This window comes from Neodiprion lecontei, chromosome 1 (assembly GCF_021901455.1).
Source record: "Neodiprion lecontei isolate iyNeoLeco1 chromosome 1, iyNeoLeco1.1, whole genome shotgun sequence".
In the NCBI taxonomy this organism is placed as follows: Eukaryota; Metazoa; Arthropoda; class Insecta; order Hymenoptera; family Diprionidae; genus Neodiprion; species Neodiprion lecontei.
In genome coordinates this window covers 3677496-3815085 of record NC_060260.1, presented here as the reverse complement: position 1 = coordinate 3815085, position 137590 = coordinate 3677496, and the positions used below count along the sequence as shown (strand labels likewise).

Genomic DNA, 137590 nt, shown 5'->3' with positions numbered 1-137590 from the left:
AAATTATATTCTATGTTGAATTCTCGTACGGATCGCGTTGCTTTACTCACTACTCTGTAGATAACTGTATAGTAGACACCCATACGGCGTGCGAATATAATATGTATACCAAATTGTTATATTATTATGTCAAGGTCATAAAATAAATCGTAATGATCGTATATTAATAGTAATAATAATAGTAATAATAATAATAATGATGATAAGTTTAATGATGATGATGATTAATGATGATGATGATGATGATGATGATGATGATGGTGGTGGCGATGATGATGATGATGATGGTGGTGGCGATGATGATGATGATGATGATGGTGGTGGTGGCGATGATGGTTGATGACGACGATGACGACGATGATGATGATGAAGGTGATGGTGACGATGATGATGATTCTGATGGTGATGGTGGTCATGATGAGGGCGATGATAATATTGATAACAATGGTAATAATATTATTAATGATAATGATGATGATAATGATGGTAACGATACCATTACTAATAATAATAATAATAATAATAATAATAATAATAGTAACAATTATAATAATTATGCGTTATTGAAACCAACAGTAGTAGATGTAACAACAACAACAACAACAATAATAATGAATTAATAACAATAATACGTGAATAATAAAAATATAAACGTTCAGCAAATACCAAATGTTAGGTCGTTAAGGGATGGATAGCCGTCGATAGGCGTCGGGCTGTTTTGCAAAAAGCGACTCGTGGTGTACAGTATATCTATAACGAGCACAGATCATTCTAGTAGTTGGCCGTATCCTACGATATACATACTATTGCTACTAATGAATAATTATATAAACAATATTCTATATCTTTACGCGATGTTTGGTCTCGATCGTGGTCTGTGAAATATTCTTTTTCCTCTTCTTCGCAAAGGTTGATGCATGTTGAAAAGAAAAGGGTCAATCTTTCGTTGCGGGTGATCAGAGTCTCGTTGTAAAGTATTCGGATTTATATGGCCGACAAGGAAATTCTTCGAAGCTCCGCGCTGCGACTTATCAAAAATACGATTTCCTTAGAAGCTTGGAGTTGAACGTTGTCGATTGATCGTTTGAAAATTCAAAGAATCCAAGATAAAGTTACGTTAGCTCTATTTTTGGTTACCGAATGTAACTAATTCGCGATCAGAAATAATTGAATTAAGATCGACGAAGGTGAGATATACGTCGAAATCGTTGATAGCAGCCAGGAGAAAAAGATGCAGAAGAATAAGTGTAAGATTTAACGGTTTAAAGGCCAAACGATGCGCGCAAATCCCTAGCCATATGTTGTATGAGGTAAACAGTGCACGAAAAACGACTGCAGCTGTTTTACACGAATACCGATGTCGTACAAAATGTTCGTCGAAGTAACGTGCATCATGCAAAAATTTTATCTTCAAGCGAGTGACTGTATGCCGGGCTGTGTGGAAAACGTCGAGGTATAATATAAAGTTTCATGTACGTGCGTTCGTTGTATAAAATTAAGACCAACGGAGTAAAGGAAAGAAGAGACGAGAAAATGAGTTAATAATAATAATAAGATTAATAATAATAATAATAACAATAACAATAATAATAATAATAATAATAATAATCTATACCGATCCTTTGAATCACTCACTCGCTCCATGTGTACGCGTTCCTTATATAAAACTCGACGGACAATCGTCGAAGGGTTCCGTTTGTAATCTAGTCACAATAAAAACCAATTCTATTCTACTCGTAGCCTTAATCGGTGTATTTTCAATATTTTCCTCGCCTGTAGATTATCCTTGGCTTCTGTCTTCAATCCGCATTTAATACAACGTCGTAAATTATTGCTCGTTTGTTTGTTTGTTTTTCTTATACAAATATCTCCGGAAGCATCTTTACCTGTATCTACAAAAATTTGACTTCCTCTGGTTATTTTCGTTGCCGGAAAAAGAAACAGAAATATATAAAAAGGGGTGAAAAAGCCGCTCGAAGAAAAGCTTCTCGGATCTCTGTGACTGGGTTTGTGTTTGGACTATTTAATCATTCTCGATACCAGTTATTATTGTTGACGCTGTCTCAATATGCCGCCTGCTTAAACGCTTTGTCAGCTTCATGGGTTGAAGACTTTTATTAAAAGGATATTTAACACCAGATATAATTGAGATATATATATAACTGAAAAAAACTATAATTAATCGATTTTTCAAATAGAAATAAAAACACAACCTTAATCGGGTTGCCATTATTTTTTGAGACTTGAAAAATCAATTAATTATAGTTTTTTTCAATCAAAGGACGAATATACAGCTTGTTGAAATGCGATTGTCATGGTGTCGCGATACACGGCGGTTAAACAAACGACCGTGCAATAATTAATTCACAGTTGTGACGAATGGTCCATAACTGTAACAGTTTCGGCAATGAATCGTGGATTGTAGTAATGGCCATCCGCGGTGTGTTTGAATAGCGAGACATCGTCGAAGCCAACGGAAACAACTGAATATCCTTAGCTTCCGCATAAATTCGGGAACGAAAACGTTACGACCGTCCAATTCATTCGGCTCTTTTATCGTTGATTTCCGAAATTGAACAACGCGACAGCGGCGGCGACTGCACGGAGCGGTAAAACACGGGCGTAGACAGAGCGAGAATTTAACGACGCTAATTCATTTGAAAGCAAAACAATGTAGCCCTGCCTGATATTTTCTAAAACTCCTTAGGCGATTAGCATTGAAGACCCTCCTATCCCTTCGTCCTTCATCCCCCAAAGTAATCAACTATTCATCCGTTTTACTCGCGGGTACAGGTTCCACAGTCTGTGCAGGGTGCTAACGACTCCTATACGTATAATAATTTCATTGCAAATGCAAATTGGCATCCATCCGTCCCTCTTGCCAGCATCTGCATTGCTTCTGCATCTTCGCGATCACGTGTTTCATACATATACATATATATATATATATGTATGTATAGATTTGTCCCTAAATACGTGTACATTTATTAGCTGGCATTCGACGCACAGACACCATCGGAATAGCGGTGGGCACGTTCCCTATTGCGCTGCTTATACGGACCGAGAAGAGAGATCGCGAACGGTGAAGAGAAGTTTCGGTGGTGAGGGTAGGAGACGGGAGTGGAGGGGCGGGGAGGGGAGGGGGGGAAGGGTAAGCGAGGGAGGCTGCAGGGGTGGACCAAGGGGTGATAAATTATGCACCCTCTCTCTGTCAGTGGAAGCGGGGTTCACCGCGTTTGGGGTACCAGTGAGGCGGCTGGGCTGGAAAGGACCGACTTGGTAACCCCAACACGCAAACTAAACTAAACGCGTATTACACTGCAGTATCGTCGTCGCTCGCTAATGTTATATCCATTACGATATATTATGATCCGTATGTTCCCCATTACGTAATCCCAACCCCCTGTCTGTTCCCCGAACACCGCGGTCCGTCCCCCCTTGAATTTACGCATATATATATACATATATATATATACGCGCGAATCCGTCTGTCGATCTCTGTACATGTAATTCCTGGGCCAATATCGCTCGGACGTTCGTAATTACGCGTCGATGACTTCGAGACACTGCGAGGTGTCGTTAGTTAAATTACAGTTGTGTAGATCGTTCGGAGATGTTCGAGATAACGGGAGTCGATTTTGTTAACAGTTGAATTGTTTTTCTCAAAGAATCCATTTCTTTCAATCTAGAACTAATCGGCAACGGTTTGTCGTAATTAACGGACTTGTCGAACTCGTTTTAGTATACTGGACGTCATTTTCGTAAATGATGCCGGTTGAGCAGATGCGATGAAATCAGAATTATTCAGCAAATTACTCAATAATGCCGTGTGTTAGGTTTCAAATTAGTCAATCATCTGATTTCAACTGTCGATCGACGGATAAACTGAAATTAGTTCGAGTCAACCCGTAATTTCGTTCGTTTAGTCGTATTGTAGAATTTTTTTGTGTCGATATAAATGATTGAGGTTTTCAAAACGTGATTGTATTTTTATAATTTTAATCGTTTGGGAAATTGAATCAACTCTTACTCGAAACAATTAACCCAGTTCAAAATCGCATGCAATACAGGACAAAAACCGCAAAACCACCTTTAATATTACCGCGACAATTGATTCCATATAAATTTTCCTTCAATAAGCAGATTCTTTAAGTACACAACCCGAATCAACGGCTTATCCATAATTGTCAAAAAATTTTATCAACTCTTCGAAACAATCTGCGGATTGGCAGGGATCGTTTTTCTTTATTGTCGTGAACGCAATCACATTGAAACGGTGGAAAATGACTCGAGATTGTTTGCGGACAAGAAAAGAGGGTAAACATCCCCCGAGTGTATGAAGATGTTGTGTGCAGACGATTGGACCAGAAGGCTGACGGTGCGACGACGATGGGGTAGGGGGTAAGATGACGGTGGCGGAGGGGCAGGGGGAGGGAGGGCGAGGGGGGGAGGCGTAGCATATTCACCAGCATTACCCGCGTATCGGGTTTTATTCTCTGGGTAAATCCGTGGATCTCAACGGCAGCACTGCTACGGGGTTCGGTATAATAATACGCCGAGAAACGGGGCGACACACGTACAGGGTGTTCAAAGATTTGCAAATCTCGGCGCAAAATCGTACCAGAGGCGCGAGTTTCACTGATCGGTACTACGTTTCTTTCGTTTTGACGCTTTCGAAATTCAAACATCTTTCTAATCCAAGTCACGTGCAGGAATAAAGTTGCCTGCGGTATGTTGAGGGAAATTTTTTTTGTCCAGCCACCCTGTAGAGGCGGAAGTGAGACGAGGTCTTTGGCGCATGTATACATACATACATATATATACATATATATCCAGGCGGAGGAAAGGTAGGTATAGTTGGAGAACGGACCAGGAAGACCCGGGACCTGGGGATGATGTCGGCGTATATTCTTAGCGGAGGTCCCACTGTTAGGGGGGGTTGACTGGGATCGCACTTTGCCCTTCCGATGCTCATTTAAATGTCCCGGGTTTCTCGGTAACTGGGACTATAGTGTCGGGGTACCCAAATTTCGAATTACCCAAGTCAGTCTTGGCTGGTTGGCTCGCGAGGGACGGAATTTAAACCGGTCGTTTATTGTCTGCAGAAGAATATCCTACCAATTTGCCCGTCCCCGAGACTTTGACGACTGTTGCAGAATTCATTGCTCCCGACTCATATACCCAACGAGAAAACTTTACCTCGGTATAAACGGGTGCTCAAAAGTAACGTCGGTTCGTCTAACCGACTTTTTACCTGCTCGTTAGTTCGCGTTTGTCGCTGTAAATGGGTAAAAGGTTTTCTTCGAATATCGATATACGTGTTTTTATGTTCTTATTTTGAGAACGTATCGTGGAAAAATAGATTAATCGTTTATTGCACATACGTGAATTGCGTATTGTCGGTCGGATTGTAAATCATTTCGTATCTCAATTAGCCATCGACGTTGATGACATTATGGAAGAATCTTATGTACGGCGGTATTTTATTTCAGGTATCATTTATCAATGTAAACGAACACGTTTGGGTGGAATATTTTTGGTGACGATTGGCGCTTATATTCTATGCAGGTTAAAAATAAAAGACGACTTCCCTACAGGTTATATCAACTAAAATTCAAGTCTTCGTTGAAACAGTCTTACACACTTGACGAGATTATATAAAACTAAATATATTGCAGCTGGGAAATGTTTGATTAGAAGGCAAACAGCAATTATACGAGTGCCTAGACAGATCTTATCATCCCGGCATAATAATTACAGCTCGTCCACGTACAGAGTGTGCGAAATTCTGTTTACCGAAAGGCTTTGCGTCTTTATGCCCCGTACAAGATTGACTGCTACAACGGGTACAAATGTGAGTTGGTTCAACGTTTCATGTGGGTAGATTTGCGCATATTGTACACATATAGTGTAGAAATGTTTAGTAGGCTGCATCGTAAACTCTAGGATGATTTGTTGTCTAGGCAAATGGTATAATCTCTTCTCGTTCACGTATTTTTCTTGAATAATTTTACGTCCCTTGTGTCTCCTCTCGCGTTGCAGCGAATGAGATAGCCGTGTTTTACAGTTGAGGTACAGCTCGTTGCTAGCGGGACGCGCGTCTCTCGCTCTCAGATAAAATGGCAATTAACTTTTAACTTGGGTAACGCGGCTCTTGCTGGAGGTAATAAAGATAGGCGTCGGTTTTATCTGCGCCAACATCTTCGGGGCCTTATCTCTCTTGCCCCAGTGGCGTAACCGCGGCGTTTGATATTCTCTATCGCAATAACGGGAAAGAACGGAATAGCAAATATAACAATTGAACGATTTAACTGCGGATACCCCGGAGCAGAAACTTACAACCGGCGGAGAACGTTCTCTCGCCAAAATGTACGAACACCTCTGTTTGCTCGTCGTTACGTGTTACACGCAAATACGCTCGAGTTATCACGCAGAGATCACGATGATAACACGCTTGCGTCTCGGCGTGATCGACGTTTCGTTAGTTTCACGAATCTCGTTGCTGTTTTCTCTCTCCGATAACTCGAACTTCGTTATCCGGGCCTCGCTGAATTTTCTACAACTATCGCTTGGAAAATTCCAAGTGATTTACTGCCTCGTTTTCCGGTCCCATCGACGCGACGCCACGTACAGGATCGCGTCATTCTATATACGAAACAGATAGAAGTGCGGCACGCATCCATCATGCAGCGTTGGCATCCACCTCTAATCTAAAGCTTTATCTAACGTACTATTGATTATTCGTCAGACAAAATGTCACACTACTTTGAAACGATGTTACACTCTCCTGAAATCTGACGGCCTTTCGTCTTTCGCCCTAATCGTACGCCTTTATGAATTAATCGAGTCAATTGTTTGTTCTCGAAGCTATTTCTCAAGCTCCCGAGATCATAAGCGGCGAAAAGAATTTGTTTTGGAGAATGTTTAAAAAGAGTAATTTTTTTTATAAACACCACGGGTTGAATTATGTGGTGATTTTGAAATATGCCAAAGTCAATCAACAATCGACTTTGTCCGACGATCAAAGAAATCGATATAACGGAACGAGTTCGAACTTTCGAATCGAAATAAAAATGCAACCTCACAGGCAATCAAATGTCGCGCTGCTAAAATTATTGCGACGGATTTTTGCAGTTCGTTCGGTTTCCGACGCATTTCCGCCAAATCCCTTCTGGAGCAAAGCGTCCGCAGGTCTGCAGGGGGTGGTGGGGGTGGGTGGCGATTGTCGGCCAATTACCGTTCCGTGGCTGCAGGCTTTCGCGTACCGTACAGAGTGGATCAAGACGCCGCTAAAGTTATTTATTACCGGTACGAGCTGCCGCAGCCGTAGCCAGCAGCCCCGGTTCCACCCCCGCAGCCATCCCCGGTGTCTTTAGCTTTTCCGATCGCAAACTCATCGCTAGACCATCGCAGCCCCATCCGTCAGTGACCGCAGACCGTAGCGGAGAAACTCTGGCCCGATATAAATTCTCGGGGGCTTAAATACCGCAGAAGCTGGCAGAAAAGGAACACCGCGAATCGTTTCAACGCTGATGATCTTTGCAAGATAACCTTTGCGAATTTGTCGGATATATATTTTTGACGGATTTTTTTTTGTTTACTCTGCATCTTCTTTAAAAACAAACTCCTAAAAATAGGTATGATTTTAGACCGTCCAAGCTGCACTCCCCCCACTTAAATCGCCGAACTATATGACGTATGACATGCAGAGTGGAAATGTGTATCGGATCGTCGTGAACGAAGGATACCTACAGTGTTAATGCTACCCCGAACGGGTACATACACGTGTATCGCGAATGGATACTGCAGGAATATACTATAACATCCCATATATGCTACAAAGATGAGAGCGAAACGGTGATAAAACGAAATTTATTGATAGGTATTCAGCACCCTAGACGTAAGCGGAAACGTCATAAATGTGGAAAAATCGCGCAGCAGGATTTGCGAGGTATACCTGCAGCGTCGCGAAAATCTATCGATTAGAAGAAATTGGTTATAATTTAGCGAATGACTTCCGGCTGAACCAGAATGCGCGAAACTCCGCTGTTTGCTATTGTTCCTACTCGACTTTCGAAACGCGTAATCCGGATCCAGGATTAAAATCGCCGAATGATCTCGAGCCCCCCCTTCTGCAAAACAGCTTGACGCGGTTAGGTATATTTCAATGCTAACGAAGGAAGCTGGCGCTTCATTTGCACGTGAATTAAAGTGTCAACGTTCACGTCGCTGCAGTGACGCACTAGGCGATTCAACGTCAACTCGACGTGGTAAATTGACGTTTGACATTGGTCATACCTACACCTACGCAACAGTCTGCACAGCCAGCGCACAGCGTCACGTAATCAGAATTATAACAGGTATTCGGATCGTATGTGACACGCGTGTGTGATTATGTAAGGGTTAATCAGCGGTTTAATCCGATTGTAAAACAGATCGGACGTTGAGTCCAGTCATCGGTATTCTGCGGTTTTCACTTTTTTCACGCGTTTTTCATCCTCCGGAATCTCAAAGAAAGGAGAGAGACGCCTGATAGTTGACCATTAAATCCTTCGGGATATTCGGTATAACGTTGACATGCATCAAGCCCCCATGCATAGATGCATACGAAGCTCAGACCGATGATGCATAATGCATCGCGCGGTCACGAGTTCCTATTTTCTTCGGTCTGCAGGTCGGGTCTTTGCGATTTCTTTTTCTCTTCCTCTTCGTCTCGTCTCTCTCTCTCTTTCTGTTCCTTCTTGTTTTTTTTTTACCTACGCTCTACAGTTATATACGGAATCTACTAACGTGTTTCGAATGGAGCCCTTTGTGGTTACCAAGTCGGCCCCGGATTGAATATAAACGCGAGAATAAGAAGCCATTTTATCGCGCTTTCGCCTGTGCTTTTACTCTAGTGAAATTGAGGGCTTAAACCGGGATTCAGATTACCTCACCTTATATACCGAACTATATCTATTAAGATATCTGGCGAATAATCTATGTCTTCGTAATTTCGTCGATAACACCTGTAACGCTTCTCTTTCTACCAAACTCAAAAATAATGGTTACGAATTTCGGATATTTTCAACTCAAACTTTGCTGTACGTAACTGTAAAAGAATTTCGGGGATCTTTCGGAGTTGTTATATTTAACGAACGATCACCGCGTGGCAAAAGGACCCGTAAAACGGCGAGGAGGGTGAGTCGGAACAGTTGCGGTGGAAGACGAAAGGCTCGGGATGCAGGCGGGGGCGAGTGTAGAGGAGCACAGAGGCGAAATGAGAATCTTAAAATATTCCTCGGTGTCGTCTAAATCAAGGGGGCTTATGTAGCGTCGTGCGAGGAGGGATTATCCTCTTCACTTCAAAGCATCCTGCAGGTGCATTCCCTCTTCGTATTTTCGGTATTTTTCACCGACAGTAAAGTTGAAGCACGCGCGGCAGTTGCCTCGCGATCTGGAGGTTTAGATTCGAAGCAGGGTCAATATCACGAAGTCTGGAGAACCGCTCCAGCCTATTGAACGCGATGAGCCGAGAAAAATTCAATTTCCAAAAACGCGGAGCTCTCGTAAAGGATCGCGCAGTGAGAAATTTTGCGAAGAAAAAAAAACGTTGTATCTTCTATTCTTGCCTGTCGAATCGATATCGGAGAGGATTTTCGTTGCACCGCAGGAAAGAGAGACGATTCTTGGATAAGATATTGGATTATTCGCGGCAGAGGAGGCGACGTTAGCGTTGAAACGTCAAGATCGATGTATGGATTCAAAGTTGGATCGGTAATTAGGTAACCGCAAAACGACGGGGCTAATTAACCGGAGATAAAAAAAAAAAAAGTCCGGGGGCAGAGATCGCGGGAATCAGAGCCGAAGATCCGACGCGCGGCGTCGAAACGCTAAAAACGGGATTTAAACCGGGAGAAGTTTTTACGGCTCAAGGTCAATACGTTCCTGAATTAGTTTGCATGAATTTTCAACCCCGTCCAACCCTCCCCTCGAGGCTGCAAGGCGGCACTTGAAGGAAAGAAGGAAGGCGGGAAGGGAGTGACGTACAATTATCTCTGCTGGAGGAAGAAGATAGTGAGATCCACTCTGGGGATAGTGAAGAGTAGCCCTCCTCCCTTACCCCCGCCTCACCCTCCAGGACCACCACCTTCCACTCCTCGTCCTAGGTTCGCCAGCTCCGACACCCTCCGCGAGCTCGTTGAATCTAATTACATGGCAAGACCCACCCTCGCCGACGGCGGGTTCGTTGCCAAGGCGACGGTGGCCATCTTGGAGGGCTGCAGCCACTAATGGCCTAATGAATTTAATGGAGGCTCCACGCGAAGTACGGCGAGCGGCGCCGAGTGGAATAAGAGCTAGGTGAGCGCGTTCTGCGTCTAATTCTCCGGAAACCGAGATGTGAAGCTGACGGAGGAGGGGCGGTTCAACCGGGGGCGCTAACCGTGCGACGACCCAACGAGACCCGGGTCTCACCTCGCTTCTCCTCCTCCAGGATTTCCACAATTAAGTAAAGACTGAGTGCTCGTCGTTAGGCAAGGCCGGGGTTCAAAAGTAACGACGTATGAATGCCCCGATATTTTATACCCTGTAAATACTGCGAAACTAGACGAGGAATGTCGCGGAAGATTCTGCGAAAAATTTTTATCAGCTCCTCTTAAAGTCTAACAACGAGTCTAACGAAAATTACTAATCAACAAATTTGCTCTAATAGTCGAGAAATTGACAATTTGTGCCGTCAGTTTATAATCGTAGAAAAGAAAAGGGTCGATAGTTGGGTCTAAACGTGTCGATAACTGGTACACGTACCTTATTATATAAGGTCAAGTCGCATCGAAGGCATTAAGACGTCGAATACGCTTGTTCGAGATATCTGCGATCCGGGCGGGAACGATGAAATATACCCGCGAAAAGTCGAGAGAGGATCGATGTAATTAGATTACATTAAGCCTTGGCGATAACCGTTCACCCTACGGTTGATCCTCTACGCGGTAAACGACACGGAAATTTCGATGGTGGCTTCGGGTGTTTTGATCCTACATAAGCGCTCGGAATTGTTGTACCCGCACGAATTGCAGGTAAACGACTTTTTAAAAGCTTTCCACTCCTTCTCTTTTGATTGACCTCTCAACCGGGGAATTACTCGATCACGAGGGATTTACATCCGGGATGATATGTTTTTTTCTTCCAAGCATACGCGTAACGTATTTTTTCGAAAAATAATTCACGGTCCGGTTTACGTAACCTCGGGAAATTTAAGGACGAGTTGTTTTAATTTTTGCTGGCTGGATAAAGGAACAGTTCCGGATCGCCAACTCGAGTCCACAACAAGTCGTAAAACAGCGTGGCCTAAACTCTGCGCAAATAATTATTATGCGTAAGCCAGCGGATCGTTTAGCAAGTCAAAATTCCTTCCCCTCGCGTTTAAAACAACTTTCTTTAAACATCGCTATCCATGTAAAAGATACACACACACACACACACACACGACTATCTTTGCTGTGTAAAGTGGATAAATTCGAATCTCGCTCTGTTTTTTTTCTTTTTTTTATTCATTTATGTACCTATCATTACACTTGCTGTACAAATTTTTCTCACGTCTTTACCGAAGTCCTTGTGCCGAATAATCAAAACAAAAGTAATCTCCCCGAGGCGTTGCTTGATGATCGCGGGTATATTACAGTATGTATGCAGTTGTACATGCCTCGCGGAGGAAGAGAACAGGAGACCTGCAGACAAGAGAGTGATAATTGTTTGCTCGGAGCGATAACGTCCTTGCTCATGATACGAGATTACTGTTAAGATAGCCCGGCCGTATGATGTTTGGCTTCTGCTGACAAGTGTGTCGCACTCGCTTCGCCCTCCAGATGCAATGCGGTTGTGCTTCATAATTATCCGCACTAATGAGCTTGCCAAATTTCAGCGTTTAAATATCGCTGCGAAGCTAAAAGTTTCTTCTCTTGATTTTCGGATCAGTATTGTCATTTTATAGTTGAAATGAAATGATCCCTGGAAACGAAATCAAACGCTGAACATTTTTAATCACGACTCTTTGTAATCGGTCGAGGTAGAAAAGTATGGCATGCGGGATGACGGATGTAATATGCCGGTTCTTCTCCGGATCGGATAAAGAACTCGTGACATGCACTCGTTTGTGGAACGTTTCAATTAGAACGGCTTATGGCGTTTACTCAGCACTTCGCGTCGCTTTCCGTGCACGGTTCTGAGTGTATTTTATTTACATTCCACGTATGCAAGTCTCGTCGTCGCCTTTACTACAGACTAGACATGCAACACAGCTTGTTATGTACCTGCGTTATACGTATGTATACCGGCGCCCAGCTAACTAACGACAAGGCACAATTTTTACAAAAAGACAATATATTGCTCGCGCGGAGGAGGACGGGAAATTCGGTTCCAACATCCTTCTTCGCATGTATTTGTAATCCAGTTTCGCTCAGTTACTTGTATCTCATTATTCTAATACTAGATACTTTATGTTTGGAGGTGGCGTGCTACCCGTAAAAAATCCTTGGTACCTACCAGCCATCGCAATCTCTTCGATGTGCCTCTTGTCTCGATAATTGAGTTGAAAAAATGATACCGAGTGCCTGGAAGTGGATCTTCACATCCACTTGACTCCGGCGAAGGATTAGCCGACTAAATACCGAGACTTGAGTGCACGGACTCCATCTTGTTTCGATTCAAGTTCCTATCTCGTACGAGTACGGTGAGAAGGTGCTTGGACTCGGGATATGTGTATAACAGACGAACCTAAAGACTAACTCGACGCCCTAGAGGGATTCCCGCGGCGCTGAGTAAAAAGGTTTAGAAAAATTTTGTGCTATTTAATTCCTAGAGAAACATTCCTCGGTTATATCCGTCTAAGCCTGACCCTCGTTTACATAAATCTGACCCTTTAATCTCGCGCTGCAAGACGTTCGTTCTCCGATCGAAGTCACTAATAGTCTCGGCCGTTTTCCTACTCCGTTACACTCCACACTCGAAGTTTCACCGCGTTTCTATTCCTGTATATACCTACGCGACTCGGATCGCTGGGGAAACGGCGAACAGGGGATGTGACGGATTCCGTTCTCCGCTCTGGGTTCGGTCCCCGAAGCGCAGGGCGAAGAAGCAGGCGCTCAAAAAAGTAAAGGAAAACTCCTACGGTAATCCAGAGCGCAGGCCAAGGATTACACTCTGGCTCCTCCAGATGTTTATTGAGTCTCCGGGACGCATGCGTTCGTCTCTCCGTTTTTCCTGCCTCGCAGACTCTTCGCTGCACGTCATCCCTCCACCGCATCCGCGGATCTTCCGCATGGTGGAAGAAAGAAATCACCGAAAAGCTCGCGGACTTTGCCGGTCGGCACTTGGGCTTGACAATCCCGACACACTTTTTTCACGTCTCGTTTCCGCGGACTTGGTTTTCACTCACCTTCCGTCGACGTAGCGTTGGATCAAAAAACCCGCGACCTTACCGCACTTTGAAACGTGGCGCGAGGCACTCCTGGGGTAGTTTGTCGTTGCTTTATCGATCGACGTGAGAAGAGGTGACTGCTTGAAGCTTTTCGCGCTTCAATTGCTCCGCGGCGCCACTGGAAATATCCAGGCTGAGCTCTCCGACGGTGGTTCATACTCGTGACTGGTCTCGTCGAAAGTCGCTTTTCTTGTACGCGATTACGCCTGAGCTACGCGACACGATTATCCGTTACGTTTTATCCCTTAGGAATTTAGTACGTTAAACTTCAATCAAATCGATGCGATTTTAATTTGACGACAATTTATGGTCGCGGTTGTGTTTCGACCGGCGCAGAAGTTCATTTCTTAGCTGCTCTTGGCCAAAGCTGCAAATTCTACGTTCGCGGGAAACGGATACGGCACTAAATCAATCGATATTAAAATGCAAATTCTAAAATAAAAAAAAAATAAAAAAATAAAAATGTACACAGGTACAAACGTTGCTTCGCGTGGAAATAGAAGGGAATAATTCAACGCGAGAGAACAACGAGGTGTAAAGAAAGCAGCTACCTACCCTAAAGATGTGAAGTAGAGCGATATTGCCGAGGCCTCTAAGCGGCGGGATTAAGAGCCACGTAAATTCTTCCGCCCCACTTGCTTTCTTCCAGTAAAGAATCGCTTGCTCGGTTAAACGCATTGCCTTTACGGGGGAAAGTGATAGTCGACTGTCAGACTCTCTCTATCCTTTCTCTTTGCCTAGCGTCAAACAGGAAACCCTCCCTTATTTTATATCTTTCTTTACATATTCCGTGAAAAGTTTCAATTCTATCCTTTATACCGTGGTAATTTTACAGCCGTAACGTTTCACCGTATCGTTAGTTTCTGCAACGAGTTCTCTGATTTCAATTCAGTGAAATTCAAATTGTTTACAAGAACTTGTTTGCTGAGGTTTGCAAATAAAAAAGAATTACTTCATCGTAACTTCGAAAACGATGATCAGATAATATTGTGTACTTTAACGTTTTACGAACGCTTGGAAATGGAATAAAATAGACGAATGAAAAATAATATACAACATAGTTTGAAATAATGTCAAAAATAGATTATCCATTTACCTATGTGGTTATTAACGAATTCATACCAGAAATTTTATAATATAACACAAAAATAAACAATCAGTCTATTTCTGACACTACCTCAAACTATTTTGTATATTATTATTCATTTTTCTATTTTATTTTCTATTCCCAAGCGTTTACAGAACGTTACAGTATCTTTTACGAGTGGGCGCAAATTGATGCGATTTGGATTTTGATAACTCTAGTTTTTCTTTGCTTTTTCCAGAAAATCTATTATCAAAATTCATCCACCTGTAATCGAATTGTTTAATATACCGACTTTCGTATACAGCACCTGCAGAATCAAGAGGGCGCCAGCTCTTCGGTGATTATATGTAAGATAAGGCTAATGAATGAGCGTGTATGAGGCTGAAGATGTGATTGGGTGTAGAAAGTTGGTGGGACAAATGCAGAGTGCCACAAAACCTCGCTTACCATTCGAGCATCACTTTCCACGCGATCTGTCTTGTAAATCTTTTACTTATTGATCATTCTTTTTTCAGATCACCGTACGCATTGCTGATCGTGGTACAGAAATGAAGCCTGACGTCTTCTATTTTGAAAATCATACCAATACCATTGATCGGTTTTTTAAAGCGACCGAAGATCGAAGGCAAGTAACGAGGACGACGCTCGTCAGTCGGTGACTAGTGAGAATACCAACCTTACCATCGCCAAGTAAGAACTGAGAAAAATTCGGTGGCAACTTTTTCGATTTACGTGATAGGAGTATAACTGTCGAATTTACTTTACTAGACTCTAATGGGTTTTAATCGTCCTTGAGGGGGTAATTTAAAGAAATGTGAAAGAAAAGACGTTGGCATCGATGGTTTCAAAGTCCGATGTGTCCCAACGACGTCCTATGTCGCCACAGTTTTTGCTCAACCTGAAAATCTGCCTAACTGCTTGCCATAAAGCCATAAAATATCAAAGATTTTACGCTGCCTTTGAGCAACCATCGAATGTTGATGGCAAACGTGCTTTCACGCATATTTTAATGATTCGAAAGGTTTTTGCAGGTAGATCAGGCTCTGATCAATACGAGAAGGCGGGTTCTTAACAGACAAGGGAACAGCTGGTCACACATGGAAAAATTAGCAACGCAGATTCGTGCTACCATAAATATATTGTTCAATAATTTATAACAGGGTTAACAACAATTAATTCATTAGCATAGGGTGTGTACCGTATAGTGCAATATGCTGTGTGTGTATGATTGATGCTTCTCAAAGGTTTGGCATGATGAAACGCACCCTTCGAGTATACTAAATTATACACTTAGAAACTGACTTATTCACTTGCACACTTTTATACTCAGCAAACGAAGTGTTTAAGCAAGTGTGTTCGATTAGGTACATGAAAATTTTATATCCTAGGAAAAATTCATCCAACCTCGATACATTTCTACGGATTTCTTGCCTCGCGTGTATTTTGAATACTGCTGAAACGGCAGGAAAACATTTGATTGCCGTGGCACCAAGGCACTAAGGATTCGCCACATCAGGGACACTTACAATAAGTGTAAATAATTCCCTGGTGCAACCGTTATCAATTATTTAACTAAAATTACAAAACAACAACTTGACAAGAAAATTATTTCACGTATACCTACAAGCTACTATAATATAGTATAAAAATCTTACGAATTATTATCACTGAATCACGTATAGATAATATGTTTGTGTAATGTAAGTATTCAAACGCATGAGAACAGCTCATCGGAACAAAAAAATGGAGCAATAGCGCGACTCGCAATCAATGTGGTATATATTTTTGTTTTAATTTTTTCTTCAATACCAACAACGAGTCGCACACAGTTCCATAAAAGTATACCATAGCTGTATTGAAATGTCCTAAACCCTTCACGTCAATTTACTATTTCAGATTTATTAAGCGTGTTTTTCTTTTTTAACTCGGTGAAAAATGAAAATGAACACAATATTCGCATTGACCCTAAATTTCTTTGAATTGACTCGATATCTCGATTCCCGTTTCGTTCATTTCCCTCCGTATTTGTTCCGTTTCAACAATGAACTGACTCGGCCGATTGCGTAAAGGTTCTCTTTTTACGTAAAAACAAACGGCTATCTCACTCCGACGGCGCGAATGCAGTGCGATCCTGCAACCTTGAGCTGAGCGATGTTCGTCACAAGACGCGAACCGGCATTGCGGAACTGTCAATCTCCACAAACGTCCACCACGTCAAGTCCCACCGCGTAGAGCGATGTAGGAGGATATCGGATCCTCCAAGATGCAACTTTCCAAAGCTTCTCTAGCATAGAAAGGGATTCCCTTCTTGTACCAACCCGACCGCCATGTCTTGAGCTCCATGGCGCAGGCACACTCCATCGAAAAATACGGTCCTGGATCAGCAAGAGGAAGGATATTACGATCAAGGTTCGAATAGCGGAAAAATGCAGGATGCAGAGCATGAAGAATGCGGAACAAACCCGAGTTCGAAGTAGCCGAATCCCCGTGTCAGAGTCGCATGTTATTTGGACATCCGTGGTTCAGTCTGTACTCGACGTAGAGCATTCCGGTGTTGTGCCAGTAGTAGAGAGCCGCGACGACGAGGGCGTGCCACCACTGATGGGACGAGCCGATGTAGTCGACGGATCCTGGAAGGCGAGCCGAGGTTGGTATACCGGCGATTTTCGAACTTGATAACTCACCATTCACACCCACTTACCGGGGAAAAAACGCTCCGGTACACGGCTCATGTATATGAGGAAGGCACCCCCGCTTATAACGTACATGCCGAGGACCCTGGGCAGCAGCATTGCCACCATTGGGTTCTCCATCCCCCCCATGGCGATGCTCCAGTGAAGGGTTGGCAGGACACCGTATGCCGCCCACGCGACGAATACCAGCAATTTGACGTTCCCGTTCACGTTGAACTTCGGTACTTGCAGTAGCATCGCCACGACGAATATCAGCAGTACGGTAATCAGGTAGAACTCCTGAAGTTCCTGGACATATCGAGACGTAGGGGGATAGACTCGGACGTGTTCTTGGTCTCGCTCTTTACGGTGACGGCTCACTCACCTTGTGGCACCAGAAGGCGTAGTAAACTCCCGACATGTAGATCGCCAGCAGACTGAGGGCGATGCCGAAGAGGTCGAAGGACAGGAAACACCAGTAATCCTTCTCGCTCCGGCAGGAAAATGTGTGGTACATGGAAGACAGGATCATGCATGCCTGGAAACAGGTGCGATTTTTAGCGACTGATTATTCCACGCGACGATCAGTTTTTTGATATGGTCCGGACTAGCCAAAGTACCGATTGGTGTTAAATAGACGCGATTTGTTGTCATTACCTGAAAGCATATGAGCAGGAGAGCGACGATCACCTTGTCACCGAACGGCGCGTGTATGTTGAGCAAACAGAGATCGTAGAGCGTTAATCCGAGGAACAGCATCCAGCCGAATATGTGGCTCCATATGTTTATCGTCTCGTTTGTCCACCAAAATATACTGCGAGGAAATTTGGAAGAGAGAAAAACAGGTTCGTTTATAATCGACGCGAATCAAGTCGAAGGCAAAGTGTTTGACCGGCTTGTTTTACATAATCGTTTGAGGCAAGTTCAAGGAGTTTCAAAGACCGCGATCAGCTTTCTCGGTAGACTGACTGACCTTTCAAGGCACAATTTGGTGGTCAAGTATCCTCGGTAACCGTGCAAGATGTACGGATTGAACTGGAGGTATTCAGGTGCCTCTGCGAACGGCAGTATCCTTCGCATTCTTTCCTCATCCTCGAAGGCTGACGTTTCCTTGATCGCGGAACTTGCCGGGTTATCGTTCTCTTTGGTCAACTATTGAACAACAGATTAACGATCAGTGTTTTCTTTTTTTTTCATGCAAATTTACAAGCGATCAAAACAACGCTTGTCTAACTACCGGATCTGCTGAATTTCAAACTGACATTCAACCGCCGAAATTCTCATGTCCGATAACCGTTGAACGAAAAAGTCGAGATTGACTGAGCTATCGTGTTTCCTGAATGGGTAATATCCGAACGCGTTGAGAGACCCGTTCATGCATCATTCACGTTGAGCATATAAATTTTCAATCAGCCGTATACAATTGTTCACCTTCTCTTCCTGTCGTTCAAGTCGGCGTAGTTTATTATGCAAGTGATTACGGAAAGTCGTGAGCTCCGATAGCGCGCATGTTAAGTACCCAATATGAATATAATTTTCACCATTACGTGAAAATTTCATTCGAGCTCAAACGATGACGCAAGTCCCTTTCGGATATAATAACCTCCGAATTGATTATCCAATAAATTTTCTCGCGTTATTCATTCTTATTTATTGTAAGAATAATTTACTACAGAATTTTATTCCGCCCGTGTTGACCGGGCGGGAGAGAAGCGTGTGTACCGACTTTCTTTAGCCCAACAGTCGAAGATAAGTTGCAAAATATTTGAGGAACGCTAAACACCGAAGGTCGGTGTGTACTAGCAATAAATATGCAATATCGAATTAAGTGTTGCAGGAATTTAATGGCCTTAGCCGTATTTCTGCAGTGGATAACATACTACGCGAACTTTTTTATGCAAAGCAAAAAACTGAGTTCTGCCCATCCGACTCGTATGGAGTTACAAAGTTAGGTTTACAGCGGAATTTAAGGATAGTCAACTTTCGAATCGCCGTACGTACGTAAAGTCTAGGCGGTTGTACCACTTTGTAATTGGTTTTGGTCAATCTCACTCTCTTTCCGCGCTCTTTTTCCTTTTCTTCATTATTAAGGACAAGGCGATTTTCGCACGAGACTCGAGCAGAAAGATAAATCAAATCTCGAATTGTTCGAGAATGCTTCCACGTTGAATGATAATACATCATCAAGGTCGAGAAGTCGACGCACCGGACACGCTTAATACATCGGATTTCTCCGCGCCGCCGTCGTTATAAGTAGGCCATAAAGAGCCACGGCGACGAACCCCTTCGAAGCAAATTTTTACTTCAACATGATTTTGCGCCTAGGTACTTTCGACACGATTCTACGTCCGCTGGAGCCCCGGGGCATCGGGTAAGAAACGAAACAAAACTGCCATCGCGTGTCTCATCTCTTTTCGCTGAAGATGATACGTACCTACCAATCAATCCATCCTGGTGCCTTAAAATTCGCGTTTTTGCAAAATCAACGTGCGGTTTAAATTATAACAGCGCAAACGTCCACCTGATGGGACAATCTCGCGACCTTTGACTTACAGCGGATACGATGCGAATAGAGTATTGCGACAGCCATTTGTGTGGTAAATCTATTTTTCACATGGTGCAACATTTTTACGCAGAGTAAAAGCGGCGATGGATTCACGAAGTTTATAACGATTGTTTATGGTGAAGCAGTGAAGGATTCAAACTACAGGAGAGAGTCACGAGAAACATGCTGCTTCGGCAAAAAGGAGAGGAGGATACGAAAGGAGAAAGAGCGGCTAGTAGGTCACAACGGGACCAGCTTCTCGGTTTCTACAATGTAACGAATGATCAGCTGCAGGCTGTGTAATGTGACAGATGATTCGGAACCGGTGAATACTTGAGGTAATAATTCAAATTTCTGCTTCGATTTGACTTTGACTTAGTAATCGCGATGACGTATAACTCGATGACAACAATCGAGAGCAGTTGTATAATTACGTCCGTATTTCATTCCACGCTTTCTTGAAAACCGACGGGATGTGCTACGTTTCTCTGAAGAGAATTTCTCATCGCACAATCGTAAGATTGAAAAAAATCGTCTGCCAACTCATATTATATACGGTGACTCTCCGTAGGCTTGCAGCCGTCAAATTTTTATAACCGAAGATAGTTATTGTCGTAAAAAAATTCTTTCGCCCTCACTACGATTTCGCAAACAACGAATGCTTCGGTACGATCGAAACCAGTTTAATAAACGCTTCAAGAGAATTGATGCAGTTGGCACCCGAGGCTCTAGCTTTAAGCGATAAGGAAAGCATTCGCCTCGAGTTTCAAGCGTTACGTGGAGGAAAATAAAGAAGAAATGGGATCGAGAAACGAAAAAATAAAACAATAAAAATACCAAAAGAGGAAGAGGAAAAGATGTGTGGTTGCTTGTAACGAGGCGAAAGCACGCGTCTTTAATCGAATAACGTGGCACGCCAATTTCTTTTTAGCTGGTTTATTCGATTTGAATTGACCTTCGAGCAAATGCAATATCAGCGTCGTGATGCTTGCGTGTTTGTGTGTTAGTGTCGCGTTGTGAAAGGAACTTATTACGGTGAAACGTTGAACGAATGTTTTCAAAATAATCAGCACAAGAATGTCAATACGCATAATGTTGTGCCAATCAGTTTGCGAATTAGTCGACGCATTTTACGTCTACCTTACGTATTACGACATGTATCTATCGAGTAAGAATCACAAAAAATAATCGATTATCTTTTCCCGATTATTCGAGTATAATCGATTATTTTTCGAACTCGATTAATCGATCAATTCTTATCGATTCAATCGAGTCATACTCGATTATTTTTTTGGACCGGATTGATCGATGCATTGATTATTTTTAGCTCAATGGCCATCGCTAAAAATGTTTGCACAGAGTATTGCACTGGCGTATTCCGTTCCCTTCTATACATATACACATGGACTTAAATTCATACGAAACAACGTCAAACGTTCGTCCACCTTGTTCTCTATTATAGTCGCACAAGTTCGATAACCCAAACGATCGCCCCGGGTGTCGGAATAACTAACGTCAATCTTGTCCCTGATTTTTATTCCGATTGTAACGTACGATCGGATCAAGGTTACGCGCGATAGATAATTCGAACCTCCTGAAAATCGACGGCGATCAAGTAAATGGTAATATAATCGTAAACAGAAAATCATTGACGTCTAAACTTCTAACCGTTAATTAATTCAAGCTAATAGCCGAGTACAAATCGCCATCCGATATTCGCGTGATAATTAGGACATCCACGGTCAAAACAAGGTCACAACATTTACGTCATTGAGTCGATGAAACAAACTTACTTCGTGAATAAACAAACAAAATGTACCGACCTCAGCTACCAGGGGCTTTCCGTCTTCCTGGGCTGCCTTGACACCCTGTCTTTCCCTCGTGGTACCCGCCACGTGGCCGTTTCCAGTCGCCGTTCCTTGCTTGTCGCATTCTTCTACCCCTGCCAGTAATTTCATCATTGGAACGACCCTGTGAAAATTGGGAGTGAAACGAAGTTCGAACGATTAGCGAATCAAGGGTACGAGGTATTTCCAGATTTTCGAAAGGGACGTCGAATTTTAATTTTCGTAGGGTTTTTCGATCGCAGCAATTTTCACGGTAAAAATTGTTTGATAGTAAAGGTAATTACTATATTGAGCAATGTTATTGTTGTTTTATTACAACGATCCGCGATAATTAATACAGAGCAGAAACGTGACTGCGCAAGATCTAATCACAAGATAAAATCCCCTCTGTCGGACGGTGTTTTGATAATTAAGATATTTTCAAGGCGTCGATACTTGTTGAAGTGTCAGGGCAATAATTCGCAGTACGCACTTGATTACACTCGACGTTTGTTCCGTCGTTGTGATCGTGAGAATGAAATCAACAACTTGAGAGATTACGATTCCCTTTAAAACTTGCAAATTTTTCGACCTTTGCCCTGTTTGACGAATGGCAAGCTGATAGATAATGCCTCAATGATAAATACGCATAGCTGCGAACTGGACAATTTCCCAATACAGGTTGACATAACGCTTTTCCCGTTTTTTTTTTTTTTTTATGCGGTACGCAAAGAGAAAATATTTTACAAAACCACTTCCCCGAGTTGTAAAGAGCGGTTCTTAAAACTCGCTAGTCAATTCTCCGAACACGGGACCATCCGAACTGGCCTACATATTAGTCGACGAGCCAAGATCGACAACGGAAAGAATATCCGCAAGACTTTTGGAGAGAAGGGGATCCGATCCGGCATGGTCAAGAAGGAAGACGAGGACCACTCAATGGCCTGACTACCTCCAGGTTTACTCTCACCGCTCTTTGGCTTCCAGGCAATCTCTCGCTTCTAATCGGCGAGAAAGTCGGCTGGAAGCTTCACCGTGAATCAATCGCGTGCATTGCTAGACAACGAATGGCTAGGTACATTTGGTACAGATGTAAATATATCGCAGTTCGATACAGCAATTTATCACAATTTGTCGCAAACCTTGATCAATATGTACGTGCATATTTTATTCCTTTTATTCGTCGTTAAAGAGCTGGCGAAATTCCACGAGGATTGAATTGAATTTACATGTCACTCGAATACTTTGACTGCAACAATTTCATGTAAACTAGATCAGTCAGATTATTACTTGAATATTCTTCACGCCGTTCACTTTTGAAATCCGGTAATTGGTTTTTTATGCTTTTAGGATAAAGAAACCGCGAAAGAGCGTTCAAGCGATCATTGACCGCGTATATTCCGGGCATCTTTCGTGTCTCTACAGCGTAATGGGTTCGCTAGCTGTTTGTATACTTTTTCTTATTCTTTTCAGCGTGAAAGTTGAGCTGTAACATGCACGGTATAGTCGAACCAAGACACTCGGCATAGCGCGGACCGCAAAAGTTCATTTGGATTTAAGAAATTCTCATACTTATACTTCGTGTACCGCATTCGTAATGTGCGGCGGCTTGACTAGACGATTTTATTATTCAAGCTGCCGTTATTCAGGCTCAATGATGAACCTACCGTCGACGACACTGCGGGGGCATAATGCAGATGCTGTCAAGTGGACAATATCGACGTAACTGCACTCGCTGCACGCATCGAAGGAAAATTATCACGTTGGCGAGTGTGTTACAAAATACAGGGTAATCGCTTTTATACGATCCGCGTTTCCTGAATGCAATTAGTTTGGAATTTGTATCACAAAACTCGGGAATCTAGATTATATGCTGTCGTCTGAAATTTAATTTTTACAAAAGAAATAAATAATTTTTCATTCGTTGTTCGAACTGCAGCGCAACGACGTTTCTCCTACTTACTAATTTAGAAAATACGATAATTGTCAGGTAGGCACATACGTGTATTATATCGAACGTACGTTGTTGAAAGTACAATAAAAAAAGGAAGCGGGATATCGCGACGCGCTCCAATTATTGTACGTAGCGGAGAATTCGAAGAGAAAATTAAAATAACAAATTGGGTACACGGGATGTGACAGATGCACGGTTTTTTTATCCTCTTTCGGTAGAGCACAGTTTGCTCTTTTTCGAATTACATGCCTGTATAAAAATTTCCTTATCCTACCTGATTGTTATCAGCAACGAAAATGGACATTGCGGATAATACCAAGAACATATCGACGCGAGGAGTATATACGTATATTATATCCACTTACTCTAGTCTCAATTAACCGAAGATGGACAAGGTCGAAACTTTCCACTCTCCCAGAACATCGCGACACACTCGTTAATCAGATTTAGCATCGTTCAGAGACGAGTATACGATAGTACGAATATAATGTAGGAAATATTACGGTCGATTAGCGTAATGAGAAAAAAGTGCGATTAAAATAAGAAACATGAGCAGAATGAAACGAGAAATTGTCCGCACCGTTCACGATTTGATTTTGAATTTGAGGAATAATAATCGCACGTACCTTGATCAGCGGCGCGAAGATTAAACGACGTTTACTATATTCGCGAATTGTTTCGGCTAATAGAGAAACGGCTGCAGTTGTTGCATGTCAGAACTAAACGACGTCGATCCAGCGACAGCCGCCACCGACTCTCTTGGAGGAACGGAAAGGACTGAGTTGACCGGAACACTCCCTCGGAATCCGTTTTGTGTGGACTTCGGTGTACGGCGTTCATTGAATCGGCGAACGCGTGGTAGGGAGTGCAAAGAGCCGCACTGCGCCAGACCGCCTCCCCGACTCCTAGACGAGGCCATCCGGATTCCGCAATTTCGATTTTCCCGCGGTCCCTCCTTTTTCGCAAGCGCAATCACCGCCTCGATCCTTGTAGCAGGTTCGCAAATTTCCCGTGGCGGGAGGCAGTTTCGCAATCCGTCGTTAAATGGGTTTAAAATTATCATCGAATTTTCACTATGTCTCAATTTTTTATCCAAGTTTTTTGAACCAACATTTTTGAACTTTTTTTTTTTAGTATGGTTGGAAGAATAAAATTTCTGTCTTTTACAGTTTGTTGTTTCTGAATAACTGAGGAGTTTTTGCGTTTCTTTTTTTTTTATTATGTGCATATAATTTTAATATGTTCTGTCCTGCGTGAGGCGAAATGTTCCATAAGCGTTTCGGTTTTTTTTTTTTTTGCGCATTTTATTCAATTAAACAAAACTATTTCCTTTCCAGTATAATAACCATGAGATATGAATCGTGTATATGTATAGTGTTACATTATGTATGTTACATTGGTTGGAGAATGATATCGGATACGATGAGAAATTACAAGTAAACGAGGTATACGTAGGTATTGTATATATTTTTATATCGTCTAATTCGTAAAACCTTCTTATCGATTTCAATTTTATAACTAGAGTAGAGCCACCAGTTCAGAATTCGTTTACTAAACTTTTCATCCAGTGGTGTCTCTACCCTGGTAATGTAGTAGGTAAGAAATATTTATCATCTATTGAACAGTAACCAAAGTTAAATACAATAGTAACCAAAATATAGTAATAGGATAATGGAGATCTGATATTGTGAGCATGTAAATAATCGGTACGCACTATAGTAATCGTTATGCAAACTTTATTCCATAAAGTGCCAACGTTTAAAATTTACACAGGATAAGTTATTAAAAATGTTCGTTATTGCGTTATTAACATAATAATTACACATGAATATTTTTCCTTCCTTTCTATTTTATTTTATTTCAAAGTTTTTTTTTTTTCTCCTTGTTTTTCTTTTTAACCTTTCTATTACTTCTTCTCATCATTGTTATTTTTCACTTTTTTTTCACTTTTTTCTCTTCGTTTTTTTTTTTTTTTGTTTTTTTTTTTTGTTTCTCATCTTCATTACAGAACGAACAATTATCAATGGAGGAGAAAGTTTTTTTTTTAAATACCTATACGTTGCCGCGTTTGATTCAAAAGGGGGTAGGGGAGGAAAAAAATACAGAAAAAAGAATTAAATTACAGTTAACTATACGTAATATGTATGTTAATATCATCGTTCGATCAGAGAAAAGATCGAAATCCCAATGAACTTACTATCCGCTTTTACATACAAAGTAGGCATTATCTTGCATCGTTTAATTTGAATAGTAATAATATTAATTCTTCGTTCAAATGAATTTTCCATTACTTTTCCATATTTTTCTTTCCTTTTAAATTTATTAACCTCACAGTTATGAAAAAAGAAAAACCATGTAGGGCAACAACAAGAAACCTGCCTTTTATCTCTTCGCACCAACTCGAGTCAACTTTCGATTTATAAATCCTAGCTTTAAACGTAAAATACATTCAATTATACACGCGAGTCGCGACGCAGTTATATATGTATATATGCAAATATCACCTGTTTTCATCGGAAGTCTATTATTTGAAACAGAACAAAAAAAAAAAACAAGCCATTCGCAAATTTACATTCAATTATTTTTACCAAGCCGGGGGTAGGTGAAAATTGAACCCAACGCCCATATTTAAAACATATATAAGTATAGTAGGTTCTTTGACATGAACGCGAGGATCGAAATAACACTGTTTAAAGACGCTAAGGTATTCTATTGTGTACGATTATTACATGGTTTTAAATAGTCTTATTTAGTGTACAACGTATGTCTTTCTAAAATGATAAACGCTATTTTGATGAGCATATCCATTTATCATTATTTCATATTCTTTTTTTAAATTTATTTATTTTATTTTTTTTGTGTTTTTTTGAATATTTTTAAATTTTTTCCAGTAATTATTATCACTTACAAGTCCGTATGATCGCGAGAACGTTGGATACATGTATTTTTCATTGTTGAGAAACGAACAAAGAGATTACTTTTTTCATGTTAAATCATCATCATCATCATCCTCATCATTATCACCATCTCATTGTCATTATAATCATAATCATCATTTTTATCATCCTTTACAACCACAATATATATATATATATATATATAATTATAAAATACAAAGTTTTGCGAATACCTGTGACAATAATTAAAATTGATACACATATCTCATCACTATACATATACATTGTTAATTGCTATTTAAAAACATGGGCAAATTACAAATCATATACTGTGTATTATAATATAATATTGTATACTACGACTTCTTTTTTTTTTAGATTTTTTAAACGTCATTTTTTTTTTTTTTTCAATTATATTGTGGATGAAAGGTTTGCTCATTCCAAGCAAAGTCTAAAAAATAAGAAAAAAATGAGAATAGGAAAAAAAAAATGAATTGCATGTAAAACGAAAGATCATACGCTAAACGGAAAAATTACTCTACGCTATTTAAGGTGAAAAACACAAGGAGTCTACATTAATGATAGGGGGGTTTGAGGGGGACGGGGACACAGGGTGTTGGTACCGAATGATTTTTTAATTTTGTATCGCAAGAAATGCGGCAGACACGCGTGAAAAATCCGCGTATGACTTCTCGCGAGGACCCGACGTACAGTTTCAGACGTTGCAACTGGCCATCTGCAGGCAAACCGCTCGTTAACTATTATCATTATTATTATTATCTTTATGGCAGTTGAGTGTAAATGAACGTATTACTAATGTATGCATGTATGTATGTATAACTCGATACGGATACAGTTGAATGATTTTTTATCATCGGAACATCGTTAAACGGGTGGAGGAATTTGAATAATGAAACAAAATTTATAGGTATAGTTTCAGTAGTATTTATATATAGAAGCCCAGTCTTACAAGAGAAAAAAAAAAAAAAAAAAAAAAAAAGTAGAAATCACCGCACATTTAAAAGGACGGGCAAATGTCGCTTCCGTTACACGTCGAAAAACTAACAATCAGCAGGTTGTCAGTCGAGGTTTTTTTTTTTTTTTGCTTTTTCATTACTTGTTAAATCGCTTGTTTTGTTTCTCTCCTTTCTTTAAATATTGTGTAGTTTATTCATTTTGTTGCCTATATCTTTTCGTTTTTTCATCTTTTACCAAGAAAGTAGGTGTACAATATCATAATATCATATAAGCACAATTATTAGAAATAGTAGTATCTCAAGTTCAAATATAAATCCTACTTTTACTTTCCTATATTTGGTTATTTTAATTTAATTTATTTACGAAAATCAAAGCAGATATTATTAATCGATATTACTTGTTGTTGTTGTTGTTGTTTTTGTTGATGTTGTTGTTGTTGATGTTGTCTTTATTTATTTCTCTTCCTTGTTTCTTTCCTGTTTCACATGTGTTTAATTATTCCAATAATATTCGGTCAGGGAGAGAGGATCTTTGCGTGTGTGTGTGTGTGTCTGTGTGTGTACGTGTGCGTGTAGTGTTTTGGCTTATTTGTGTGAAAATGTGTATCTTGCGTGAGTGTGAGTGTGTGACCACCTATTAAAAATTCTTAATTGTCTCAACTGCTGCTGTCGCCGCGGCATCGTCTTAAAACCCACTGGCTATTCTCAGGACGCGAAGGGAGAACAGATCATATTGATCACAACTGGTCACGACTGGTCCGAACGTGTTCTACAAGCTTGGGTGGCAGTGCGAACGTATAAAAAGAGACAGGCCGCTGCTAGGTTGAATCGGTGTTGATCGGTTAGTGGCATAATGATGGCTGGGGTTGTTTGCTGACAGACGTGGCGTTTAGATGTTAAGGTAAACGAGAATTGGCGCATCACATGGCATACTTGCGCGTCCATTCGCGTGCCAATTCGTTATACTTCTCCCTGTCGGTTTTGTATATCCTTGCTATCTCTGGCACCAGTGGATCGTCAGGATTTGGGTCGCACAATAGAGAACATATTGACAGCAACACTGCAATTATACAGATTAATCATAATTATTATTCATCATTTTTCACCTTCATCTTTCACTATCAATTATTCAATACCACAAAATACGTCCTTCCATTTCTTTTGCAACGCGTGTCGTACGTGCAGAATGTTTGAACCGAGTTGTTATCGCAACAATATTGTTAACAATATACACTCGTGATATTTGCAACAGATTACCAACTGTGCTAGCAGAATTTTGCCGCCAATTGGAACCGAAAAGGAAAAAATAAATGAATAAATAAATAAAAATCACCACAGTATATATCGTTGAGAAGTCTGCAATCGCAAACCGTGTTGAACAGAAAATGGACACGCGTGATACGATGCCAGAGATATCGAAGATACATCATAGAATTAAAAATGGCAAAATACGTAGTTCGATCACTATAAATAGTTCAAACGTTGCACGAAGTTGGCAATGACACAAAAAGTGCAATAGAAATGGACGTGGCAAAACATAAATAATTATCTATAATTGATCTCTAACACCAAGCAGTGCCGATAAAGAAGCAAATTTAATACAGCTACTATTACATTGTGATTATCTGAACTGCCTGGTCGAGGAACGAATGTTATAGATATATTTGAAATAATTGACAAGGCAAACTATTCGTGTTTATATGGTATTGTTAAATTTAATATATTAAACTATAACGAATGTACCCTTTGAAATAGTAAGTGCTGGCGACCACTGCGATCTTAGTATATCCAAGCAGATACTTCCGTTACTGTTGATATTGGGGTGATAGATTCTGGTTGTGAAAGCAACCTAGGAAAAGGACATATGCGTTGAATAATATCGAACTGGTTATAAGAACACATAAGGTAGTTGGATAAAATTGACACGTCACCGTACCTTAGGAGGCTTGAAGGGATAGTCTGTTGGGAAGTGAATTGTTAAGAAAAATACTCCTCCCTGGTATGGACTATCGGGCTGAAAATATATGCATGACATTTTTTATATGCGACTAAATTTCCACCTACTGTTGATAACTAAAATATATATATAATAAGTTAACGGTACATTATGTAAACTGTGAACATAATATTGAAATGACAATTTGCTGAACTCGTTTTGAGAGATGTGCGGTATGCGATGTAGAACATGAGACGAAAAATGAAGAAATCACAGATTAGATGTTGTGTGAGGATAAAACGATGAATATTGTTTATTACTCACTGGTCCCATTATGGTGGCCTGCCAGTGGAATACTGAAATTAAAGAAAGAAAGACATACAATTGTATTGTTGCGAAAATGTGTAACATGAGAAGATAATTATATATCTAAATGTTTGTTCATAGATCAATTGGCCAGCCAGTCATATCCAAGAAGTATAATACATGGAATAAGAAGCAAGTTCCTAACGAGTTTTCACGTAAGTGTAATTAACATTTCGTTAATGCATTTTAAGCTGAACCGATGTATACAAATCTTAAGACGTAAATAGTAAAATATTTTCCTGCATGAACAAGCGTGTGATAATATTATATGAAACTCTATGGCTAGAGAAAGGAAGTTCCTGTATCCGGATGTCTTATGGATATAACTTTATCATATTTTGAAAATTGAAAGACAAAGTGTCAAGTTTCAACGTTGACGGTTTGTTATGAAATTAATATATGCTTCTCATTTCATACAAATAACATTCTCGGGAGTTGGAAAACTTTTCTCAAGTCTCCGCCAAGATAGGGAGAGGGAAAGGAGGGAAGGGAGAAAAAGATAGATTAGTCGTAGTCTGGCAAAACAGCAATTTTCTGTCCTATTGTCAAGTCACATACTAACGATACCCAAGAGGATGAGTCACATGGCCCAAGAATAAAATACCATGACATGAAAGCTGCTGAAAGACTTTTGAAGCCGGCTGAAATAGTTTCAAGCACCCGATTCATTGGTGTGCGGATAATGAACTTGGTTTCAATCTCAATTGAAAATTAAAATGCAAGTTTATAGGCAAAGTTCGTTAGTTGTTCAGATAAATATTTTGCGTTCAGGCAAGTTGAAAGCAAATAAGCATTTCTGTAAAGATTTTCAAACTAAGTATCTGGTCAACATCGTGCCGACCAGTCGAAAGGGAATCAAGTTTATTTTATAATTGGCATTCAATACCAAAACCTGTTGCAATATAAACTAAAAAAAATGTAGAGAAAAATAGTTTGAAGAGCAGGTATTGGTAAGTAGTGGGTGTCGACTACCACATTGGTCTGAACTATTTATAGATTCTATATGAATGCTAGCAAAATTCTTATTTAAAATTCCAGGTTATCTGCCGTAGTAAAGGCAGAGCTTTTATACATCAAAGAAGCATTCATCCTAATAAAGGTAACGCTTATAAGTACTTGCGCATATACCGAGCAGTCAGTTATATCTAACCGACATGATTAAAGACGCATTTATGTGTGTTATTGAAATGTGTTGCCCAGTAATGAGTTTTGAAACAATCGCTCTAGCTCTTAACAAAGTTTTCCTTATATTATTTGAGAGCTCATTTCTTACAATCCACAGTTCAATTCATATACTTTATTCTTAATCGCCTGAAATTTGTGTTCAAGACTGACCAGTGTCAGACAAAGAATACTTAAAACTTTTGCTATGGTGAGATATATAAAATTGCCAAATTTTTGAAGCTCTAACATTTTTCAAATCGTGAAGTTAAATTTAAGACAGTCGAAAAGAGACATCGAGGTACACTTGGCAAAAAGTACAAGTCTGCAACTGTTGATTCTGAACTTGTAAATTCGAACAAAGATAAATTATATGAAATATATGAACAATGGGTGACATTTCTGAATCACACAGACAAGTAATGAAATCTCTAGCTGCAGTTGTAACACCTGAAACTTTAAGATTTCAGGTGCAGAAAAATTGAGTCAGAGGAAGAAAGATGAAGATGTTTTGGGCGAGGCAGGAAGCGAAATGAATATGAAGGAGTCAATGTCGACTTATTGGAAATAAGGTGGTGCAGTTTGTAACTTACAATCGTCTCCTACTGGACCAGCGGAGCATTGTGCAGGTGGATCCCTTCCCAGATCCTGGAGTTCCTGAAATGTTAAAAAACAGAGTTAAGTGCACTTGTAGAATTTGCCAAATCAATTAGCAGCTAGATCTATGCTTGATTAAATCGCAACGCCACTCGATATCAATGACTCAGAATGTTCCAGAACATTTTCTGGTTATTCTACGAGTTGACCATAACAATCAGGTCCAGAGATCAATGACGTCACGATAACGTTCCAACTGGTTCTAAGCCACAGAAATGACACAACGCCAGCGAGTCTTTATTCAAAATGGCAAAGATTTTGTCGGAGGAAAAGTAACGATGATAAAATATTGGTAAATTTGTTTTATCCGGACAGCGATTGGTTTATTGCGCGAACTTTGCAGGTCATGGAATTGGCGTTTATGGGGGTATATTCTTTTTTTCTCCCAGTTTCAGAGTTATCTATAGCCGTGTATATAAGCACATGTATATGGATGGATATATAGGTGTAGGCATATACAGACATATAACGCAGGGTTTTACGTTACTTCCGGCTATTTATCGGCCATCTACCAAGGATTTATCGTATTTTCACTGTCATTGTGGAATAATCACAATGAAAATAATTGACCGAGCAACACGTTGGGAATACGGTGATTTGAATACGCGATGGGACAGGCGATAAACGAAAGCACAATCGGGTAACGGAGAGTCGGAACGGTGAAAAAAAGGGGTAAAAGCCAACATGATTTTCAATGCTGGCTCACATTGCTTCACTGCAAAATTGTTAAGGGCGTTCAATTTGATTTAACGCACAGCACACTGTCCGCGGATACTTTTTATGAAGTATTAACACTAGGAATCGTTGACGTACCTTATTAATTCGTTTTAAAGCCATTTGATGGACTGTGTATTGATATAAACTGGCTGAAACCCAGACAACGAAACCCGCTAGCCAAGGATCTTTGATTAGGGATTGCAAGATGGCTGCCTTCTAAACGTCGTCTCACTACGTCGTTCAAGCTATTGTCTGCATGCCACCTTTTACTGGCCTCCACCGACTCGCCGGTATCGTTCAACGCGGGGAGAAATTATCGGAATTTCAAAAATATCCGTTAGCCGACTAAAATCCAACGGCACTATCGATTCGATCAGTTTTTATTCACTTCTTGATCTCCAACTCGATCCAGACTCCACGGATTTCCTTCTACCGGCGAACGCGGATTGTAGAGACTTTCGCGTTATGCGCCGCCCGACCGGCAGCCGGTCATTCGGTTTCCCGCCATACCGACGCGGCATTGACACTCGTCGAATATGGCGGCTACTTTTATAAAATCCTCATTTCACGTAACCAGCATGACGTAAACAGATTTTCAAAGAAGCCTTGTGACGCGCAACCGCGTATTTCACACCTTTCTCGGCGTGTCAAATCTTTTTTTTTTCTCTCTTCTCTTCTTTTTGCGCGATTCGGCTACACAGCATTTTATTAGACGACTATTCGAAATGTCTTTTCAACCTGCATTTAAATTACGTTCTATTTCTGTAACATGCGATATTTTTCGGAGGGATTAAAATTAGGTAACTCACAAGTGTGTACGTCATCTTAAATCATTTTTTTTTATTCGAAGTATCATACAATTCGTCAAATTCAGTTTAAAACTATCGAGTCCTCCTGCAGCGTAGAAGAAAAACATTAGGTATTTATTAATAAAAATATTCGATCATACGGAACAACGTTCTTCGGTAATATGAATTTCTACGAATGTATATTGCGGAAAACGACGCGTAATGTGTATGCAGTGGATAATATTACATCTGTATCCATGTGGAGTGGATTAATCGATGATGAAACAAAACGCAAAGAACAGACGTCACGCGTGCCACGATGCGAGGTTACATAAACCGTTAACAGGAAGGAAAAAAAATAAATAAATATAAAAATTAACAAGTCTAAAGGCGACGAGCGTAATACGGTAACGGTACAATAAGGCATGCGCGATTTAACTTGCTGAACCGAAGTAAGAGAGGCGAAAAAAGTTATATCAAAAAAGAAAGAAAGAAGTGGGGAAAAAAAAAGAAAGAAAAGTAACAAACCCCGAGCTCTTTGCTGCGTGTAAATTGAGTTTTATGGCGGAGCAGCGTAAGGCGGGCGAGTGCTTCTGCAGCAGACGAAAGAAAGGCACAGGAGGTAACAAGCCGAAGCCGTCGAGCAAGAGAAAGCGGCAAACGCTGGTGCACAATCCGGACGAAGAGATATGGCACGAGCCGTATATGCACTGCCTTCGTAAGGAATTTTCGCAAAAGTCGATACCGTGCGACTCGAAGATCGAGCTGCCGTGGCGAGACATCGCTCTCCCACCTGTTGCCATGAGGATCAGGCCTAACGTCACGGTCAAGGAGGAGCCAGTCGAGGAGGCAGCTCAGCTCCGGGAAATCGGCGGCGAGGACAGCGAGGGAGTCGATTCGAAGGAATCGACCGGGAAGATGAAGCTCCCGTGGAACGACCTCCTGGTGATGGACACGGTCGCCCCGCAGCCGCGACTCCGGGCCGACGGTGCGCTCTGCGATTCGACCCTGGAGATACCCTGGGAGGATCTCGCCTTCGAAAGGCCGGTTGAAATACGCCCGATACCGGAGGAGGAGCTCTGCGATTTAGACGACGTCGAAATCCCCTGGGAGGACATACTGCTCCCCGCAAACATCGTCATCGAGGCCAGGAAAAAGAAGCACCCCTCCTCCAGGGGCCCACCGAATTATCTCTCCGCCAGGGGTGGTGCATGTTGCGGCGATAATCCCTGCTGCACAAAGGCCAGGCGAAAGTGACGTGGAAATTTTTTAAAATCATGAATTGTACGTATGTGACAGAACGACGAGGCTGAAGTTAGTAACGTTATCGTATCGAAACGTTGTAATAAAAATTACTATTTTGAAACTTTAGAATAACTAAAAAGTTGAATTTACTAAATCTGAGTTTGTTCATGCTTCATTAATGGTTTCCTAAATTTTAGAGAATTCTAAAGTTGAAAAATAACGAGTTTCTATAGACGCATTATTACAATAACGTTATAAAAACTTCAGCCTGTAACAGAACGACATTGCAGTTCGTCGCTTATCAACGATAATGTCTCGGTTGCATATCGCGGTCTGATGTTGGCAGCGATTCGGTTTCGTATAACGAATTATCGAGGTGCGAGCCATACAATCGAAATCCTGCGAGATCCCGTGTTCCGCTCCGCTTGCTTGTTTTTTTTTTTTCTCTTGCAATTATTCACATTTTTCTTTCTCCTCTTTTTTTCTCCCTCCCGAATCCGTGCGTCTGTGTAACAAAGTCGACTGTACCCTCAAATTGGAAAGTCGTCATGACAGAATGCGACGGTTTTAACGCCCGCCACACTACCATTTCTCTCCGCGATCCTCCGTTTGGTCAGAGTCTCGCCTCCTCCGGCCTAACCTCGGTGTCCTTGAGCCAAATTACACCACTCGTCATCGCTGCTACGGACTCGGAAGGCGATTATGAAACCTCCAGCGAAGGTCATCACAGTCCTCGGGCAGGTGCAGACTGCCGCAAACCATCGAATAACTTAGCTCGTTCTACCAGCGGTACCATCGTCCCCCAGTTGGTAGACGCCGTCCTGTTTCCCGATGAAGATAGTGCCCCGCAAAATGAGCTCACAGCTGCCAGTAACACGATCGTAGGTTAGCGTTCTCCATTCACGATCCTCGCGACTGATCCGGTATCCTTGTCTGACTGTGAGTCCCTATAATAACGCATGATGATGAATGAGATAAATGATGAACTGCAGGCACCTCTGACTCGCCCAGGATCGATTTACCGGAGCGTCAGACCCCGTCGATGGGTTCCCGCAACCCGAGCCATCGGAATGAAGGGTCAGAAGTGTCATCGAGCACGAGTGTCGATGTCGACGAAATGAGCCTGAAGCGAACGGAGTACTTCGTGGCTCCAAAGGTCGAGAGCGATGCGAACAAGTCGGAGTCCCTGCCTGTGATCAGGGTCGCCACACCCTGGGGATCCTACGAGTATCCCGACGTTCACATACCGGCGGAACGTCTGGTGTCCGACTCGCCGGTTGACATCAGGGAAAAAATGCGGCTGATAGCGGCGTGCATGGACGGTTCGAATTCCTCCGGCACGACGAGATTTCACGACGAATCAAGACATTCCCTGTTTCCGGAGTTATCGGAGGATGCAGACGCGAGTCCACGATGCAAAGCATCGACAGATCGCGCGAGCGAAGTGGAAATCAGCGGCATGTATTGTCGCCCTGTTTCCCAGAGTTCACGCTCTGCAAGAATAAGAGTTGTCAATAGTCTCAAGGACTCCGCCGAGGCGTTGAACGTCCTACCGATCACAAGGAATTCCAAATTTGCTTCCGATTACACCTTTTCACCGAGTCTAAGTGGCGCTAGTATGCCACCTGCGACGCCGAGCAACGAACCTCTCAGTCACAAATGTTCAAGTTTATGTCACCGAGAGTTGGAGTCCCAGCGTTTGACAACGACGAACAAGTCGTACGATCCGCTCTCCCGCATAGAAGGGGAACTTGGACCGCTACAAAACGAGCTCAGCGAAATTCGCGGCAAGGTCAGAGCTCTGAACCTCGACTACAACCTGTCCTGTATCAATGGCATGATCAAGCTGCCCAAAATGATGAATTGGACGAGGTCCGATATCCTCGGAAACCCTGCATGCCGACCTCAGGTCAAACCTGTCAAAGACGATTTCATTCTAAGCGACTATTTCCGCGCAGATGACAACCCTGTTTTTCAAAACGAAATGGAGGCTCCGAACCTCCCAAGCAACCACAAGGTCTCGGATTTCGACGGGACCAACTACGCGACTTATCGATGTCCGTTTGTCCAGCTGTTGTCCGCAGCTACCGAAGTCAGCCCGACGTTCTACGGCTTGAAAGACCTCATCGAGGCCAAATCGACTGAAAACACCCTGAGTCACCCTGGCGTGGACATTGGCGTGCCCGTGGATGAGATTGGTGGCTCGGAGAATTGCAAACAGGAAATGGAATGGCCATGTTTCACTTCTCCACTGGGTTGTACGGACCGAAAATTGTCTTCGGTTCATATTTGCACAGCATCGCCTCCGAGGCTTGACAATCCAAAACCGGAAGTCGGAACCCTTGAAAGTGAAAAAAAGGTGGCGGAATCTTCCGAGAATCATCCGACAGCACCGGAAATCCGACTTCCCGACTTTTTGGACAGAATTTGTATAGTTCCGATCTCGTATATTGGCCCTATGCCCGATCCTCCGGCTGAACCGGTGTTCAGTTTTTCTAGGCCAGAAGAAGCCGCCGTCTCTAGAGCCGGGCACAAAGTCTTGAGAATCGAGCATCCTGATGTCCCCTTCAATCGTCGAGACCAGAGAGGCAATCGGAGTGTCGAGACGTCGTCGAGTTCTTCGGGTACGGTTTTGACCTGTGAAAGGCCAACGGATCGTAGCGAGACGTCGATGTCCTCTAGGAGGGAGCAGGACGATTCTTCGAACGAAAGTTCACTCTGCAGAGGGTCTGATAGAATAGGGCTGAAATTTGTAAAAAGGAGTTCGCGCAGTCATTCTTCGACGTTTGCACGGAGGCAACAAGTCGGTACTGAAGAACCATTTGTTATACGAGGGTTAATTTGTGGGCCGGAAGATTTTTTATGACGGATAATACAATAATTTTTATCGAGAATGTTGTCGTTCTATGCTTGATTGATGGTATCTGAGTGTTTTATTCTTGAATACATACGAAACGAATGTGTATAACACAAACATATATATACTTGGTTACATATGTATATAATACTCACGCTACCTCAATTTATTAATTAATCAATCTCAAAGGCGAGGGTATATGATCCCAGCCATTGGGTTGGCATAAATTAGAGCTGCGTAGTCCGGATCGTAAGAAAGATGCGACATAGCTGGAAGAACACCAGTAGGTACCGCTCTCCAATTTTCCAGTGGAGGATATCTGCATTGACGTCGGCGAGTTACGTCACGTTTTTGTACCTCGATCTTTGTGTTAATAACCGTATGGGGGGTTAAACTGTATAGCGACTTCAATCGATGAAATACGACGGAGTATATTTCAACGCAATGGATAACGAGCTTTATAAGTTGGTTGTATATGCAGGTAGAATTTTGAGACGATGGAATCCGTCACTTACAGATATTCACGTTATTCCGCCTGGATTCAGACCTATTCAAATTTCAATATAGAACCACCGGGAGAAGAAATTGTACGCTTATCGAACCATTACACTGATCGTTCATCATTCATGTATCTATAACAGAACATGACCTAAGTAATGACAATAAACGCCTGTACAGGTTTTCCTATTCAAACTGAAAACTCGGTTTCAGTCTACTGGTATTATTTGCCAGTGAACCAATTAATTTGCACTACTAATTGAAGCTGAAATTGTAGGCGATAATTGCTAACAAATTAATGCCGTTGTAACATTAGTAGTGCAAGTGTATGACAAAAATAAGAGAAAAAGAAAGAACACGATGGAGCCTCGCATTATCAAATCATCCGTTTGAATTTACCTTTTGCAGGCACGTTCATTCTATGTGTAAAGGTGAAAGCCGCGGCACGTCATCACCGATTATCAATGCCAGATACCTACGTACTGATTGTCACAATTATGAAAACAGCATGCTTTTTCTGTATATAATATTAAGCCAAGCCTGTAAGTGAGAAATTGGATTGGAATTTATAATATTTTATGTTTAAGTTTAAGCTTCTCCAAGAGTCATATTCGATTATTCGAAAAGAAAAACAAAAGGCGAAAGCCTTGGGTTCACCCGACGGTCGGAAGGAGGAATTTCGACGTTACCGACGCGGCGAAGAAAGTCGAGTGGTGGCAGCACGGTCGGCGGTGGGGCGACGTTCGCAAATCTACATTCGCGTGACGGGTGGCGGCAGTGAACGAGTGACGTCGTGACGGTGCGCGTCGCGACCGAGAACGAGCGAGCGAGAAAGAGAAAAAAAACAGACAGAGAGAGATAGAAGGAGCGACGGATGTTCTCGGCGAAAATGGCGTAGTCCAGCGAGTGTCGCGACGTTGAAGCGACGTTCCTCGCGATTGGTAATACGGCCGAGGTGCCAAGTTCCGAGTAAATGCCGGGCAGTCAGAAACAGTGCCGTGGCAGCAGCGAGGCAGTGACAATCGCCAAGGTTCGCGATACGAGAGGAGTGAACGAAAGAGTCACGGCTCTACCTTTTTTTATTCCATTAATACAGTGGTGAATTAAAATGGAGTAAAGGGCGGAAGAGGCAAGGGGGGGATTCGCGTGGTCAATAAGCAATCGTGTGATCTCGCGGAGTGTTTCTATGCTCCGTCAAAGATGCCCGACGTTCGCGACGAACGGCGTTATTTGCGATCCTTTCTTGTTTACCTTATCGAACCGTTTCGAACCAAGAGCGTCCTCGAATGACAGACCGAAATCTGTGCTTTTAACACTCGACGACAACGACGACGACGACGACGTATCGTGTGAATCGTACCTGCTGTGAAAGTGATAATCGTTTGCGACGCGCCGTTTGAACCGTTATTTTAAACCGTCGAAAACGCCGTCCTGACGCCAGTTTATTATAATCGCAATACGACCGATCGGCGATACCTACCGATTAGTTTTACCAATTACTCAGCAGCTCCGACGATCGGACAACTGACAGATTGACGACCTTGCAACAGGCTTAAGATGGCGCTGGTTCTGTTTTGACGTACGGACTTGTCGCCTCGACGCCGTTCTTCTTACAATCGAAACCATCGACGACTGGATTTTATCACGGTTTTTGGAGTACCGATTATGAACAGAGGATTCTACGTAGCCTGTGCACCGTACGCATATCCGGTGAGTATTCATCCCCCCCTTCTTTTCTATCCTCGATTCATTGTCTCTTCGAATGTGGTACGATCTATGTATGCGAGTGTGTGTGTGCATTTTTTTTTTACACCGCACAACGCGGATTTGCCTTTATTATCATTCTTATTATCTCTGCCGTTGTTATCGACGCTATTTGGGCTCCGGAAGTCAGATGATTGTATGTACTTATGTACATATTGTATCGCTATTGATACATTTCTTGTCGTTTCATTTTCCGGCTTCGATGCATACATCGCGGTGTGGTTGACATTCAGCACGTACGATTCGACAGCTTTCAACACCTGGTTATTCGTCGTCGTTTCGTTCGTTCGTTTCACATGGCTCGACTGCTACGATAGTTTTGTCTCTCGATATGAAACTAGGCAGGCAACTGCTTTCTTACGTCACAAATCCCGTCTCTTGAGTCACGACCGCTATTGTCCAGGATACACGGAGAGGTAAAAACCGGGTGAAAAGTCGCACGGAATTTAATACGGCATGCACACGGTGTATATTAATTTGCGTAACTTATCGTCCGAACGTCAGTACGTTATACGAAAGAATACCGTTGCGTTGATCTCGATTACCTCCGACGAAAAGTTTGCATTACAAGTGTGAATTTTAATGTTTTAAAAAATATATGCCGCCGAGACACCGGTGAAGTTAATATCGTAAAGCATTCAGCCCCGTATTAAAGTCTGTTGTAAAAGGCTCTCGAAGGACGCGTAAAACTTGCAACAGACTTTATAAACTCGTTGACGAAAGACACGAGCCGTAATTAGCTGCAGCAGACGAGAGATGAGGAGGCGGGGCGATGCATAAACGAATTCTCGAGAATGCATGTAAATTATTATATTAAAAGCCTTCGATTTGTACGTGTTTCAATTTATGAACTACGGAAACGTGAGATCGATAGTCATCGATGATTTTTCAAGCGACAAAAGCAGTCGGCGGTCTTTTGTCGTGAAGCGATGAATTGTAAAAATTTTCAGTTTCCAACCTCCAACCAAGATTCCAACTCTCCACGCTAGTTTTCGATCAATTAAATCCCTCCCCCCCTCTCCCGTTATCATCCTCGCCGTCATGAGCGACAAGGAAACGCTCCCCCTTCACCCAGGGGATAAAATTTCTCCAAAGATCGTCGGAATTCCCGAAACTTTATCGTTAGAATCAACGGGAGTATTGTCGGACATTGCTGCCGAGGCCGATCGGTTTGCAGAAAATCATTCAAAATCATCAGATTCTAAGGTATTCATTAATTAATATTGCGAACGGATCGAAAGTTGTTGATTGTATATTTTACACTGCCTGTGTCTTTATCGTCGTCATCGTCGTTTCATTACTGCCCGCAGGAGAGTAATAATAATAATGATAAGAGTACGAGCCGCGGGAACAGTAAAGAGGGAAAAGGATTCTTTCGTTTCTCAAAGTTTCTTTCACGGAATCGCATAATTATCGGTCCTGGCAGCAAAGAACCAGAAGAGACTTCGATCGGTTCTTCGAATACCGTGAAGACCGGCTCATCATCGGTCTCCAACGAATCTCGGACAAATTATTCGAGCCGAGTTCCATCCAGAATGTCGAGTATCGGTAGCCACTTCAGACGGTTGATGAGGTTTAAAAGCAGTCAGAGAAACGTTAAAACCGAGGAGCAAATTGTCGTCGTTTCATCGGTTGAACCCTTTCCCGTGATTTCCGAAAACGGGGGAATTGCGTCGGGTGCGTAATTATCATTATCATTATTATATTTGTTGATAACCAAATTAATCAATCCATAATCGCCCTGGTACAACGATAATTATAGACTTTGATCAGAGATCACAGCGTCAGTACAACGAGGATTATGATAATAAAAATGTAGACGAACGTGTTGCTGCGGTGGCGGAAAAATTATCAGAAATTTCTAAGACGACACCCGTAATTATCGACGATGCTGTTGGACCGCCGCTGTTGCGGTCGTCGAGTAAATGAAATATGTATAAAATTTATTTCACGTTACGTAATTGGATGTCCAAATTTGACTACTTCTTTTATTTTAAAAAATTGTTTTTTTCCTTGGTCCTGTATTCTACATAAATGGGAGATCCATACGCTGATATACTCGTGCGTTAAACCCGTGACGGTTTTTGATTAACAACAGCGATGGCGATGGAGGACGTAGTTATCGGGAATTCCGCGACTACAATTCCCTTGATTTCATCCACGGTCACTATTACAAATCCTCGTGTTCGACAGAGAAGTTCGGGAAATGATACAAGCACGATGATCGTTGCCGATGAATTTGATGTCATGGACGCAGCTAATTTGGAAGGGTGCGAATTTGTTTAATAATTCGTTATGTAGCGATATCGATTAAACGCCTTTATTTGTTCAATCATTCTCGCGGAAAGTCAACGGGTCTCACTTATGTACTATACTTAGAGCCGAGGTCCACGTGCAGTTGGATAGACGAACTCGTGACGCCCCTGAAATCCGATCGGATCATTTTATTTACCCTCAACAATCGGAAGAGTCACGTGTCGAACCGAACGTGACCCAAAATAGAGCCGAAAGTCGCCGTGAAGTAGAAAGAAACGGCTCAATCATTGGAACAGTCGGGTAAGCGTAGACATTGCGTTGAACCTGATCATTACCTGCAAAGGTGGTTAATTCTTCTGGCAAATATTGGAAGATATTAGCAATCAAAAAAGACTGCAGGGGATCAGTGATCTAGACGACGATTCGGTGAACCGAAGAACCGTGGAAGGAACTTACTGTTAGTCCATTGGTATCCAAAAACTCTAGCAACGTATGCAGGTGATGACCCTATAATGCATAAGAGACATGATCATCGACGATAGACAAATCTCCTCCAGGCTGAAGTTAGTAACGTTATAACGTGTAGCGAAATAACGCTAGGGGGAAAAAATCATTATTTTGCAATTTTAGAATGATTGTTAAGTAGTTGGTTTTTCAAATTATAACTATAATTTTTTTTATCAAGATTTACTGAATATATCAGCAGACAATCCCAAAGGTACAAAGCGACAATTTTCCCTAAACGTTGATTGTTACAGTAACTTTACTAACTTCAATCTCATAAATCTTCCATAAATGCCGTCATCCTATTCTGGTCTCAGCATTTCCATAACAGTATGAGGATACAAAAATGCCTTCAACCAGCTGCAGTGAGGGAACAAATAATCTTATTGTTAGTTAGTTAGCTGACTTTATTGATTTCAATGGTAAAAAAAGGGAGTCAGGTTTTTCGAAGTAATCGCGCAGAGTGATCATGTTCCTTGTGAAAACTTACACCGTATCTTGATGGAGACCGTAGACCACAAAACAGAGTCCAAAGAGAGAGAGAGAGAGAGTGAGAGCGAATTGGTCGGGTTCCTGCAGCAGGACCTGCATCAGGATCAACTTTGAGCCTGTGTATCTGTATATTTCTGGAGTCCCCGGAGAACGGCGGAAGGAATATGAAACGATGTACGATTCGTGGTAACTTTGAGTAAAAAAGAAAGAACCCGAGTCTGCCATTTTTTACCACTACTGATATCGATGTCGTTGATAGATGGTTGCGGATGTCTCTCATTTTCTTTATTAGGAGACTCACAGGCTTTTATACCCCACTGATTCTCTATTACATTCAAATTCTCTCTATTCATACAAAATCTAAGTTTCGATTTTGCGAGTGTGGCGCGAAGGAAGAAGTAATTGAAAAAAAAGCGCACCTAGACAGGCGACAATTCGCACGCTCCAGTTTCTCTTTCTCTGATATACATATCCAGTGTCTTTTCTATCTTTTTCTCTTTTCTCGTCGACGTAGACGTCGCATGCGATTCTTCCGCGTTGCGCGTATTCACGCAGCAATAAATGCGTGTGCATCCGTCGTCTCCTCGAGTCAAATTGCAATTCGATACTCTGACGCACGCACACGAACGCGCGTTGATACTTTTGGTCCTCGTTTGTGTGAATACTATCGTGTATGCGACTGCTCGATTTTCGCGACGATCGCCGCTGTCATGACACCGCGAGTAAGCGAGCCATGCATGCGATGCGGTTTCTCTTTGCGTTTCGAACCGCGAATAATACTGTACCGTCTACGTGTAGTTGAACACATGGTTAGGCACACACATGTTACACATGCAAATGTATAACATATTTTTATACAATATAACGCGGTTATCTACGTATATGTATGTATACTTGTCGAAACAAGACGGTAAAACAATACGAGAAATGAACCAAAAAAATAAAGAAAGAAATGTAAAAAACATATTGCTAAATCGAAAAGTTTAGGTGATATGAAATATATATATAAATATGTGCCGTACACGATGATTACGTTGTGGAGTAAGAAGAGAATGATAGTTTTGAGAGATGTCGAAAATATGTAATTATACATCGTATACATGTATATATAGAACTTTTAATAATCGCGCACATTTTATACGCGCTGAAAGGTACGAGTAACGGTATATTCATATATGTATGTATATGCGGTTGTTGGTTTACATTTGCAACTATATCAGGTTATATTATTATTATTATTGTTATTGTTATTATTATTATTGTTATACCGAACTACCTATCCTCATATAGTGCAGGTAATCCAGCACGGGCGGAAATGGTTTCGAGCAATAACTGGACACGAGAGATACGAGAGTGGCTTATGAACGGTGACGGGAATAATACGCGTAGCACAAAAGAAAAAAAAGAAAAATAAATTTGATCGTGGCCTAATTGCAAATAAGATCTGCACCGAGTCATTATTATCGCGTATATTATGCAATGAATATATTTCGTTTCCTTCGACTTTGCTGAACGGAAAAAAAACTTATTAAACTATAAAGGTGTGGGTATATATATATATATATATGGAGCATTCCCCGTCAAGCCGACGGGTCATGGACTTCACCCCCTCGAATTTTGATGTCGAATGGATTTTTTGGTTTGCTTCGGTAAAAAAATGTTATCTCTAATTTTTGAAAAATCTCGCGATAAATATCCTTTACATGAAAATGGAAATTCTTAAAATCCTGACTGAAGTTGAATGCCCCACATATATGTGTAAAATAAAATAATATACATATATACGTCGTGGAGAGTGAAATTTCATTTTACATCGTATCCTTGCATTGTATAATGTGTAGGTAATATAACATTGTCAACGATTATTATTGTTGACAATATCATGGCACGGCTGGGAATCCTCGCTAGCTTTCACCGTCGTTTATAATACCGATGGCAATCAGCGCCGGAAGTGAGCCGTACGAATTAGGCTTTTTATTACTTTCAAAGATATCACATAGCCGCTGCTGACGAGATCGTTAAACAACTTTGAAAGTCATTTCTTCCGTAATTTGGGGCATATTATATTAACGTATGTACTAGCTATATTGGTAGTCGCATTATCGTCGTAATTATTAGGAGAATATTATCGTTTTTTAAAAGTGTATTTCCACAGTTTTACATTTTTTAATTTTTTTTTTATTTTCGCCACCAACGAAGAGAGCAGAATTCCAGAGTCGCAAGCTCGTTTATCTATACTCAGGTAGATAGGTAATTGCAAAAATCCCGTTTTATTCGCTGAAACGAATTCAACGTTAGATTCTCACACATCTTCGTTACTACCACGTGGCTATTACGCGATATTCTCGTGTCTGACTCATTCGTCTCGTCGTTCGTTCGGTGTCTAGATAAAGTCTAACGCATGATGTGAGGTGAGGTGGTGGATAAGTAGCGAAGATATCGGGTTCTGCAATTTTGCAAATCAATTCAACTCGTTTCAAGAAAAATCGTATTATCTATAAGAGTGCATTATTAACATACTATTATTATTTTTGTCATTATTATAACGGTAAAGTTGAATTGGAATATTTATAATAAAGTTAATTACAATTTCTCTCTTTTCTGTTCACTTTGAAGTATCATTGCGCTGAATCACGAGTAAAATAATAATACCATACCTGCAATTAATTGAATGAAATTTATTCTTTTTACGTTGCAATGCTGGAATAATTAATTCTTACCAAAGTCAGTACAGAAATGTAGGATTTATTTAACACGCGTTAACCTGATGATATATTTATCAATGCACGAGAATAAATTGCTAATGGTACACGCAAAATTTCATCCGTGGTTTTGTTTCTTATGTTTTCTGGCCGTAAAAATTAAAAAAATGGTGGGACCTACTTGTGATAATTTGAAAAATTTTGTTCCACGATATTCTGCACAGTTACAACCACGATTAGCAGCGAATTCGCGTGTTATATATAGGTATATATGTGTAGGCGATGGTCGTGTCCGGGTACCCGGGTCGCGTACTTGTACTCCCGAAGTATCAAGATTCCGTTCGTGACGACTAGGGGCCTGGCACGAAGTATGGATTTTGATGTTTTACCTGGTTATATAGATTCCTGAAACACTGCGGAGTTTTATCATATCCAACCCGAAGGCAGCTTTGCAAGCCTTGTCAGCCCTGCACGATTACACCCTCAAAACTAGTACATGTATACCATATGTATATATGTATATTTGTTCAGATTATGTATAATTCAGGAAGGACGGGAGAAAGGAGGAAATTAGGGTCTAACAATGCGGCAGGATAGCCTTTCTCTCAAATTATTATACAAAGCTTATTTATATTATGTATTAATCATTTTCGATGAAAAATTGTTGAACCTTGCCGATAGATTATTCGATGTGTGCCACGATTGGATTTTTCCAACATTTCTCCCTACGTCTGAATATCATTATGCGTATATTTTAAATTTTATGTCCAGGGGCAAAATAGTTGACAGTGGATTTCAGACTTTACATATTTCTATATACTTGTAATATCCAACCTTTTGTTTCCTGTAACGTATATAATGACTAGCCTTCATTATTTCTATCTAATTGACGCGTTTAATTCTCTAAATTCTTTGCCTTCTTTTTTTTCTAATCATACTACGTAAAAATTATATAAAATTTTCATAATATGGAAAATTTTTTGAATTTTCTTCTTCACCGATGAATGAATTGATGATGTGGAGAAATTTTATTTTGAATAAAATGTAGTATCATTATACCTGCGTTACGTATAGTTGACAGATTATCATGATTATACCTAATAAGTTTTTTAGCTGCTGGACGTTGTGAAGTTTCGAGATTTAAATTATACGGCCAAAGTCGCTCTCCGGCATAACACACATATACATTACGCGTTATTGTACATTATACTCTGTGCGAATTTGTAATACGTATAATGTATTTATAACGCGGACCGTGGTGGAGGTTTTTTTTTCTAGCGGTATTATAACAGCGCAACCTCCTTAAGATTTAATTAAGCGGATTTACGGTAGAAGGAACCGCCGCGGCCATCGAGGCTTGTCTTCGCGTAAGGTTCCGATGACCATAAACAGATGTTGCACACCGCCTTATATTTACCTGCCATAGCTACTCGTACCGTGCGTCGTTTGTTATAAATAGTATTGTATTATTCCGACAGCAAGATAGAGAGAAAAGTATTTAAAAATAGAAGAAGAAGAAGAAGAAGAAAAAAAAAACGTAAACCTCAGAGGGTGTCGGTTAACGTATCACTCGATACACCCTGATTTACCTTCGTGTATACCGTTTTATTATGGCTTCTTTTCTCCCCCAGACCGCACAGCGTAGTATATATAAATATCTAAATACCTGTAGTATACTTTTTGTCGACGTATTTAATTTATGTATACTTGGGATTGTAGAAAAAATTAAGATCTAGACGGAAAAAAAAAATAGAAAGAAAAATAATCGTACAATCAATTAGGATCTTAAATTTTTTTTACCAAGTAGGATTTTCTTTTATTTTTTATAATTTTATTTGCCATCGTATTTTCGACGGTTTACTTTATTAATTAATTATTGTTACTTGGTATTTGAAAACAATATTATCGTTAGTATCGTCGTCCGAATGATTTTACTCATTTCATATATAAGGCGGAATATTTTTATTACAAGGAAGGATGTAAAACAAATCGTAAATGACGAATGATCGATATCTGTATCGAGAAGCCCCTCGATATAATATATTATGCTCCGCAAGCTTTGTTGCGTGGATTCAACATTCGCTTGAAAAAAAAAAAAAAAAAAACTAACATACGATGGGGCTATCCTCGGATGGTATTGATTATCAGCGAAATTAAACTTTTCATCGACATTGTCGAGACATCTTGTTTCTTTTTTTTTTTAGTCGTCGTTAACATTTCGCGTAATGATCAAGAAATAAAATGAAACTTTTTTTTTCGCACTTTTTTAATTATTCGATAATCTTGGTCTTATATATCCTTACCGAATTCATTCGCGTTAGATAAAAATCGCGAAAGAATGAAGAATGGGAAGAATAATACGAATTCTTTTCCTTTTAGTACCGTAAAATCTCTGCTCCGTTTCGCGTAAACGTTCACGGAGTTGCAGAGCAGGCCAGATTTATATAAATATACTTATATATAACTGACCCCGTGACTTAGACTTTGTTGTCGACGTTGTTACAGACTAATTGAAAAATGAATTGATCGAGAAGATTGATTATAACACACGTGGCAGCGACTCCAATTGGTAACGTGTGGTGCATTTCGTTTTCAAATCTTACTGCAGCATGTAAAATAGAATATTGTTTTCGGTGCGGAAATTTTCCAACCTCCTCCGCTATAATACATATAATAAACCGTTCATTTTTCTATCGCTATATTATTATGCACAGGCTTATAAGTACTGATAAAAATGCTATAGTTTATTATACGTTTGAGTATTTCATAGTCCTTGTCGTACCGAGGGAGAAATAAATGCAGATTTGAGTGGGATAATAATTTTTCGAGTTAAATTAATTTAAATTAATTCAGTAATTCAATTTTTTACTCGGTAATTCTCGATAATCGATTCTAATTCAAGTGAGTTTCGAAAAATTTCAATCCAATCTTTTATATTTTTTTTCTCTGTAAACAAATAATTCCGGCACGAATCCAAACTAATTTAAATAAACTTTACTCAATTTCTCGTAAATCAGTTATTTGCTCATAGTTAATTCTCATTGATTTAGTTATTTCGCATTAATTTAGGTGAGCTATAATTAATTCACAAACCTATTGACACATCAATTCAGTGAGTAATTTCCCTCTCGCGTCTTACACATTTATTATCTACATTTGCGATCTTCCTTATGTATATATTTCGCATATAATTCATGTTTGCTTATGTGGCAAAAGTTGAGGCCGTCATCCAGCCTTCGATCCTTTCTCGACACCCATTATCTTATGCATACTTCTTTTTTTTTTTTTTTTTTCATCTCGTTTTTCTATCCTCGCGTTGACTCTTACTTTCAACGGAACGACGACTAGAGAACGAAAATATGACGGATAGGCGTAATAAAAGTCGTGGGCGAATCTGCGACGGTATAATTTATCATACGTAACAAATTTGTGTCGACAAAATTTTATTATTATTCACTTGAAGTTTAATGTAGCTAATTTGATTAGTCATCGATATATTATATAATGTTCTATATTTCTTTCTATCTTATGGAGGCCGGGAACTGAAGTCGACGAGTAAACAGAATAGTTTCTCTGTCCTAACAAAGATTAATTTTATTATCTGTACAGTTTCACTATTACTATTTATGTTAATTACCAACCTGTAATAACAAAGAAACAACATTCAATGTTTATTATTCGCAACGTTGTTCCACCTTCTATATAAGCGAACGAGGTTGTAAAATTTTCATTGAAATTAGAACAAACCTGATTATGAGGAAACTGAAAACTTGGCACAACGGTGTAAAAATATGTTGAATTATGTTTCCCCTCGGGTAGAAAAAAAGAAATATATATATATATATATATGTATATTAACTTATGCACATGAATAATATTATTTGCAGGGGATGAAGTATCGAATTGCATATGTCTTGTTGGGTTTTTCTTGCAATGGCAATCTTACGGCAGGCAATTAACTTTGTTCTTTTATTTCGACCAATTTGACGATCTTAACTATACGTTTCTATAATAAAACCAATAATCATTACGTCGAATGGATGAAATTTCCTTCACGTATACATCAAGGTGTTTCAGAAAAAAATAATTAGCGATTTTAGATCGTGGCACCCCTAAAAAGTTTGTTTAGGTTAAAGGAAAGATTCTTGTCAAAAGATGAGCGTTTTACTTCATGTGGAATATCGCGCTCATTAGTTGATGCTTCACTTTTACACATTTTTATAAACTTTTTATATCAATTTACGTGACAAAAAAGACCCACACTAGTCACGTCAAGTCTCCGGTTGATGTCTGAGAAGTGTATCTGACGATATTTTCATTATTAATTCAATCTCATAAAATAATTATAATTTAATATGAACTTTTAATTTAGGAGAATGAGATTCCCGAATGATATATCGTTGTATTACGAATCGTGATCTTTGGGTTGAATATAAATGTCAGGATAGAAATAATAATTAAAGTACTGCAACTTTTTTCTTCAAACATTGAAAAAAGTGTGAAAATAAGTGAAAAATCAACTGAGCGCCGTATTCCACATAACGTGGAACGCTCATCTTTTCACAGGATCTTTTCTTTGACCGGAGCAAACATTTTTTTTTTTTTGTTTTCCGAAACACCCTGGTATACGTATAATGTGTAACATATTAGCGTGCTCATCGTCGTTGTTGTACATAAATTATACGTAGGAGTGAAAGCAGTAGCGTAATATCCGAGGTCGCGGATCCGAATGAACAGCAGCAGCAGCAGCTGTCCGAAGGCCGTGAGGATGACGATGTTGTCGATGATGCCGCTGATCAGTACTACAACGCCGTTCTTCGCGCTCTTCTTCGGAAACAGTTTCGTCACCGCGACGACGAGCCTCCGATATACTGAATGTAAATTTGCCCGAAAATAATCAAAAAAAAAGAAAAAAAAATCGACATTCGAATAGGAAAATCATTTTTAATATCATATCTTATACCTGTACAATTGATTTTTGTAATATTGCATCGTATTTATTAACAAATAAAAGAAAGTAGGGAAAATAAAAGAAGTGCGATATCCAACAGCTCGTTGCGAATTGTCTGTGTATGTGATTTTTACACTTGTAATATGTGCATGCAAAATCGTTGGTTTCGCCCAAATCGTTGCACGGCTATTAACCAATGCGGAATTTTTGCAGAAGGTGTACAAGATCGCATCTATCCGTAATCGTTCAATGTGACGTACCGTTAGAGAAAAGCTACTGCTGAAATTTCACTTTTACTTTATATATATATTTACATTTACACAGAGAAAAATAAATATTGAAACGCTTGATGAACATAGATTGGTGAATGGAAAAAATTTGTACTACGTAAAATGAATAATAAGTAAAGACAAGTAAAAATAAAGGGAAAATCGAGGACGTGTGTAATTTAAACAATTAATATGGCCGAAGAGAAATACCTTCAGTCGTTGCACTTCTAAACCGAGGGACAGAGGGAGAGAGAGAGAGAGAGAGAGAGAGACGCGACGTGATGGCGCGTAGAATTCATTCTATTGTCTCTCTAGCAATTTAGGTTTGTTTATTCTAAACACGCGTACATTATTCATCGCCTTCCATCACCGCGGTCAGATGGTGATTTAGTGTACTGCGATTACTGCTCGAGCTCTCGATATCATCATCATCATCATCATCATCGTTTATTATACGATCATAGAGAAAAGAACTTGTGAATTGAAGTAGGTACATTATCGACAAGTTGGTGAACCGTGTTACAAAATATTTCTACGACGATTGATCGTTTGCATACTTTTTTTTTTTTTTATAAACTTCATCGTCTCTTACTCATCTCATTTTTATTCAATATTATATTCTATTAATTTTTCTTCCCGTTAATTCCGTGTGACGTATCGTTTTATTTTATTTTCGTTCATTTCAATTTGTTCATGTGAGATGAAATCATTCGACCCGTTCATCCTACGAGTAACAAATTTTAATAACGGTATAATAAATTGTTATGTTTAAAACAATTGAAATAGAACCGGTTTTTTTTTATCTTTTTTTTTCATCGACATTTTTTCTTTGCTCACGACAATTCTTTCAATTATCCTCATTTAAATCGTATCACGAATATCGTGAGCAATTATTGCGATAAATTGTATGGAAAAATCACGCTAGAATAATTTTTTTCCTTTTCCTTGCATACGTATTATTATGCCAAGAAAATTTTTGGACGTTATTGTATATGCCGGGCGCAGTTCGCTCGCGCATCCATCGTATGGAAAGCTGCTGCATTTGCCTGCACGTATGGCAGGTTTGTCACCTGACCCAGATGCAAAAATTCGATCCCTTTGTTCGTGCATATGTTATAAACGCGTGATTTTACCCTCAGCTCTGTGCATTATTATATGCATTCGAAACTTTGATGTTTCGTCAAAGTTTGATTTCTTTACTTCAAGTTTTGTCGCTAAAAAATTCGGAATTTGTCGCCTTTGGAACTTTTCAAATTCGGAATTTCAAACCTGCTCCAATACTGTATAACATATCTAACCGGTTGCGTAATAAAAGCGTGGTTATATATGTTAATTTTATGCGAAAAATACTGCAGGAACGTGCCAAACACGTATTCGAACGTATCCTGCAGCTGCACTATTACGTGGATTTATACCCACGATATTCTGTGTACGTGTTATAATTTGCCTCTGTGTGCACGTGTGTATAATGTAATAATTATGGGAGAAAATTATAATCGCGTCATGCGTTATCTGTACAACACGATTCGCACGCGCGGTTGTCATAAAAATTCATGCCTCTATCTATCAAAGTTTCGCATTATTATTACATTTATTACAGATGATATTCTCAGTACTCTATAAATATCACTATAATATTTATGTATAATTTTACGATACCGAGCCGTGTAAAAATATATAATTATATACGTATGTATCGATTGTTCCTTTCACGTTCATTTTCACCAAATTCCTTGGCGGAGAGAAATGGCTTTTGCTTTACGGATGTTTTGCTTTTCGCACTCTTCTTTTGCGACTATTACACGCTTGCGAAGATTTTCTCGGTTTAAATTTAGGTTCAAAAAGTGACGCGATTCGGTTCGTTAAAGAAGCAACGATCATCGACGATGAGGGGGGCACTTTTTTTTTCTGCTTTGTTTTTACCGCGTTGCACGTGAAGCGTTCTTATCGTGCGAACGTCAAATCATGCGCACGGGAACTTTGTAGAAAGCGGGTTACGTGGTGTGCTGTGCACTCTTTGAGAAGAACCTATACAGTGTCCCAATTTAAAAGACGCGTTACGTTTTCGGCCGACCTAATGGTTCAATTGGAAAATGTGTCCTACAAAAGTTGGATGGAGGATTTTTTTCACGCGATTCAGCATCGTAACTGGTGATGCCGTGAAGGATGGAGTAGTTTTTTTTTTTTTTTTTTTTAATTGCAATGATACGTTTTTGTTTCAACTCAAATATTCTTTATTCGAAAATGTACAACTTTCTCAGGATAATTTTTTATCCGGTGATAAGTTCGATATAGATACAACAAAAAATGAAATTCTGCAAGACGCGGGGACATGTTGATATTTTAAATTAATCGAATTTAAGATAATAATCAAGACGTTGTTGACTCTCTCTTTTAACGTGTAATTAAATTTTTGAAAATATCACCATTAACGAGTGCAGTGCAAATTTATTTATTTTTTTTCCAAATTATTATTACTGATATGATTTTAGACACCCGTTTATGCAATTATTCTCGCATTTGATGTTCGATCTCGTTATTATTATAATCACGGTGAAGCTGAGGTTGGACAGTTTCACTTGACGTTATCAACTTCCGTTCGTTTATCCTTGCACAGCTGCAGGTTATACCCGGATATATGATGCGAAATGAAAATAAAATCATGAGAATCTACTTTAACCACCGCGAGTCGTGCTTTCGTCGTTTTTCGGAATATAATCTTGATCGAGCCGTGCTGCGTGTGATTATTCTGCCGCACATGTCGATATTATTCGTAAATTATATACTTTCTCGACTCGTTATGAGCAGCGTCTATCTTTTATCCTACATTCGCAATGATTTTCTTGAGTTTTTCTTTTCTTTTTTCTTTCAACTCTCTTTTATTCACAGTTTACCAACGCTGTCTGTTTTGCTATTATTACACGTTGTACGATTTTCATTGATTTCTGAAATGAAAAATCCTAACTATCTGTACGACAAAATTTGTCTTGCAAATAAATTAATCATTGTCGTTATGGGATTGTAAATTTTACGGTTGGTGTAAGAAGAATTTTATAGGTATTGTGTTTTCAGGTCACTTCTTTTTTTTTTTCAATTCCAACTTGTATTTCACGTAATGATAATCGAAACAATTGTAGGTACGGAACACAGACCTGTATATAATTAGAAATACGTTGATCATTCACGATCAAAACCGCAGTTATGCACCGTTGACTTATTCCTATCCTTGGCTGTATGCATTTTATTGCTTTATTTTATAAACAAAATGAGGCAAATTGAAAAAAAACTCTGCTTACACGTTGCACTGTTTTTGCGTGTTCCTTGTTTTCTCTACATTTTATTTCATAAATTTACTCGTATTTTTCGTTTTTTCTCTCCCTCTCCTTCTTATTTTACGTATTATTTTTGCGTGAATAGTGCAGCAATCATGCTCTATTTAATATGCCGTATCGACTCGAACCATATCTAGGTGTGTATAATTTGAAGCAATTTTACCGTTGAATTTGTTTTCCTTGAAGGAACACTCATACATATTTAATATATATGTATAAATAAAAATCCACCGAGTCACTCCACAGATTTTTCGACGTATAATCGTTTGCCCGAATAGTAACAAGCATCGGCTCACGAAACTGCGTATCTAGATGATACATAGATATACGTGTAATACACATATACATGCATACTCGGTTCTCATTCGAAAAATTTTACTTTCAAATCTGCGGCTGCAGTGTTTTATCGTTGTTGGCGCATGACAATCGACCATCGAACATACGGGAAACTCGAAACTGTCGATCGGTTACTTACTATTTTGAGGTTTTGATGCTATCGGCGTTGGTTTGATCTGCTGATCGTATGATTGTGAGAATGACGATCTAGTTATGTTAAATTGACTCGAAATTTCAAGTGTCCAAACACCTTCGTACCTAATGCGGTATTTTATATCTAATCTTTCCTGCTCGCATATTGTATTATCTAGATATCACTGCTGTATAATATAGTATATGCGACACATATACTACGAAAAGATAACTTTTTAACGCGTATAAGCGATAGTCTAATCGAATATATAGTTCGAATTATAAAGTCGAAAAAACAAAGGCGGCATCATGGTCTGTAAAATTTTTCAGATCGATTCGTGTCTGGCTAAAGGTTCGCGGATAATAATGTATCTCACGAACGAATATATCTAAATAATCTGCGATAAGTTGGTACGTCCATACATCATATATAATGCGTAATCAGAAAGCGGTAATGAGTCTGTGCAGGATTATTAAGCGAGGTGAGATTCGTGGTATCCTTTCGGACAAGACATTTTTTTTTCTTAATCATCGGAGGAGATAAAATGCAAACTGAATTTAAAGCCTGGGCATGAGGAATTAAGGTGTAGAGCTTCTCCGTTTTGTAACTTTGAACTTTCAAATTTATTATCTAATAGAATTTTCGCTCGATCTCTTCAGACGTTATATATTCGTTTTATGAAGTTTTGAATGTTGTATACGTTGTTGAAAGTAATTTCAAGTTATCGTTTTTCAATACACGCGCTGTACGTACGACCTATTGCTATCATTGTAATCATGATTATCATTGATATACGTGTCGATATCAATAGAATAACACTTTTAGTATCGCTTTACCAGTAATTGGACGATATTTTTTTTTTTTTTTTTTACCGACTGTAGCGCAATAATTTGAGCGTATATAATTCGGATTTTACAATTTAATTCAAACATTCCAAGTGTTGCAATGAAAGGAAGCATAACGGCGAGAAGAGAATTACTGTATAAATAAATAGCACGCCTCCTCTATAAAGATCGTTCACCGTTAATCGAGGTCGCATTTAATTGCAGCTATGTATATATACAGTATAACAGTGTAATTGAAGGCTCTGCACAATCAGAGCTGATCGATGCACTTCACGTAGTAAAGTTGAGCGACTAAAGCGGCTTTTATGCTTCCTGCGTTGCTGCAACGCCGGCTTTTACATTCGCCAAAATACGGAACACTTAAACGCTGTAGGAGTTCAAAGATCGTGAAAAAATAAAAAATTATTAACGAAAGGTTGGATATAAATTTTTCATTCCAAAAAAAAAAAAAAAAAAAATAATCAACCCGTGTACCTATTTGTTTGATTTTACTCTGCGATTACTGTAATTTTATTCAGCAGACAGCTTGTTATTTTTTGTTTTTTCTTTTATACAACATCGCGTTGATATCAATTAATATCGAATTTTGATGAACTCGTTTGTAAAGGTATTTAATTGGCTGTTGAAAAAATGAAAAAAAAAAAAAAAACAAACAAACGTATGTTAATCAATCAAGTAAACGCCGAAGGAATGAGATCGAAAGAAAGAAAAAAATATTGATCGATTTTCAATTCTTTACTTCGCCGAATGTCGTAAGTAATTTACGCGTAACGTTAACAAAGGTCGCGTGACGAGTGGACCGGAAGAGAGGTCAGGTATTAATTCAACGTCGCGTCGAAGAAACGAGCGGTTCTTTATTCTTTCCTCTCTTTTTCCTCCTTCCTTTTTTTTTTTTTTTTTTATCTTCTTTCATTTTGTACCGGCCGACTCGTTTTTCGTATGCAACGCTCGTCCTTTGGTTGTTCCTGTCGACGCCTTGCGCCTCCTATTTCTTCGTTGATTGCTGCGAGAAACGGACGTACGCTATGTAAAATTTTCAGACGTGTTGTAACGTACACAATAATGCGGTACGAAACAGATGACAAGTCGAATCAACGCGCACCGAGTACGGTTGCAGTGATGATTTAGTTGAGGCGACGTTGAAATGCCGAATTTTTATCGCGGGGAAACTTTACTTTTCGTAACTTTGCCTCAATCGTAATCTTGCATTTCGAAACTTTGTTGTTTCTTCAAAGTTTTATTTCTTAACTTCAACTTTCACCTGCACCAAATAATTCTTAATTAAGCGCTTTCGGAACTTTTCAAATTCGGAATTTGAATTCCGCCCCGTTCGGTTAAAAGAAATTTGGATCTTCCGCACCGCTTGGCAGTGATAAATTTGTCTCGCTTCTTTCGTATCAATTTCTCTTTCTTTTACTAACAACGCGACAGCTTGTTAATTTCTCCTTATAACGAGGGGGGCAATTAACACGTCTCTCCGCGTGTTTATTACAATACGTGTATTTTACACAACTTGCGTTAATATCAGAAGCGGTCGAGCTTGAGCTCGTGACACCTGCGAAGTCCAAGTTGCACGGTTATCTCGACGCTTGGTGTCAGAGTTCACGTGATGTAGTTGGGCACACGAACAGGACGGAAGGCCCAAGTATCCTGTTCATTTCTCTCGACAGACGTCCAATTAATTTCGCTTATGAAACTACGTTATACGGACATTTAGCGTTTTATTTATTATACCTACAAGGCGCGGAGATCACTTCCTGACATCTCACATGCGTAATAATACTTTGACAAAAATGTGTCTCGCTAACGCTGTAATCTCGTTACATATAAATATATAATTGAACAAAAAAAAAAAAAAAAAAGCTGTCGCGCTCGGATTTATAATGAATACCTGTAATTTAATAATCTTGTAATCGTGCCGCTGACTTGTATGTCGTATTACATAGAAAACTTGTTGACAGAAATTAAAGAAGAGACGTTCAAGAAAGTGGAAGAAGAAAAAGAAACGGTGTAATTTTTAGGCGTTTATAATCGTAAGTCCGCAATGTGTTTGATTAATAAGGCGACATTAAACTCAGATCGCGGAATGACGTATGTATAATATTGTACACGGGGTGTGACATGGAAGATACATCGAAGGCCATGTATACGTACACTACCACCGGATACGTCAGTTTCATGTCAGCATCGTAAGACAGCCTCGTTTATCACTCGATTTGTACTCCTCTGCACCAGACGTCGTCGTACCTACACATATATTGTAATAGATAGTACGCGTACGGGTACGTTTCAAATTAACTTTTTCCCCTGTGATTATCTTTTTTCTCTTAGTAACATGACCGAGAAATAGCGACAAGACGAAAACTGGTATAAAGAGTGATTAAAAAAAAAAAAAAAAAAAACTATCAAAATTCGACGATCCTTGCCAAAACTTGGTGCTTTACGAAGTGGCGACGAATTATTTTGAAGTTGTAAATTAACTGTGATTAGGGCTAGGACGTGGAAATTTTTGAGGTGGGACGCCGAGCATTCCACTGTGACTGAAAGGGTTAACGTATATCATAACAAAACTTTAAGGACCGTGATACTCGACGTATATAGACGTCCATGTGTACGGAAAGTTATCATGTAGGTATATGTATATATATACTCTTTCGGTGACCGTTTTAATTTTCGTTTTAATTAGCATCGTGGAACAGCAACAGCAGCAGCAAGTTTAAAATACCCAGAATACGTTGTTTTCATTATACGGTACATAATAATGTCTAACCGAGGTACAATATTTGTGAGTCTTGCTTACTCGGAGCACGAGACGACCCTCTTACTCACACGGAGTGACGCGAAAGATCGGTTAATCACGATTTCTACATCGCGACCTGTGCGACCTCTTTTTTTTTTTTTTTAAACTTTATAGTTTTACAACGATTCATGATTCACTATTTAATCAGCAAGAACGTTTCGACCAAATATCCCTTGATAGATTTTACTAGTTTAATTTTTACGCACAGTAAAATTAACGTCGAACGTATATTTAAACCTTTATTTATAAATGTTGCAAAAACGTTTCAAACACTGCTGTGAATTGATGTGTCGTATAAAAATTTCGACAGGCTTACACTTAGACGCGGTGGTATTTGATCTTTATTTGTTATATTATTTCATAATTTCCCACTATCGTCGCAACGACGTCTGTCGTTTTCTGGCCAAGTGAACAAGCGTTAAGCACGTCTATACGATGCGTGTAATGTGTGTACGACAGAAGTTTCCTTGAATGAATGACCACGCCACGCGGAAGAGGAGGAGTTTTGGGGGCGGGGAGGTCTTGCATATAATTTGTGCGTAGGTGTGCGATATACGGATACAGAAACGCGAATATCATTATATTATGTACCTGCGAAGAGAATGATAGGTTAGCCTATGCGTGGATTTTGTAGGTAACGTGTACTTGCATGCATGTAACATTATTTTAAAACGTCAACGACCCACTCAAGCGTCTCTCTCTCTCTCTCTCTCTCTTTCTCTATGTACGAATGTCACGTGTATGCGTGTATCATTAGACCGCCTTAAAAACAAAAAAAAAAAAAAAAACTTTATTCTTCTTCGATCTCCCACTTCGTGAAACCATAGTTTATAACGTAACGTTGAACCTCGTGAAAAAAACCGCCGTGCGATTTTTTAAGCGGTGTCGCATCGAGAGCTTTTTTACTCGCCATTTGATTGACACGTAAGAAATCCAAGAATTACGTAGAGAATAATAAAATGCCTAAGTTATAGTGATTATAGATTTCGATAAAATTCTTGACGCGTTATTTTTATTGTATTTTTCTTTCTCTCATTCCGGTTATCAGTTCTTAATTTATTTTATTTTTCTTCAAGGCAAAGGGAAAAAGTGGATTGTAGCTTACGAATCTCAAGTATTCCCGTGTACAGGTTCATGACTTACTTACTTAACCGTCAGAGTATCGAATTATATTCGTACAAAGTGTTTCACCGCCGATCTCTTGTTGAAACTAATCAAATAACTTGCGAAAATATAATTATGTAAGGTCCAACATATTATGTATAATATCTTCTGTTTATTATATATACATTGCATATGTCTTAATTATCTACTACTGTCTCTACGACAATTACACAATTGAAGTAATTATTCAGAATCCAGCTGGGCCAGATGACAGATATAATGCCGGTGATTTCGAGATAAAAGACCTTCCTTTGTTCGTTCGAGGCTTATATATACTTACGTATTATTATAGTGCAGTTATTATTTGTATACGATATACACGGACAACAGTGTATTGCGTCAAAGCATCTCCATTTTTGTCTTTTTATAACCTTCGTTTTTGTTGTTGTTTTTTTCTTTCTGCCACAAAATACATACTACAATACCTGTTGTACATTTTCAAATTTTTTTTTTTAAACAAAAAATCGACTGACGCAAGTTATATATTCATGTATATATTTATTTATTCATTTCGTGAGGTTATGATCTGCTTGAATCATGATTAATTCAGCTGTTACATTGCGGACAAAAAAAAAAAAAAGGAAAAGGAAAAAGAAAGAACGAACTGATTGAATCAAATCAGAGAATATGTAGAGTAGGTTAAATGAGTAATTTCAAAACGATAAATGGGTAATAGACACAAGTGAAGCGGAGGACCTAAATCGATTCGGTAGATAGTCGTTGTCCCACTCATTCATTTGAGTAATCGAAGATTAAATATGTGAAAAAGGTATTGTAAAAAAAAAAAATAAAAAAAAAAAAAACTCACCAATCTTCACGGGAATTTAATTTCTCTCATTACAATCATCACGGTGTACTTTATACTCTTTCTTTCTCTCTCTCTCTCTCTCTCTCTCTCTCTCTCTCTGTCACACAGACGCGCTCATTTCTTTTCAATTCATCAAATGAATCTAAAAAAAAAAGGAAAATAATTAGAGAACCGAAAGAAAGAAGTCAAAGAATTAGGAGCAAAAAGAAGAAAATTTCATCTCAAAGGAGTTGCTTTCAGGATACGATGTCACGCGTGTACATCCATTGTACATGTATGTTATAGGTAATTACTGCGGGCGGTAGAAAAATTAGTAATCTCTTTTAACGATCGGTGGTGCAGTATAGCTAATTGTAAGTCAGTTTTAGGCACAGGCAGGCATGTATATAACACATAAGGTTGGCACTAACTAAGCCTGGAGCAGCAGTAGGAACGGAGGTTACTCGACCAAAGGATTATAACGTAACGGTACCGATCTCGATAGCTTCATTTCAGCGGTGAGCTATTAGCCACCGATTGACCGACTGGCATATATTATAAACGCCATCCAGCGGTTTCATTGATCGTTTTTGTCCCTCCGGCGCCTCGGCGTGTATCGGAAAAGAAACAATATTAACAACAACGAAAAAAGAAAGATAATTCTATCGGTGTTGTAGAAGAAAATTTCAATAAACTTGCAAATAAAGATTCATTTTACAATCATTCAGTTCAGCAAAGTACACAAATTACTGCTGTTGATTTTTTTTTTTTCGAAAATTTGGAAAATAGTATCGCTGTGTATTTTGCAATTTGACGAACGATTTTTATCACGGAGATGCAGAGTTTTCATCGAACTTGTGTTTGCTCTGTTATTATATTAGTATTGTATATAACAGTTTAACAGTCGAATTTTAAATTTCATTTTTTTATCCTAATCGACAACGTACGGCGAAATTGCTCTCGTTATAATTACACGCATCGTAAAAATATCACTGCAACGATGAAATTATTATTTACCTACCGTGCGTAAATTCCACCGATAGTTAAAATGCCCATGTTTTATACATCGTCATAGGTATACACGTATCTCGTGTGATTAAGGAAGATTATAAAAAAAAAAAAAACAGGAGCCTGCAAACCGCGCAATGTGTATTATACGTATTGTATATATTTTACTTGAAATTATTGAGAAGACCGCAGCTGCGTATAAATGTATAAATTTATAAATATATGCATGTGTGTGTGTGCGTAGAAACTTGTAATTATTATTAACGGGTAAAATGTTCCGGTCGTAGAGCTTCCGACTGTAATACGTGCCGAGTATCTACTCTATTGTAATTCCTGTAATTCCTGCAAAGCGACAGTAGACGCGAACTGATTAATGCATCCAACCCTATCTACACACACACACACACATATATATATATGTATAATACATGTGCCGCATGTAATACCTCGCGTTCTCTACTTACGTTTATTGCACGCACACGCCTGTGCATGTACCTTCATACCTGACACACAGCAAAATATTGCTCGTTTGCAATTAAACACTTCCGGTATTCGATTTGATTCTCAGTATAAATTTAATTGGCCTTATTTATTAAATACGATCTCTACACCTGCATGACTGCGGACTTATTATCACGTATACATTATTTACGGATGCGGAATATATGCGAGGAGATCGGATTTATCGCACGGATGTGCTATAAGTATTCAACAATTATCCGTAATTCGTATCGCGTGAGAAAATTTTAATTTATCAACGAAATTCTGTCTTATTCATCTTGTAGATACGATACGTACTCGTGTATTATTGAAAAATATTTGATAAAAAAGAATCGAAGAAACATTACAACCAATTTATCTTTCTTTTTTTACGAATTCATATATGTACCATATCTATGTGTATAATAGGAAATTAAATTTCTATTCGGACATCGTGAAAAGTTATAATACGAATATTGTGTGCACAGGTTATCATTATTATTAAGCCTCGCCTACGCCTACACGCTGTGCAACACAGTCTTTCACTATACATATAATTACAAATTGACACGAACTGTTGTATAAAATGTAATATATACATATATATATATGTGTATATGTAATGGACATACAAATATATACGTAGAATATATTTATGGAGAGAGGAGAGTGAACCGTTAACTTCCGCCCACGCGAACTCGTCGTTGGGTTGAATTGTTTTATTTTTCTTGTTTGTTGTTGTTGTTATAATTATAATTATTGTTGTTATTATTATTATTTATCTCTTTCAATTTTATTCTTCGCTTTGCTCATATTTCTTTTATTTTTATTCATTCCCTTTCTAACCACCCATTATCGACTTCGCAACCTTGTAGCAAACCGACGTTCTCAGGTTACCGGTCAATTTTCGTACGAAGTCGTTTTCGTATTTTTTTTGTTTTTTTTTCTTCCACCATGTATCGAACTTTTTAAGGCGAATCGAAAGAATATGATGCGGTATATCTACCCACACAGTAGAAAAAATATATATTTGCCGAGGTAAATAATTAAGCGGAGCGAAGCGAATCATTAACTGTTACGTAACGAGTACGATTTTTTTTTCTTCGATAGGTTAAAATCGGCTTGATTGGTAAAAAGGAAGAAGAAAAAAAAACAGGAGAAACGAAGATAAAATGAAAAGTAGGAACGATCGGTTCGACGATAATTTGCATACGTGATTATGAGTGAAGTTTGTAACTTATTCGATGATTCGATGGAAAATATTACACTCTCAGTCGGGATAATATTTTTTGTTCGCCGGTATGGTCTATGTATAAATATACTTGTGCATATTTTTGAAAAATTTGACGAGGTATTTTATTGCGCGTGATCTTTTTTTTTTATAGAGATATTGGGTTGGGGTGAAGAAATAGAAGGGGCACGGTATCGAATTTTCAATGAAGCGAAAATTCTAATTTATAGATTTTCAAAAATGTTGAAAGTATCGAGAAGAATAGAGAGATCGGAATATACATAGAATTCCAAAATGTAGAATCGTATAGAGATTGTAAATTTTGCCCTTCTATGTTTTAACCTCGTTCTATAATTTTGGAATTTGTATATTTTCAACTTTCTATTCGTGGACTTTCCACATTTTCTTATATTGTACGAATTATATCGTTTTCCCGCTTTTTAAAAATCGATATTTTGACCTTTATATAAATCGGCCATTCTAATTTTTCAACCCCACCCGACATATTTTATAACGTGCGGGATACGCTGCGAAGGTTGAATTTAAATATAAGAAAAAATTCAATTTTTACGGTTTCCTAATTTGGTCGTTTGGTTGGCTCGGCGCAATTCAGCTTTCGAAAAACCGAATCTTATTATTCTACTTTTCACGAAAGTATACGGTAGTTGAGTAAATATAGGTACACATTATACGCATACCTACCTAACTTCAATCTATGCCTAGGTAATACATGCCTCGGCTAATTTGGAATACCGTTTTTCTATCTTGAAAATTAATCTTACCTCAACGAGCATACGTATAATATTTAAGCATCGTTGTTGGCACACGTAGAAACATTTATAGTTAGACGTCGAGGCGCAGCTGTAGCGGGACTTTCGCTTTTTTCGAAAAGGAGAGAGAAAAAAAGCAGAAAAACATAGCAAACAAAAAAAAAAAAACGTAAGAATTTGAAAAGTTACGCTCAGTTTTTGCAGGGTCAAAGGTCAATTCGATCCAAAAATTTTTAATACTATTTTTATCCGTATAAGGCGTACACCGTGTATTCCAATCTTAAAAACGTGCATAAAAAAAGAAAGTTTTACAATAACGTTGCCATTTGTCCCCACGTTCAAGTAACCACGTGCCGAATTGTTTGCTTACTTACAATTAGTTAGTTAAACTTGGTGAGTAAGTATTGCGACTAACTTTCATTTCGTAGCCGCGGTACAAGCTTATATTATACATTTTATAATAGGTGTACACAAGCGCATAAAAAGACAAAACCCGTATAATAAGCACGTTGACGTTTAACCGTCATTCTAACCCGCATCGCGCAAGTGGTAAGTGATAATACCTGAAAGTTTTGCACGTTAACGTAATCAATAATAAACGTACCTACGTCGAAAGAATTTTGCAAGACGAAACTTCGCTCTTTCAAACTTTTATTCTTTCTTTATTAATATGGCTTGTTAAGAGTTACCGCGTGTACATTTATCTCATTATAATGTCATACAATTTTTTGTCTCTAAGTTTGATTTTTCTCATCTATATTTCATTTATCTTTAGTCATTATGTGTAAACGCTATCTCGTTTTCTAATATCATTAACTAAAGTATTTGGATTTATATCCTATGGAAAACTGATTACGTGTGTACAAGTTTTACAGAATTTATTGTATATTTTAATATCGAGTAACGCGATCATCATCATCATCGTCGTCGTCGTCGTCGTCGTCGTCTTCGTAATTCTGGCCGGGGTTGTATGAAATAGGTACGCGAAAAGCTCTCCGCCCATACGCGCAGAGACGACGACGAGGTATTTTCTGGAGGTCGTCTACTTTTGCGGAACCCGTTTATATGCGTTTATGGTTAGACGATGAACTCCTCGGTGCATGGTGATGGTGGTGATGGTGGTGCCCCTGCGCTCCTTTATTCAGGTATATGTATGTATGCACTTGCAGTTGAGGCGCAACGAAAAAGGGCATGCGAAGTCTCGACCACTTTTCATGCGGGTTAATATACATATACATATATGCATAACATAATGTGCGTCTGTACAGTGTACATAGAGATGCAGCGCTGCGGAGCGTGCATTAAAGCTGCTCATCATCGTACATACCTACATAGGTGGTAGGTACGTGACGTGTACCACAGTATATTGCACGTTACACGAATAGACGATGATGACCATGATGATGATTATGACGATGAGTCGGGCCTGGATTAATATGTAAATACACGTTTTTGTTTTTTTTAATTTTAACCGTTTTCATTCTCTATTTGGTTTTCTACGTAAAGCATGAGGTTTGAGGTGGAAAAATGCAGTTTCTATTTTCCATATTTTAGTTTCTTAGGTCTGTATTGTACGTACATATTTTGTAATCTTACCTGATGACGATGATGTACTTACTCGAGATTCCACATCTTTGTAATAAGATTACGGTGTTTTAGTACGTGGCGCGAACATTCGCAACCCTTGAACGGTGCTGTGTATAAGAAGAAACAAAATGAAAAGAAAATTCAAATATCGCTCGGTTTTTGCAATATAACTCACGTGATCTCGGAACTGTTCTCATTGTCGCGGTGAAATGATTTTGAATCTGCGAAAGCGAAGATTACAGGAAAGAAGAAATGAAAATAAATAATTATAAGAAAATGAATAAATAAAGGAGGTAGAAACAATATTTATTTAATTACAACGCGGCCCAATTGTTAACCGAGGCATTTGTCAGCCATTGTATACACATTTTATACAAAGATGCAATGATTCGCGGGCGTAATTTGCTTCGGGCCTATCCCAAATTCGCTTTACAGGTATGCGTCCGTTGCGCGCGTGTTTAACACACGTGTTATGCCTACCAGAAATCGAAAAACACGACGCGTTCGTGTATCCTGCGGAAACGGATGCACGGAGGGTCCACGCTCCGGTAAACCGTTTTATATTGTGGCTAACGTCGTCGTCGTGAATTATACTTATATTTACACTGCACTTTTACCTCCTTGCATATCCGTTTTTCCATTCCTGCGACGCGGATTCGCGAGACGACTGCCGGTTTTTTTTTTTAAACATTTCATATATATACATATATGTACATATGTACACATAATTAAAAGTAATTTATGCGAAGTAATTGTAAAAATGAAGAAGAGGATGGAGAATCAACTAGAAAAAAAAAAATAAGGCATTCTACACCAAATCGCCGATAATGAGGATCAGACGTAAGTCGGATTGGGGTGGAATGCCTCATATATAATATATGAATCTTGAGAAATACTTGTGTATAATTAAAGAGGTGCGATTTTTTTTTCTCCACGTTTTATGCACGTCCTGTAATTATGAAAACAAAAAAAACAAAAATATCCATAATAGCGACGCGATTTATTATTGGCTTAATTATGGGTTTAATTAGGTTGAGATTTCTTTTCGTAAATATATCACCGACATTTTATCAATCTCATTTTTCAAGGTTCTTTTTTTTAATCGACCAACCAATTCGCGATCATCTTTTCGTAGGCTCATCCAACGGCGATGATTTCGCGATCTAACGATGCGGGGAAGACCTTGTCAGGACACAAAGGTCAAACTTTTTAAGGTTCGCACGTTGATTATAGTTTAGACTATTGCGTGAACCTACATTTATACGTGCCTGGTGTATGCATACGAGTATGATATTATTCAATACAGACATTTCCGCATTTATAACCTGGCTATTATAGTACATACATTGAAAAATATTTATGTTTGTGCAACTATTTTTTTTTTTTTCAATTTTTTTTCAACATTAAATACGGATAAAACGCTCTTCGATTTCTTCTTTTCGGTCTCGTTGAATCGCTCATTCGATCCGGGATGTGATTATTGGGTGATATCATCACGGCGCATGTATCATATCATACGCATGGCGGCTGACAGGAAGAATGATTAATGAAATTCTGAAACCTTGTGATACACTAGGAAGAAATAAAAAATTAATTACAACATGCGTACCCTAACCCGATTTTTTTGTACTGATCCACGAAATTGATTTTCATTTAATACACTGAAATTTTGGAAATTTTTATAAATTTCATTCATAAATTTGAACAAAATCGTACAGTCACATATGATGTATATCGTCACGTATGTTATAGAGTACACGATTTCCTCTCAATACGGTATTTGCCGATTTTTTTTCACACCGAGCGCAGCTCGAGTAACTCGCTTCACACGAATGCATAACATCCGTTTTATTTCTTCCGGTTGCTCCATTATAGCTTCCAAATATAACGTACAACGTTGTAGATACGGGTGAAAATTTCACTTATACTTGAATTGTACCGAAAGGTAGAAGAGTGAAAAAAAAAAATGAGAAGTTAAAATGAAGAACGAATTATCCGGGTAAAAGTCGGAGAGAAGCAACTTGATTAAAACGTAACTTTGGTGCAAAAAAATAAAGAAATAAATAAATAAATTTAAAAAAAAATAAAAAACGAACAATTTTTTCATTCTTCGAAGACAGTATAACGTACAGAAACGTACGTGCAATACAAATGGATCTTGCGTTATAATTAGCCGGGCATGCAAGAAAGTTGTAACGATCGAATCATTATACGTACATATATATGTATATTATTATTTATATGTATATATATTATGCGTGTCGCGTCGCGCATTAAAGGCTGCTGACTCGACTCGCCTCTGCGGTATTTTCTTTGACAGTAAAAGCTTACAATATCTCAGGCCTTTCTCAAATCTAGTGCCTTCTCTACAAACGTATATTCTAGGTATATATCTATGTAATTACATTATACACATAACGTATATTCTCCATGAACGGAAAATTAGCCACGGTATAATAAAACTAACGGACAGTGGCTCATGCAGTGCAGGGTAGAATTTACTCATGCGGCTATTATGATATATCGTATACCGTAAAGTGTACGTGTTTATGTGTTTATGTTTATATATATATAAATTTGTATGTATCGATGGATAAAAGAAGAGGGATAAAGCACAACGCATTTCGACACGCTCTGAAAAATTCACGTAGTAGAAACTTATCGTCGCGTCGTCGCGGCTGCAGCAGCAGCAGCAGCAGCAAAAGGATTGGATCGCGATGATATCGTCGCAAGATATCAGCTGCTCGCTAAGGTACATTAATGTTAACAACTATTTATACACCTACAGTATTATAAACCAATGGCATATAATTCACCCTCACTATATTGCGATACGCGCAGCTCGATCTTTTAATATTGTAAAATAATCTCATCCTACGTGTATTTACACGTGTATACGTGTATCTGTATAAAGGCACGTTGCAGGCATTTAGTATACCCTTAGAGTATAATAATCGACGCGATTTAATGTGCGTATACGTTTAACTAATTTTTATTACCGCTGCGCATCGATCGGAGTGATCATGAATCTGCAGTTCTCCGTCGGTAGTAGGTATTATATTGTATTGTGTACTTTCATGCTTAACTCATTCTGGATAAGTACCTACGAGGTGGAATCAATTATATTATATATTCACCAAGTTAGTCAGATTTCATGTGTATAGGTTCGACAACGACGTTGAACAGCTTTCGCTATCGCGCGATATTCGTTCGTTGGTAATAAGGTACCTACATATATATTATATATATATATATATATATATATATATATATATATATTATATATATATATGTAAGAGATAGCGTAGTAGCTGGTAAAGGTATACGTAGTTATAACCTACCTACTTATCGTTGGCGTTTCGTTTCGTTCGTTTCACTTCCGTTTCATCGATATTCGAGAGTACTCGCAGGCACGATATTATTCTATCTCTTCGAACCATGATGTATATATATATATAATATAGCACGATTCCGGTGTATTAGAAGGAACGAGAGAAACAGATATCATTTTTTTTTTCTGTTCTTGATATATAAAATATTACACGCGCTGTGACACAACGGATTATGTAGAAGAAATTATCTACCGTAATGTCGAATGTCAGGTTCGTGCGGAGGATCTTCGAACCGTTGCTGCCATACCTGAGATTAAAATACAAAAATCACGTACGTCGGTCGGTGATACCCTGTAGGATTATATATATAAAAAAAGAAGAACGTTGTTTCTCTTATTGCTATATTATCATCTGCCGAGAATATAGTCACGCACGAATCTCCACCGCGGGAATTCCCCTACAAAATACTATACATATTTTTCATTACATTATTATTGTACATATATATATATATCGAATAGTATGGCCAGTAGATTTGAAGAGGATCCTGTTGGCCAACATTCTTTCGTCGTTTCGGTACGAGGAGCACTAATTTTTTCACGCACTAACTCGCGAGTAATAACTGAGTTGGGGATTTAAAAAGCATGAGAGAATTAAGTTTGAGAGTAGAAAGAAGTGTTTATTTCTTTTTGCCGGCTCTAAGGGTGCGAATTGAGATAAGTTGGAGTGGTATACCTTACATGTATACAGTATGTAGTACAAAATTAAAGAGTAATCATACCCATACGGGAAAATGATTGATTGATTACGCGTTCGTTTTTTTTTTGTTTTTATACCTTCAGATCTTCGAAAGATTTTACGTTTGCTACCGAATGCTGTCGGCTGTTACAACTACGTGTTTCATCTCGATTTTCGACTCGGTGTTTCTTATATAAATGTATATATGTATAGACGGTCCGCAGGTACAAAATTTCTCAGCATCCGCCACCTGTTGCCAATCTTTTCGACGTGCTGCATCTGTCGATGCCGGGTTTTTTTCTTAACAGCAGCTGATTTCGGAGTTGTGTTGTAGGTGGCTCTTCTCCTCCTCCTTCTCCTCTTCTTTTTCTTTTGTACCGTTTTGACCACGACGATGACGAAAATATCCACCAAGAAGACGAATGTTAAATTTGATTCAGAATGGACAAAAAAATAATACAACATTGTTGCGAGTGATTTTTCTTTACACGTTGCGGAAGCGTTTCGCGGTGATGAAATCGCGAAATTCTTCTCCCTATTTTTTCCCCTCCCTGCTTTATAATCATGTGGGACGAGGGAATTAACGATGATTGATGGGCGGAATCGCCCCGTGGTTTGTAGATCTGCGAACGGCAAGTGAGCGGTTTAGTTACTCGAGGATATGAGACATCGCAGAATTTTTGTATAGGTGTATGTACGTATAATAACTTACGTGCGTGCGTGTTTGTAGTTAGAGCAATTTGCACCGTTAAAAATATTCACGAGTATTGCAAAAGTCCCGAGTTGCAAAGGAGAGGCAGAGCATCGAGTGACGAAAATTTTTATTACTAGGTATTAAAACTGATCAATTTTCACCGTTTAGGTTTTTTTTTTTTTTTTTACCATGCAGCAGGGATGATCTTTTAAGATATTTCAAAACACATTACACGAAAGAAATTTTTAAAACGGTTTGCATCGCTGCCTGATTTCTATAAATCTACTCTTTCAAAAGTTATTTCAGGTGAAAAATTATTCACAGGACTTTAAATAACTTTTGAAGGAGTAGATTTATGATAAAATGATGAGAGACCTTTTTTGTAGTACGTCGAATTCCCAACAAAAATACGTTCTAGTCTTATCGGTAGACTAATGCGTTGACGAGTTATAAAATTCCAAAGTAAAAAAAAAAAAAAAGAAAAATCCCACGTTATTTAAACGGGAAATAGAAAATCCACAATATTCATATCGAGTGCTAAAACTAGTACAGCATTTTTTTTCTTGAGTCAAAACAATGTTTTCGACTCTAATTGCAAAAGAAATAGTACATTTTTTTTATACAATTTAATATACGCGTATCTCTAAGTTTTTTATCACCCAAGTTAGCGGCGACTCCAATTGCACGACGTACCGCGCGCCTGTTATTGAAGAGTTTAAGATTATACTGTAAAATATTATAAGTGAGCACGTTGCGCCATTACGCCTTTACGAGGGTGTGTAATGACGATGACGACCGCGACTGGGAAGCTGCTTATATATCTGCAAAAAGGTTTTGAAATTGTCGGTTGTTGTACGGATTGCCACACGCATGTATCTAAATTTTACTCATGCAATAGGCACGGACGGAATTGGTACAAATTTACTCGTTTCTTCAGCTCAATTTCACTCCCTAACCATATAATTTTTCTACGTATTTTACGCGTCTCCCCGAATTACGTTTCGCAATACCTGCAAATTTGTGCATCGGATGGTGTTTCATAGAAATATTGCCAGAAATTTCACGTCCATCTCTGCCTACTCTACGTATCGCGTTATCACTTCTATTATTATTATCATCGTCATAATCATCAAAATCATTGTTCAAGTATATAATAATATAATAAGTAAAGAGAACATGCGGTAAATTTGGTTTTTGTGGGGAGGGAAAAAAATTGTGAGGTAACTTTTTATATCATAGACTAAACGTTTTTCAACGATCACTTCTCTACGTAACGCGACGTTTTACATTTGTGTGTGTATGCATAAATACTTATGCGTATACAGCATCCATTCGTCCTTGGTAGTCGTATCTACCTGTCACCTTCGTTACGCCAGTGGAATATCCCTGGTTACCTGTTTCTCACACGTATGTATAGATACACCTGTACGTTTGCCTATATATTCACATGAGATTTTTATTTTATCCGCAGTTCAAAGGGATCGGGCAGGAATAATAACGCTGAAAAGGGTAGGGCAGTCCCGACTGACTGCCGGTTCGAGCCTTGCTTTTTGTCATCCATTTGACCGTTCGATTTACGTAAGCACGCAATCACCGAGTTAAGCGTTGCTGCGTATTGATAGACGGATAAACGTATAGACGGATGGAGAGGTATAGGCATAGTTGTATCGGGTTTTCAATTATTGCACTTTGCTATTCTACGTCGTTTTTTTATTCAATCATTTCCTTTATTCGCCTGCATTGGGTGGGGAACACATCTCGTTATTTATACAAGATATATATATATATATATATATGTATGCATCGACATCGATAAAGGATTTGTCAACAAAAAAAAAAAAAAAAGCAATGAAATCCAATACTCAAAGAAGGAAATCTCTATAATATCCTACGTAACAAGTTCGTGTAACGTGTTAAAACCAATTGGCAGTGAGCCCAACCTGCTTTAAAAGTGCAGCGTTGGACAAGCGGAAGAAAAGAATAGAAAACGAAGCAAGGAAAAAGAAAGATTAGGAAGCAGAAGGAAAAAAATTTTTGGAGTTCGTCGAACTCTGTTGGCGAACCGTCAGCGGCCGGGTCAAAGATTTCTTCACAGCGGTATCGACGTGAGTCTTTCAGAGATTTGTCAGCATATAGTACACCATATAGAACAAAGAGTCCTGCGATTTGATGCGTTCGAGGGTTATACCTGGAAGATACGTAAAGTCGAAAAAGAATGAGAATTAGGAGATGTATGGACGGAACGGAACGACGGTGCGTTTGGGAAAAGTTTACGATAAAATAGGCCTGCATATACGTATTACACGTGTTTGCGTAGTAATAGTCGTGTAACAGGTACACGGCAATGCATAATAATTCCGGAAATAGAGTATGATCAATTTTATTGGTATCGACGGTGAACGCGGGGCACAGAAAATACGTTATTCGAATGTGCTGGAAGCGGTGGTTGTAAAGACACGAAGAGCCGGTTCCTCTGCAAGGTTACCAGACAACCTTGAACTCGCCCCCCGTTCTCCAATCGCGAGCCTCCTTTTTTGGTCCATCATTTTTATCTAATAGCCTTCCATAGCCTTTTTACCTGTTTCGCTCCTTCCCGCGGCACGCTGCTGGGTGCGGTCTCCGGTATATTAGACCGTACCGATCGCTCGGCATTCCGTACTACACTATCGATCAAACATCCTTCCCGTACCTTCTTGATACGTTCGAAAAACGAATTACGAGGAGTTCAGGTACCTCGTAAACTATGGTGGGGGTGGAGGCGAGGAGGACCATATCCGTGTATAAAAAGTGCTTTAAGATGGCGGTGATGCGGTAAACGTTCCACAAATCGTCGATCGGATCGAATCCCATTGAACTCTGATTGCCGAACGCCAATCATATTGTTTCGCTTAATTGTTGCTTATTAGCGCCATTCTAACGGCCATTTCCTGCTCTTTCGTGGATAATTTTTTTAGATGTAAAACCCATACGAGGTACTTCTTATCTCTATTATACGTGTATCGTACACACTACAGCCTCTCCATAAAGATGGTGAGAATAGTTTGTTGCCTTTAGTCTCGCAACGAAAGCAACCGACGCGTTTTTTCACCGCGTGCATTTTCATTTCACGGATTCCAGCTGCCGGAAATCATCCGTGCGTAAGAAAGAAATATGCTGCAGTGCTACGGTTATTAGTTTCCGATGATTTCTGAAAGTTTACGAATAGAGCCTCGTCATTGGCCGAGAATTAATGTGGCTGGGACGAGTGAAGGTAGTTAAGAGGTAACGTTCCTCCATCTTTCCTACGTCTCGACTTGTAACGCCCGACACTCGTTTCCGCTTTTCATTTTAATACCTGTACCAGGGTATACGGAAGACTAGTTCCAAAGTGTGTTTTTACCAGACAACGATGAGGTAGGTATAACGCAGTACCCAATGGCTGTACGGTGAAACGATCGCACAGCCGCACAGACGCAAAACTCCTAAAAGTGATTGCGTAACCTAATTCGGAGGAATAAAACATCCCGCACCATTACTCGACGGCAGGATCGGTTATTATACAGGTGTAATTGGTGTGTTTCAATTCGCCAGGTTCCCGACTGTGCGGCAACAGCAGCACCAGCAGCAAATGCTGCTGGGCGTTTCGGTGAACATAAAGAGAGAACTCGTTCCTATTTTGTTCGTGATCGTGAAGCGTGACAGAAATCAGCGCTGGGCTATGACTACGGCTATGGCTACGGCTATGGCTATGGCTCTTTGGCTTTGGATGCGGTTTGCAGGGAAGTCGGATCCGGTGACTGGGTATACACGTACGTTACACATGCGTACATACGATACCTGTGCACACGGATCGACGCTGGTGCTGTTGGGAGTAAGAGGGAACCCGCGTGAGTCACGTCAGCTGTTCACCTGTAATTAAACACACTCGAAGCAAACAACGATTATGCCTGTACGGAGTATACCAATGTTAATGTATAACACGGGCAATCACTACCGATTCTCCTCAACGCAACCGGCTGCCCCGCCATGCTGACATCGACACGTTTTGCTGCCTCTGCGTCTCACCGTCTATAGTTTACAAGTGTATCTATGCTTGCTTGATTATCTAGGCAGGAAATATAATAACGATCATCAAGGGCGCCGATTATTAGAACGTAGGTATACAATACGCGTACGTATCAGGAACTGAAAATGATTTTGATTTTTTTCATTCTTTTCTTCGTTTTGATCTTGACTTACGGTATCGTAGATCCTTTTTCCTCATTTATGTTACATACCAGAAAATCGATACTGATCTTGGAGGTAATTTTGTCGTTGATCGATTTGGTTTTTTGTCTTTTTTTTTTCATCTATCAGGAATACTGTACGACTGCACTTTGCAAAGCGTGCAACGCTGGATATACTGTAATGCAATGCGCATACCTACTTGCCAATCAGTCACATCCTGCGGCCCCGTTTTCTCCTCCTGCGATGCTGGCTACATAGAATCTTACTCTATAACTATAATACACGTAACCTATCTATATCCGGACAGTTTATTGGCCGCCTCAACCATGCGGATATATATTTTACAATATATGCATATACGTGTATAAATCTTTGTTGTATAAATTTCCGGGTGTCTATCTTTGTCGTTTAAGAAAATTCTAAAAAGATGAAAGGAAAGAATTCAAGCAAGGAAAAAGTATATTTATAGAAAGAAGAAAAAGTGTACAGATTTCTTGAGTCACGTTACAGCAACGAATGGTGAAAATTTCACTCTCTCTCTCTCTCTCTCTCTCTCTCTCTCTCTCTATCTCTATCTTTCTCTCTCTTATACTCATTAAATGATTTATCGGTAGCTGTGAACGAACGATCATTGCAAGTACGCGAAATTCGTTTTAAATCGAATTTCGATTGGGATCGAATAATTTCGCAGCCAAACCTCTGAGGGATAATCGAGTTTTTTTCACGGTTCAACTTTGAACTCCGACAAGGACACTCGCCTCGAATTTTAAGGCCGCGGCCTATCGTGCGGTTCCATCATCGGTTCTAGCCTGATACCTCGTACTTCTGTCGTTCGTAATTTAATAAACGACGTCAAGAAACGGAGGTAGAAGAAAGGTTCGCGAGCAGCGATGCGCCAGGCACAAACATCCCCGGGTGGGTCGATTCCTGCAGATCGTCGGTGTCACCACACCCCGGTTTTTGACTCTGGGTATATTTATACAGTTGCATAGACACGCGGCATAGCTACGAACACTTTGCCGAAAGATAATAACACGACAACCCCCCACGGCTCACTGACTGACTGACTGACTGACTTACTGACTGAGTGACTGACTAACTTCCAATCTGTAGTCACGACGAGTGACACGAGTAGCCGGAAATACGCGGCCGGCAACGTCGAGTGAAGAATTTTTGAAACCTCGGTCGAAAATAAACATTGGAACGAAGTTAGAAACGTTACTGCAACGATGCGTGTGTTCTTTAAGAAAAATCGCTACTTCGCATATACGTGGGAATCTCCGAGAAACGTAATTTCATTTTTAAAAGTCAACTCGCTGAAAGTCGTTTTTAAACTTAACAACGATGATGATGATTTTTTTTAATCTGAGGTTTCGTTACTAACTTCAGCCTGATAAATAAACCCTGAACATTTGTGATTCTTCGACGCAATCTCGGCTCATTATTGCAGCTCCTTTGTCATTCTTAATTACTTGTCTTATTCTCCGGATGTATCGTGCATCGTGAATAAAAGACCACCTCTGCTGCTGTTTTTGTCAGTGTCGCTGTTGCGCAATTGTTGGTACTTACAATCTGGCGCATTATGTTGCACATAATGTGCATCCGTGTGATGATGATATCCGGTATTGTTATCGAATCATCTAAACAATCGTTGTACATACGGTGATGTTTATTATTATTATTAGTATTTCACTTTTACGTGTTTGTTTTTCAATAGCACGTTTTACTTTACGTAAACTTTGATTAATAAGGTGCTCGATATTACTGCGTGTTGCATATAAAATGTTGCATAACATGGACCGTTATATACACGTGTTGTACATTTTCATAAAAAAAAAAGAAAAAGAAAAAGAAAAACACTTTGAAACACGTATGGCGCGTTGGAAGTATATTACAATAACACCATATTCGCAAACACGATTCTCATTACTTTTTTCACTTCTTGTTCTATTTTCTCGATTAACAACGTAGTTATAGTAGGTACAGATTAATGAGGTCTGTACAAGGCCACTGTAAAAAGACATCCGCGAGAAGATAAATCCATGAAACGAAATAAGAAGTGGAACAAAAATTGCAAGGGAATCAGCCTTTGCGACTACTCGTTCAATAATTCCGGTTCACATAACGGAGATACGTAGAAACAACGAGACTGAAAAAATTGTACGAATGTCTGAGAAAGCGAGTAGTTTCAGGTACGACGAGAGTCTTCCACGACCTGCAGTGCATTAAGTAGGGTTCGGCGATAAAAATAGGCGCAAAAGGCGTATATACGCACACATTCTTACGGTACATATGTACGAAACAGGGATAGATTTAACCAACCTTAGCCGCAATAAAAGATAGCTGCTGAGCTTTGCTGCGGTTTGTCTGACTGGTTGGCGGTACCATCGGTCGCGGGAAGAACCGCCCCGTATAATCTGGGTTACGACTAACTGTTGGGGTGACTTTCGTGACTTCGGATAGAAGGGGAGGAATTCGAGATTAGCCGGAGTTGCTGGGAGGGCGAATTCACGTGACAGATTCAACCGAATCAGCGACGTAGAGGTAACCAGGAATTTTCTATGGTTCGTCTTTCTTTTACGGCTTCGGCGCTGCCGGCGGTTGCCTGCTCATTTTACACGTCGCGTTACGTTCCTCGTCGTCGTGGAAATTTAAATGGAATTTCATGAAAACCTTGTACGCACTACACGGTCTTCGGCGATCCTGGAAACGTTCTTGAATTTTGCTTGTCTTTAAAAAGCCTGGATATTTTTTATTTTTTTTTTGTTCACCGAGTAACTGTTTTTAAAAAGTGGATTTCAGCCTCGAATCGCGTTTTTTATTTTTTTTTCCCTACTAACAGGAATCGCGTCGATTACGTACAGTGCCCTCTGCCCTCTGCGTTCACATACCGTGTACGTTTATCCTTCCCGAACGAATGTCCTTGAATTTGTTAAGGATTCTTTACCGGATACCACGGAACATAAAATGTCGGGGATTTGAAATCTGGGTTTATATTACCAGCCATCCGGCATGCGTCGCGCGGCGGATTCCTCGCTTATCTTTTACTGCTGTCGTAATATCAACGGTTTGTTAAAATCACCTCGGGGCATATCAAAAGGGGCGCGGCGATCTTGGAATATAGGTCTCGCCTATCTTTTTCCTCGCTTTGCGAGAGCTGCACCCTGCAGCGGGAACAACGAAGCCTCGGCACTTTGTTAATTAATTGGGACAAAACGCGAACCGTATTTAACCTGTTATAATGACCTACCATGCGTCAATTGTGTTGTGTAAAGACTGGGATAGGCACGCTGCATGGCTGGGTTCTATATGGCGAACAATACGTTATCCAGTCATTTATTTACGGATTAATTAAAGTTGCCCAACGCTTCGAGACGCCGCAGCATTGGCTTTTCTTCAACCTCTGCAAAACGTGGGTTCGGGTACTGTTTCAGTTGGACTTACAAATCCCGTAGGAAACGGGTCCACGTGAACGAGGCTGAAGCTAGCAGCCAGAATTGGAAGCAAAAAGTTCTAATGTTCGTTCGAATAAGGCGGTCAAGTCCGAAAATTAAAACTTTGCGATATGGTTTGAACCCCCGATACTTTTTTAGAATTATCAGGATAAAACTAAACTGCATGTTTTTTTTTATTTCCCTAAAGTTTAACATGTTTGGCTTCGAACTCTGACTGCTAGTTTCGACTTCGTTCCACACGAGGTGCTAAATAAATAAACGCGAGTTATTTCGGTCTTTCTTTGTTTCGGATTTTCGATATTTTTACGTTTGAAATCCTGGTAATTCTGATTTTCGAAACTTCATTCACCCGTCCCATTTGTTTGTACACTCGCGGTAAAATTTGTTGTATTCGCTTAACCGTCTTGACGGTCTTTTACCGGATTCAACGATATTTTCCCCCAGGGATAAAATCGTGGCTTTTCTTCTATCGAATATTTTTCTACAAATCACACGTACGTACTGTCGGTAGAAAGAATAAATTTGCCGACGGTTTCAGCGATGTCCGCGTCACGTGTAGCACACGGCGATATTCAATGTCGATCAATCGAATGTAAGGGGGTTGAGAATCGAGATCACGGCTGAATAACGGGTCCATGGCCGGCCAACCTGGGGGAGATCAGAGACGACGGACAGTCCAGTCTGGCTTTGCTGATCTCTTACGAAGATCTCCTTATACATCGATCCTGCACAGCCGTCGTGCTTTATATAAATACCTCGAATCGGGCAGTCCATTCGACAAATCCCTAACAGGAGTTAGAGACAGGACTCATCTCGACTGCGCAATCAACCCTCTGCGGTAACGCTGCGGAATATGAGGCGAGGGAAAATTTGCAATTTTAGACGTTAAAATCAAAGTCTATTCGCATGTTTCTATTACACAACCAAGGGAATATATTACGTATAACTATACAATGCGATTCTTTGACCTGTTGAAAAGTTTTCCTTTTTTTTTTATTTTTATATACTGTTTCTTGTAGATTTTCACTCGCTGAAACGGGGAAAAATACTCTAAAAAGTTCAATCGCGTCGGGTTTTTTTATTTCTTGAAACTCGTGCTTGTAGTTTCGTACAGAATAAAACTCTCGTTTGATTCGAAATCTGGTATCTTATTCTTGACTTTTAAAAATCCTCGGGAAAGTATTCGGAAAAGTATGAAACAGAAGAAGCAAAGATTTTATAAGCAAAAAGAATGAACACGGACTGTTGAATATATTTCATAAAGAAATTCTTTCTTTAATTTTATAAGAAATATTGTTCATCGTAATAAAGTGATGGTTTTTTCATTATTGTTATGCTTAACTTATGCAAACACCTTTTATTTTGCAAGGATACTGTACGTGATGGAGGGAAATGGAGGCAATTTTTGGATTCAGCGCACTCGAAAACATAATATTTACCAAAAATATTTCAAGTAGCTGAAAAAAAAAATAATTTTTTGCAGATCTGTGCTATCGAGACATGATTTACGCGGGCGAACGTGAGATCACGGATCCTTCATGGTGTCATTCCGTTGAACACCCACGTGCGTCGTGCATTTCGCGGCGTCATGTACGTCACACGTCCAATCACACTTTGCGTAATTGGTGGTGCGGCAGGCTTTTTACTCGCTGTATCTTGAATGACGCGTGCAATTTATACGCGTCAGGCTAATTACGCCGCTTCGATGACGTCAGAATCTTGTGGGATTACCTGTTGCAAGAACAAGTGTTACAGTGTCAATGTTAGTCGTGTCGAGAAAAATGTTCGCCTGTGTTAAACATCTTCGACACAAAAAAAAAAAAAAAAAATTTTAATAAAAAAACCGAAATCTCTCTTGTTGCATCGATTATATGATAATAATCATTTTTGGCTGCATCGTACGAAATAAAAAAAAAAAAACAAAAACAAAAACGATTCAATTAATATAAGGTATTGCAACGTTTTTAATCGAAGGAGCAAGCATAGTATTAATTTTTAATAAAACGTCGGCTTCGCAATAAAAAATTTTGCCCCAATCTGTTTGTAAAATGAAAAATATTTATCGGCGTGAATAAATCTTCGATCAAGGACTGAAAAATATATTCACGAAACTTGTGTAAAAATTTGAGTTTCCGAGAAATCTTGCTCACCGAATTTGAAAACATAGTTTTTTCAAACAAAGCACTTTCAAACGCTCCGCGGCTTCTTTGCAAATATGCGCTTAACTTCGTGACTATTTGTCAAATCTACGCGAAATCTTCGGTGTACATACTCGAATGTATGTACGTTAGAAAAATGAAACAAAAATCCCTTTTAACAATTTTACAATAATCATTCTGCGGTGCGAATCAAGCCGCTTTAAAAATCACTCCGGTTTCAAGTGCTGGTGCGCTATGTCTTACAGCGACAAACTCACGCATCCGTATGCGATGCAGCAGCTGCAACGCAGCTGACAAGTTACACCGCGTTTAACTGTAACAGTATGTTACACACCGCGTCTCTGTCCGTGCATTGGTCAAACGGGTGACGGTAATTCGATTATAAACAGTTACCCGCTCTTGCGTTGATTTGCTCCTGCAGATACTCTACGCGAGTCTCGCGTCAACTTCTGCAGCCTACAGTTAGAAATCACTTAGCGTTACCGTATTGTCGGAAACATGCCGCGAAGGATATACACTACCAGCTAGCGGATATCCCGCGTCGACGCGATCTACAAACATACGTGTTATGTGCCACATGTACGAGGTATCGTGAAAAATACTGCCCACCGTGTAAACGGAACGAAGCCGTGACAGGGGGCTGAAAATTGTCTCGATACAACGATAATCCCGTCAATTTACGATTTCTGATGGGAAAATATACCCTCGCAGCGTTGTACGTTGGATTAGGGTGGTTCCTGATAGTATCGTTTTTGAATTTTTATACTCCCAGGGGCTCAAACGCTTTCAGATTGGTGAACAAGAAAATCCTTGAAAATTTAAGCTCTCTGTATCAACTCTAATGTTATCGTCTTATGGAAATAACGTGGGAAAAAGTACAAAGTCGTTGACAAACATTGTGATATATTTTATGTGATACAGTATTTTATTTCGTAACTGTGCTTGACGGAATGATAATTTTATACGAATTAAACTTTGAACGTTAATCAACATGCGAACGTTTTCATTTACGAATTTTATCTCTGAGCGATTTTTTTTTAGACCGTTCAATTCTCTACGAAAACATGTATTTTCCGTTAAATATTGTTGGTATATTCGCCAATGACTTGTAATATTTCAATAAGGCAAAAACGGTTTTTCCCATTTTAATTCCACAAGATACTTCGATCACAGAACGGACTATCTTAGAGTTTATGTACAGAGTAGAAATTTTCATGGAATTATTTTTTTTTGGTCAATTTGAAAGCGTTCAAGCCCCTGAGAGCATAAAAATTCAAATACAACCCAACTAAGGACCGCCATAATGTTAAATACTTAAATTTTACCGTGCAGATTTCGATCGGCGTCAGGATTACCGACGAATCTTCAAAACCGAAACCTCACGATTAGATTCAGGCAATTTAATCCGGCTTCAGGCATGTCGGAATATCTAATTTAAATCGGCATTGTGCCTCTTTACCAATGCGGAAAACGGTACTTTGGGCGCAGCTTCGGTTGAACCGGATATACTTCACCGTCTAATTTCATCCGCGTTGTATATTCACGGCTATATTGCCGTATATTTTCAGCACCGCGTCGGTTTGCGGATAAGTGATCGGCGTGTGTCATTCGTACATCGAGAAACATGAGCTGCAGGTTGTGTGAGTGAAACTTGTAATAATTTTTGTGACTAAACTTGACCTCAAACCTAGTTTTCACTTCGCTTTGGAATACCGTATATACCTGCAGCGAGTATAACACATGTATTTCTTGGGTTGCTTTCGCCAAAAAATTTACATATCAATATCGATTAGCTTCTTTTTTTTCTATTAATTTTTTTATATAGTAACTTTTACGAAGGTAAATATGTATAATGCGTCTGCGTATAATTTGTACATTAAAGCCCGCTCGTGTCCATTTTATTTTATTATCATACCGTGCGCATCTCTGCTTGATATTCAAGAAATCGAGATTTTCGATTAATAGAATGTTGATCGGTATTTTGTAAAATTATGAGCCAATCAGAGTGTGCGAAACGGTATGAAAGGGAAAAAAAAAATCTTCGAACGTGGAACTGAGATGAATTTAATTTTTTACGAGAACGAATTATAACTCGCAGAATTTTCCAACTTCGTTCTTTTTTCCGTTGAAGAAATTTTGTCTAGCAAGAATAGAAACTTAATTTTCCTTAACCTTACGCGAAATTTGAGAACTCGAAATTGGCTATAAATTCAAAAATAAAAACCGTCCCTCCTTACTTCAGTCAGTAAAAACCTGAGGCACGTGTATTCAAAATTCCTTTCGTTCCCTTATTCTACGTTTTCGTTTTGCAACGTCGGAATAATTTGCTTGTCTACACTGCGGTTACACTTTATTATTCGATTTTCGAGAACCATTTGAATAAACGATTGACGAATTTATTCGGTTTTCTTTTTTAACCACCGAATAACGCACAATTTAAACTCCAATCACGAGAAAGCTTTACCTATGTATGTATACTTATATTTTGTATTACAGGTACGTATCTAACGTTATGCAGATCCTTCGTACCGTCGACGTTCTTCATTTTTTTCTTCTTTTTTTTTCTCCCCCTCTCTTTACCATCGACAAGGGGATAAGAATGCTTACTACTTTTTGCCTGTCGAACCGCGGTCAGGATTCGTTCCTCTCGATCTGGATCTCGATCTCCTCAGCCAACAAACGATCCCCGGTCAATGCAGGTCGTAGGTCAAAGGTCTCTGAATCCTCTGAATCTCAAGAGGCCCGTTCTCACCGTTTCACGCCGGTGTTAAAAAAACAAAGCCCGGGTAACCGCTCATCACGCGGCTACTCAACGACGGCACGACAGACAATTCTTCTTCACGTTTCATTAGCAATTTGCTAATTAACATGCCGTATCAGATGATTATGATACAACTGTAATATGCGTAGGTTACACCGAGTGAGGGTGAAAATATAGAAAGATAAAAAATTCGTAGGGCCGCGGTATAGAATTTTTAAAATAAAGAAATCTTAATACATAGAATTTAAAAACTTTGAAAAAAAAACTGTATAGAATCGTCAGAATTTCTCTCGATAATATACTAGAATCGTATACAGATTCTCGACTTTGCTGTTCCATGTTTTGATCTTTCTATACTTTGTCTTTCTGTATTTCGACTTACTTGTGTTTTCAATTTTCTCTACTTAAACTTTCCACTTTTTTAAATTCTCACATGAAAATTCGATATTCTCGTCATTCTACGAATCAACGATTCAAGTTTTTTTTACGCCTACGCCACGTCTTCCCTCTGATAATAATAATCGATGTCGTAAGCTGCACGTGCGATTATACTCACGTTTTTTTTTCCTGTCCTTTTTTTTTTTTTTTTTGGAGGAAGGTGAAACTCTTCGTCGTTATATCGAAATGAAAATCCGCTTGAGAAGCCCCACGAGTTTGGTTTCTCGCATGCGGGCGTTCGTGTGTATATGTATATATATATATGTATATTTATACACGCGCACGTGAAATTCGTCGATGGAAACCTACACCCCCGTGTTTAAATCTCTTCAGAACTGTTCGTACACGTCTTACACATGTATGCATGTAGACTTGCGTGTGAAACGCAGGGGAAAATTATACCTCCAATTATCCATCGTGTGGCCAAACTGAATTATCTTACGTACCATGTAGGATGTGTGCATGTGTTTATGTGTGTATAGAAGGTTGTTATATTACCTCGTAGGTACGGGCGTAAGACCGAAAAGAGATTACCAAGAGTCAGGGCGTCCTCGTCGTGTATTCGGGTATAATTTGATCTAGATATTATCGAATCACGAAAATGTCGCGATTAACCTATATATGTAACTATACTGTGAGATTCTTCGATTCAATTCGATTACGGGTTCCCGACTTTACTTTCATTTACGTATTTATTCATGCCGCGTTATTTGAGAAGAAAAGAACTCGGTTGAAACGAAGTGAAATTGTTTGGTTAAAAAATTACTTTATGCCCGACACGCCGTGCTTGAGAATAAAAAAAATGGCCGATGTCGAGGGTCGTACGTAGGTCGGTTTGGTGTGGAATGCCTCGTATCCATACACGCGATATACGTGTATGAACCGGAACGGGAAAAGATTATGACGGTGTAACAAATGTAGCGTCGCAGAGAGCACGCGCAGCAAGTTGACATTGAATATATTTAAATAAAAGAAACTCGATTTAGAACACGAGGAGTTCGGAAGAAACGGCCGGTCTTACAGATACGCTCAGACTACTCTCTACGCGTAATCCATGTCTCGCACTTTTTATCGTTTCAATTCACGCTTAGTTAGTTAATAACATTCCGTGATTTACATCCGAACCCGTGTCGTGACGTTCGGTCAGACAAAATAACTTTGCCCCGACGCGACGTGACGACGAGGAATAACAACGAGCCAGAAGGGTTCGCCGCCTCGGTAATCAACGATTACTTATACGCGTGATTGGTAGCCCCGGTATCTATAAACACATTTCTCCTATTTATAGACATCCGAGGGAGTGTTTCGTACGGGCTTTTCCAATGCCCGATAGGACGTTGAAGAAGAATCTCGCGGGTATTTTACCAACAACGTTACCGATGCCGCACCGTCGGCCATGAAACAACCTCACGGGGTTAAGGAACTCCTCTTGTACAGAGAACGAGACCGAGCCGATATCCCCGTCGTTACGGATGATCTAGTAGAATTAAAAGCATCGCACGGCGCTACCGCTCACCGATGATATTGCGATGAAATTAAACTTTTATCGGGACCAAGAGAGCGCGAAGAACAAGGAGAACGAGAAGGAGGAAGAAGATCGGTCCTATAAAATAGACAGTCATCACCTTTCTTCGACATTTATTTTCTCCTCTTCGCAATGTCCAATGACGTCGTCGAAACGAACGTTGAAATCTCTCGTCGCACGTCATTTTTTTTTTTTTTTTTGCCGTTACTTAATCTCCGTACATGTCTATATACGCGTTTAGATGTTGCAATAACTTATAACAGTATATGCGAAGGATGATGGTCGTTGGCCCTCGTGAATGGAAGAGTATGGAACGGCTATGGAGAACACTGACTTACGATTAGCACCTACCTTGACACACCCACGCTCGATGCTTCGCGATCGCTGCACCGACGTCCAATTATTATCATACTTCGAGTATAACGTTCAGAGATGTCAGACTCGTCTTTTTCCGCATTTCGAACTATCGAGAATACACGAGGGTGAAGTCGGTAACAAATTAACATTGTTTTATTGTTTTTCGTCGCAGAGACACATTTTAGACTTGTGTGTGAAGCTTGTTGGTATGTACACACATATGCTGTAATGACAGTGTAGTCAGGGCGGCTAGGTGGTCTAGTGGAGTAAGTCTCCGGCAAAGCATCTCTAGATACCAGGTTCGATTCCTGGCTCCGTCGTTAATTTTTCAACTCACCTAAAAATTTCGAAATTGTACTCTCCTCAAGCAAATTTTTCTCGCTAAAAATATGATATGCGTAGCTCATATCGCCAAAATGAACGCGCAGCCGTTCAAAAGTAAATGGCTAAAGTGAATTTTAATTTCACATTAATAGCCACTTACAGCATATGTGTGTACATACCAACAAGCTTCACACACAAGTCTAAAATGTGTCTCTGCGACGAATCTCAAATGTAAACAAATTCAATGGCACACGAAAACAAAAACAATTTCGAAATACAGGTGATGAGAGAAATTAATGACAGTGTAGTCAGGGCGGCTAGGTGGTCTAGTGGAGTAAGTCTCCGGCAAAGCATCTCTAGATACCAGGTTCGATTCCTGGCTCCGTCGTTAATTTTTCAACTCACCTAAAAATTTCGAAATTGTACTCTCCTCATTGTTTTATTGTATTTATTTTTGTTTTTACCGTCACATTGATTTCAATGGAACTGAGATTGAAAAATATCAGTATGTTTTGGTTTGAAAAATTTCAAACAGTTCCGAAATCGCGAAATGACGGTTTTTTCGTCAGCATGAATCACAATGATTGAAATCCCGATTGGAAAGTAATTTCGAATTTTTACACCAACAAATTATTGTACCGATACAACTGTTCAAATTCTGCATTTTATAGTTTTTTCTTTTTATTTTGTTTTCGCGAGAATCATTTTGAATGATTAATGGTGAAGTGAATAGCAAATTTTACCCTCTGAATTATGACCGCAGCAATTAATTATCAGTTTTCCTAAACAATAACAAAATTGACTTCGGTATTACGTGAGAGGCTTTTTCTTATACCGATTTATCACACATTTTCAATTGAAATAATCAATCTGAATATACTGTGAATTCATTTCCTGAATATTCAGACTCACGTGCAGGTCGTCTCTTGATTTTATTCTCTCTGGTATTCACAAATCTCGGCCGTACTGAGAAAGGATCTTAAGACGGATGCTGCGGGGGCCTGCATCTCTATTTTCCTCTCTCTCGTGAGAAAAAGGAAGAAATAGAGAGAGAGAGAGAGAGAGCGCGATAGCTTGTCCGGATGTTCCGGTGGTGAATCACCGCTTTTTTTTTTCATCGGGTTGGCGGCGCCCTTGGGAGAACAAAACGTACCTTTCTCTTCTTCTTTCGTCAACCTATCTATTCTGCACTTTGTTGCACATTCTGTGAAAAGACATCGCGCAACAGGATCATTCGCAATATTTATCTCGGCTGTGCTCGCTGCCATGCGGTAGAGCAAAGAGTTCTATAGAAACGAACGCGTCCTACATCGTACAGAAAATGCGAACCGCATCGTGACGGGATAAAGTGTCGAAATCAAGAAACCGGCTTTGGAAGTTTTTCTATTCAATTTTATTCACTCCGTGAATAATCACCGAATCACTGTGTCATTTAAGAATTCATCTTACCGAGAGATTCTCTGTCGGGTAGTTCTTTCTCTTTGATCTTTTTAAACTTTGTTCGAAATCGTTTTCATCACCTCCGCCCCCTTGAAACGATTTTACGAAGATCGTTCAGCGTATGGAAAAATGTGATTAGAGATTGAAATTGCGATGTTGAAAAGAAGCTTCAAAATTCATATGTTCCACATCGTTCTATTTTATTTCAGTTCAATAATTTATCTCCTAGCCTGTTAAATAAGATTAAAATTTTTCTCTCCATTAAGCGAGATGTCGCGAGAATTCTTTGAGAGTCGTACTGCGAGCATGTATAAAAAATTTTATCCGGTTCTAAAAAAAAAAAAAAAAAAACGCTCGTCTTCTTCTCTCTTTCTCTGTATCTTTTTCTTATTAAGGAGAGATGACTTTGTTTCGGGTATATTTCAGCGTCCGCGAGATAATGTACAATATACCTACGCTACGACACAATGTTGAATTTTTACGAATGTTACGTAAAGACGAATCGTGAAGTGGCTTTTCAATCCTGCGGTATATAAGAAGCGCGTTCTATCTATATAGAAGCGATGATAAATGCCGTTTGCAATTAGGTTCAATCGGTCTCGTCGAATTAGATTATAAATGAGAATCGTGACGCTGCTGAAATCCGGGCATCTTATAATTATATACTTACATCGCACGTTTGTAGAAATCGTTGAATATTTGAAGAAAACAACGCTGAATGAAGAAGAAAAATAAAAAGAACGGGAATAAAAAGGTAAAAATACTGCAAGTACTTAATGCAATAGAAGAAGCCGATCGTAATAAAATCGATGAAAGAAGTGTCGGGGAATGAGAATAAAAAGGATAGTTAAAATCGCTTTCGATTAATTCCTCCTTCCGCGTGATAATCGCAATAGCCGGATGTGTAATATTATTTCGACGAATCGATTACCTGTTATCGCGTCGATTCCGAGATTCCCAGAACATTTCGTTCAATTAATCACCTTTTACCATCTCATTCAATTTCTTATCAATTTACGTTATATACCCGATAATGCCGAGCTTGGAAAAGAATGTCGTAAAATAACTTTATTCGCAGACTAATCACGACGATAAATTGAACTTGCAAAATTTCATCACATCCTTATTATCATCCCTGAATCGTCCTGTACAATGTATATCGATGCGTGGGTTCAGGGCACAACGAGTTATACCTTCTCTCCGATTGCTATAAACCCGTTCAGAATAACCGGTTGGGCCTATACATTATACATATATATATACACATATGTGTATATATATATATATATTTATTCATCATTTGTATACATGATATAAGTAACACACGGTGATGGATGTACAACGTATATACATATATATACATATATATAAAACATATACTTAGGAACTAATTATTTGCATTAACCAGATCATAATCTATATAAATGTATTATTCACACATCTCATCGCTTTAGCATGATTTATAATACAATTTGCGCGTTTTACAGATGTAAACGAATATCGTGAGTGACTTTTCTCAGGCACCGCATGCGCGCGTGTGTGTTTGTGCGTTTGTTGTAATAGAATTTTGCATCTGTGTTCGGGGCAGACCATTCGTAAGTCCCGGGGCTGCGTGATTCATTCGAGCGAAGGTAGACCGAGTCGGTTTTGCTGCTGCTGCTGTTGGTGGTGGTGGTGGGAGGAAGCAGACAGCGCCAGTCTCTCCTCGGCGATTGCGACACCCGATATGTGGGCATAGGTAAAATGTGTGTACGTGCATTCTGTCGCGTTCTTGCCTCTACACTCATTTGTACGGATAAATATTACTAATTGGCCGCGTTCTTTATCGTTGCTACAGATTATTTTTCATCTATCGTACGAATTGACGACGATGACAAAAAATACTTTGCCTGTATTATACACCTCTCTGTATATTGATATACACGTAATAGAAATGAAACGTTTTTCAGCCTTGTTTATTATCTTCTTCGTGCAGTGATAATTTCAAGATTGAATCAGTTTTTTTTTTGCATTGTACGTATTGCCTGCGCGTTATGCAAAATTACGAAACTTTTACAATTTATAATCCATGAAATCTTTCTCCTAAAAATAGTTTCGGGTGTTAGAAGACGAATTGAAAAATTAAAGATTACCATTTTGTTACGGTAATATACATCCGTATGTATTGTGTATAGCCAGAATTTCTTTGCGATATTACACGCCGAGTGAGAAACGATGCGCCGCAGTATCTACCCATGCATACAGTGTAACGTACGTCGTACAGATACATTTGACGTTGAACCGATTTGTACAGGACTTTCTTTCGCGCACTCGACGTTCGTACGTGTTCGTAAACCGCAGTTTATTACCGTATGCCGATTCAGAAGAGCAATATTCACGAGTCGTCTTGTTAAACAAATTAGCATCGTTTACCCGGATTTTACATCTTCGCAAAATCGTAACCTCATCTTTCGAGAATTCGCTATAGTATCTCAGGTGTCGTTCCATTTCACGTGCAAATTTCATGATTCTCAAATTTTCACGTTCGCTAGTTTAACTTTTATAGTATAGTTTCCGAATTTTCTGTACTTTGTAATGTTAATCTTATCAGATTAAAAATATTCTTCATTTCTATTATTGTTATTGTGTGAAAAAGAAAATCACGAGCAGTGTTTTTTTTTTCGTTTCAATTTGTTCAGCTCATTCACAGAAAAATGCTGTGATTTGCTGCTGACGTCACTGGCTTAATTTTCACTCCAATTTGCGCGGCCAAAGCTACGTATAATCTAACGTTCGAGGCTTAGCACCGAGTCTGCTTCTGCAGTTATACATGTATTGACTAATTAAACCCTACGTGGCAATCCAAGCACGTGCCTTGCTGATGAGTTTTTCCGCGACTTTGAAAGTCACGTGCTTATCACCCTGCTTCTCAGATACAATTGAATCAATCGCGTTTATAATACCCAAAGTTCGTCATTCGTGTGTGTGTGTGTATATATATATATATATATCCATACAGTATAGAATTATGGAAACTGCACATTTTCATTTATAATTTGTTTTTATAAATTGCATTCTAGGTGCGAAATGAACTGCGTCATTGTTTGTCGTCATCCCAATTGTTACACGCGGTAGATAGATTTCACCAATTTACGGATTTCTTTTTACTGAAATTATTTCAAGACGCTATTATAACGATCCGTTTTTACACTTTCTGCAATTTTTTTCTGTTGTTTTTTTTTTTTTTTTCCAAGCCTAACCCTTTGCACGAGGTTTATAGGTATAATGTAATTGCTTACACGCGTACTACACCATGGCATTATTAAGTCGTTTCCCAACTTGATGGCATGCATACTTGAAGCATATTATTATTTCTGGGCATAACTTACGTACGTTACACATTGTATACACAATATATATGTACACCGATACGCTATGAGAATGTTGCAACATATTTCTTACGGTAATGTGGATATAAGGTACGTACCTACGTTACAATATATGTATACGTATATTGCAAGTAGAAGATGCGCGTTTTTCCATAAAGGAATTCAGCTTTCGATTCTTGTGCTACGCTCGGCGGTAATTTCCAATTTTTATACCCACAAATTATTTTACTTATACAATTACCTTTCGAATTTTGCATTTTATTCTGTCGGTTTATCGGTTGTTTTGTTCTCAGTTTTTCTCAGGTACAAGGATTCTATATTTCGACGATTATAGTATAGTAAAACCGTGGGATTTATACCAATTCGGTGTGTTTTTAAATATCAACTTTTACTGCTACTTGTGCATCTGACTGACGTCATAATTATCATCTAAGAATACAAACGGTGGGAAACAACGCGGTGCATGAATAAGATATTCGGCTAATTAGCAACTGCTAGCTTGCTGCGCTTTTTTGCCAGCAATGCAATCCGCTCTCAGATATCTCGTGCGGTTTTACCGCAACAATGAGACGGTGTTTGAAAAATTACAGGTCTGGCAGTACCAATTTTACAATTCTCCGCCAAATATTTGTCGACGATAAAGTGGCGTCGATCGTTTTTTCTTTTTTTTATTTCTGACGTTTAGATTTCTTTTTCTCTTTTTTTTTTTAATACCGGACTGTGAACAACGGGAATTTCGACGAAACTTTGGAGCTTATTTTTTCTGTAAGCCTTGTCTGCAGGGAGAACAGATTTCGCGGTTTTTCAATAGCGATTAAAAATTCTTGAGACTCAAGATCGGTGCATGTTGTTTCAATTGGCGGAAAATGAGGCTACGCGTGCCCGATTGCATTCTGCGGAATAATTATAATTTCCGTATATGGACGTGTAATACCGCGACCGTCTTTTCAGGTAGGTTAAGTTAAAACAAGAAGCGTCAAGTATAGAAATTGGCATTATTCATGCCACACAGGCGGGCTGCAGTATAATGATTATGTAAAACGCAAACCCCCCCGCATACGAATATCGTATTGGTCGGCACGGTATTTTACGTACGTACGTACATGTGCGTGGGCTACCGTACGTAGGCCCAGAACCGTATAATTCTCAAGCGAAAATACAATATACGTATGTATAGATATATAATGGGCTTTTCTCGTACATACGTGTATTTAAATACCTAATTATAACCCGTCTGAAGCGATGTTTCTTGACGTGCGAATTATGCGATGCCTCGGACCCACCGTCTTCAACTTGTTATCTACGTACGTATCGCGAGCCTCTGTTATAACTTTCATTCAAAAACGTCTTTCGAGACCACCTTATAAGACGTCCCTTTAGGCGAGACCACTTCGCTTACACGAGAGTCGACTTTGACAGACGGGAAGGCCCAACTTTTAATCATCCTTAGAATCTCCCCCGCCCCCGACAATCATGGTGGAAAGAAACCCTTTTGTAACGTCGGACCAAGTTTTAATGATCAATCCTTTGATTACGATGGTTTATTACGAACCTGGAGAAAATAACATGAAATACGTCTCAGAGACGAGCCGAATCGGTGCAAGCGAATTTGAAATATTTTCTTTCAAAGTTTTGTATTTATTTGCTGATCGTAATAATAATTTTATACGTGCAAGATTTAATAATATCCAAGTCACTTCCTCGGCTGAGAATATTACGAATTTTCCATTCCGCCGACTCTCGGATATTTTTTCTACGTCTGTCGTATATGCAGGGAGAAGACTTTTTGGATTATTTATTTATTTTTTTTCCACTCTCCCTGTCGACGATCACTCGCGAGTCGCGGCTGTCTCGAGGGGGTCTTACAAGTGTCACCGGACCGTGCACTTGGCTAATAACAGTATTAAATAAGACGAGGTGGAAAGGTCTAGCGGTGAAAACGACCGAGCGAAGAGAAGAAACTGTAAAAGTTAAAAATAACCGAAGCTACTGTATCTGTATAACAAATATCCCCGAGTGTTGCACAATAAGCAACAACAGCGGAACTCAGGTTGCCGAACGGCTGCATGGTTACAATCATAGGTGCTTAACGAAAGCTCAGTTCTTCTCGTGCTTTTAAATCAAAGAAATGAAATGAAAAAACGTAAATTTTATGAAACTCGACGGCTTAATTCTCTCCCGATGCAACATGGCTCACGCTCAGGCGTAGGGTTAATAGATTTTGAAAATGATCGTCCGAGCCTCTGGTGAGCTTGAACCCTGCAGGTCGAAAGGTGAAACTTTCAGTGCGCCGTTAGGAGTCAGTAATACGCAAGCATCGTTTGTCGCACGTTCAAATAAGATTTACATTATACGTCCTAGAAACGGATAGACCCTCGCAATCTGTACTTCTCTCTGCGTAAAGGCACGCTTCAACGGCCAGATAAATGTCCTCTGGTAGTTGTTATGCTTCGCGGGCTCTTGTGTCATTGCCGATGGAATTGCGAGTGTAAGTAAGTACTAGGGGAAAGACCCGATACGTGCACGACTGCCTACATATCTTCTTTGCCGTAGTGCACATTTATGCTTCTGTATGCAAGGAGAGGCAAAGCCTACCTGGCTTTGAGGAGAGCGAGGAGAACGTCAGTCGCCGACGATGCCATGGACGTGCGGCAGGCAGGCACGAGGAACACTTTGTGTGTCGTTGAAATGAATGGAAGAACCCGAGAACCATGCTCTGCCCAAGAGTATCTGATATACGTAATATATACGAGACTCATGCGGCGTTTTTTGTATGCGATAAATATCGTCGACACCGATCGTCCATGCAAACTTTTGACTGCGTAAAAGTGTGGAATAACAAGAGCGGAATAAACATTGATGCTGGAATACGGGTTGGATTCCGGTCTTGCCGGTCAATTACGGAATCACGGAAGACGGTTTATAACAGAGACTTATCGGAAATCCGCTGGATGATGAGAGGTCTTTCTTTACGTAACGTTACACGAACAGTATCTCTTTTTCTCCTCTTTTTATCGCTCTTTTAATCCTCAACTCCCGGACGCGCGTAAGAGTCGATTTGTGAAGAACGCGTTGTTTATACACTACGAAAGTTTCGAATTTCACTCAGTTTTCCTCGACGTCATTCGGCCTGTCACACTCTGACGACAACAACGCGACCGCACGAATGTCAAGTGAATTATTTAAGTTAGCGTAACAAAGTCGTGAGAGTGAGTCGGTAGTGTGTACGTATTTATCACGGTTATATATTATACACTACAGCCGTAGTAGCGGGGGAGGCGCGATTTAATTCTAGGATAAACAGGCGGTCTCACCTAATGCTCGTTATAACTGACAATGAGTCATAACAGGTAGATAACGATAAGTCGTATGTATCGTCGTAGATGTATCTGGTGTGTGTGTGTTACATGTATTCGTATACCCGCTGTGACAATCGTTTTGGAAAAATTTTTGTGATGCTATTTTTGGGGTATTCGGATATATACTAGAAATATTCTTGCTCTGGCATTGTTGACTGGTTTAAACTTCGGAAGTATAATTCGTGCAATTTTCACGTGAATTCCGTTTGTGCAGAAATTTTGAGAGAACAGAAGTCATTTCATCGTGAATCAGTGATTGTATATATATATATGGATTTGAAAATCTTTGTTTCGAATAATTGCGAATAATTGACGACGAACTCGTGAAATTGTTCGGTGTTTAATGCGTAACTTCCCTGTCAACGTGCATAAATATCACGTTTCTTCCTTTTGTCTCTCTCTTTATCTCTTTTTTTTTTTCCTCCTTGCTCGCAAAGTGATATAGCCGTTGACGGTTACAGATATAACATGGACTTTAAATTCTAAACCCTACAGTCATTCTACAAAGCAAAGTAAATATTTTCCATGAGTCAGTTATAAGCTCAGCAGACAGAGAGGCTGATTGTTCTACACGTATATTTCCTGCGTGTATTCCTAGTAAATAACGTCCGTAATTCGGTTTACATAATAATAATAGGCCGTGCTGGCCCAATCGGCGTGACGTTCGCCAGGTCGTCCTTAATCACCCTTAAAATCATTTCAGTACTGTTCGAACCGTGATACGATGCAAAGTGACTGTCGTTGAATTGTTGGATATAATTCGTACCGTGGTGAAATGATGAAAAATCCGTGCCGGTGTCTGTACTATCAGTTTACGGACATTGAAACATTTATGGATCTCACCTCAAACTGTTACAGAGTAATATTATGTGCAATAAACGGGGTAGCGATAAACCAGGAAAACCGGGAAAAGTCCGGGAATTCCGACGGGCCGTAGGGTTAAACGTACATTTTTTTTTTTTCATAGATGGTTTTCAAAGTTCAGCTATAAGCTTCGTGAATTCAGTTCAGCTAACTTTCGGAAATTGTATATCGTTCAGTTTCTAATTATTCGTGCGAAACTAAGCAATACTGTTTGTGTTTTTTAGATTCAAATATATATATTCAAGGTGTACAACTTCTGGAGCTTTTGGTCGTAAAATTTGCTCAAGTTTCGTGGGAAAACGTCGGGAAATTTTATTCGAGAAAAATTTTGGCAAAATTTTTTGCGTGGTTTCGAATCGAGGAGTGACCGTGAATTCCGTTTCGTTCTGTTTCAGCAATGTAGCAGTGGCTCGACGGAAGGCGGAGTAGTCAGCGGAGGTGGTGGTATGGACTGTCTGCCCCTCCGACCGGGACCGTTCCACTACCTGATAAGCGAGCAGGCCAAGTCCCTGGTGGCGTTACAGGAGCTACAGAATGAAGTCGGCGCCCTGCTCGAGTTCCGGGACCTCGTCATCGAGACGTTCCCAAACCTACGGCACAAGATGGCCGCCTCGGCGTCGCCCGCGTCTTCGGCGTCCGTGATGTCGTCGACAACGAACATTCCCCTACAGCCGTTGACGAGTCCCTCGTCGCGTCGTATCGCCGAATGGGAACCGGGACGAGTGAGGCGACGAGCGCCGAGGGAGGGCGAATCCTCCTCGTCTCTACCCCGGAGCCGGAGCAACTCCCACAGCGGCGGTAACAAGCACAGCGCCACGGTCCAGGACTCCGGCTTCAGCACGGAGACCTCCTCCAAGGACAGCGCCTCGACGGCCATTCCGCGACCTCCGAGCCCCCGGCCGGTACTCGACGAGGCCGAGGACGAGCTATGGAACCTCCTCGACGTCATCCATAGGCGGGGAACGCGGCTACGCGAGGAAGTCGAGTGCCTCCAGGGGCGGCTCGAGAGCGCGGCGCCCGAGGAACTCGGCCTGTCCGACGACGTTCTCGAGGCTGTCAGAAAGGTCGCCAGGCCCGAGGAGTCGGCCAGGATCGAGGACGACGACAAGGTTCAGGTGACGGCGTTACGCAGAGAGAAGGAACACCTCATCGACAAGGTGACCGAACTGGAGGCCGAGACGATATCGAGTCGGGTACGGGCTCAGGAACTACAATCGGAACTCGAGGCCTTGGCCGCCCTCAGAAACGGCCTCGAGGATCGCCTCAGGGCCGAGATCGAGTCCAAGAGAGAGATCCTCCACGCACCCGGACCGCAGAGGATAGTGACCGACAGTCCACCACCCATATCGTCACCGAAATCACCCGGGGATATCAGAAGCAACGTTTCCGCATTCGCCTGCGTTGGTTCCGCGAGCAAATCCCATAAGAATAGATTTCGGACGAGGACCATTGAGAAAAATGTAATCGCTAATATTAATAACCAGGTTAGCTACAAGGAGGCATCTAGGAACACGGACGATGATATTCCCAAGTCTAACGATGACGCGAATAGGTGTCGACTCGGACGGTTGGACTCTGTACTTATATCGCCCAAGGATCTTCGACGGCCGAAAAATGTTGATTCGAAAAAAATTGTCGCCATTTTACACGAGCATTCGCCAATTGAACTTCAGCGACACCTTATCACTACCACCGTCCATAATCAGGTGAGGAGGATGTGTTGCTATTTTATATACCACGGCATATCTAGAATTAATACTCGTATATTCGACAGTAGCAACGTCTGTTCCTGACAAAGTCATTTAGGAATTAACTAACGATGTTTTTCTCTATCACTTGTTTTTCCAGACTCTGCAAGAGCGACTGAACGAAGCTGAAAAGAATTCTGAAATCCTCACGGATCGTTTAGACAAAACGCGAGAGGAGAACGATGACCTCCGATTTCAAGTACGTTATAATTTATCATTTTTATCATCGATTGCACTTGGCGCACGCTCGTTTATCTTTGGATCTAAATTTCCCAATGATCCGTAACGAATTTCTCTTACGTTTCAGCTTGCAGAGAGAAATATCGAGCTGGAAGGAACGCGGGCCCGAGTACGGGTTCTTGAGCGTTTTCAGCATCGACCGCCGACAGAAGTCGATCTTAACGACAGCGACATCGAGACGGCCAGAGGTAGCGATCAGGGCTGTCTTGAGCCCGGCAGCAGTACGGAATCGGCGAGAGATCACCACCAGGAAATGGTACCATCGCCTCGTCGTCGACCCAGTAGAATACCGCTTCCCGGGGCGAAGCAAACGGCTCCAAAACCGCCGACCCACGGCCGGAACAACAGCAGAGAATCCTTGAAGTCTCTTACGAGACAGCCGAGGGATTCGAGCCGTGACAGTCTCGGTGGGAAATCATTTTCAAAAACGAGAGACTCGAGTCGCGAGTCGTTGAGTAACAAGAGTTTACCGAGAACAACGGGCAATGCCGGAAGTGGAAGTAGAAGTGGGAATTTGAACAATAGTATTAATAACAAGGATCAAACTGCTTCAGCCAGCAAGGATTCCCTAAACAGATCTTTGCCTCGGCATAACAATTATAACTGCAGCCCGAACAGCCGTGACTCTTTGAACAAATCTTCCTCCTCTTTGTCTCGCGGTTCTGTCGGCAGGGAGGCGAGAGACTCTCTCGAGTCCGCTGGGGTGCAGAACGTCGTTAATTCACCGGGAACTCCTCCGCGGCGTCCACCCGCGCCTGCACGTCGTGCCCACAGTCTTGCACGTCCCTCCGTTGAGTCTGACACAGGAAAGGTACGACCAGCAAAGCAATTTTTTTGGAGCAGCTGGCTGAAATCACCGTTGTCAAATGGCCCGACGTAGTAGGGACACACATGAGATCACGGGACGATAATCCACGGCTGTACCTCGGCCTCGGTCTCGTACATACATTCCCTCCTCCTATCTTTGACACCGCTTCCTCGTCGTCCCGATGATCCTCGGTCCTCGTCACTAATTCATCTTCAGCATCGTCATACACAAAGCATATCGCACATACACTCGGACACTGAACCGCTTGATATGAAATTACGAATATTTTTTTAGTGCGGTGGGAAAAAGAAGCGTTAGTAGCCGGAACCCCGTGTATCGATATAAGGATTCATCTTTGTTGAAAATGTTTTTTTTCTTTCTTCTCTTATTCTATTGACTTGTTTTCACGTCATTATAAGTTATACCTTCATCGTCATCCTCATAATCGCCATTGTCATATCATTTATAAATTAAATCAGCTATTACTTATGTAGATGACAGAAATGTCAGATCGCGACCACCTCTTTACGCTGATTTTTTTCTTTCTAATTTCAAATTTCAGTACACTTGCCAGACGACAAAGAGGTAGGATTTTCATTGTGAAATTGAAACTGACGAAAAGCAAACAAACTAATATCTATGCGAAAACTATTAAACAAAATAAAAAAAAAAACCAATCATGCAACCCACGGTGTTGACACGTGTAACGTTTATCTCTGACGTGGAAATATCGATGACGGGATCTTCATCTGACGATTACTGAACATCGAGTGTGCACTTGCGACTACCCTCGTCGACCATCGTTGTGTAATAAATATACATATATATATAAATGAAAACAAGAACAACAACAACAACAACAACAACAAAAAGAATATATGCCGTGTATGTTTACAAGAAATGAAAACGAAACTGACGACTGACGTCGATACCGATCCCTTTTATTTCCTTTAATAATTGACGAACAAGAACACAGCTATGGTACCGTTAATCGAATAGCACCAATCAATCAACCACCATCCACTTCTTCTACCAAAAGTCTGATCTGGAGCGCAGCGAGTGTGCGTTCGAGACCGTCCCAAAGTCGTCCAAACGAACACAATGGCCAAAATAAACGGCCCCGTCTCGCGTCAGTCAGTCAGTCAGTCCGTCCGTCCGTCGGTCTTCTCGTAAGTTATGCTTCTTTTATTATCATTTGCTTTCAACGCTTTTCTTGGATGTGGTAAGCTGTTATTGCCTGTAGAATGGTAGTATGTACGTAGAAAACATGTAACCCGTTTATGTTTCTTTTTATTTACCTCGACTTTATCACATACAAACGTGTAGCTTGTGACGGTATAATTATATACATATTTGCCAAATGACACCTACGTCATTATCGTTCTAAATATGGATATGGAGTTAGCAGTAGTAGACTTGGTAATAATCTGATGTTATTGCACGCTGTTGGATTTCTCTTACCCAGTATTCCAGATTTCAGGGAATCCAGATCACGTTTCTGTCTAAAAAGTCTGTCTGTCTCCGAGGCTTCTTCTCTTTCGAATCTCTGATCGTAGCTTAAAAATGCTACTCCAGTATGCAAAAAGTCGTATTGACAGTAAATTTGAAAAATTTTAACGGTATTTAAGTTTGGAGAAACTTTTGTACTGTACACAAGACTTTGAGTGCAATCTCGATTGCCTTTGGTTTGGTTTGGTTTGGTTTGGTTTGGTTTTTTAATTCGTAGGTAGGAAGCTTTTGTTACGGTATTGGTCAAGGGTATATATATATATTTTTTTTTTCATGTCCTGGTTTCTGTGGGAGAGTACCGTAGTAGTGCATGTGAACAGGAAAGCCTCTATATAGTTTTGTAAATGGCGTTTAGATCCTAGAAAAACCCACCCTTATGGCCATTATCCTTCATTCATGGATCATCGAATCCTTGTTTACCATTTCGGTTCATCTATTCATTCATTTACTTCATTAATCTGATGGTACTCTTTGAGATAAATCGATCATGTGACATCGACAATGAACCGCAATATTCGCGCACACGAAACAAGTCAGATCGAAAAACAACTATTGGTATACATGGCATATTCATTCACACATTGTTAAGCATCGTCATATTCTTCTTTACACTTTAATTGTTTTACATATAAGTTTTTCTTTTTATTTATTGCTATTTAATTTGCTCAAGTATTGTTTATTTGCTAGTTTTTACATATATGCCTGATCATCATGGATGCGGTCACTCCGTGTATAAATCTATAAATTACAACGGCACTCGTTAAGTACAAATCAAACAATTCGATACCACACGCTTGTACCTGCTTGGCCTGAGGTTCAATGACCGTTTTGTCTGTTATATTCAGAAATACTGTAATAGTAATCCGCGATTTTTGATGATATCGTTATGGTCCACTATGTACCAAAGCTTGAGAAAAAACAAAAACACCGTTTTCTCGAATTCCTTATCTTGTTTTCCAATGTACAAATTTTGTGGGGAAAGATCAGATGAGTCAGTTTTTTATGTTAGTATTGCACTTCCTGGAAAATAAATTTTGTTTTCAATTTTTACAGGTAAAGATCGATCCCTGTAATGTCAAGCTTATTTGAAATGTGTAATTCGATGAATTCTACTTTGTTATTCTCACTACTACCGATTATCCTACAATACGAACAGCGAGTTTATTAGGGGCTGTGATTTTCTAGGGATTCACCGATCCTCCGAGCTCTTGGTGTTCTACGAGCGGCAGCTTCAGGCACAGCGAATCTTCCTTGTACCCAGATTCTTTGAACCAAGAGACATCCTCGGTAACTGGATCTACCCGCGTTGAATTTATATTAGGATCACCGACGCGACACTTTCGCACGAGCTCTGCTGTATGGCCGCCAAGATATTTCGATAGCATTGATTCGGCTGCTTTAATCGCAGAAAGTCTTACTACAGATGAGTTTCCGTTAAGACGAGGCGAAGCCCTCGCCGAGTGTGACTCCCTCGAGAGTCACCCAATTTCCAGCGATGCTTAATTTATAAATAATTATTTAACATCATCGCATTTATGCATGTATTTATTTTTATTTTTTGATGATGAAACTTGTGAGCTTGATTACTTGAATCGATTCCATCCTGTCTATACGTGCGTGTAGAAATTTGTTACGAATTGACTAATTGCAGTTATAATAATAAATATATGATTATGACTTATCGAGTGATGTAGAGAGTGAAAAAGAAATTGATTTTCACCAGTAACAAGCCAAAATCAATTTGACGCTGTTATAAATTGTAAGCAATTGTTTGTATATATTATACATATTCTTAGTAAAATTATTATTATTACTATTATTTTCGGTTTGTTAATTTATTAAGCAATATGTCAAGAATGGATTTGCATCGCAAATCTTTCATTACTTGGTCTACTTTTGGTAGCTAATCATTGCTGGTTTAAAAAGAGATTCTAAACTGGGCACTGCGAGACACAGTTGGATTTAAACTTTCCGAGTAAAACTTAACTTTTTCGAAGAATAACATATTAAATCGGATGTCGCGCGATTCATTTATTTTAATATTGAATTGTAGTGAATAATATTTTGTTGAACGATCACAATTTTTTTTTGTTAGAATACGAAAAAAAAAAAACCAGGGAAATATCCAACTTGAATGGAATTTGTTTACATGAAATTTTACTCCGAAAGTTACTGACCTTCTGCTGTCTACAATGGTACATTCTATCTTATCCAATAGAGTGGATTATTATAATTGTACTAGATGTATTGATAGGCAACTTTTTCAAGTTATATCTTCATTTTTATAATCACGTTTTGATACACGGTCGTGTAGAACAATTAGCAGTCGTGGAGGTGATTCATTCCATGTGTGGCATACATCAGAAAAGATAAGATGCTTTTATTCCAACAAGCATTTGTTCCTTTTTATTCTAAACTCGTTTCAAATTTATTACTTCTTCTTATCCCCTTTATTTATTACTCAACTTTTGCACGAGCGTGAAAATGATAAATGTAACGAGTACGAGTGTTTATACACATTCGAAATAGATTTTTTATGCAGTTAGCAAGTGTGAAACATGTGAAAGGCATCTGCACGTATTTTGTATGTACAATCACGGAATTTCTCCTCAAGTCAGATTAGTCATTCAGATCTTTTTTCGCGCTTTTTAAATGAAAAATCTTATTTCCAACGTATAATTTTGCGTGTATTGGCAAGTAATATGAAAAATTACCTTGTTGAATTTTCTGCACCTGTCACTCGTTTTTATTTTTCTTTATTAGGAGCTTGCGAGTGATAATTACCGTGAACTTGAATAATTCTATAACGTTACGATTTTAAAGTACTATTATACTACACAGTTCCTTGCTTCAACCAATTTATTATTCGTAATGATAATGATAAAAATAACGATGATAAAATACATAATATTAGTAATAATAATATTATTAAAAATAATCAACAATCTATAACACACATAGTCACAGAGTAAAATGTGATTTAATTATAAATACCTATCTAAGTAACGTAGCTGAGAAAGGAGAAAAATTAGGAAAAACATAAGATTAATAAATATAGGACTGAAGGACATCACTTATATTGTAATTGTAGTGCCTAAACAGAAGATTTTGCGCGGTACGGCAAAGTAAAATTAAATGAATTACATATATATATACATATATATTTTGCGTTCGCCCGGCAGTACTTGGTTACAAATTTTCGTAAGATGAGGCCGCTTTCTATGTATAAACGCGGTATAAATGCTCAGAAACCAGAAATTGTGCAGCCAGTATGAATAATCTGGTGCCCCTCCAAAACAGCTTCGGAGCTGCCTAACGGAGGCTATTATTTTTATATTTCAATTATTACAATGGATAGAAAATGTAAGTTAGCTAGCATGGGCTGACAATGACCAGGATTCTGATCGACGGTTATTATATACGATTGTTTGTATTATATTAAATTTAACATGTAGAAGGAACGTATTATCATCGTATTATGATTTCAATAACCGTGATATATCATTGTAATATCGATACACACGTGTAAATAGTTGATACATGAATATAGGTCAATGAATAAATGAATAAATAGATATGTATAGATACACATATATATATCTATACACAACCGTATACATATATCATAAAATATTTAAATAGTTTTAATGTAAATGAATTAGGTAATATGTAAGGAAATTACGGTAACGTGACAAGATTAATAAATTGAAATTACGTAAATATAAGATGTACCAATTTTATTTTTGAAAGCGATAACTTTTGAATTTCTCCCTCACGTAATAATGCTTTTTTTAGGTATTTAGGTAAGTTGAAATAAAATATAGTCCTAGTTATTTTTACAGCACATCGAGATTTATTTTTATGAAAAAAATAAATAAAATGAATATGAGACTGAATGTTTAGGTACAAAATGTACAGAATTAGATTCAAACAAGACTTGAGAGACTAGATAAATCAAATAGACTTGTAATATCTTTTTCTACTTTCTTAAAAATTCCTGTTCAATCTGTTTCTATTGTACTGACGATTCGGTTCATCTTATCATTGAACAGGAGTTTTGAATAAAGTAGAGAAGGATATCACAAGTGTGTTCGATTTATCTAGTCTCTTTAGTCTTGTTTGAACATCATGCTGTTCATTTTATACCTAAACATTCAGTTTTATATTTATTTTTATTTATTTATCTTCTTTTTTCCATCAAAATAGTTCGAAAATGCATAAAAATAAATCTCGATGTGCTTCAAAAAAACAAGCGCTATATTTTAATTCAACATACCTAAATACCTAAAAAAAATTTAAAAGTTACATTTCGCAGGCCTGTGTTATCATTGGCAATTTAATTCCATCTTGTGTCATTCAATTAATCTTTTTCATATCATTTCAAATTTCTTACACTTGTAATTGAAACATATATAAGCGCATATTCTGAGACTCTAATAATTATATAAAACTAGGACAAATTAATGTAATTTAATAATTACCAAGACTGTAGCTTTAGAAAATTAGTAATCAATAGATATGTGTATCAGGAATTCTCGGATCATAATCAGATCGCCGGTTATGCTTAATTTGAAAAAAAGCCTTGGAAGTAATTGAAGTAATAATATTGCGTGAAATAATTATTGGTAAAATCAATAACTATTGCCGCTGCAAAGAACGTTCGCATTAAATTCTATTTTGCCGGCAGGCTGTAAAACACATTACAGGTGACGCTTGGATCGGTACGATAAATGGAAACATGAAACATGGAGTCAGAAATCTCTAAAATCCATAGACATACAAAATCAGCTGTAGATGCGCGTCCGCCAATCAAAGGCCGCAACTCCGACTGTCGGCTTGTGAATTATGTGCGTGACGGTTCACCGTGTTTGTCAAAAAGTCTTAATTTTGTGCATTACAAATAATTATAAAATGGCGACATGAGAACGACGCAAATTTGTCGATGCCTCTATTCATTTCAGAGCGTAAAATCGTACTTGACATACGTACGTCGCAGCATAAATGTAAAATCGGTGAGTAAATAGGTTATAAACTATACTTCAATCTTAACATTTGTACACGCTTATTTCATTTTTATTATGTTTTGTAGAGGATGTAAAGATTCGATGTCCAAAGTGTAACTTTGAAGGATTATTTGAAAAATGAGCAACAAGGAAAGTGTCGAAATGGATCAGGAATTGGCTAAACGCCTCTTGGTTGAAGGGGCGACTTTGGTTCTGCTCAATGTTCCTCTGGGGACGGATTTTGGAGTTGATATGAAGTCTTGGAACACCGGTGAAAAGTTCAAGGGCGTTAAAATGATTCCTCCAGGGTTTCACTATATTCATTACAGGTGAATGAAACTGTGAACAAGAATTAGCAAGGCTTTATGATAGAATCATCGATGATTGAAACAAACTCTATTCATTCCACTTGATATGTTGCAGTGCTGTCAATGAGTTTGGAGATCTTGCACCCCGTTCAGGCTTCATTCACAACTTCAAGAAGTCTGAATTCTTGGCCATGTCTTGGGACGCGGAGAAAGAGGATGTCAGCACAAAACGTACGGACTTCTTAATTCTTCCCGTATACAATTTACATCAGCATCCACATATTGACACCTTTTTCTCTTGCAGCTCCTTCGGAAGAAACGGTACGTAGCTTAAAACAGAATCTAACTAGCCTTGATCAGTTTCTTGGCCCCTATCCGTATGACATTTGGGAACAGTGGAAGGGATTGACCAACACAATTGACGATGCGGTTGTAGAAAGATGTACACCAGTTTGTGGGTATGGAAAGCTTTCGGCATTAATAACTCCTCTACATATACTAATACTGCTCATTTTTCAGGTACATCCGATCAGCTCTGGAGTTGGAGAATTGTGACGATGCTTCTAGACCACGAGGAGGAGAGGCTGTGGAGAAGCGAACTCGACGCAGCGGTTTGTCCGCCGAGGACAGAGAGCAGCAGCTGCTTCCCCAATTGAAACCAAGAGCTGGGACTGAACTGAGGCTAACTAAGCTACCGGATAAAAGCTATCCTGATGGAGCAACACCTGCCGAAATAACGCAACATTCTCTTGATTCGAGCTACGCCCTGGAAAAAATGTTGGCTGAATTGAAAAAGTCTGTGGAGTATCTGGTTTTCATTTGGAATAAGGAGCGAAAGTTGTATACGGCTATTAATTGAAAATCATGAAATTACAGCCCGATAGAAATAATGGGAGAACTTCAGCTGGCGTTCATCTGCTTCCTGGTAGGACAAAGCTTGGATGCGTTTGAGCACTGGAAGAAGTTGGTCGGTCTTTTGTGCGGGGCCGACACGGCGATACCGTTGCGGCGTTCCATTTACTCGGAGTTTCTAAACACATTGGAGGCTCAAGTGGCCTGCGTCCCGGAAGAAGTGCTGTGCGACATTGTGGCTAGCAATAATTTCGTATATCACAACTTGCGTAATTTGTTTGCCAATATTGAATCTAACGACAAAGTCGACGGACGTCTGAAAACCCAGGCGGTCCGAGTGCGCGATAGACTCACGAAAAAGTTTCTCTGGGACTTTACTTGTCTGCAAGACGAAGAAGACGATGAAGCACCTGTCGTTGTGTCACTGGACTGAAAGGGGACAAAGAGTTACGAAGATACTTTTGACTGATTGAATATTAACAATAAGAGGTGGATTGAATTCATTTGTATCGTGTATAAATAAGAAAACCGTTCATCTCGGCAACTAGAATACATTGAGATACTCACACTGTCATGAAAGATGAGAAACTTGAATATCCGATAGAGTTCGACTCTATAGGATAACGTGAAATTACGAAATGTTTTGAAAAATTGCACAAATCTAAAATCTACATGTAATTATTACATTGGAACTACGAAATTGTGCTTTTTGTTATCCATCGCACCGTGATTTCTCTCTGTACGTAAGAAGGTCTCGTTTTTCATTTTCAGAAGAATTGCTGTAATAATTGTATCTCCTAATGTAAACGTACGTTGAAATTCCTAGCTTCTCTCATGAGTTCAAAGTGAGACACGCGTTATATCGCTATCACTCGTTTATCAAATAATTACGAAAAAAAATCATAACGAGCGCGTCGATAAACATTTCCAATAATGAGTTACGGGCTGTATCTAACATGGTTCTCGTCCATCCAGTTTTCTAGTGTATTTCTTCATTTTCAAGACCACACATTATACTCGTGTGCGATGTCTGCGGTTTGGAAATCGCGAGGGCTGATCTTGAAACGCAAGTAATTTGTTGTAGCTGATATCATGGCTCAATTTGTTGGATTCGTTAATCATTCAGCGAGATTATCGGCAGGTTCGGAAGGCCCTGGAACCTCGGAGCTTCCTTTACAATCTCGCGTTCATTTCCGGGTAGGTACGTAATCGTCGTCCTCGATTACTGTGACCGTCGACTTAACGATTTCCAGCTTTACGAAATTCTGCGAAAACTATAAATCGTTGCCAATAATGCAGAGAATTAGAATTACGGTCAGCTTCTCGCGATGAAACCCCATACTGCCGAGATAGAGGAAAACACTGAACAGTGAATAATTGCGATTAATGTACACAAGATATATTTATACGCAAGAATTTTTTAGTTGCTGCAAATGCAATTGTTTACAATAACATAAATTGAATGACAAAATGTTGTAACCTCTGATTCGCTTTATCGATCTGTAAACTCCGATAAATCGGTCAGTGACTGCAGAGTCAAAGTCTAGTCTAGTGTGCCGTCAGTAATATATAATTTGCATAATCAATTTCATGCGGATTCGCGCTTATACGCATAGAGGATAGACTATTTGCACTTGTCTACTTTCGTGTAGGTTGGCATGACTCGCTACAGCTACGTATAAATTCTGGGAAAACGATCCTTAAATTACAATACAGTGTAACTGTAGGAGAATAACAACAAGGGTTAATATACTGAGGTTAATCCAGCTCAATTTCCATATATTTGCAGTTTCACTTATGTAAGACTCGACTGCCGCAACAACAAAAAAAAAAAGGGGGGGATTGGGAAAATTAAATTTTGAAATAATTGCATATAAGCACGTCAACACAGTGTGAGTATAATATTTCTTTGCAGTGAATTTTCAGAGAATGTAATCTACATTTTATTAACACTGCATCACATAATTGCAGATCTGACAACAATCGATGGTCAATCAGAATATTACCTTTGGAGTGATCACGAGATGTGAACAATGCGGAGAAATATTGTGGGCATTGGTAAGTGTGACCTAATTTCTAATTAGATACAGTATTAATAGCCGTATTAAGCGTTAAGTTATGACACATTATTCGAGCTATTCTACTTATTTTCAATCTTCATTACAATCTAAGAAAGGTGACGATTTCTTCTCCAGAAATTCGCAGAACTGTTTAATGGTGTAATTCTCTCGGTTGGGTAATAATTCGCTGGTTCTGTTTTCAATACATTTGTTAAAACTTTCTTCGTCAAGATAAGACTTGGGTAATTTGTTTGAACACATTTTAATAAGCTCGTAGGGTGCATCTTTATACTCGGGGAAGTGGTGCCCTGTCTCAATGTTCTTGCCCTTCAACCAGTCTATTATCATGTCTTGGCACATCCACGTGAGACGATTGAACTGGAAGTAGAGCTCCTTCACTTTGAAATTGGTTAACGAAGCAATTGGAAGACACGTTATCTTGTTCGAGGAAATGTCCACCACTTGCAACGGGGACGTGGAGAAGAAACTGTCTTCTATGTGCTTAATTTGATTGTTTTGGAACGAAACAACCCGCAATTTCGAAAGTCCCTCAAACCAGGCGCCCTTTATGACCTGCAATTTGCCTCCGGTGACGGCCAAAAATTCCAGCTCTGTCAGTCCCTGAAAAGCGTTGTTCTCGATTTCTTCGGTACCACAGTAGAAAAATCCCAATCGTGCCAAATTCTTACTCAAACGGTCGAAAGATCTGTCCAGCACAATTTTTATGTTAGAATTACCAAACGTCACTCTGTCCACGTCGATTGGTGCCCTTTCCACATCGGCCAAATAATTATTCGTCCTGAAGCACTGGTACCAGTACACATTCGGCTTCGCATTTCGAAGCAAACACGAACTCCTGGACAAACGGGCAAACCCTACCGTGCCGAAGATGAATGCTAACAAACCGTGGAGCTTCATACTGATCCTTGAACGAACGCAGACTGAATTATCCCGAATGGTCAGCGAAATCTTATACCGCGGATGTCGCGCTCTCCGACTCCAGCGCGTAATTCAACCAATAGAGAAGAAGAGACGATAATATGGAAGACCGCGTGCTCGAAGATTATCCTCGTGCAACTTCCCCAGAGTGTCTATTACTGGAACAACCTTCTGCGAACTAGTTGGCCTGGTTAAAGAGGCAAGTATAACTGATAGTTTGTCAAATTGGGTGGGGGTTGAAGATTATTGCCTTGGTGCAGAAGAACTCAACATTATAGGGACATGCCGAAAATGTGAAAGGTATATTTCGTAATGAAAAACACTTGCGTTAGATTCTTTATACTACATCTTGGTAATTCCACTATTTTCAAAAATGTGACTCATTGCAGTATGAATTTTCATGGCGAAACAGCTCAAGTGCTGCCTACTTATATACAGGACAGAAGCAATATAGAAGGTAATTTAATAATTAAGACAGCTCAATTTGCAACATGATACAAGATCGTTATTACTTGTTACATGTATATTACAAGTACGTGACGGTCATTCTCAATCTTCTTTATATGGAACAATCCAAGAACGGAGAGGGCTTGTCTCTGAGGTATTCGCACATATCTTTAACAGTGTAATCAGCCATGGGGGGTAAATATTTGCGGGTGGTCTCCCCGACGCATTTGTTGAGAAACGCTTCGTCCAGCTTAGGGGTCGGCAGCTTCGACACGCAAATTTTCGCAAGGTCATACGGTGGGTCCAGGTTGCCAAAGTCAAGGTAGTCCGTCCTGATGCCTGTTTCCTTGAGCCAGTCCATCACCAAGACCTGGCAGGACCAGGTGAGTCGGTTGTGTCGAAACTGGAAGTCGCGTGCTTTGAAATTGGCAACCTTAGCTGTCGGGATGCAGCTGAGCTTGTTACTGGAAACGTCAAGCCATTCCAGCGGTGGGAGAACCGCAAATACGTTTTCTTCGATGCGTTTGATCTGATTATTTTCGAACGAAACTCTCCGCAAATTTGGAAGTCCCTCGAACCATACACTTTTCATAATTTTCAATTTATTTCCGGGGAGAGCGAGCACGTTCAACTGGCGAAGGCCCCAAAACGCACGATCCTCGATCTCCTCGACACCGCTGAACAGAAATCCGAGGGTCTCCAAAGTTCTGCCAAAACGAGTGAAGGATCCGTTCCGTATGATTGGTATCCTCGAGTTCGTGAATGTCACGATCGGTATGTCGATCGGTGACTTTTTTAACTCGGATAAATAATTATTGTCCGATCTGAAGCACTGGTACCAGTATTGAACGGGCCGCGTAACGTTCCTCAGCAAACAAATGGCGCTGGCCATTTCGGTCAGGCCCAAAACGCAGAGAGCAACAAACACGACGACACTTTGGAGCTTCATACTGATTCTGAGCTAGACGTCTACTAAACTCTCGCGAATTGTGAGGGGAATCTTATACCGAGCAGTGTTGTTCCGTCTGTCCAATTGTATCTAGCGCATAATTGCTACACGTGCGTTATTCAGACTGCATATGATAAAGACGTTGGACCTTGTCTATGCTCGAGTATGGCGATTAGGAAACGCCTTTTTAAATAGTTAGAAATATTTTCAACATTTATTACAGGATGTGGCCAATGAACTCGAATTAAGAAATTAGTGTTGGTTTAGTTTTTTCAAGTCAATAGAAGGACACGAGCTTCCAATTAACATATTTATATTCTTCTGCTTTTCGGTCAGAAATTTGGTTCACATGATTCGTCACGTAATATTCGTCGAGCTCCATTCTTTCACGTGGAGAAGGGTTTAAATTGCCTCGTCCGAAATTGATACTTTTTCTTTATACCCAATTTATTATTCGAACGACATGCGTAGGTCCAAGTAAACGGATTATGTTGAAGTCGCATTGGGTCCCAAATTTTTTTGGCTTTGAATATATTTCAAGATTGTCCAATACGCTACCAAATGATAATATAAACTGAAGCAATAGTATCAGTGAAATTTCGCCCATAGCAAAGTGAAGTTCTTGACTGAGGGCTGATCGCTACCTTCGGCGTCAATATTTACTACCCTGAATGTAAACGTTCTGCTGAATTCCGGAGCTGAATAATAGTCTAGAAACAGAGACATCCTGAAATTTTGTGCAACTGTAAAAAGAATCTCGCAATATATTCTCATGTGAGTAAGTTGAACCGAAGAAATTTTAAGCCGAATAAATGTATGAATGACTAGTGTGGTTGTAGGGTAAAGTGGGAATTGGATGAAGGAATATTGCTTTAAAATATATTTTCATTTTGTTATATATTTTTCTTATTTTTATACAGATAAAGCTGAGTTTAAAAACGAGTTATTTAGTATACAGCACTAATATAGTTATTGCAAAGGTATGGCAACTGCCTAATACATTCACGTAAGTATAAATATTCAAATGTCGAAACAGTTCAAAAACGGGGACGGTTTATCCGTCAAAAATCTGCAAGCTTGTTCGACCGTGTAATTATCCCCAGGCGGAAAGAAGTCCATTAGTTTCTTCCGAATGCATTTCTCCAGGCCCGTTTCGTCCAGTTTGTAACTCGGATGTCTCTCCACGCACATATTGATCAAGGGTTCCATTGGCGGGAAGGGTCCTATCGCCGCGAAATCATGCTTGATATTGTTCTTTTTAAACCAGTCGAGGAGTTGAGCCAGGCAAGCCCAAGCCAAGTGATTTCCTTCGAGGTGAAAAGATTGCGTACGAAAACCGTAAATTGAAGCTACGGGGATGCAGCTTATCTGGTTGAAAGAAAGATCGAGAGACTTGAGCGGCTGGACGATCTTGAAGAAGCTGCTTTCAACGCTTTTGATCTCGTTGTGATCCAGGATGATCGTGTCCAGCTTCGAAAGCCCCTCGAACCACGTTCCCTTCACAATCTGTAAGTTGCACCCGGTAATTAGCAGCGATCGTAACTCGACGAGGCCCTCAAAGGGACTGTCCTCGATTTCTCCCAGCTCGGAATAGTTGATCTGAACGCTTTTCAACCCGGGACCGAAACGAGCGAACGATTTGTTTCGCAGGTATTGTATCCTCGCGTTGGTGAACGATATTTTCGGTACGTCGATCGGTGCCGCCGCCAGATCGGCCAAGTAATTGTTCGACCTGAAACACTGGTATCTGTACACCTTCGTCTCGGGGGTGTTTCTTACTATGCAGACGCCGCTCGCTATTTCAGTGAGCCCGGCTGCCACCCCGAGAATAAAAACTGCGTTTACGGTACCCTGAAGCTTCATACTGATTCTAATCGCGGGACAGTTGCGTCGGTACTGAAGTCTCGTGAATCCCGCGAGAAACTTATACCGAGGATTTTAATAAGACTGAACATCAAGTTAACGTAACGCACGTCGCGTCGTAGCGATTAGAGCTCGTACCACCTGCTGCGCAAGCCAGTAATCCGGTCTCTTGATTAGAAAATTGCCCCAGTAGTAGCGGGATATGAAAACGAGAAATTATTCTCGCTATTCGACGCTGCTAAAAAAATAATTGTATTCTTGGATGAAGCTTTTTTTTTTTTATTGCATACAACGATCAGTGATCGCTGGTAGAAAAAAATGGTATCAAATTTCTTACAGAAATGTTATACAACGCATAGGAAATAATCGGCACGACACAGACTTGTCGGTCGTTATATAATTATGTGTAGTACGTAAAATGTCGCGTTGCGTTATGTCGTAACGGTAGCAAGAGTGAACGACTTCTGACAACGATCGTTAGACGACGGCCGATTGATTGGCGGCCTCCAGGGCCCGATTTTCCTCCGAAAGCAGCGTCACCTTTTGCTCATACTTTCCGCGAAGGTCTTGGAACAGGTGCAGCTGCGTCTCGTATTCCTTCTTCAGATCAGCGTTGAGTCGTACAGCAGAGTCCATTTTGTTCATCATTAGATTATGCTTCTCACGTTCGGCAGTGATCTTGCTCTCCATCGAGTCGACGTCATCCTGTAACGAGATAACAAAAAGAAATAACGTTAGAGTTCATCGGTAGCGAGCAAAGTAGAAACTGAAGGCTTCGGCTCACCTGCAGATGCTTCACCTCCATATTTCTTATGTTGAGAAGATCTTTGGTGATCGCAACCACCTCCTTTAGGGATGAAACCTGCTTTGACAGGGCGCTTATTTGGGTCTGTTGATTGGTGATAAGACGACCACGGTCGTCGAGCATCAGCTGAGTCTGCGTAAGCATATTCTTCAGGTCTTCCTTCTCTCTTCGCAGAGTTATTTCATCACCTTCTCCGCTCGTTACCGCGTTGTACGATGCCTGAAGCGCGTTCAGCCTTCTCTCCGTGTCGGTCAATTTTTTTTTGTAATTATCACGCTCGTGTATCCTTTTCTGTTGATACCAGAGGATGATCAGTTACCGCAATGAGGTATCAGATAGACTGGTTGTAAAATACCCTGGACAATTTACCTGAATTTCCAGCTCAAGTTTCGACACTTCAGAAGACTCCTTTCCGTTCTGCTTTATCGTGTTTTCTGAACTCTTATTGCTCTCCTCCTGGGAATAATTTGATGATGATATTATATTGATGTGAGTTTCTATTTTGGAAAAATCTTGAAATGACTTGTATGCTTCATCAATTATTACCTTTTCAGGTGACTGAGGCTCTACAATTGGTGACGACGATGATACCTTCTGCTCAGCGTTTGATTCCGCGGAGGCGTCAAGCGGAGGAACGACAACGTTGTCACCAGTATTTTGGACGGGTGGCGAAGTATTAATTTCGGTGATTGTCTGGGCGCCGGAGTCACCGCCAGCGTTACAAACGGCCTCAACGTTGTCCGACATATTTATCTGCTGTTAAATCACGATCAAGTTTCAGGGAATGATCGATAAAACTGAAGGAAATCCTTCTAGAGCAATGATCAAAACGGTAAAAGGAGAACCGAGACGATTGAAGCAAGCGCACAATTATTTCTTGATTGTCTTCCGGTATTTCCGGTCGTTGCAACTGCACTTGTTTATTCCGGGAAGAACGATTGCCAATCAATATATATCCGATGACGGAATATAACGTAATCAGCTTCCATTGGATGAATTGAGAAAGAGAGAGAGATATAAATCCTCTGTAATATACTTACGTCCAGAGCAGCGGGAAATGAGAATCAACTGGCTCTTCAATGTATTTTTGGAAATCACTGCGTACGCGTTATTTTGGTACTTTCACAGCTGCGCGTTCAGGCGTTACATGGATGGATGTACATACATGCATACTTGCAGGCCTTGTAACAGTGATCGTTTCTTTCACAATTGGAACTTAGGGTATGATTGTACGAAGATAAGCATTGAACGAAATAAAACCGACCAGATTGCGTTGCTACGAAAATAACACTCAGATTTACCGGTCTCGATTATAAATGTCTCTCAGTTATTCTAAATGCAGTTTCAATCGGCATTATCACGTTTCCGAGGCTTGAATTCTTGCGCCGACGCTTTCTTTCGTCGTTCGACCGAAACGAGACTGCGCACGAAAAGTTAAAACAAATACTCTTCGTAGAATATGAATCGATTTTAAAGCTCGATAATTGAATGAAAATGTTAGTTTGTAATATTGCTTTATCGAACAGTGTTTTTTGGGGAAATTGTGAACGCATTTGGAACCATCAAGTATTTTGTGATTAGCAAGGTCTTGAAACTGAGCTGCGTAGTCCTTCAGAGCAACGCTCGTGTGTGCCCGTGGAATAATCCGTCGCAACATCGGACGAAAGAAAATTATATCCACGGTAAGTATTAACGAGTGTTTTAAACCAGACATTTTATAATTGATATAAGCTACGGATACATTTTTCACACAGATATTTCACCGCGAGAATCATTCGCGTGTAAGCTGTCAGTTGTCACTTTGGCGATCGTTTCGTCATCCTAACCTCTATTCCACCGATACAAATTGCTCTTATCGATGGTCCGTTGATCGTCGAGTGGGATGATTTAATTTTTTTTCTATTACCGGGTAGCATTGCACGGTGTTCTTGCCTCAGAATATTTTACGGTGAAATTGAGTTACACGATTTATAATCAGCGGCTCATGTTTCATTCGAATTTTTTGCGTTTAGTGCAAATTCATCACTGAGAAAATTCTCAACAGTTAAGTTTAGCCGCTATAATTTATTCTTGTTTACAAATCTATAGTCGATCTGAGGATGGAGGAATACGCGAGAGAACCTTGTCCATGGCGGATTGTCGACGATTGCGGAGGCGCGTTCACAATGGGAGCGATCGGGGGTGCCCTGTTTCAGAGCATTAAGGGATTCAGGAATGCACCGAGCGGTATGAACAAACGGTTCGTCGGAAGTTTGATGGCCATAAAACAGAGATCGCCTATCATTGCCGGAAACTTTGCCGTCTGGGGCGGTATGTTCTCAACGATCGACTGTACCTTGGTACACTTCAGGCATAAAGAAGATCCGTGGAATTCTATTATCAGTGGGGCGGCGACGGGCGGAATATTGGCTGCGCGAAACGGTGTCCCAGCGATGGCAGGGAGTGCGATTATAGGCGGTGTTTTATTGGCGCTGATAGAAGGCATCGGTATATTATTCACCAGGCTTTCAGCCGAGCAATTCAAACCCCCTACCCTTGTTCCAGAGGATCCCTCCCAGCTTGGCCCTCCCCCGACGCTCGCAGAGTCGAGAAACTATTCTTAATAAGCTTTAGCTTTAGTTCCTCCACCATATTAGGGTACTACAATTCATTAGTTTCTTTATATTTCAAATATCGGCGATGTCTGAATAACCGCCGATCGAATAAAAGGTTCGACCTTATCTGACGATTCTTTAATTTACCCACAACCGCGGGTACTTTCGGATCAACATAGACTTTCCAGACGGACTTATATTTATAGTGTGTAAGCAAGAAAAATTATGATGTTTATTGCAGTCTATGTATGGTTTCGTTTATTAATCAAACTTCTTTGGGTACTCTGCCAGTACTTGGCGACATTACATTGTATGAGATCAGTTCGTGAAAAGAAAAGTATGGCTGTAATAATAAACGCAGGGTTGCTGCAAATTGGGTAAAAACTGAAAAATCTCAGGGAATGATACTTTGAAGCCTGGAATGTAAAGTACTTCTATAGGTCAAAAAACTTCAAATCTACAAAGATCTGACAGTTTTATACATAATCACTGGTAAAGTTATTTATAATATAACATTTTTTCTTTAGTCTGGAATTAAAACAAGTAGCAACAATCCTGCGATGCGATATCATTGTCATTCAAATAGGCACCAGGAGTCAGCGGAGATTACGTTGTTATTATTCCAATTAAGCCGGCAAGGTTTGTCTTTACACACATTGGATAATTGTGAAAATCATAAAGTTTTCTCTTGTAAAAATATAAGATGAAATTCTCTGTTTAAATCCTTATTTTTCAATTGATGATCGATATGATTTGTTTTGTTAGTTGCTGTCTTCTTCCTCGTCATTTTCACTCTCCTGCCAAGTATTCGGAACCTCAAGATCTAGTTCCTTCTTTACGTTAGTTTCCATCGGCACTGCATTTGTGCCGACCGAATCTTGCGACGCTGGTACTGTTTGCTTCCCAGCATTTGAAGCATTCGCTAGATGAAGCTGTTCGACCTAAAACAGCTTAAGAGCGAATTAGAATCCACTGAAATACAATTTTATTTTACTTATATTACGTTTGCATTTGTGACTCTTGAAGCATTCAGTAATATTTTGCCCGATTTTCGCTCTAATACCGTGTATATAAATACTAAAAAATATTCTTGCCTGGAGTGCGTGAAGCTGCTCGTCTATTTTCGACAGCATTGAAACAATCAGTTCCTCCTCCTCTTTCAATTCTCGTTGATATCGAACAAGCTCGTTCACTTCCGTCATGTTTATACTGCTTATCTCCCTGAAATCTAGAGACAAGAACTTCGCCTACCAACCGGATTACGTGCTTTACGTCGAGTGATGCCAGGTTCAAGGACAACGAAGGGTGCTTTCAGCTTTACAAGCGGTAGTGACATCTGTTCACGAAGTCATCATGCAACCATTGATTTCTAATTTTTTGTGTTAGCCAGTTCCTTCAGTTTTATCAATTGATACCCTGAATTACAAAAAATGTATTGACTTGTGTATAAAAAGTAACTTAATTGATATTAATTTCATTCATGTGTTCTGTCGCAAGATGCTAGAGTGACCAAAATGATTTTACCTGGACTTGATGATGAAATCTGTCGGTACAGCAGCGAGGATACCAACCGACGAACAACTTACCATTGGTCGATAAAGATGATATTTACCCTGCATCCTAAAGGTGAGAGTATAATTTTTAAATAATTTTTGTATATTTTTGTATGAACAAGACAATGAGGTTTGTCATTTGACACGATATGCATTCGTTATTGGGAGGATGGAGATTGGGTGATTATTATTATTATTATTATTATTATTATTATTATTATTATTATTATTATTATTATTATTATTATTATTATCAATTTTAACAACCTAGCGCATGGTTTAATACAATAATACTTTATTCTTTCTACAAGATTCCTACAAGATATTATAACTAAGCATAATTTATAATAATAGGAATTTTTTAGGTACAGAGCCTTGCATTGTTCACGGTGATGCGCGTATACTATTTTAATTATAATTATCTATCTTCTATAGATCTTATAATTTATGGAATTAATTTAATTATTTTGAAACCTGTGCAAATCTTGTATTTAATTTTGCGCATTCGAGGTTACAGCCGCACGAATCATGGTAACAGTTACAAAATCAAAGGAGGATACAGTTTTTTTTTCCAATAACAGCGCGCATTATCAATTATTGTAATAAATAATTGTGCGGGTATAAGAAATCAAGTATGGTCGTAGTACTTGATAATTATTATATGAAATGAAAATAATCTATTTAATTTTTGTCAGCAATGCTCCCCTAATTTTCTAATTATCAAAGATTTGCAAAGGATTCTATTTACATACATACACCGTATATTCAACAGGCATATCTATCATTATCACACTATCACAATAGGATAGTACAGACTATTCACTGTAGTATTTCGCAATTGTCAAGATAATTAATTAAGCTAGTGACTTTCGCTGACTGAATCAAAACTGTTCTGAAGATCGCGCGCACTGTATTTGAAATATCATCGATACCCCGGAACTAAAATTTTCGTCTCCAAGTGTTGAAAATATGTGATTTTTTTTTTTGAAATTTAAGCTATCGTGACAATATAGAGAATTGCGTACATTGTCGAATTGGGGATATTTCCAATGCAATGAGATGCTGTTAATAATTCGGTATAGATAATTTTGGTTGCGACTGATTCTGAGTGATTGCTTTTCAAAGTTTGTTACATACATGACAGTTTATTCATGGTGCTTTTCTCGTGAAATTACGATTCTGTATATTTTGATTTCTGAATAACTATCAATGCGATGTACGCTATACAACGTATCGTTTCCGCGACGCCTGCACTCTTCAATCAAGTCAGTTTTACACAATCAGCTGGCGAATCAAGACGCATCGCGTACATGCGTCGGCGGGTAAAATCAATTTGCCAAAGTGTCGAAATTATCGCTAAAATCGGTCCACTGAACCACGGTTAAAAAACGAAAGATAAAAAAATCTAGCGCAACACGATCGTCTTTACTTGTGGATTCTCGATTCACTCATACTATAGTCACAATTATCCATATTGACGTATTTCTTTGCGTCGACCATGTGAAACACTTGTAAGAGAAGAAAAAAAACAAAAAAAAAAAATGAAAGTACACACACACACACTTCGAAGCGCAACACCACTTGTGTCACTGCGAGGTCAAGAAGAGATCCGAAAAAACAACGCGCGGCTTCGAAATCTTTCCAGTTTTCCCCATTTCACCCCTTTTCGCTGTCGGCGAAAAAGCCGCTTCAAAGTTCAGACGACCCAAATGACGCGGCTTATTCCTTGGAAGAAGAATTCGGGGATTCCCTGCTGTTGTCGCTGGTGAAATTGGCCAGTCCGATACCAGCCATCTCGAGGTTGGATCCGGTTGGCGAACTGCTGCTGCTTCGTGCCCCGCTCAATTGACCGAGCTGATTAAGCTGGCCGGAACCGGCAGCGTTGTCCGACGGAATGAGGCCCTCCTTCATCCGCTTCTTCTGCTTCATCCTCCTGTTTTGGAACCAAATTTTCACCTGCGTTTCGTTAAGCTGCAAGGCCGAGGCGATCTCGATCCGCCTCGCCCTCGTCAGGTACTTGTTGAAGTGGAACTCCTTCTCGAGCTCGGTCAGCTGTTTGTTCGTGAAGTTCGTGCGACCCGTATTGTTGAAGCCACCCGGGATCCCGGCCAGGGTGCCGCTGCTCAGACAGCTCACTGCCCCCGTTGCCGAAGTCGCGTATACCGTCGTTCCCGAGGTGCCCACTGCGCTGCCGACGAATTCGTTACCGGGGGGGTTCGTTTTTGGCGCTGAAACGGAAACGGGAAACGTATTAAAATAGAAGAAAACAGGACAAGTGCGAGAAGGACTCGCTCCCTGAGGGCTCCGTACAAACTTGATCATTTTTATTTTTTATACATATTATATATAACTACAAATGAACTATTTTCGAATTTTTTTTCTTCACTTGTGCTGTGAGACCTTGCTTCTCTCCAAATTGAATGACTCTAGGTCAACGGAAAGTACCCTACTGGTTTTGATGAGTGAGTTTGCGACTATCAAAATATGTGACATAAGCGCTTGTATCTTTTGATTGCGTTGACTTATAAAGTTGAATTTTTTACACTTTCAAAGGACCGTAGACTTTAGTATTTGATATCTTGACAGATATAACGAAGTGATACTGCAAGGGTTGCGTTTTTTTTTTCTTTTGAGGTACGAAATCCTAAAAATAAGCTTCCGTGACGTTTCAACGGAAAACACATTTGCAATAAGAGAAATCATTTCCGACGGATTAGCGAATCGCACAAATAGCTTGTCAGACCCACGCTATGTACCTACTCGTAAGGGTGAAATGGAACGATTCGAGAAGAAGCGGGATGTCCAATATGGGAACGGATTAAGCCGTGATCGTCGCTTGACAGCTGTAGATTGTTCAACACAGCTGGTCAGTTGTTGGGTCATCCTTTACGTCGGCTTGGGTCAGGGTATTCTGGGGGTCGATCGTCGGGCGACGCGACGCGACGTGGTGATGGGGTTGCGTATTAGCGCAGGATAGAATTTGATAGCTTGGGTATACGTTCCAGACGTCCAGGACAGCTAGCCCCTACGGTCTGCAAGGACGTAATCCTTACAGAGCAAACAGTGACTTCCTGTTTTAGCTGGACATCGACCGATACCGCCTACTCACTGTCCTGCCAGATTTTAGGGGAATATTGAATCGTTTCGTCGACCCTTCGCGATGTTCTTAGCTAATTGAAGGATTTCCTTATCAAGGTGAAATTGATTCTCTCGCATTTTCGACGATTTAAAGGAACACGAATGCTTTAATCACATGAAATAGTAACTGATTGTTTTCCTTAATTATGGTAGTTGTATTTTTTTTTAAATTTCTGAAAAAATACCTCAATGTCTATACATAGGTATATGCTGAAAAACTCTGCACTGGTTTTGTGGACATATAGCGGTTCGGTACATTATAAAAATTAGTGGATTATTTAGTCTGCAAGTATGTCGCAGTCAATTTGCGTAATGGAAGAGGGTGATGGGAAAAAACGACCCGTGGCACCGCCTTTGCATCATCTTACTGATAATATATGCGTAAACTCTCCCTCTTATATTATATCCAACGTCTCTGCTCCTCTCTGTCTAATCCATGTTTTCTTTTTTCGCTGCTTTTTATTTCCTTTTCTCCCGTCAATCTTTTATACAATGTCTTATATTACACGAGCACAAACGTGAAGATCTTCCTCACGTTTTACGCATTTTTGAAACCTCTTCCGTCCAATTGCTTTCCTTTTAAATAATTCTGTAATTACATCCGCAACGTTTATAATACAATTACTTTGTTCGCTCACGATCGTTTTCTCTTGCATGTTAATTCACAGAATTCATAAAATATGGCCAACCTGTAGAGCAATACGAATCATTCGGTGCCGAGCTATTTATTGGTTCGTAGTTTGCGAGATCGGCGAAAAGGATGAGGCTGAAGGGTGAAAAAGAACGGGAGAACGGGGAATGGAGGGAGGTAAAAATTAATTCGAGTAGGGGATGAAATAGAGGGATCGGAGAGGGAATGGCGGAGAACGGCGGGAGGTATCGGATGGAACAGGATGATCCGTCTTGTGGCTCATTACCTAATCTTTGGGTGTCGCGCGCAGCTCGGAGACGTTCGTTTACACGTATAAGTATAGAAGCGCGTTGGTATAACTTCCACCGGTCGTCCGGTCTTCAGGCAAAAATATCGGCGAGTCGGAGGAGAAAATAAATGAATGAATAAATAAATGAAGAAGCTGTAGGCTTAATATTAATATGCGATCCACAGGAAATGCGTTAATCGCGATGCTGGTGACGATCAGGTTGAACTGGATGCGTTTTCATCGGCGGACTGGCTATTGCACACACGACATAAAATATTCTAGGATAGTTGTATTCAAAGATACTGCGACTACTTTGCTCCAACTCAGGTAATTCATCAGTGGCAATATACTGCGGACTTTAACTTACAGCCGCTAAATTGATGAATGAGACACGAGAGAGATTTCATTCTATTCCGTTGGTACATAGGCGCCTACGCAGCTAATAGAACTTGTCCAAGTTTATTATACGGTCAGAGAAACCTGCGGCCTTAATGGGTGCACGCAACTTTTCTGTATTTCACGCTTCTACTTTGGCTATAAGTGAGCGATCTCCCATGGCTAGATAGCCTTAAGTTATTTCACCTTTTACAATTCCGTTCTTGACCTTCAAGATTCGTACGATAAATTCATTAATTTCAAAAAGTGATTGCCGCTTTCGCTGTTCGAATTTAAAGATATAGTTTTTTTACGTCTGAAGTATGTCTTGTCAGTTTTTTCCAAGCAGAGAATTCTCGAAATGCAATTTACTCTTTTAAAGATGCTACGGATTTGTGCCTTTCATAGCTTTATACCGGGTAAGTTTACGTAAATATAAACGGAGTTGGAAAAAATGTTTCGAATTTTTCCGAGGAGCAGGCACACACGTTTGACCCGAAAAATTGTATTATCCAACTAATGACTGGCAACTTTCTTATCTCGGGTGTTTCTCGAAGGACGTAATGGGTCCACCATGGGATTTCTCGATATAACGAGGTTTCGAAAGATGGCTTTTTGCTGAGAGCTAGAGCTCTCGGTATTGTGAACTTCCGTTTCTGATATCCCAATGCCAATGGGTGATTTAGGACCGTCTGAAATATTTTTGAAAATTGAATCTATCGCATTAAAAAGATGTTGCGTATTATGAATAACCGTACATCGATGAAACAATATAGCCTTGATAAGCGTATAGTCCGCGTTCGTGGTCAGGTTACATAAAAATTTGATCAAGTTTGAACTCGACCATATGTGGTATAGGTAATATTGATAACATATGTTCATAAATTCGTAATTGAAATTTGGAGATTATGTAGTTGCAACTATCGATGTAATTGGATTCGCAATGTCGCGGTCGACTTTCAGGTGCCAGAAAATGCCATGTAACCAACGAACTGATGTGTCTATTGAATAAGCCGCGTAAACGTTCGATCATCATTCTTCGTTAGTGTAATTCTTAACTGTTTATTCTTCACGTTGTTCATCCGACTGTGCGCACAACTGAGTATGTGACGAAACATCTCGCACTCCGCCCTTATCGTTTAATCCTTATCGTGAATTCCGTTAATAATTAGTACCCGTGTGGCTGCAGTGCAAAATTACGGTGAAACGGGAGTGAGAAGTAAGGGGGTAAAGCACAAGCGAAAGGGGTGGAGCCGAGTTGACACGAGTGACGAGGTGAGCTGTGGATAATGCTGAGTCAAGAGAGTCCTCGAGGTCGCTAATTACTACCGCATAACTAACTCTGCCGTGTTAATGCCGGGCCGAAACAGTTAGTTAACGTACGACTCCCCTGGGCTGATCTCACCCCTTTGTTATCTCACCTTGGTTTCAATTTCCTCATCCCAATTTCACCGAAATTCAACATCTCTTCTGCGATTGAAATTTCATTCGTTTCTCACGTGTACTGTACAGGTACTCCGAGATGCCCGTACATTTGTTTATTGATCATCATTGCACGTAATCGTGGACTGTCAGTCTATCCGCAATTGATCGATATTAGCACGAACCACTTTGCCAGGTAGGCGCCTGTAGGCAAAACACAAGTGCAAACACTTTTAGACATCATATATGTATACGTATATACTGTACGTACATCGTGGATCGTATAATTTGGAATGTCGGTTACGAGGTACTCGTTGTGTTATAATACATGTGCAATTGAGACGTCAGTCGCTTTAGGGTTCTTGTTGTTTTTTTTTTTTTTTTTCTTCTTTTACGCTCAGTCTAATCACGATACAGATCACGTCTAGTACCGACATTTATAATGAGTCTTATCGTAGATTTACGCGTGCAAGATTAACGGTTCGCTTTGTATAACATATATGTTCTACATACTGCAGTCCGGCTGACAATGGGTCGTTATATATGTTTCACTCGTGGAAAACTGGGAGAAAAAATTTAAATCGAACGTTCCCTTATTGCCCGACGAGATGCTGGATTTCAAATATTGGTACAGGAACGTGTGCTGCAACCTACCGTAGGCGTTACTCCGTGTAATCGGGACTCAGGGAGCGGATATTGGACAAATACAGCTGGGGATGGTTTCGGCTACCGACGGTGATGGCTAACGTGTTTCTTCAGCCCCGTTGCACTTAGTCCTCGGATGATACGGTTATACTTTTTAAATGTTTTTGCATCTAAATGGACTCGAAACATCTCGCGAAAATCAGCACAGTTTCTACGTCATATATTCTGCGCAGATCGTAAATAATACGCAGAACCCGAAGTGCACGCCCGAGTTTTACATGTGACTTATTTTTTGAACATACTCGTTCGTGAGATGGATATGCGGACGTTTATAAGCATCTGGACATGGCCGGACAGGCATAGATGAACGAAGAGATAAAGTCGTTCGCATAAGCATTCCGTTATCGGGCTTTTGCGTTTCTTCTGTGCGCGTTATTTTTCATTCGGTCGTCTTCTTCTAGCTCACTGTCTATTCGTCGGCTAAGACGGCGACACGTGTTTCATAAGCAACTTCATCATCCGTTCCGCCGTATCACACATAAGATATGTATATACAGGCTTTTGACTCATTGTCAGTCCGGTATTGAGCTGTTTTGGTGCATATTCTTTTGAATGACGCACGTTCTTTTGACTATGGCTGAAATTTAACTTTTGACATTCACGGCTATCTGTTCTCAACGTCGCACGTTATCACGTGGGGGAAGCAGGTGCGTAAGAGCACGTCGTGTTAATGCGGGAAAACGGTAGCCGCGAAGGCGGATGGATCCACCCGAGGAGCCACTCCATCCCTCAAAGCTGAGCGCAGATCTCTCGGCTCTCTTCGATGTAATATTACGTAGCGAGCTTCTCTCCTGGTAACGGAACACCGAAATGCACACGAAGGTACAACCGCGTATTCGTTATACACCCATACCGGCCAACTTCTCCCCGTAACGTGCCACCGAATGATCGCCCTCTTCGCTTCTTCGAGCCCTGCAGTGCAGCGTGCTCATCGTTGTCCTTCTCCTCCTGATGTTGGCTCACCGGCTTTTAGCCACTGAATAATATTTGAATTGCGTAATGCGCTCTCCGTAGGGGATGACGATGATCCGGTACCGCCTCGAGCAGATGATCCTGTGTATACTTACTGGATTGGCTTTTCCATCGCCATGGTAAAAGGGTTCCGATACATCTGACAGTCGAAAGTTAACCCCTGTGGCTGTCTGAAGAGTTCAAAATTTTCGTACCGGTAGTCTACTACCCTTGAAACATAAATTTTTCTGTTCCCGACCGACCACGTTGATCGTATACTTGAATAAATTAAAACCCACTTTGAAGAATTACTCTACATAACCTGGTTCACGTTTGTTTCAGAGTGCCAACGGCGTTCGAGTGGATTCTACAAACGGTGGCGGGATACCGATGGTTATTTGCGGACCATTGGATCAGAGTTTTTCCCCGTAGAACGAATGGAATGTTCAAAAAATACAAATCTGCGCCAGGTTGCCGGAGCGTTGCGATTGCAGGTCAGTGTCACGTTTTGTAACGAGTAAAATACAGACGCGATGTAGAAGAGTGAGTGGGTGTATCAGCGGTTGACTTTTTTTTTTTTTATCAACCTTTGATATAATTGCTAAGTTACTAATAGTCGATTCATGCCTAGAGATTATTACGCTGTACATCGCGTGTCTGTGCGCCGGGCCTTCGCGTTTATGCGCTATATACGTGTCTGTGAAATAAAAAGAGGAGAAAAAGAACGTCGGGACGAAAGCTTGTCCAATATTTCCTGCACTTGACAAGGGCCGAATAGAGTTACTTCGAAATGTACACTTTTCAGATATTTCGGATTTTTTCTCCAATACACACGAGCTTTTTCTTCGATCATTTCCACTTACAAGGAAGGTATCCCAGATTGATCTCTCCGATTTGACTTCTTTTTTAATATATTATAGTAGATTAAAAACTGAGCGACACGTATTTTTTATTATCCGCCGTTAAACAGTTTAAGGGGGTGAAACCATGAAAATTAAGAAACTTTTCCAGCTGGATTGGTTGAAAAATATGATATTCTTTTGCGTGAATCTCCCAAATCGCGCCTTGATAAAAAAAAATAAAATAAAATACATGTCGCCTAATTTTTAGTCCGCTATAACATATTGCAAAAGAAATAAAATCCGAGTGATCCACCTGGGCTACCTTCCTCGTTAGATAGAGCTTATAATGACACTCGGTGCAACAAGATACTTTCCCCGAAATATGCGGATGACCCTAAAATGGACCTACGTCGTGATCGGCAAAAGCGAATTTTGGCCCCTGGACGGCATACGCACACCATTCTGGGTATCGCCATCGGCCTTCGCGGATTCTTTATAGTGGCAGACAAATCGATAAGGTCGGTGTGCCAGCGGTCTCCGCTGCGTTTAAGCACCGAGCCGACAACAAGCACCGAGCCAACAAGCACCGAGCTGTGGCTAGGCGTCGAGGTTGGAAACTTTTCGACGTCGTTGGTAGGTACAAGGCAGGAGTTTGTAGCGGTAGGCAGGTAGGCCATGGCTGGCCGGCCGGCACACGGCTTGGGTACGTAAAATAATAATATTAAGCTTCGTAAGATTTAATCTCTACTGGCCACCGAACGAAGGAGGCCGAATCGCATGCACGACTCTCTGACCCACACCTTCGCTATTACCCACCTTTACGTCGTCACGACGGCGTGGAGTTAAGTTGTACACCGTGAGTACGACCTCATGTGACTATGCAGGCTCCGTATATCGTTGCTAATAACTCGTGTGCACGAAAGATATTTTTCCCCACGTCGAAATAACGCTCCTCAAGTTAATTCCCTATTTCATATTTTCATTGATGCATTTATACGGAAATTGCTGGTCAAACACTTACTGGTATACTCTAACGGGAATTAGCAATTCTTGACACAAGTTTAGTCGTGACGGATTTATTTAAAAAAATTGGCAAGTGCCAAAGAGCTGTCAGTAACACTGGCACACAAAAAACAAAGTGTCTTTTGACCGCCACACTTTCATGCTTTTGAAAATGTTGCATACGAATAAAGGTGTCAGAATTGCTCAATCATCCTTAAATTTTCAGTACTCCTGCCTGAAACATTCGTTCATCGACCTCGAACATCGCAAGATGTTGTTATGTGAAAGTCAGAGTGGAATACTCCATATAACAAGTTAAAATCTAGGGGTGATGGAGCAATTCTAGCATCGAATTCAGATTCAACATTTCCAAAACCATACATGTGTGATCTAGTCTGCCGGACAAAACACTTTCTTTTGTGTGCCTGTGGAATCATACTGATTTAGAATAAAACGCATGGAAAAAAGTTCACCATATGCAATCGACACAAGGAACAATCCGTTCGATTCTTATTGCGTTTTGCCAGGTCCTCTTTGTACGCTGCTGGCACTGCGTGAATGTAGATGTAAGGTGCCAGTTGAGCAGAGCAGGGCACGGATTACTTGACCATTCGACTAGGTACTGCATCACCATGCCAGCTCGACCCGTGTTGCGGAATATCAACACTTTTAATGGCTGTCGTAAAGGTTAGTACCGTTATATTAATGGGACAAATATTATTGGCCCGTATCACTCTTATCCGTCCTATTTACTGCAAAAATCCGCAGTACCTTGCGGTAATAGCTCAGCCATCTCAAATGCCTTCCAAGACGTAAAATGCCGATGGATTCTAGCTAATTTCACTTCATAGGTGCCGCACGGATGTTGTGCCCCCTTTTTGTCCATCGGTCACAATCTGATCGCTGGTTAATCGTCATGATCTACATGTAAACAATACAGATGGATGAATTAAAAAAATATATTGTATATGTATGTATTATATATTGTTTTCAGAGGAGTTTAATACCGTGCAGATTTCTATTTTGTAACTTCTACTCTGTGGTTTTCATTCTTATTATCGAAATAACCATAATATATATTCGAGGTATATCTTTGGCTTGAACCAGAGCAATTCGTCCATTGAGAATTTCGACGATTTAGTCAAAAATCAACTCAGCGTAGAGCAAAGCTAAAATTCATGGGAATTTGCTCACGGCATAGTAAGTTGGTCCCGGCGTTCCGTCGGCAGTGTTAGTGTATGCCCAACCTGTCAAAAGATTTAATTGACATTCCAGAGTTACAATATGGTCGGAGCCAAGCATCCACCGGACGTCAAATTTTTCGAGTGCCGCGGGGACAGCGGGGCTGAACGTTGTGATAGGTAATATCCTGAGTCATAGTAAAATATGGAAAGCAACCGTCACGTGATATCACTTGGCCCCTTGTCCGCGTGCGTGCTGCAGGTACTAGCCTTGTACGCTACAAATTAGGTGGGCTGCAGGGGGTTGGTTGCCCAGGAACTTTTTTTTAGGGTGCGAACCCGGTGGCTGTAGCTACCCCGCCTGTAATTTTCTGTTCCGAACAGTATTTTGCCTTTCCTTCTTTCACCCTTTGGCGTTCACTTTTCATATCCAGACGCTTTTCTCCGCTTTCGACCTTCCCGAAGGGAAGCAATTTCGCGTCATTTTTTCTAGGGTTGAAGCTTAAGGAACGAAAAAGAATTTCAGCAAAAATTTCACCCGGAGCACTCGAGGCTTGCGGAATTAAAAATCACCGCCCCGAGCCGTCTCGACACGTGGACGGGTTCGGGGTCGGGGATCCGTTGCCGTTGGCGTTGGCGTTGGCGTCGGCGGGTGGCAGCGGGTGGCGGCAGGCGCGATAGGAACACATAGGAGAACACGCGAGCGATCCTCAGATCCCCTCGGCAGATATCGGCCGCTCACTCACGCGTCCGCTGGCCCTACTAGCCCTGGTTTAACGTGTGAGTTACGTACACGTGTACCTACCTGGCTGCAGTCGAGGACTAGCCTCGAGTCCACTACGAGCTACTAGCCACGGTTAGGAGCCCTCCAACACCCCACCATCTTTATATTCCCAGGACGAAGCGCGCCCGATGTCGTTACATCCTACTCTATGGTTAAGGTCTGAGGCTCGGCTTAGGTGGCAGGTATGCGGTAAGCTTATCGCAGTGGTCAGGGCATACGCCTATAGGTTTCGCAAAAGAGGGTCGGGTTCTCTACAATTTTGGAATTTCTCATCACGTGCGGTTGTGCAATTCCTCTGCTCGGCCAAAACATCGCCACCCGTCGACAGTGTATCATTTATTTCGTTTCATCCCTCATGTTATGCATGCTGCAAATGAACCATCAATCAAATGTGTATTGACAATGAGTATAGTGAGAAGATCTTGACGACTTTTTTTATTCATGTTTTTGACACTCGGTTAGAATTCTGAAACGAGAAAAAGAGTCTTAATTTTATCACTGATACACGAACCAGGAACGTGCAAGACGATAAAATGCTGCAGAATTACCTGTATGTGTTTAACCTTCTATTTCTGAAATTACAAAGCGAACTACTCTTTGTTTTATTTTCTGGAACGAGCGGAATCTTTGAATTCAGACCTGACGTTATCGGAGCTACCATAATCGAGGCGAGCTTGATGTAATGGGTGTGACTGGTAGCTAACCTACCTATACGACGTAGAAGCAATAAAAGTGCAGGTCAGTTGTTCGTTCTTAAATAACAACAACATAAAGCACGGCGTAGCAATGATTTGAATTGCATAAATATGGGCGCATTAGGACTAATTTTCGGTTAACCTTCAAAAAATCTTCACGAAAAACGAAGATTATTATTATTAATTCTATTGGTTATTCAATATCACTTTTTAGAAACCTCTAGGTTCTTCCGTTTCTCTTAACTACACGAAGGGTTCAAAAACAGAGTGAAAAACAGAGTCCTAAAATCCGTTGGTTCAGGTTTGGAAAACCGTCACAATCCAGCGTGTCGCGATCCGTATCGCAATAGCTACATCAGCACTTGAAACGAACTTCGTAGTCACGATTCGACATTAAATGCATAGGTCGGAATTCAAAATTTTTGAGGGTGTAATTTCAGGGTAAAAAAGGTTGGTGTTGAAATTACCGCAAATAATAACTGGGGAAATTGAATTAAAAATATGGAGTTCGTAGTGTGAAATTGGTGTTATTGTTATTTTGTTTTTCAATTAACCCAAGTGCTTTGCATCGAATTCTATACACGTCACGATCCGCATAGATCACTAGATAACTAGGTACATGTTTCGCTGTGATACCGCTCACAAAATTTCAAAATATTTTCTATATACGACAGTCATCTGTGCAGGGTCCTATTTTGGATGCAATTTTTCGATCGGTCTAATACTGGGTAAATTTTTTGTTGGAATCTCATCGGAAAGCATACGCCACATTTTTCTTCTAGAAGATTTATAATACTCACGGAATTAAAAAATTTATTCTGTCAAATGGAAGTAATAATTTCCTCTGCCCTTGTCCCAGGTGAAGCCTGAATGTTTTTCGAAGTCAGGATTACTGATCGCGTCGAATCGAGAATGAAATATTAAACCATGGGCTCGTATCGGCGGTTGAGAACGTCAAAGAGGCGCCGATTTGGCGGATGAATCCGTGAGTTAATCCGTGGATAACAGGTTCTCTACCTGAGGTGGATCCGATACGCGTGGCTACTTATACAGATAACCGAACGTATATATCGGACGTATCAGCGTCGCGACGCTGAAGAGTCTAACCAGATGGGCGTGGCGGTAAAATCCTGGGAGGAGAATTTCGCAGAGATTTGGTTGGACGGGTCTCCCTGGTTGCAGACGACAATAGAGCTTCTGTACCATGGCCAGAGCGTCGGATGGGGTGCGAGTTGCCCAGCGGATCGCCGCGTCGCGTCGCTTCGTCCTTCGGGGTTACCAAGGTCCGGTTCGGGTCGCACCCTCGATGGAGGCTCCGCACAGCGTCGGCCGTTCCCTCCCCGATCTATCAAACTTGGCTCAATTTCTTCTAGTGTTACCCAATAATGCTATTTACCATTCGGATTATGCCTATAACCCACCCTCTTGCAGCCCACGTCGCCAAGGATAACTTGTGCCTTCGATTTTCCTCCAGAATTATATTTTGAGCTTTTAGAATTCGATGTAATAAGAGAGTGTGATTGAATAGTTCAGTTGAAACAGTTGGAGTAAAAATCAAGAGAGAACTTGAACGTCGATGAGGATGGTATTCGATTTTGTTCTTGTTTCTTCATTTGCTGGCCTTAACGTCGCTATGAAAATTCGCTGTCTGTAACAATTACTAATCAAACTTCTTTGCAAAAACCATCGAATGTAACCTTTAGTTACAAGTCAACCTCTTTGAAAAGGCTAAGACTTGAGTTGGTTCTATGCAATTAGTGTAAATTCACAAATTTAGTCGCTATCAGTGGGTTGAAAATCAATAATATCATAAACGAATGTATGGCTTGCGAAAACACTTACGATTAGTTCAATCGAACGACAAAGTCCAAGTGCTTGGCTGAATTGACTCGTTTGTATCATAATTGTACCCGTGATTACCTGCGAATTATTGTCTTCAAATATTTCGCAATGTGACCAGGTAATGGTACGTCGATAAATCTTAACGGGAGTTTAAGAGTTTAGGAGAGGCAACAAGTTGCGGGGTGGTAATTACCAATTATGAAATCAGTAGGGTGTGAGGAGGGGTGCGGGGGATATTTAAAGTTACGAGTCTAAAGCGGGGTTGGTTAGCCGGTTGGTGGGTCGACCTAAACGACTATAGTTGACGTTATTACGGTTTGCATGTCCCGGTGCAATGAGTCTTGGCGTTTCACCCTCGTACAACGAACCGTAGGCATTATTAATTCGATTATAATGAGCTATTAAGCTCGTAACCCGCGTAATCCAGTAGCAAGCCTTGTTGAGTACCTAAACCCGTTCCTAAAACGAAACGTTTTCAAGTGCTTTTCAGCGATTAACTTGATATACCGAATTGAGAGATCCGATTCCGCAATGCTCATGTGTGGTTTTAAATATGTGACCACCGCTGGCGATAGTGTAAGACATTGATGGAATTAATTTGCTATTTTTAAAGCAATTAGCGGACAGGGGCATATATCAATGACTTAATTCACGAGGGAAGAGCTTTCCATCGAGATCGAAGCGAGACATCTGTCAGTTGCCGCGACACGGAGAGATCATCGTGAACAAAACTCCGATAGTGAAATTAATCAAACGAAATAGCTCCGTTCTATATTGAATCTGAAGTGCTCGATGCTCATTTCGTTATCGTAAAAACGGGTGCTTTTTACCGCACTTACGCCTTCGCCCACTCCAAAGTGATACCTTCCCGCTCAGCTAACGATCGTTTAATATATTAATTCAATTACTCAAGACCATATCTTTACACTTGCTCTTGTTGTGCCTCTTATTCATCTGCGATTCAATTGCTTTTATTTATTTCTCTTCTAAGGACCTTAGAACCTTATTGTGTTCTGCTGATCACCGTCCCCGGTGTCTAGATAACGATTTCTTGACTGGCTAGGTTAACGTGTTAATTGATCCAACGCGTTTAACTGTGTCCCTATACTCGGTTCCCAACAGTTCAACACACCTACATTATTGTCCGTGAGAGTTTCGATAGTGGGACAGGCCGCGGCGCCAGTCTGCAGCTGTCATCTTTTGTCGGATCGTCGTTCCCATGCACACAGAAAAATCAAGATGCGCAGAATTTTTTACGATCGAACGAACTCTGGAAATTTATTTCTCAAAGATCCTCTTCGGTTTCAGCGGGGGAAAAAAGAACAATGTATCCCGAACATCATGTCCAGAAAAATTTTTTCTTCCACTCCCTACCAATTTACAATGTGACGAAGATTATGCCGATTATTTCTTTTTCGATTCACTCTACAAGATATCCAATCAGTGCGGATAATTAACTGACACCTGTAATATCTCCGAGATAAAGCTGTGCAGATGAGTTGGCGGGTTCAGAAATGATCTTAGCAACAGTGAATTGTTATTAGACTAGAAAAACTTGGTTGTCCGTACAATCAATAGGCGTGCAATATTTCTGCGAAGTTGTATGCGTCAACCCTCGACGCGTCTTTTGGTCGATTTCTCATATCTTACAGGACTAATTAAAAGCCGAATTCAACTGCACCTGGCCCGAGGTGTCAGACAGAAGATTCTGACAAGTGGACAGCAGGATTACTGCTCATGCACCAAAGCAACGACCGTGTCGAGGATAGACGCAGATATAATACCACTGATATACTGGGATGAACGAGTCGAATAAAAATCGGTGATTAAACCGGAGAGAGAGAGAGAGAGAGAGAGGTTCTCGTGTTATCGAACAACCGGACTACGGCAGCGTGCAAACCTTGTCGGTGAAAGAGATATTGTGGCATATTTGCATCCGGCAAAACGACGAGTGCAAGAGAGATTGCATGCATGAGGGTAGCTGTGTTTGATTTATGGCCTTTGAACAACTGCGTGTGCGTGAACGATTGTGCAGGACTGCCATATACTTACTCGGGTGGGTGTAAAGTAGGCACTGCCGCATGCAAGGGAGATACTTGAGCCTGTGGTTACGGTTTATGCGGGTGTGTGCAGGTTCCCTGTTAGAGTTCCGCTTATCTGTTGCATTTGTTACCGAGTGCATCGGCATTCGAGGGATCCTGTTTGCCACCAACACCCCGACGATAAGAGCAGCTCAGGTAAACAGCGGGAGATCGAAATTTAACACCGAGACATCAAATGCGGTACGGAAGTAGGTAACGTAAGAAAACAACTTGCGTTCCGTTTTCGACTAAACAGTGAATCAAGAGGGAGGTAGGACGTGGAAACAACATCTTTAAGGCATGTACTCCTCTTTCAGACGGCAGAAAGGACAGGGGTCAAATAAATTTTTCGAACGTCTTTTAACATTCTGGGCCCGATATGGTCCGGATAAATTACATGACCAATTTCAGCGCAATTACCAGTTGTAAATGGGTAAATACCGTGTATTACAAATCATGCAATCTTAAACCAATTTACTCTATGACCTGACATTAACACTTTATACTCTGTACTTTAGCACTTTGCTGCAGATGAAAATTTTTATGATAGATTCGCTCAAGGATTGAACGGAGAATGTGGTTGACGAAAATGATAAATATTCAACGTGTCTAGTGCATGTGAGCGCTCATATATTTCTTGTTTAGCAGAAGGAGTTTTGGGCCCAGGTAATATTCTAGAATGTCTTCGGCAGGACCCGAAAGCTATACGGTCTCTGTCCAACACTAATTAGAAGATTAGAATCGCACCGTTCTACTCGAGCTCATTTCCTGGCCCACCAAGCCTTTGCAGTCCTTTGAACGTGGTTCTCGTCCCCGAGTTTATCCTAGGTATGAAATCGTTATTACACGCACATCTTCCACAGGTTGAAAATGTCCCAATGATAAGTAGCCACGGAGTTGAGGAGGTAACTAAAATCGTGACAAGCAACTGCTAGCGACACGCTATGTTAGGTACGGGGTACATGATCCCGAGGGATCGCGATCGTGACTCGGACACTCGGCCGTTAATTGTCAGCAAGAAATCACTTCCGTGTATCAAGATAGTGGTGTCATTTATTTATTTTTTTGGGACCACGTCTTTCTCCCTTCACTCTTTAACCCATATTCAATTTTTCTATTATACTTAGCACAGTTTTTCTTCCCATTTGAATTGCTGGTACAAGAAATTAATCACATTCACGATTCGCCATATTCCGATACGCGGTCAACTAAAGCGGGAAGGCGATGCTCGTAGTGGGGCGTAGTGTGAAAAATTGTGAACTCGGGCGTTGAATGATTCCGCAATTTCCTGAATCACTCCACTTCTTCCCATCCTACCGAAACTTAAACGAGTCTCACAAATCACTTTCGTGTTAACGATCTATCCCGGACCGCCTTTCAACAATTGATAATTTTACGCTCGTTGAAAGGCGCGGTTGAAAGACAAGCGTAAAATAAGCTAAAATCCTTTGGCCCATGGAGGCATAGAAGAAAGCGCCATTCATTCACGGTCAACAACAAGCTCAACTTATCTAACAAATTCGATCCCCCTTTTTTCAACCTATCTCTTTTTTCACATACAAATCCCTACAAGCTGTTTGTATAATTCACACGTGGTACGGACCATCTTTACTTCACTCATCTACTTACCCACTGGTTTTGGCACGTTCCTCTTAACTTGCATCCATTTGTAGGTGGGCACCTGAGCTTGCTGCTGTTGTTGCTGCTGCTGTAGCTGCTGCTGCTGTTGCTGGGGATGTGAGTGGCCATGGGGATGTTGGTGATGGTGCGGATGTGGATGTCCAAGAGGATGGTGGGAGTGGTGCTGGTGTGCGGACTGCTGAATCGAGTGGTAGCCAGTGGGGTCGGGAGTTTCTTCCTTGTAGTGAGCAGCGGGATGACCGGGATACTCGGACTGGTGGATGGATGACTGGCCGTAGTGTAGAGCGTCCTCGGGGAGCTGGTGAAGGTAGTTGGAGGATCCACCGAGAGTGATCTGGTAGTCGACCTCGTGATGACTAGACTGCTGATGATGGAGCTGCTCGTGCTCGGGGTGTTGATGTGTCTGTACAACGGGGCCGGGTTGGTGGACGCCCGGCGGATCTTCCCTGTACCCGGTCGGCTGGATGTGGTAAGTCTGGGGGTGGTGCGGGTCTGCGGCCGGATGGCAGCCGGGGTGCTGAGCAGGGTAGGAGGCATAGTCGAGGTTGGTGTAGCTGAGCCCGTTCTCCGAGGATATGATGGCGGTCCCGTCCTCGTGGAGGACGGCACCCGTCGGCGAGTAGAAGCCCTGGGGTGGAGTGCTGGACGGTCCGGACTCCCCGGAGGGCAGAAAGGGCTCCGAGGAGGAGGATGAGTACGGGGCGACCGCGGTCTGGGGATAGTAGTGGGTAGTCGCGAGCTCAGGGGACTGCGGAAGCGGCCCGTGAGCGGCGGGCTGGTGGCCCGTTTGCCCGGCGAAACCGTAGTTCGGATAGGAGTCAGGCTTGCCGTAGGTCCCGTACATGCCCATGTCCATCATCATCATCCTCCCGAAACAGGTACATTAATCCCAACGTCTATCCGAATGCGGGAATCTGCGACGGCCGAAACCACCTCGCCCTGGTCCGGCGTTAAGCCGCGTTTTCTCGCCGAACTCCGCGTCCGTCCGATTAATTAGGCCTAATCGTCCGGCGGACGGCACCGGCCTCGGCACCGCGGCGGTGTCCGTCGACGCCAGGCGATCAACCCACTGACCCCGTCACTTTTCCCCCGTGTCAATAAACGCACAAACGCGCCTCCGTACCCTCCGCACTGTTTGTCCTACGTAATTCACTTCACTCTTAAACAGTCCTCTTTCCGAGATGCGGAGGGTGAGCCACTTCCGGACGATGACGCTGCGCGGAGCGGTAACGCTGACTACTATCCCGTCCAAGATCTCCTGACGCGGTTTTTCCGCTCAGCGACGGACGCGGAATTGTCACTCTTACGCGACTCGCGATCCACCTGCGGCTTCCGCAGAACCGCCACACCGGGAACCCGTCGATCGATGCGGAGGCGAACCGATTTCAAACTCAACTTGCGCGGATGCCGCGAAAACTTCGGAGCTAACTCGATGGCAGCCGGTCGAAGAACGCGGCGGTCGAACGCGGTGGCGAGTCCACGGGCACTCGTGCTTTGAGTCCGCGCACCAGGTGCGCCGCAGAGTATCCCCTGCCTAGGTGAGGATCAGCGTAGTTCCCGGGTTTGGGGAGACCGGAGGAAGTGGCGGAGGGTCGGGCCTGGTACCACGTGACCTTCGGTGGGAGGACTCGGCCAATAGGGAGAGAGCTGCGCCGTCGCCGCTCTCCGGCCGCATGATGGATCGGCCTCAGATTCTATTTTCATTCCTTTTATCTCCCATGCTGCAGTTGACACGTATCGTATATATGTATATACGTATATACAATGCCCCCGTAATATCGGTGCCACCTTCCTTCGGCCGGCGACACCCGACCCGACCAAACCCAACCCCACCCCCAGAGTCACCCCTCCAGCACCGCGAGACATACGTATGTCGGCATCCCCTTTGGCTTCCTCGCTCTTCAAGTCTGCGTTTTCCATATACATTTTAATTTCGCAACGTTTCGTTCACCATCGGTAAATTCGGGTGATGGGGAATTTCGTATATAAGGGTTTTTTTTTATTACCTCTGGAGATTACGAAATAATCGAAAAGATTTTAGGTGTTGCGGTTAAATGTGCGTTGAACGATTATGAAGCAAGCTGACCAAACCTGTTACCGATTATATCGTCTCGAACAAACCCTTCAAGCTTTAACATTTAGTAAAAAATCAAACCGGTACTTGGCAGTTATGTCGCGGTGCTAATGCCAAAAGAGCTTATATTTATTCATACGCCCTTTTGGCTTTGGAGAGCTATCTATAAAAGCTAAAAGAGCGTATAACTTGTTTTTTCATTACCAATCGTTCCGTAGACTTATTTTCAAGCTAAATATTGGAAAAAAATATATAAACCCTTTTGGCATTATCACCGCGACATGCTTGACAAACTTCTTTTAGTGAATTTTGATTTAGCTGTTGGAGAATAAACAATTTAACGATCATTAGGTATTTTCTTGAAGAGCGTATTTTCAACTAGTTTCATATAATCTGTGTACTTTGATTTGGTTGGATATTGTCAGTCCGTTTTAGCAACGAGGGTATCATTAGCTGATTAACGCGTCTTAGGTTTTACCTGGAAAAGGGTTCAAGTTAGATTTTCATTCAAAAGTTCCTCACGGCCTAGGTGTGAATGAACGTAGTCCACCAACGTTGTTCATGATTTAATAAGTATATCTTGAAGTGCTCCTAATGAGAAAATGGTTCGGATAAGATTGTTGATTTAGAATAACCTGCGGAAGAATGGAGGAAATCCTCTGTCTAAATTTATATGTGCAGTTTCCGACGCGTCAATTTTAACATCACGAGCAAGAAAAAGAAATTAGTATCGACGGTCGACAGAAGCAACGATTTTTTTGCTTAAAGCAGACATTAGTGAAAGTTTTCCTCCAGATTCTCAGTTTAATTGTGTAGGCTGATACCACCCTTACGGTAAAAACCCTCAACTTGGGTATAAATTCGGACTCCCAATTCAGAGAGTTTTTTCAGTTAGGGCAGCATTGATAGAATTATTTATCTTGTAAAACACAGAGAATACCGACGACGCTTTTCTTTTCAATTTTTTAGTGGCATTGAATCCTGGTTTACAGAAGGTGAGGACATTATTATGTTGCTCTTTATTAGCCGGGTATTGGGACAAACCATGATAAGTGTTTTATTCTGCAAAACAGTATTTATTGTAACTCGAATGAAAATTCGGAACGTAGGTTGATGAAACTTATTCTTACAGTACGAAATATAATATTTCATCAAAGATTAGCGTAAATTATTGATAGAACAAAGATTTTTTCGCAGTTGATGAATGTAAAAAATATAGTTTCTCCTAATTAGGATACGACGCTGCAAATCAGCATCGCTTTTTATTGCGGAATATTTTGAATTCATTACATCTTGCGAAAATAAATTCGTGTTTTGCTTATTACAGTACACGCAGTAGAAGGGAGAATTGTTTTCGAGATGTTGATACTTAAATTTCACTCGGAGCTTCAAAATATTATTTAGTTAATATCAAATGCGAACATTATCGACCACGAATTTTTAGTGTTATAAAATATCAGCGTCATGGAACGGCGACGTGTGATCTTCGGTTGGATGTTAATCGCATTTATGAATAAAATATTCCTCAATTTTCTCGCGAGCCCGGCATATGGTATACAAACGCGTTGAAAAAAGGAACCGCCTGCACCCTCCTGCGGGTCCTCGGAGCGCGGCTTACGAAATAATTTGTGATTTTCCAGCCGGCCGATGAAATTCATCATCTCCATGTCAACGCTGCTTTCCCTCAACAATACCCACTCTTCGCTCTTCAAGAGATTAGACGCCGATTGAAAGCCGATGCCGAACCGATTTAGACTTTCGGGGCCCCGCATCACGTTATACCCATCGTTCGCCATATATTCGCAGGAAATTACTGGGTCTCTCACTCGGCGAGTGCCTCCGCCAGTATAATACGCGTATATGTGTATACCTATACCTATTCCTAAATAAATATGTATCTACCCGAACGAATATGTAGATTCGTGTATACGGGGTGACTCCGAATAATAACGCGTGTAAAACAAGACGTGATGTATAAAGATTTACGAAATACTGAATCAGTGCTTTGACTTTTCGCGTCCGATTAAGATTTTAATGGAGTCTGTTATAATTTCTACGTGAAGAATTGACGAGAACTTGAATTACCGATCATAGCTAATAGTTTTGTAGCTGAGAAATCACCGTGTGCTCTTCTTGGAGAAAATTGTTCACATTTGTAGCCGCTGCTATGGTTAGCCGACGCAACAGAA

General features: G+C 40.4%; 11 protein-coding genes across 15 annotated transcripts; 4 read left to right on the top strand and 7 right to left on the bottom strand.

Annotated features, from left to right (window-relative positions):
- Positions 1-15662: 15662 nt before the first annotated feature.
- Positions 15663-22751, bottom strand: LOC107218805 (progestin and adipoQ receptor family member 3). The gene is made up of 9 exons (XM_046744190.1): positions 22729-22751; positions 22557-22642; positions 21584-21731; positions 18189-18367; positions 17873-18029; positions 17601-17753; positions 17245-17524; positions 17006-17173; positions 15663-16918 (listed from the first exon to the last, which is right to left on the bottom strand). Exons 3-8 carry the CDS (start codon positions 21719-21721, stop codon positions 17034-17036), a joined length of 1047 nt encoding a protein of 348 aa, XP_046600146.1. The 5' UTR covers positions 21722-21731; positions 22557-22642; positions 22729-22751; the 3' UTR covers positions 15663-16918; positions 17006-17033.
- Positions 22752-27641: 4890 nt separating this feature from the next.
- On the bottom strand, positions 27642-32681 carry LOC107218806 (ubiquitin-conjugating enzyme E2-17 kDa). Its single transcript, XM_015656823.2, has 6 exons — positions 32348-32681; positions 31471-31534; positions 29675-29706; positions 29351-29428; positions 29158-29263; positions 27642-28474 (listed from the first exon to the last, which is right to left on the bottom strand). The coding sequence occupies exons 1-6, from the start codon at positions 32369-32371 to the stop codon at positions 28335-28337; spliced, it is 444 nt and encodes a 147-aa protein (XP_015512309.1). The 5' UTR covers positions 32372-32681; the 3' UTR covers positions 27642-28334.
- Positions 32682-33366: 685 nt separating this feature from the next.
- Positions 33367-34724, top strand: LOC107218795. The gene has a single exon (XM_015656808.2). The coding sequence runs from the start codon at positions 33601-33603 to the stop codon at positions 34294-34296; it is 696 nt and encodes a 231-aa protein (XP_015512294.1). The 5' UTR covers positions 33367-33600; the 3' UTR covers positions 34297-34724.
- A 3691-nt stretch (positions 34725-38415) lies between these two features.
- LOC107218803 (extracellular matrix-binding protein ebh) lies at positions 38416-102100 on the top strand. 4 transcript variants are annotated; one of them, XM_015656818.2, is made up of 5 exons: positions 38416-39349; positions 94466-95776; positions 95919-96017; positions 96126-96869; positions 99561-102100. In XM_015656818.2, the coding sequence occupies exons 1-5, from the start codon at positions 39305-39307 to the stop codon at positions 99876-99878; spliced, it is 2517 nt and encodes an 838-aa protein (XP_015512304.1). In that variant the 5' UTR covers positions 38416-39304; the 3' UTR covers positions 99879-102100. The 4 variants fall into 4 exon arrangements, with proteins under 4 accessions (XP_015512304.1, XP_046600122.1, XP_046600110.1 ...); XM_046744166.1 differs by lacking the exons at positions 38416-39349; positions 99561-102100 and adding exons at positions 93912-94065; positions 97429-97692; XM_046744154.1 differs by lacking the exon at positions 38416-39349 and adding an exon at positions 93913-94065.
- A 1075-nt stretch (positions 102101-103175) lies between these two features.
- LOC107218807 (protein AAR2 homolog) lies at positions 103176-107250 on the top strand. The gene is made up of 6 exons (XM_015656824.2): positions 103176-103387; positions 103465-103707; positions 103802-103917; positions 103991-104144; positions 104206-104481; positions 104563-107250. The coding sequence occupies exons 2-6, from the start codon at positions 103517-103519 to the stop codon at positions 104969-104971; spliced, it is 1146 nt and encodes a 381-aa protein (XP_015512310.2). The 5' UTR covers positions 103176-103387; positions 103465-103516; the 3' UTR covers positions 104972-107250.
- Positions 106689-107516, bottom strand: LOC107218796 (matrix-remodeling-associated protein 5). The gene has a single exon (XM_015656809.2). It carries the CDS (start codon positions 107514-107516, stop codon positions 106689-106691), a length of 828 nt encoding a protein of 275 aa, XP_015512295.1.
- Positions 107517-108096: 580 nt separating this feature from the next.
- On the bottom strand, positions 108097-108933 carry LOC107218797 (leucine-rich repeat, immunoglobulin-like domain and transmembrane domain-containing protein 2). Its single transcript, XM_015656810.2, has one exon. It carries the CDS (start codon positions 108931-108933, stop codon positions 108097-108099), a length of 837 nt encoding a protein of 278 aa, XP_015512296.2.
- An 878-nt stretch (positions 108934-109811) lies between these two features.
- LOC107218800 lies at positions 109812-112937 on the bottom strand. Of its 2 annotated transcripts, XM_015656813.2 has the most exons (5): positions 112642-112937; positions 112148-112357; positions 111971-112057; positions 111581-111892; positions 109812-111501 (listed from the first exon to the last, which is right to left on the bottom strand). In XM_015656813.2, exons 2-5 carry the CDS (start codon positions 112346-112348, stop codon positions 111274-111276), a joined length of 828 nt encoding a protein of 275 aa, XP_015512299.2. In that variant the 5' UTR covers positions 112349-112357; positions 112642-112937; the 3' UTR covers positions 109812-111273. The 2 variants fall into 2 exon arrangements, with proteins under 2 accessions (XP_015512299.2, XP_015512300.2); XM_015656814.2 differs by lacking the exon at positions 112642-112937 and having other exon boundaries at positions 112148-112456.
- On the bottom strand, positions 109954-110796 carry LOC107218802. The gene has a single exon (XM_015656816.2). The coding sequence runs from the start codon at positions 110794-110796 to the stop codon at positions 109954-109956; it is 843 nt and encodes a 280-aa protein (XP_015512302.2).
- A 190-nt stretch (positions 112938-113127) lies between the features above and the next one.
- Positions 113128-114917, top strand: LOC107218810 (mitochondrial import inner membrane translocase subunit Tim17-B). Its single transcript, XM_015656830.2, has 2 exons — positions 113128-113283; positions 113690-114917. The coding sequence occupies exon 2, from the start codon at positions 113701-113703 to the stop codon at positions 114202-114204; it is 504 nt and encodes a 167-aa protein (XP_015512316.1). The 5' UTR covers positions 113128-113283; positions 113690-113700; the 3' UTR covers positions 114205-114917.
- Positions 114918-116023: 1106 nt separating this feature from the next.
- LOC107218798 (homeotic protein labial) lies at positions 116024-134824 on the bottom strand. The gene is made up of 2 exons (XM_015656811.2): positions 133316-134824; positions 116024-117976 (listed from the first exon to the last, which is right to left on the bottom strand). Exons 1-2 carry the CDS (start codon positions 134190-134192, stop codon positions 117468-117470), a joined length of 1386 nt encoding a protein of 461 aa, XP_015512297.2. The 5' UTR covers positions 134193-134824; the 3' UTR covers positions 116024-117467.
- Positions 134825-137590: the final 2766 nt, after the last annotated feature.

Excerpts from the sequence above, each read along its gene's own strand:
- LOC107218805 (XM_046744190.1), bottom strand. The coding sequence starts at position 21,721 with ATGATGAAATTACTGGCAGGGGTAGAAGAATGCGACAAGCAAGGAACG. Across the intron at positions 18,030-18,188 it reads ACCAAATTGTGCCTTGAAAG|TATATTTTGGTGGACAAACG; the intron begins GTCAGTCAGTCT and ends ATTTCCTCGCAG. Across the intron at positions 17,525-17,600 it reads ACGCCTTCTGGTGCCACAAG|GAACTTCAGGAGTTCTACCT; the intron begins GTGAGTGAGCCG and ends CGATATGTCCAG.
- LOC107218806 (XM_015656823.2), bottom strand. The coding sequence starts at position 32,371 with ATGGCTTTAAAACGAATTAATAAG. Across the intron at positions 31,535-32,347 it reads CTTTAAAACGAATTAATAAG|GAACTCCAGGATCTGGGAAG; the intron begins GTACGTCAACGA and ends TTAACATTTCAG. Across the intron at positions 29,429-29,674 it reads AGGCCACCATAATGGGACCA|CCCGATAGTCCATACCAGGG; the intron begins GTGAGTAATAAA and ends ATATATTTTCAG.
- LOC107218795 (XM_015656808.2), top strand. The coding sequence starts at position 33,601 with ATGGCGGAGCAGCGTAAGGCGGGCGAGTGCTTCTGCAGCAGACGAAAG.
- LOC107218803 (XM_046744154.1), top strand. The coding sequence starts at position 93,982 with ATGATGAAAAATCCGTGCCGGTGTCTGTACTATCAGTTTACGGACATT. Across the intron at positions 94,066-94,465 it reads TCACCTCAAACTGTTACAGA|CAATGTAGCAGTGGCTCGAC; the intron begins GTAATATTATGT and ends GTTCTGTTTCAG. Across the intron at positions 95,777-95,918 it reads CTACCACCGTCCATAATCAG|ACTCTGCAAGAGCGACTGAA; the intron begins GTGAGGAGGATG and ends TTGTTTTTCCAG.
- LOC107218807 (XM_015656824.2), top strand. The coding sequence starts at position 103,517 with ATGAGCAACAAGGAAAGTGTCGAAATGGATCAGGAATTGGCTAAACGC. Across the intron at positions 103,918-103,990 it reads AGAGGATGTCAGCACAAAAC|CTCCTTCGGAAGAAACGGTA; the intron begins GTACGGACTTCT and ends TTTCTCTTGCAG. Across the intron at positions 104,482-104,562 it reads ATGTTGGCTGAATTGAAAAA|CCCGATAGAAATAATGGGAG; the intron begins GTCTGTGGAGTA and ends ATGAAATTACAG.
- LOC107218796 (XM_015656809.2), bottom strand. The coding sequence starts at position 107,516 with ATGAAGCTCCACGGTTTGTTAGCATTCATCTTCGGCACGGTAGGGTTT.
- LOC107218797 (XM_015656810.2), bottom strand. The coding sequence starts at position 108,933 with ATGAAGCTCCAAAGTGTCGTCGTGTTTGTTGCTCTCTGCGTTTTGGGC.
- LOC107218802 (XM_015656816.2), bottom strand. The coding sequence starts at position 110,796 with ATGAAGCTTCAGGGTACCGTAAACGCAGTTTTTATTCTCGGGGTGGCA.
- LOC107218800 (XM_015656813.2), bottom strand. The coding sequence starts at position 112,348 with ATGTCGGACAACGTTGAGGCCGTTTGTAACGCTGGCGGTGACTCCGGC. Across the intron at positions 111,893-111,970 it reads AACTTGAGCTGGAAATTCAG|AAAAGGATACACGAGCGTGA; the intron begins GTAAATTGTCCA and ends TGGTATCAACAG. Across the intron at positions 111,502-111,580 it reads TGGAGGTGAAGCATCTGCAG|GATGACGTCGACTCGATGGA; the intron begins GTGAGCCGAAGC and ends ATCTCGTTACAG.
- LOC107218810 (XM_015656830.2), top strand. The coding sequence starts at position 113,701 with ATGGAGGAATACGCGAGAGAACCTTGTCCATGGCGGATTGTCGACGAT.
- LOC107218798 (XM_015656811.2), bottom strand. The coding sequence starts at position 134,192 with ATGATGATGATGGACATGGGCATGTACGGGACCTACGGCAAGCCTGAC. Across the intron at positions 117,977-133,315 it reads GAACGTGCCAAAACCAGTGG|CGCCAAAAACGAACCCCCCC; the intron begins GTAAGTAGATGA and ends TTTCCGTTTCAG.